The sequence below is a fragment of the Miniopterus schreibersii genome, assembly GCF_964146895.1.
Source record: "Miniopterus schreibersii genome assembly, chromosome: 4".
Taxonomy (NCBI): Eukaryota; Metazoa; Chordata; class Mammalia; order Chiroptera; family Miniopteridae; genus Miniopterus; species Miniopterus schreibersii.
This window is the reverse complement of record NC_138105.1, coordinates 98,128,207-98,270,862: the sequence shown is the minus strand read 5'-3', so window position 1 is coordinate 98,270,862 and position 142,656 is coordinate 98,128,207. Positions and strand designations below refer to the sequence as shown.

Below are 142,656 nucleotides of genomic sequence, written 5' to 3'. Positions count from 1 at the left end.
CTCGGCCCTGGGCCAGGGCGGCCCCGGCTCCATGGCCCACTGGTGCTCCGTGAGCAGCGGCCCGACGCGCTACGTGCTCGGCATGCAGGAGCTGTTCCGCGGCCACAGCAAGACGCGCGAGTTCCCGGCGCACAGCGCCAAGGTGCACTCGGTGGCCTGGAGCTGCGACGGCCGCCGTCTGGCCTCGGGGTCCTTCGACAAGACGGCCAGCGTCTTCTTGCTGGAGAAGGACCGGTTGGTGAGCTGCCGGGGCCCGGCCCAGGCCAGGGCGAAGGGCTGTGGGGTAGCCGGTGCGGTGAGGCGAGGGGCGGGGAGGGCAGAGCGGGGAGGGGTGCGCGGGGACGAGTGGGCGCGTCGGGCACGCGCTGGGGTGGCGCGGGGAGCGGAGGGGGTGTGGTGGGGAGGGGACGGGAGGTGAGGGGCGAGGAGGGGGTGCGGTGGGGAGAGAGACGGGAGGAAGGGGTGTGGTAGGGAGAGAGGCGGGGTGAGGGGTGAGGAGAGAGGTGGGGTGGGAGGGGGGTGAGGGGCAAGGAGGGGCGTGGGGTGGGAGACGGGGTGAGGGGCAAGGAGGGGGTGCGGTGGGGAGAGAGACGGGGTGAGGGGTGAGGAGGGAGGTGGGGTGGGAGAGGGGGGTGAGGGGCAAGGAGGGGGGTGGGGTGGGAGGCGGGGTCTGAGGGGCGAGGAGGGAGTGTGGTGGGGAGAGGGGGGGTTAGGGAGGGTGAGGGGCGAGGAGGGGGGTGTGGGAAGTGTGGAGTCAGAAGCGGTGAAGCTGCCCGCCTGTGGAGGTGAGAGGGTGCAGACAGGTGGTGGAGGGTGGATGGGTCTGCGGGGAGCAGGGGAGCAGGGGTGCCGGGAGCGGTAGGAAGGATTTGTGTGGTGAGGGTAGCTAGGGGTGTTGTGGGGTCCCTGTGTGGTGAGGAGGGCCCCTCTGACTATGATAGCGCCCCTCCTGTGGGAATGAGGTGAGTTGGGAACCTTGGGGCCAGAGTGAGGGTGGAAAACCAGAAAGGAGGCGGCAGGCCAGGGTGGGCAAGAGTAATGGCGTTCATGTGGAATCCAGCCTGGGGGTGGTTGGGGGTGACTGGGGAGGAAGGGAAGGGGGATTTGGCAAGAGTTTTGCAAAAGAGGCTTGTAAGAACCGGACTCTCTCTAGTTCTCTAATTTTTTGTTGGTCACAGGTACAGTGGTTTGAATAAAGTTAAAGAATTGCATGTGAGGCAGTACGTATGTGTGAATGACACCTGGATTTTGTTCTTTTAGGTCAAAGAAAACAATTATCGTGGACATGGGGATAGTGTGGACCAGCTTTGTTGGCATCCAAGTAACCCTGACCTCTTTGTCACTGCATCTGGAGACAAAACCATCCGCATCTGGGATGTGAGGACTACCAAGTGCATCGCTACTGTCAACACTAAAGGTGACTTCAGAGAGAGGGCAATAGGAAGATAAGCTACTTACATTCATTCAACAAGCGTTTTCCAAATATCTTTTCTGTTCCTGGCCTGGTGCTAGTTATGGAACATCCTGAGCTCCAAGGACATCACATTTTAGTACATAAAAAACAATCACCTAACAAAATAGGACATGGTTCATTTTATAGTGGAGATGTCTATAAAGTGGATACCCAGAGTGGAAATGCTTAGGTCTGCCTGGGGGAGACAGGGAGGGCCTCTTAGGATTTGAGCAGACTCTTAGAGTATCCATAGGAATTTAGTGGTCAAGGTGCAGTGGGAAGGCAGGGCAGCTCTAGGAGGGAATAGCATGTGCAAAGGCGTGGAGAATTTGGGAAACTGCTGATATACTAGGATGGCTGAAGGTTGGATGGTCCCGGTGGACCTGGAAGTTGTGCAGTGCATTTACCAGGTATTGTCCTATAAACCTTGAGGTAATTTACCATATTTTATTGATTAGGATTGTCATTGATTATAAGATGCACTAGTATTTTAAGTGCCAGTAGGAGAGGAAATAAGGCTTCCAGATAACCATGCACGCTAAAAATTTTGAGATGCAGTCAGTGCATTTTAAGATGCATCATAGAGCCCGGCCGGGTGTGGCTCAGCGGTTGAGCGTCGACCTAGGATCCAGGAGATCGGGGTTCGATTCCCGATCAGGACACATGCCTGGGTTGCGGCCTCAATCAATGACTCTCTCATCCCCTCTTTCCCCTCCTCCTTTCCTCTCTCTGAAATCAATAAAGATATGTTTAAAAAAAAAAAAAGATGCGTCATAGATAATAAAATATGAAAAAATATGCATCTTAGAATTGGTAAAGTTGATGAAATTTTTAGTTGATGTGCTCAGTGTGGGGCACTGGACTTGATTGACAGGACTTGTACCTGTAGGTGGAATGATGTAGTGATTTCCCCAAGTATACAATTGGTGATGCATAAGTGATTTAGGGTTATGTGGATGAACATACCATATATATGTTTATATACACAGTTTTGTATATGTTTTAGTGTTTAGGAAAAACCCCAGTTCATTGAGTTTTTTGCTAAATTAAAGCTAAATTTATTAAACTTTTTTTTTGAGTCAATTTTAAGAAAAGTCTTCAGTAAAGAAAAATATAGCTGTTCCATGGATAGGACAGAAATTGTGTAAGTGGCATGTGAATGACTGGAGTTTGGGTAATTCTGGTGTAAGAATATGAGGCTTTGGAGCCAAACCTGGTGGCTCTGTTACTTCAAGCTTTGACAGTTTGGCTCTTCTCTCTTATCTTCCATTTCTTCGTCTGTAAAATGGGGATAACGAATTGCTAACAAATAGAGTATTGTGAAGACCAAATGGGGAAACTTGTGGATGAATGTGCCTGACTCATGGTTGCTGATCCTCAAGTGTTAGCTGCCTTCCATTGATTATGACCTTAATGAATGAACTCTGGAGGTAACTCTGGCCTTCCTTCTAGGAAAACAAAATTAACTTCTGGAGGATTCTGGGCCAACAGGGTATCTTACTGATTATATTTGGTTTTCTAGGGGAGAACATTAATATCTGCTGGAGCCCTGACGGGCAGACCATTGCTGTGGGCAACAAGGATGATGTAGTGACCTTCATTGATGCCAAGACACACCGCTCAAAAGCTGAGGAGCAGTTCAAGTTCGAGGTCAACGAGATCTCCTGGAACAATGACAATAACATGTTCTTCCTGACGAATGGCAATGGTTGTATCAACATCCTCAGGTGAGGGGCTTCTGGCTGAGGGGACTGTCCTTCCTCTAGCAGCTGGGTGTTCTGGTGGTTACAGAGATGCATTAGATGTGAGTCTGTCCTGAAGGAGCTTAAAGGAGAGAGAGTAATAAAGAGCTGGGTCCTCACAGAAATTCTAGGGGGGGTTGATGGGGTGCTTCCCATTTGATAGGTAAGGATTTGGGATTCAGAGTCACTAGTCAGCTAGTGAGCACTGAAACTGGATGCATCTTGAATTGTGGCTAGTTTGTACCATTAAAGTCTCAGCTTAAATATTGTATTCCCTCCAGGGAAGTCATCTTCACACTCCCCCCTCCCCCCAAGGTTAGAGGCTTATTTTATATCTTCTGGTAACATTTCTCATTTTATATTGCAATTGCATAAGTTTACGCGTCTATATGCTCCATTAGACTTAAATTTTATGAGGGTAGGGACTGTGTTTAACTTGTTTACTGTTGACTCCCTAGTGCCTCATCTAGTACCCGTTAAACATAGTAAGGATTTCAGTAAATACTTGTTCTCTAAATGAATGAAATTGTGGAATTGAAATTCAGGTCTTCCTTTCTATTCTCCTTGATGTAAGGCAGAGTGAAATAGGTTTTACTTTAAGGCGGCTAGGAGTTTCCTGTGGAATCCCAAGGAAAGAAACTTGAGTTGTGGGTTGAAGGAGACAGTTTCTGAGTTTGACCTTGAAAGATGAGTAGAATTTTAAGAGTCAGAAAAAGGGAACTGCACAGTTGAGAAAACAGGTGTGAATGACCACGATTTATTTAGAGCAGGGGTGGGGAACGTCCGGCCCACGAAATCATTTGGTCTGGCCCTGCAAGGCAGCCGCAGATGGAACTCAAAAGTCAATAAATCTAGGAGTTTTTTTCATAGCTAATTTTTAAATTGATAATTTTGTATAGCTCACAAATGATGTTATAAATATCCAAATGGCCCTTGGCAGAAAAAAGGTCCCCCACCCCCGATTTAGAGAGTAGTTGGTACGTCAGGGTTGCTGAGAGTAGTGGCAGTTAAGGTATCTGAAGAGAGAGTCCAAAAATGGGAAGATAAAGTTGAAATACAATTTGGGACCAGATTACGAAAGGCCTGGATTTCTAGGCTTAGCAACCTGAATTTTATTCTGTAGGCTGTGGGGATTCTATAACTTTCTTTTAAAGCCTTTTTATTAGAAAGTAAAACAGATGTAGAGAACCATGTAAAACAATCATGTAGTTTAATGAACAATTATATGCATTACACCTGTATAACCCCACTCAGGCCGAAGAATAGTACTTTATTGGCCATCCCAGAAGTCAGTCCATAGGCTTTAAAATCCTAATCATAACTCAGTCCCCTTAAAAGTCAACACTATCTTTTTTTTTTTTTTTTTTTTTTTAGTTTTATGTACTATTTGTGATATACCAGGAACACTTTGTTGGTTTGTGTTTGTTTTTTTTTTTTTAAATATACCTTTATTGATTTCAGAGAGAGGAAAGGAAAGGGAGAGAGAGAGATAGAAACATCAATGACGAGTCATTGATCGGCTGCAGCCCACAACCCGGGCATGTGCCCTGACCGGGAATCGAACCCTGATGGCCTGGATCCTAGGTCGACGCTTAACCGCTGAGCCACGCCCGGCCGGGCATTGAGTTTTATAGTTTTAGCTACCAAGTGTGCATCCCTAGATACTCTAGTTTTTGCCCATTTAAAAAGGTTTGATAAGTTTCTTAAGTCTGTTAAACTAGATGGTCCTCCTTCATCCCTTTCTTTCACTTATAACTTAACTGTTGAAAAACCAGACTATTAACCTGTAGAGATTCTCCCACTCTGGATTTTGATGATTTCATAATGCTTATTTATTTGTTAGAATATTAGACATTTCCTTTCACCTACTGCTTGGTTACTCAGGAATATAGTTCATTTAGGAAAGGCAGGATAAATGCTTGATTCTTTCCCTTTATCATCGGGTAATGAATTAGTTCCCTTCATCTTCAAAGATGACTAGGTAGGCTTTTTTTTTTCTTTTAAAGAATCATTAAAGACTCAGGTATTTAAGCATTGTAGATGTGTTTTGATCTTTTGTAATTATTATCTTTATTGAGGTTCAAATTACCCCATCATTGGTCAGTGGGAGCCACTTTAAATTGATTTCTGAGTCAGTTTTGGGGGCATAATTTTAGTAGTCTTTAGTTTCTTGCTCTTTGGAATGATAAGGTGTTTCGGCTTCATCTTGTATATTTTCTACCCCAGAACTTTGATCAGAAAATTCTCTATAAATCCTTGGATTTTTTTACTGGGAAATAATACTGGAGCTAGGAATGTCCATATTGCTGGGTTGGCCATTGTTTCTAGGCCTTTCCGGTGGACAGAGCTGGGAAATATATATTTAATGATAAAATACCTGTAAATTCATATTGATGACTTCCAATTAAAATTCAGGACTACAGGAATTTTACTAAACCTCTTCTATGTTACAAATCTCTTTCCTTCCAAACAGAGTATTCTGATTCTCAGAGATGCAGGGGATTATAGAATTAGAATGTCCCATGGTTACTTATTACCTTTATCCCGTGTTACACATACAGTTACGTCGGAATAACTACCACCACCACCACCACCAGTGTCATTACTTAAAACAGTACATTTTGCTTTTTGCATATACTTTTCTAATTCTTCCTCCATTAAAAAAAAATAGTAAGCCTGGCCAGGCATGGTTCAGTGGTTGAGCATCAAACTATGATCCAGGAGATGGCGGTTCGATTCCTGGTGGGGCACATGCCTGGGTTGCGGGCTTGATTCCCAGTGGGGGACATGCAGGAGGCAGCCGATCAATGACTCTCTTCATCACTGATGTTTCTATCTCACCCCCTCTCCCTTCCTTCCTCTAAAGTCAATAAAGATACATTAAAAAAAAAGAAAAGTAATACTATATATTGTCACAGTATAGAGCCCTTCCATATTATACCTTCTTTTTAAACCATATATAGTTTCTCCAAGAAACTGTATGTAATAGTCATCACCAGCACTATGTTGATAAGTCTCTAGTCATTTTGATCGTCAAAGCTCATTCTCTAGTTTAGATTTCCCAGGAACTGTTCATGGGAACAATATTACCTGAGTTTATAGTTATTATAACATATACTTAGAAGACTTATAGATGCTTTATTATATTATGCTTATTTGAACTCTTTATAATTGATATTCAATTTTGCTAGATATAAAAATCCTTGATTTGTATTTTCTTGCTTGTGTATCTTAAATATGTTATTATATTTTCTTTTGGCATAAAGTTTTACTGCCAAAAGGGTCTAATGACAATCTCATTTTCTTTAAATCCAGTAATTTTACTACTGTGTCACGTCTGGGTTCATATTCTTAGGCTTGTGGTGTGCTGTTTCAATATGTTGTTTGCAATCTGCATTTCAGGAAAGCTTTCTTGAATTAGTGTTTGATATTTGTTCTGTTGTCTTTGGCTTTCTTCTTCGGTGTCGCCTATTATCTTTTTAGCACCACAGTCCTCTTCCCGCATTTGATTGCTGTCTGTCTTGTTTCGCAGCTACCCAGAGCTGAAGCCTGTGCAGTCCATCAACGCCCATCCTTCTAACTGCATCTGTATCAAGTTTGACCCCATGGGGAAGTACTTTGCCACAGGAAGTGCAGATGCTTTGGTCAGCCTCTGGGATGTAGATGAATTAGTGTGTGTTCGGTGCTTTTCTAGGTAAGCAGCTCTGCCAGCACTTTCCTTATTGGTTAATTTTATTTCATTTTGGGTGAAATTGTGCCTTCTTATTAGGTTATTTAAAAAAAAAAATTTATTTTCAATTACAGTTGACATTCAATATTATATTAGTTTCAGGTGTACAGCATAGTGGTTAGATATTTACATACCTTACAAAGTTATTTCCCCGATAAGTCTAGTACCCCCCGACACCATCCGTAGTTACTACAATATTATTGACTAATTTTCTATGCTGTACATTACATCCCTATATTACTGGGTTATTCTAATTTCTCCTTTGTCTGCTCTGTATTATAGGCTGGATTGGCCTGTGAGGACCCTCAGTTTCAGCCATGATGGGAAAATGCTGGCGTCAGCATCGGAAGATCATTTTATTGACATTGCTGAAGTAGAGACAGGTAACTACACCCTCCCTACCTTAGTGAAAATCTTCTGTCTTTCTGGCCATCAGAACTTCTCTTGTCATGAGTTTTCATTTCTGCGCATTACTCCATCAGTATTAGCATAAATGAATTTGTTTCCTTAAGACAAGTTTATTATGACTCTTCGAGTCAGGCACTGAGGGAGTGAAGAGTTAGGAAAGGCAGGGGCTGAAGGAACGTGAGTGAGGAAAACATTCCCATTTTATTAACTTTTAATTCTTTCATTATAATGAAAAATTTAAAATACAGGAAGTAGGAGGAAGAAAGGGTGTCCTGTGGTCCCACCATTTAGCTGCTGTCTCTTTTTTTAGCATTGCAATATATTTCTTTTTATCGTTTGCCCGTATGTGAATATATATATTTAATTTTAGGAATTATCAAAATAGATGTAATTTGCTTTGAAAACAACAAAACAGAACTTGCAAACAGAAAAATGGGAGGAGAGTAATCAGTTTATAAAAGAATTTTCTCAGCTTTATTTTTTACTGTAGCTGAGTTATTTTTGGAAATAATGATACTTTAGTAGAAGAATTCAAATCACAAAGAAAACTCCAAAGAAGAAGTAAAAAACTTGCAGTTCCATGATTTAAAGAAAGCCACTGTGGGGAGCACGGTCCAGCCATCAGCTCCTGTGGTGTGGGGGTACTCGCCTGTTATTCCAGGGCCACCGCCTCACCTGCAGAATGTGACGGCTGTTTATGCGGCGGTGGCTGCTGAGCTTTCTGCCACTTTGTGTGGGATTAGAATTCCATTCTATGTACTGTTTCATGTATATACTATTAGGTGGCTTCTGATTTTTGCACCATTGTAAATAATGCCGTGATGAGTGTCCTTTATGTAATTCATTTTACTTATGTGGTCATCCTTTTGGGTAAACTGTTGAAGTGGCATTGCTGAGTCCAAGGTGTTCACATTTTGTGAAGGACCAACCACCTTACAGAAAAGTCCCTGCAGTTTTGCTCTTAGCAGCAGTGTGTATGTGTACGTTTCTCCCATGCCATCTTTGAGCAAGTTTCTTTTCATTTTCTACCTTACCGAATATATGTAAAATATGATGTAATTCACATGTACTCTTTCAGGAATATATTAAATGTGGCTGTATTAACTTTTTCTAAATAGTTTAACAAATATCTTTTTTTGGAGATTATTATTTTTTAAATTTATTTTTTAGTTATAGTTGACATACAGTATTATTTAGACAATACTTTTAACATGTTGGGTTTTAAACAAAAATATTTTCTATTGCCTAGGTTAAAAATTAAAAGCAAGATGATTATCAAGTAAAGCACAATTATATTACTTTACAGCATTTTTATACATAAATGGGAAACAGTCTACATTTTTATTATGGTGGACTAATGAATAAGTTGTGACATATCCAGATTACAGTGTGCCAAGAGAAAGACTTAGCTCTCGATGCTGAAATGGGAGATGCACAAGCACAGTACTGAGTGATGAATGAGCAAAGCAGGCAGCCAACGTGCATGTGAGGTGCCCCCTTTAGGTAAATTACCTGAAGTGAAATTGGCGGAAAAACATTCAGAAGAACATATATCAGACTTGTAAGATTAGGGGGAGACTTAATTAGGGAAAAATAATAGATTTAAATCATGAATTATTACTGAAACCAGTTAAAATTAGTAATTCAGTTCCTCAGTCACCCTAGACACCTTTCAGGGGCTCGGTAGCCCTGCATGGGCAGTGGGAGCTGTATTGGACAGTGCTGGTAGGGAACGTTTCTGTCACAGATGTGTAGTACAGTGCTGCTCTGTACCCTTGACCTGTTTGAATTTTATGCAGTAAAGCATGTCTTCACGTAGTAGTTTGTAAAGTAAGAGTAATACATGCTCGTTATAGAATATTCAGAAAATGCTAACAAATATAAAGGAGAAATTAACAGGCACATAGAGGTCCATAATTTAGAGATAATCATTACTGACATTTTAGCATGTTTTTTTCGGCCTGTCTTTTCCTCCTACATACATATAATTTTTTCTGGTGTTGAAAACATATATTAGGTATAATTTTGTATCCTACATATTTTTAATGGTTAAATGTAAAGCAAAGTAGGAATTTAAATTTTATTCCTGATAGCATATGCCATAGAACCTCATTTTAATACAGCCCACTTAATTTTCAGCTTTTCAGACACACCCATACACATTGCGTAAGTCTGTTGGAACTTTGATGGTCTGGAATAGTAATGTCATTGTCACAGTCAGCACTTAACATTCAAAGATTAAACTTTCCAATAAACTAAGAAGATGTTAAAGTTTATGAAGCCACATGGTTGTTTGGGAAACATTTTAGGCCTCTTCATGTCTACCCTGGTTCTCTTGAACTATGTACATTTCTTTATCAATCCCATTTCAAATGATGTGGAGTTTAAGGCCTAAAGAGAAACGAAGGAGAAGCAGCATGCTTTGAAACCATTCTCTGTGTCTCTGTAACTCAGAATTTTGCTCAGACATAGAGATGTGGGCTGCCAGATCCTAGCATCATAAAGAGTGGTTAGCTGTCCCAGAAGTAGAATTTCTCTCTCTTTCTCTTTCCTTCCCTCCCTCCCTTTCTCTCTTTTCCTACACACACACAACACGTACACACACACACACACACACGAAACAGCTTTATTGAAATATAATTTACATACCATATAGTTGGCTAGTTTGAAGTATATAATTTGAGTGTATTCTATAATTTTAATTGGCACCACATTCTGTTTTACTACATTAATCTTAATCCTAAAGTTGAAAGAAGTTAAGCAGGATTAAAAGAATAACAGCTTTAGAAAATCATGTTTTATTTCAGTAAGTAGGAGGAATGAAATCTTGGGAAAAAGAGCTTGTGTTACTGTTATTAGAAGGCATTGAGATTTAATAGATAGATCTGCGATTTGGAAACAGATTGACTTCATGTGTTGACTCTGTGTGACTTACCCGTGACTCTGTGCGACTTACCTGTTAAGTCACCCATTTCTTTATAAAATGGTGTTTAAAATCATTACCTGTCTTGCTGGGTTCTCATACTTTATGGAAAGAAAGTTTAGTCCATGTGATTTATAAGGGTGCTCAACAAACATCAGCTGCTGTTAAGTTTTCCCAGGGAGCGTAGAACAGGGGGACAGAGCATAGGCTCTTAAATTAACCGGTCTGTGTTCAGATCCTGCTCTGCCACCAAATGGCTTGTGACCTCTCTGTGCCACAGTGTTCTCTGTAAAGTGGGGTAATGATTGTATCTGTCTCAGGGGACTATTAAGTGGGCTAAATGAGTTAATAGAGCTAAGTACTTAATGAGTGTGGTCTCTTATTAATGTATTGATTGGTTTCTCTATATTGATTTTTATAGGAGACAAGCTATGGGAGGTGCAGTGTGAGTCCCCGACCTTCACTGTGGCTTGGCACCCCAAAAGGCCTCTGCTGGCATTTGCCTGTGATGACAAAGATGGCAAATATGACAGCAGTCGGGAAGCAGGAACTGTGAAGCTGTTTGGGCTTCCCAATGATTCCTGATTAGGAGGACCTGACCTAGGGAGACAGACTGAACTAAAATTAGTTTGGTCTGTTCTCCCAGTTGGTGTGCACCTACCTACCATATTTGTACATTGGTATAAATTATAAAAGTCTTTTTTCAGGCTGCCCATTCCAGTTGCCTTCCTGTTTGTCATGTTAGCTGTCTTTTTCTTTCTCTCCTGCATGAGAGCTCTGCGGTGTGGCTGATGACACCAGCATCAGATTGTCTTCCGGGGATCTCCTGTCCTGCTTTTGGGCATAGGGTGGGCTTCACTGGACTTGCTTCTGCTTGGACAATACCAGTTTGGAGGGTGGGTGAAGAAGGGTGAGTTGGGGGCCTGGCCGGGTACTTCAGTTGTTTAGAGTGTTGTCCCAATACGCCAGGTTGCGGGTTTGATCTCCTGTCAGGGCGCATATAAGAAGCAACCAATGAATGCATAAATAAGTGGAACAACAAATCAGTGTGTCTCTCTCTATTTATCTCTCTCCCTTCCTCTCTCCCTCTCTCCCTCTCTCTCTAAATCAATAAATTTAAAAAAAAAAGGTGAGTTGGGGATGGAAACTTTTTATAATTAAAGAAATACATGTAATTTTGAGAATTGAATAATAAAACTGACTTTCTTATGAGACTTCTAGAACTTTTAAAATTGTGGTATTATGTTATTACAGGGAGATATTGCAGTTTTGCATTTAAAAAAAACCCTCAAGTAGAGTTTAAAGTTGTAATTCTGTTATTTGATGTCTTAACCCAAGAACTCTGAAATGCAGGGACAAAATGTGAAGTGCGTGGCACAGTCATTGGCAGTCCTTTTAAGTGGGCAGTTGTTTGTATGTATGTGTGTGTCTACCTGGCCTCGGTTTTCAAATTTATGATAAAAACTGGGAAAAGTAGTAAAATATAAAAATAAGAACTACAAAATCAGGTTAAGAAATATAAATTAGAATAGAAAGTAAAGACTGGGGAAATTAAAATGGAAACATGAAAAGAATAAGCTAATCCAGTGACTGAACTAAAATTCTGACTCTGCCCTTCCTGGTGGCAAAGTGAAGGTAGGGATAAATTGGCTGATTCTCATTAAAAAGGAAAGCACAGGCCAGCTTCTCAGGGAGAGCACAGCTTTCTTAGCTCTTGCCTTTAAGAGAAAAGGCTCATGCAGGGAATTCTTTCTTGTGAGTAATATTTTGATTTTTGTTACATTTTAATGTATTTCAGCATAAAATAGTACTATACCTCATTAAGCAATGTTTGTAGAAAATTTTGGAAAAAGCAGGTAAGCAAAAAGAAAAGTCATATTCCTAGCCTTTTAGTGTATATCCTAGGAGTTTTCCTATGCTCATATTTATACATAAAAGCATGTGTAGCTTTAGAAACATCTAGAAGACAAATCAAGTATGACAAGATAGTCGTGCAAGGTGCTCAGCACTGTGTTGGGCAGTATTGTAACCACCCATTGAGTCTTAGTGACCCATTATCGGCCATTCCCTCTGTGTCTGGTCTGTAATGAGCACTTTACATCAGCTGTTATTCTAGTTTTGTGATAACCTCTGAGGCTGGGTATTACTATCATTTTCCTACCTCTGGGAGTTTAAGTTGCTCAGTGGTACCCATTCAGTGACAGTGTTCAGATCTAGGAGCCTTCTATTGCAATGGCTATTCTGTTTTCATGTGCGTTTCAATTTACCATGGCTCTGAGCAGTCAGCTCCTGGCCCAGGTAGTGCCTGATTGATTGAGCCCAGTCTTCAGGTTCAGTAGTGTTTCCTCCAGCCCCCAGAACAGCCCCTGCTTCCACCTTTTCTGAAAAATGGTCTTTTCATTTGCCAACCGACATGCCATGTCATTATTTCAGAGGTTCAGTGTTCACGTCACTGGGAGTAAACTCTGGTGCACTGTTTCTTGTCTTTGCAATTACTTGTCATTCCTGTGGTTGCTGCCGTGCTTCTACGTCTGTCCGCATCAGAACCAGATGCTAAGGGTTTGGTCTAGATTCTTGATATTTGATTGGTTCCCTTCTCTTCTATCCACGTGGATTTTTTTCTCTGGGTTTGTGTAATGTATTCCCTGCCGCCTATCAAACGAGATCTGTGGCTTTCAGCTAGTAGGACGGACACTTGTAGCAATAGGAAAACACCCCCGTGAAGAAAGAGCTCTGGCTGTGGTCACCTTCACTGACTGTCAAGGTCTTACATTTCTGTTTGGCTTCAGAGTCCTGGAGGGGTTCCTTCCTGGAGAAATGATATGATCTGTCCCAAACCTGGGAGCCCCTGTGGTTTGAGATTTCTAGTTTAGAGAGGAAGGATGCCATTCATAAGCATCTGTGGCCATTTATTATCCAGTAATGCTAGGGCTGTCAGATAGTCACTACTCCAAACACCAGCAAACCAGAAGTGGGTGGCAAGGTCAGCCCTGATCTAGACTTCAGTTGGCAGGAAAAGTCTCATGTGCTGGGCCAGCGACCCGTTGCTGTGTTGAATTACACATCAGGCTAAGAAATGGTTATGATTATGTCATCTCTTTTGTTGAGATCCTGGATTCTTGGTGACATTAGATCCAGGGAAAGAGAAAACCTGCCAAATGGTGAGCTTGTGTGAGGTGTATGTGTGTGCCTTGAGGATTGTTCCCTTCACCCTCACCTGTTTAGGGTCAGGCTGTGCAGCAGGTGGTGTAGTGGGGGGTTGTTCCTGGAAGAGTGTGTCGGGAGGCTAGCGCAGTGCATCCTGGTCAGAGGCAGTTAGACCAAGGAGTGGGCTATGCTCTCCACGTCAGGGGCTGAGGTGCCGGAGTACCTACCACAAGGTGAATCGGGAAGATGCCAATTCCAGGAGGTCCCAGAGCATAGCAGTGTGTTATGTGTATGTTGTGAACTGGTTGGGTGTGATTGTGGGTGGATTCAACTGAGAATGACTAGGAATGGGATAGAAACCATCTTAATCTCTCTCCTGTGTCAAAGATGGATTTTACTCCCTAAGGATTTTAGTCACAAAAGGCACCGTGGAATGTCTACCCCCTTGGGGATGAAAATAGCCCATAGACAGAATTAAAAGGTAAGCTCTATATTTCAGAGTGATTGTACATATGGAAGTGCATCGCACAGACATGCCTGTATGTAGGTAAAGTATTGCCTTTTCTCCCTCTGACACGGGTGCAGTGGAATTAAGGCTGGCTTCATACTTGAGCAGAATGAGCATTGGATTTCAGCCCCTTCAGTGATTGACCTCACCCACTTTCCTCATTCATAGAGTGGGGATGATGAATCCTCGTCGTTGGGTTTTTAGGAGAATTAAATGAGGTGAAGTATTTGTGAAGTGTCTGCTACAGCACCTGGCACACTTAATGCATCCCTCCCCCTTGAGGAGGAGCAGCTTCTAATGGGAACACGGGCTGGCCGCAGAGACAGGTCATCAGTCCATCAGCCCTTCTAGGCTCTAAGTGCCAGAGCTGAGGGAGCCACGTTAATCATCCCGGGAAAGGGTGCTGTGAAGGGAACAGACCTGTCCATCACACCCTGGGCATGGCGCAGGTCAGAGGAGAGAGATTGGATCTGCTTTCTGCTGCCGTCTGGGCTCATGATGGATAAGTGTGCATGTGAACAGTGGAGCATAAGTCAGAACTGTATACCAACAGCGGAAATAGGAGTCAGGGGAGGGTAAAGCTCTCGTTCGCTGAGGTTGCTGGGAAAGGATGGGGAGGAGGTGGGACTCAGTGCAAGTCTTGAATGTAGAGGTGAATACAGGTCACAGGACATGTGATAAGGGGTGCTGCAGCTTGGAGCAAAGCTGAGGTGGGGGCAGTGTCCTGGGCTGCGGAGAAGGTGGTCAGATGGAATAGGAGATGGGGTTGGAGGTGGGGTCAGGCTCTGGGTTATTTCATTTTGCTCTGCTTGGTAGTGTGGCCTGGTGAGCAGGGAAGTATAGGATAGATCTCGGTTCAGTTCCTTGTTCTGCCACCACTATCTGGGAGACTGGCCAAATCACTTCCATGAACTGCAGTTGGCTTATTTTTATGATGTCCACAATAACAGTACAACTTACGAGGGTTAAATGAGTTGATAAATGTCAAATGCCTTGTAGATGTGGATGTTCAGCTATTGTTTTTGTGCTGGTGTTAATACCATATCTATGTGCAATATAAACCTCATCTTGTGAGGCTTTCACCCTCCCCTCAGCTTATCTCATTTTGCACAGTGAAGGGGGGTTTGGAGTGGAATTTGGAGAAAATGAGTATTTAACACATTGTTTAATACCCATTTGAGGGGCTAAGGCCCTTTGTTTTCATTTAGGGATACTAAATTGAGAACTAGTCATCCAGTAATCACCAATTTACTAGCAGTTTACATGTTTGAAATTGTTGCTGACACGGAGCCACCAGCTGTTGAACTTCAAGGCACCCAGCATCTCAGCCTTTCACCCCTTTGGAGAAGCAGGCAGAGCGTGAAAACGTGCCCCCGACCAGCAGCGTCATGGCAACAGTCGCTGGGTGCTGCTTGCCTTGGCTGGACTGTCATTGGGGATCACTGGGACCACCTTGGATTTGCCAAGAACAAGCTGCTAAACTCACCTTGTTTCCTTTTACTTTGTTCACGAGATGACTAGAATACAGGTCAGGTGAAGGCACAGCAAGGAATCTGTCAGAAGATCTCAGGAGGTCTCGAGGACCAAAGGAGAACTGGGCTGGGCACTGATTGTCCCCAGAATGAAGATTAAGGTCGGCGTGGAGGGAAGTCTCCTGAAGCAGATATCGCCATGGAGTTCTTTGAAGATGATTGGGCCGATGATTCGTTGGACACTTAGGATGGGTTGCATCACAGTGGCGGCGGCTGAAGTGCTGTGTTCAACACTTAGTGGAGGGGAGACCCTCTCGCCCTCTTTGTAGAAAGGAATCATTGCTGGAGCCATCAAATGCCTGAGCTTCCTCTGGGTGCTAGACACTGTAAAAGTGGGAAAAGTCAGACTATACTATACCTTGGGCCCATTTTACAGATGAAAACCTAGGTTTAGAGAGGTTAGGGAACTTGCCCAGGGTGAGGAGGTCATTATACTAGTTTGAAGCCCATGTTCTTCCACTGTGTTGTGTCCTGTACGTGGGTCCCAAATCTCAATTTTTTGGTTCAACCTAGTTTAGATGTGGGTTATCAACCACAGAGGTATAAAGGGTAGGAGTCTTAGAAGATTGTTAACCATCAACATTGGTGTCCGTCTGGTGCTTTCTAGCAATGATGCTGATGGGCAGAAACCAGAGAAGAAAGGTATAGGCCTCACCCTCAGTGACCCACAGAGGTGGGTGGTGTGACCCTCAATCACAGGATATGACACAGGCCTAGAGAGGTGCCCTTCTTGCTCCAGTGATATAGCTCAGGTGGAGGAATGGGATCTAAACCTCTGTGTGACTCCAAAGCCCAGATCATTCCTAGTAGGTAGTTCTAAACCCTGTTTACACCAGGACCACCCTCCCCCAACCCAACCATACTCCCAGGGGACTCTCACATCTAATTGGTTGAGAACCACTACCCTAGTCCTGCTGTTTCTTTGGGCTGTAGAAAGTCGGGTGACGTCACAAATGGCACAGGAGTGCCAGAGCTTTGGCCTCTAAACTCCCGTCCCATTATTATTAGGGTCACAGAGGAGGTCAAGAGGCTTTTTGGGTGGAATCAGCTGGACCTTGGCCTGTTGGCTCCATTAAATAAAGATAGAACCTATACTGGAAGGATGCCCGTTCAGACATCGGAGCCCATAGGCATTTGGCCCTCGCCCAGATTCTTAATCAATTTGGCCCCCTGGGTCAGTCGTGTCAGATTGCCCCAGGCTCTTGGCCTTGCCACTTGCCGGCTGCATGAATGTAGGCAGGTCTCATCACTTCTCTGAGCTTCAGGTTCCCCACTCTGGGTAGTTTGATTTTCCCACAGGCAAGGACTCATCCTCTATGCTCAGTAGAGGGGGAGCTCACAACAGAGGGTGGTAGGTCAGGGTTAGGTTCTCTCCCCTTCTACCCGCTGCTTCCCTGTTTAATGGAGGGGTGACTGGAGTGGGGCTAGAGAGGCAGAAGGGCCAGCTGTGAAGGGGGCTGACGTGCTAAGGAGTTAGACCTAAGGCCTGTCAATTGCAGTTTTAGGCGTTCAAGCAGTTTGGAGTTGTGTATTGGGAAGACCACCTGGGGTGGGGTGGTGACTTCATTCAGAGAGAAAGTTCTCCAAGCAGTCTGGTGTAGTGCAGAGCTTCTCAAGCAGGGGCCGCTGAATCCCCGGGAAAGTACACGTTGCTCAGTCCCAACAGAGTTTTTGGTTCCCTACCCTATAGTGGGGGGTTGTAGATTCCTAGGGGCTGCTGCTGGTGGTGAAGCTGTTAGGTATATATGGCCCCAGCCCAGGGCGCTGTCGAGTTTAAACTTTAGATCTCAGTAGCTAGCCATATGGCCTCGGCCAAGCCCTCTTACCTGTGTGAGCCTCAGTTTCCTCATCTGTAAATGAGATATTACCCAATTCCAAAGAATGTTGCAAGAGTTCACTGAGATAATGTGTGTAAGCACTGCACGGTGTCTGCAGTCAGTGTTCAGTAGTTGCTTTATGATGTTTATTAATACCAACAAGGAGGCTGTTGGAGGCTGCTGGAGGCTGCTGGAGCCTGCATGGAAGAACTGAAGGAGAGGCTGAACTAGGCCGTGGCTGAGGGGTAGAGAGGATCTGGTTTCCATCAGGCTCCAAGCCCTGTGACCCTTCCAGTACCTACCGCTCAGGTTAAAACCTTCCTGCTGGTTCCTGTTTGGCCACTAGAGGGCAGTGGAGCCAAGGCCTCACCAGGAAGGCTGTGAACCGGGAAGGTTGGAGCTGCTCTGTACATTCAGCTTTTACTCTAGTTCTGAAGCCTAATTGTATTTGCATTGCATTGTCCCCCTCCCTCCTTGCTCTGTGTACTTGCTGATGTTTTTGGAAAATACTTCGCATCACAGGGCACCTCTGAGTTCCTGCTCCTCTTGTAGCAGGGGATTAGCCATGGCTGAAGTGTCCCGCCTTCTGGCAGCTGTGTTTACTTCTCAAGGGCACAGGCAGAGCAGAGCACAGGGGCCTGCGTCCTGCAGCTCAGCAGAGCCTAGTTTGAACCACAGTTGTGCTTCTGCCAGTTCAAAACTTGGGGCCTGTTCCATCTTGCATTCCTCCCTCGTTCCTCAGCCCTCGCCTGCTCCCTTTGATTCTGTGGGTGGAGAAATAAAGGGAACTCCAAATCCTTAATTCATTTTGAAGGCTGGCTGGAAGCAGGGCTTGGTAAACAGCATTGGTTGAATCATTTCAGAGAAGTGCAGGTGCTCTTTCAAGGTTATAGAATGTGGTGAGGGCAGAAAAAAACACCTGGAAGCATGTTTATAATATTCAGTGGTGTACCTTGTGCCAAGCCCTGTACTTTGACGAGTCGCTTTATTCCCAGAAGAACAACAAAAGGTTCCACGGACAGCAACGGCACTTACTGATTGGTTTGGACCAGGCCCTGGGCAAGTGATTTTCACATATTTGCCTTTTCAACCCTAATAACCACCCTGTGGAATTATTAATCCTGAAGCAACTGAGACTCAGAGAGGTTACTGTAGGATACATAGGGCCAAAGAAGGGTGCTGTTGGAAATTCATGTGTCTCCCTCAGAATCCAAGCTTTCGGCCAGCACTGCTAGGCATGGTCAATTCTACTTTTAGCCCAGCTCTTTCCAAGCCTGGGATAGATAGACAGGAAGGAGAAGGCCAGGCTTCTGACAGAATTGCCTAGCAAGTACTCATGATCCCATCAGTGGGCCAGTTAAGAGTGTGGATTTGGAACCAGATTGTCTGGACTTAAATGCTGCCTCTGCCACTTACCATCTCTGTGACCTTGGACCTTAGCTTCCTCATTTGTAAGACAGGGGATAATAATAGTAGCTACCTCACCAGTTTGCTCTGAGGGTCAAGTGAGTTAATACAGGTAAAGTGCTTAGATCAGTGACTGGCACAAAGTCATAGCTCAGTAAATGTTAGCTCTTATTATTTTTAACCACTGCGCCGCATTCACCTTGGTAATCTCAGTACCTCACATATACTAGGGGTTGGTGAATGTTTATTGAATGAAATGAGCTTTGGATTCAGAAAGTGTTTCCCGAGCTCTGGAGGGTGCCAGGTGCTGGATTGATACATAAATGACTCCATTTCATACCCTGTGCTCAGGACTTCTCAGTCTAGTAGGAGAGGTCAGACACGGGTGCTTATTACTACACAAGCAGAAACAGCCTACTGACATGGGTGGGAGCACTTTGGGAGTGGGGTGGGGCTGTGGTCCAGTTTCAGAGGAGAGAGCCTTGGAATTAGGCCTTGAAAGATGGATCGAGGAGAAGGAGTGAAAGATCGACTGGGCCCGAGAATTCAGGCTTCTTGGGCCCAATTCCCTCCAGCTTCACAAAGGGTCATTGAGTCAAGTTGGATATTTTTTGTTTTCATTCAACAAATATTTATCAGGCCTGGTTGGAGTCAGGCACTGAGACACAATGGTGACTTTAACCCAATCTCCGCCTTCAAGTGACCTGGGTCTAATGGGGTAACAGCCAAGACACAAGTGATGGTACTTGACTGTAGTGAGGGGACAGTACTGTCTCGGAGCCTCTTAGGTGCAGGTGAGAGACACTCGACTCGGATAGTTTAAATAGAAAGGAAATTCACTGGCTCATCTACCTGGGATGTATTCAGGTGTGGCTGGATCCAGGGTCTCAAAATAGGTCCTTAGGAAATTGTCACTCTATGTCTCTTTTCCCTGCTTTTCTCTGTGTTGCTTTCAGTCTCTGACAGCCTGTCCCTTTGCAGTGTCACAGGTGAACCCTAGCAGCTCCTGGCTTTTGTCTCATCAGCTCAGAATCCCAGTAGAAAGGGGGTACCTCTTTCTCAATGGTTTCCTCTAGTGTCAAGGGATGGAGTCTCACTGGATATCTTTGGTCACATGTGTACACTGTGGCCAGGGGGATGATCTTCCCACTTGCAAAAGGTAGGGAGAAAGAGAACAGACACACCAGTTCTGCCTAAATCACGTGGACTGAAGTGGCAGGTGTGGGTGTGGGTGGGTGTGATTCACCTAAGAAAATTCAGATGCTGTCACCAGAACAAGGAAGAATGGATGTTTAGGCAAATTCCACAGATGTCCACTACAGCTGCCACAGAGGAACAGAATAATTCGACAGTAAGGAGCCCTGGCTTGGGACTCCAGCTCCCAGGGATGGAATCTTAGTCCCATCGTGTGACTATTTCACGTGTCAGTCTGAGTCCCAGCATCCCCAACTACAAAATGGGAGTGATGGTCCAGCGCTGTCGGCTTGAGTTAGTGTGAGAGCACACTGCAAAGGGATCTGGCAAGTTACAGCAGGAGTCTGCAACTTGATGTGGCATGAAGTCTAGTGTCTGGATTGCTGTCTGACCAGTGCAAGGGTGGTTATCCACAGACAGACAGGCAACATCCTCTGGGTTCAAATTCTCCATTGGCCACCTACTGGCTGCGTTTTCCTCTTGCATGAAGGGTAGATCATTCCTGCCTCCCAGGGTTGCTGGGAGATGTGATGAGATGATATATAGACAGCACCTGGCACATATCTGTCTGTGACTAATGATAAATGTGTTCTCAGTACAGTCATTATCCCAGAGCACTCCAGGATCCAGGTGTGGCTCCGACAGGACAGACCACCTGCTCTGTGAACAAACAACAGTTCTGGATGAAGGGTGCATTTGGCCAGCAGCCAAGGGCCCTGGGAAGGCTTTGTGTGGCCTGGCCCTTCCCTCTTTTTTGTCAGCTTGGGGTGGGTATAGCCTCACAGAGGTTTATGTTCCACTCTAATTACCCCTCAGGCTCTACTATCAGCCTGTCTTTTATTTCCACCACAAGGCTTTCAGCAGACAGTTTGAACAGAACTGGAGTGTGTTAACTTTTCTCTCCCATCTGGGATCAGCTTTGCATTAGGACAAGCTGTAAGTAAACACACATTTGCTCAAATATGGCCCCTCCCCCAGCCCATAGCCTTATCTTAGAATTGGGCAGATTCAAATCAGGGACTACAAGACTGCTTAATTTTGTCTATCCATTTTACAGAAGAGTGAACTGAAGATGTTAGGTTAAATTTCCCATGTTCTTATAGGTATCTTGAGGATACAGATAGAGATCGAATTCAGGTCTTCCGACTCAGTCCAAAACTTTTACCACAATAATGTGGTCCTTCAATCATTTATTCATGCATTCAGCAACATATATTGACCATCTATTACTGTATTCTAGACTTAGGTACTGAGAAAACTGAGTTGAATAAGAAAAAGTCTTTGCCTTTGAAGTGCTTATGATCCATCCACCCATCCATCACCTGTTCATCTTTCCATCAGTCTCTTTCTCTCCACCCATCCGTGAATACATCTGCTTATGTCTTTATCTGTGCATCCAGTCATCAATGTATCTATAAGGCCCCAAATCCTGGGCTGGTGCCAGGAATTGAGATAAGTAAAAAACAGCCTTTACTTGTTAAGCTTTCACACCTACTGGGGGCAGGCAGAGGCAGAGAAAGTTGCCCCTAAGTTACATATGAAGGGTTCAGGTTGGACACCAAAGGGGACTCACACTTCTGCCTTTTATTTCTGAGAAGGCTTCATTCTGAGGGTGACAATAGAGCTGCACCTCTGGTAGGTGTTTCCAGTGGGGAAGACAGGGAATGAACCTTCTAGGCTGAGGGAACAACAGGGGCAAAGGCATGAGAATACCTGGTAGATTTGGGAGGGAGGGAAATTCTGTTCGTTTTAATGACTCCTTCAAGGCTGGCTAATGGTCAGGAGGGGTGTCGAAGCCTCTTTTAAAAGGACCTTGAATACCATATCCAGAGCCAGAATGTTGCCTTCTGGGCACCTGGAAACCAGTGTAGAGTTTTCAACAGGAAGTAATTTAGGTCAGTGGGCATTTTAGAAGGATCACCCCTCGGAGCTGGGTCAGAGGGGAGAGACTGAAGCACAGGATGTTGGAAGCCTGTTCTAAGGTGGAGGTCGTAGGTGCAGCCGACTCTCCGCTCTCCCCACCACCCTCCCGCCTGTGTGATTAACTCCGCTCCTCTTCCTCGGAGTGAGAAATGTGGGAAAGTAAGATAATGGAGCCGTGAGTAGGTGTGGTGTTAGGCAGACAGCTTGCCAGGGTGGGCAGCACAGATGACTGGAGGACAGGGAAGGAGGTGGTGGCAGGCGAATGCGCAGATCTGAGCTCGGAGAAACCGAGTGGAGGGGGCTCAGCCTGGGTTTGCAGAGTTGCAGGTGGGGGCACTGGTGGGTGGGTGGCACCTTGGGGACAGGTGCTCTCTGCAACAAAGGTGATATGGTCTTTTCCTGGTCATGGGCAGCTGTGAAATGTTCTTGGAGAATTTCTTTAAAGCGAGATTCTTTTTAGACTTTTTAAAAAAAGTATGGAATGGAATTGAGCCTAATAGTTTCCATTGATTAAGTGCCACTGTATGCCATTACTTTCATATCGCTACTACTCTCTGATGTAGGGACTATTACTCCAAGATAGGTGAGGAATCTGAGTCTCAGGGATGTGGTGGCTTGCTGCTTTGATTTTTATTTTATTTATTATTAAAATTGGAAAAAAACTTTAAATTAAAAAACTTTTTATTAGAAAGTTTTTGACATAATTGCAGGTGTCTTCCTTTTCCCGCCCTTTGCCCACTTCCACCCGCCACTGCCTCCCCATCCCTTGGCCTTCACCAAACTATTGTCCGTGTCCATGGGGTTGCATATATGTTCTTTAGCTGATGCCTTTACCTTCTTTATCCAGTCACCCCCACCCCCTCCCCTTGGGCACCTGCCAGTCTGTCCCATGTGTCCATGCTTCTTGGTCCATTTTGTTCCTCAGTTTATTTTGGATGATAGAGGTACACCGGGCGCCAGAGCCTACTTAGACAGATGTCACCCAAGGGTTTTTCGTTTGTTTGTTTGTTTTCAGAATATGCTCTTAAGTTTGGCAAATTTGGAGCTGGAAGGCATGGTGGGGGTAGGGAGTTGGGAAAGCAAGAAAGGTATTGAAGACACATACCTCACAACAACCCTGCCTTGTAAATACCATTGAGAGGATTCCTCTTATCTTGTCTACCCAACAGGCACTGCACACCCAGCACCCTCCCTGGTGAGGTGTGGGGGTGTGGGGAGTGGGTGTTTGACCCTAGCTGGGCCAGGAACGTATTCTGTCGCCCTGGCCACAGTGACTGGGCCAGGCATGAGCATGTGACCCAAACCAGGCCAATCACATCCTTTCCTGGGATTTTTACAAGCTGGAGCTGACAACCCTGTTTGCCCCTTAGCATAGCAGTGTTCATCTGACAGTCTTCACCTTGGGAGACATTGACTTGAAAGACTTAAATAGACATGCAGATAGAAACAGATGAGAAGAGGACATTTCCCTTCCCCCTTCCCAAAGCCCTGGTTCTCTGGAAACACTGACTCTCCCCAGCTCCCCGACTCCACAGGGGATCACTCAGCACACTCCATTCCCCACTGCAGAAATAGCCAGTGATGGGCAGTGCCAAAGTCCAGTCGGGATGAATTAAGGACTTCTACTAAATGCTGGGGCACAGTTTCCCTTTCCTGTTGGATGAGAGCTAGGAAGCATGTCGCTACCAAGTGGACTTCCCTCCCGGGCTCAGCAAGTAAGCCTGTCTTGGGATGAGGTCAACAGTGATAGAGGAGAGATGAGCAAGACTCTGGGCCTGGTAGTGGATGAGTGCTCCCCTGATGCCTGCCCTGCCTGTGGACCGTCCAGATCTGGGAGTCATCACAAGCTTCTCAACTGACCCATTCCTCTTGGTGCTATTTGAGTCCTGGTTCCGGGCAGCTCAGAAGCTGGTTCCACGGATTCTTCCCTGGCCGTTGTCTTGTTATATGAACAATTATTCTTCTTGATTCTTTAAAAAATTAAATTACTTAAAAACATTTTAATAGAAACTTTAAAAAATATATACAAAAAGAGACCTAATAGTATAATGCATGCATCCTCAACCAAGTTGGAGAAGGGTCAAAAGGTGGCAAAAATTGGTTTTGGGGGAGGGGTGAATACATCTTATCTATTAGAAGGTTGTGGTCCTCCAAAGGGGGGGTCATAGTACATAAACAGTTTATTCTTGATATTGAAATTTCAGGGGTTGGGGAGTGATTTCAAAATAATATGTAAAAAGGCTCTTAGGGGGGTGATAATGAAAGACTAGTTTGAGAAACACAGGTATAGTGAACCCCATGCATCCATTATTCAGCTTGACAGTTCCCAGCTCATGGCTACTGTTGTTTCAGTTATATCCCCTCCCACATTTTGAAGCAAATCTCAGACATCATATAATTTTATCTGTAAGTATTTCACTATGAATCTCTAAGTGAGACTCTAAAACGTGTAACAACATTATTATTACATTTGAAAAATTAAAAATACTTCCTTAATATCAGGAAACATGGAGCCAGTGTTTGAATTTCTAACTGGATGCCTGCATCAGATCCAAACCAGGATCACTGCCATTATTGGATGGATCTCTTTGGTCTCTTTAACCTAAGTTTCCCACTCTTTTTTTCTTGCAGTTTATTAGTTGAAGAAGTTAGACGATTTGCCTGTAGAGTTTCTTATAGTCTGGATTTTGTGGATTGCATTCTTATGGTGTCATTTAACATGTTCCTCCATGCTTTATTTTGTTAATCAGCATGAGGTGTGATTGACATACAGTAAACTGCACAATTGGAAGTATATGATTTTATAAGCTTTCACCTATTTATATACCCATGAAACCATGACCACAGTCAAGGTAGTGGACATATCCATTGCCCCCAATTGTGTGCTTTTGACCTTTCATAATCACTCCCTCATGGATGTCACCCTCCCTCAAGCAAACCCCATTTGGATTTGTGTTGCTATAATTTAGCTTGCATATCCTAGAACTTTAGATAGATGGAATCATATAGTATATACTCTTTTGTTTGGTTTCTTTCACTAAGCATAATTATTTTGAGATTCATGCATGTTGCTGCTTATGTAAATAGCTCATTTTTTTAAATTGCTGAATAGTATACCATTAAATGGGTATATCACAATTTGTTGGTGGTCATTTTCATTGTTTTCAGTTTTGGGCTATTATAAACAAAGTTGCTATGAACTTTGTGTATAGGTCTTTGTATAACATATGTTTTCTTTTCTCTTAGGTAAACACCCAATGAGTGAAAATGCTGGATCAAGAGTAGCAATGCTGGCATTTGGGATGTATCAAGGTAAGTGTGCATTTAGATTCGCCGGCGTGGGAGTTCCAGTTCCTCCACATCTCCGCCAACACCTGTTAAGGTCAGTCTTTTTCGTTTACTTCATTCTGATGGATGCGTAATGGTATTTCATTGTGGTTTTAATGCGCGTTTCTCGAATTTCTAACGACTAATGATGTTGAACATCTGTTTATGTGCTTATTTTCCATCCGTATATCTTCTTTGGTTAAGACTCTGTTCAAATGTTTTGCTGGTTTTTAAAAATTGGGTTATTTGTGTTCTTATTGTTAAGTTTTGAGAGCTCTTTGTTTATTCTGGATGTAAATCCTTTATCAGATACATGCTCCACAGATGTTTTCTTGCTATATGTTGATTGTTGTTTTATTTTCTTATAAGTGTGTTTCAAAGAGTAGAAGTGTTTACCTTTGATGAAATCCAGTTTATTGATTTATTCTTTTGTGGATCAAGCTTTTGTTGTCAGATCTAAGAAGTCTGTGTAACCCAAGCCCACAAAGGTCTTTTCCTGTGTTTTCTTCTAGATGTTTTGTAGTTTTAGGTTAATGTTTAGATTTATGATCCATTTTGAATTGATTTTTATAGATGGTGACAAGTGTGACTCTCAGTTTGTATTTTTTTGTCTGTGGTATCCAGTTGTTCCAGGGCCATTTGTTGAGAAGGCTATATTTTCTCCATTGCATGTTCTTTGCAATTTTGTCAGAAACCCATAGGCGAGTCGGTCAATTTCTCGACTTTGTTGGGCCCCACTTATCTATGTGGCTACTCTGATGCTGATACTGCATTGTCTTGATTAATGTAGCTTCATGCAATTCTTGAAATCAGGTGGTCTCCCAAATTTCACATGTTGAAACCCCACCAGTACAGTACTCCCTCCTTATCTGTGGTTTCACTTTTCATGGTTTCAGTTATTTGGCGGTCTACCATGGTCTGAAAATATTAAATGGAAAATTCTAGAAGTGAACAATTAATAAGTTTTAAATTGTGCGCTGTTCTGAGTAGCATGATGAAAGCTCATGCCGTCCTGCTCCATCTTGCTCACCCGTGAATCACCCCTTTGTCCAGTATGACTAACCTGCCCGTTAGTCACTCAGTAGCCATCTCGGTTATCATATTAGTTGTTGTGCTATTGCAGTTGTGATGTGCAGTGCTTATTTTACTTAATAATGACTCCAAAGTACACGTGTAGTGATGCTGGCAATTTGGAGATGCCAAAGAGAAGCTGTAAAGTGTCTCCTTTAAATGAAAAGGTGAAAGTTCTTGACTTAATAAGGTAAGAAAAAATATCACATGCTGAGGTTGCTAAGATCTATGGTAAGAACGAATCTTCTACCCATGAAACGGTGGAGGAAAAGGAAATCCGTACTAGTGGTGGTGTTGCACCTCAAACCACAAGGGTGTGGCCACAGTGGTGGCAAGTGCTTAGTTAAGATGGAAAGCCATTAGACTTTATCATAGGCATGTATGTATGCACATACAGGAAAACATAGCATATACCGGATTTGGTACTCCCCTTGGTTTCAGGTATCCATTGGGGGTCTTAGAATGTATACCCCGCAGATCAGGGGGGACTACTCTACCTTAGAATGGGACTGTATTTGGAGATATGGCTTTAGAGGGTAAATGAGGTAAAATCAGGTCATAGGAGTGGGGCCCAATCCAATATGACTGGTGTCCTTTTAAGAAGAGAACACAGACTATGAGAGATGCCAGACACATGTGCACATAGAGGACACCCCTCACTGAGGACTCAGTCAGGTGGCCATCTACAAGCCAAGGAGAGAGGCTGAGAAGAAACCACACCTGTCCATGCCTTGATCTTGGACCTCTAGACTCCAGAAGTGTGAGGACATAGATTTCTGTGTTTATGCCACAGCCTGTGGCACTTGGTCACAGTGGCCTGATGAGCTAATGCAGAGGGGCAGTTGTTAATCACTTAGCTCCCTCCTTTCATAACAGGAATTTTGGTATCGTTTGTTCATGTCCATACCGGCTTCTATAACAAATATCCCCTAAATATATAACAGGTCAAATAAAGTCAAAGTTTATTTTTTTTCAAAACTGATGTTTCTGAATGGTTGGCATCTCTCTTTCAATTGATGATAAAGGGATTTGGGGTCCTGCTATTTTGTGGCTCCACCAACCTTCAAAACTTGAGCTCCATCCAATATTCTCATCCTCTTCAAACCCAGAGAGAGAGACGTGCAGGAGGGTGCAGGAAAGAATTTTACAGGCAGTCCTGGAAGTGACAGGTATCACTTCTGTTCACATTCCTTTGGCCAGAATTCAGCTACTGGGCCACACAGAACTGCCAGGGAAATGTTGTGTGACCAGCAGGAAGAAGACAAGGTTTGGGGAAAGCCAACAAGTTTTTGCTGTAGGTATGTCACAGAGAATGACCCTTCCCCCATCATTTTATTCCTATCACGTAAGATGCTCTGGATAACTTCTTTAGGCCTCATTTTCAAATATGACTACATGGCTCAAATGTGTTTAAGAAAGCTGCCTTTTGTTCTGTAGCTTCTCAGAGATTCCATTCAGAACCAAAGCAAACCAAAACCACTTCTGTTTGACTCAGCCTATTCTTGGGTCAGGTCTACTTTCTGGATTCATTGACTGAGACCTGTGAGGACTCAGCAGATAACCCTGTGAGGAGGGCATCCCATGCTCCGTGTGAGAGATGCAGAAACAGGCGCCACGAGGTCAGATAGCTGCACATGGCAGAGTCCAGATTCCAAACGAGGTGTGTTTGACTCAGCGTCTTTGTGCCAGAATGTGGTCGCAGTGACTCTCGCCTTTAAATAAGTGGACGCCATTGTTAGAGGTTTTAATCTGTCTCCGGTTAACAGGAATTTATGGTGGAGTCTCAATTCTTTGTCTTATTGGCTTTGTGGTCTGAAATGCGTTTCTTTGCCTCTGAGAGCCTCACTTTTCTCATCTATGATATGGGGATGACAATTCCTAACTCATAGAGGTTTCTATGAGCCAAACACGATGGTACCTGCAGATTCGCTTTCTACAGTGCTCTAAGAATATCAAATATGAGGCCTGGTTTAACTACCCATTGATTCCTAGCTGAAGATGGGCTTAAATACAATGTAAGAATAGGAGCTGTGGGGCCTGCGGGTCTGGAGGACACATGAAACGTACTATTGAAAGGGACAAGGGGCAGCTGCAGTTCATTCCCAGCCCACTGTCCCCACATGTGGGAACTTGACCTCAGGGTGTAAATCTTGTAATTTTCCATAAACCTCAATTTGTTTATGAGCTTTCTCAATTTTTAATTTTGGCATCTAGTTAAAACAGAAATTATTTCAACCAAATAAGAAGTTCTTGACCGCAGGTGAAAGGAGTTTTGGTAATGGGGTTCCTATGCTGTGCCAGGCTCTGTCCCCAGCCGGCAGGGGGCCAGGGCAAGGCAGGCTGGGCCCCACTGGAGGTTGTAAGCCAGTGGTGAGAAAAGCCTTCTACACAGGAAATGGTGCTATATGTAATAGGATTTGGCGTAATGTGATTTGACCCGAATTATCCTTGGACTTGTTAGGCTGGGGTCTGCAGAAGGGTTTTTGTAGTTGAAATTGAAACAGTAAAGCAATTTGCAGCACTCGGAGATGTCTTGGGAAATGTTTCCAAGGCTTTAGTGTTTCCCGAGGGCTTTTACTATTGCATTCGATGCATTCTGTTCAATGAACAATAATCCCATTTTCTTGGTGGGGAGACCCAGGCTCATGGAAAATAAGGGCCTGAGAGTCACACAAGCTGGCTTGGGACCCGGGTCTCAGGAGTCCATTTCCCTGCCCTCACCATGGCTCAGGTGGGGAAGGGGGCATGGGGTGGATAATATTTGAACACGAGATGTTCACGCTGACCTCGGTGGATCTTCCATCAAACCCATCAGTCAGTCTAATCGGCCCCACGTTAGAGAAGTGATGCGTCTCAGAGGACGCACAAGCTGGGAAGCTCAGGAAAGGTACCAGAGGGCGTCCGTGAGTGCCTTAGGTCATCTGCAAAATGTTTTATGCTGCCTCTTCTGTCTGTTTCTCAGGGTAAAGGGCCTAGAATTTTTCAACAGATTCTTAAAGGTCAATGACTCCAAACCGGTAAAGAGCCACTAATTTAAGCTGAGGTCTTTATGACTCCCAAGCCTGTGCTCTGAGCCTCCCTCTGCTGGGTCCTGGTTAGGAGAACATTCTTTAAAGTCAAATGGATATAAGCTCCGTGTCTGCATCCTGGCTCTGCCACCTACTAGCTGCGAGATCACGTTTCTTCATGTTAAACTGGGATTCACTTATTCAACAAATATTTTATTGAGCCCCTGCTCTGCCTCAGATACTGTTGTTGGCATTGAAGACACAGCAGTGACCAATGCACCTGCTGTCGCTGATCCCATATTGTAGGGAGGGATGAATACAGCGACCAAGCAGATACGTGAGAGGTGGTGATAAGTGCAGTGGGGAAAGGGAAGTGGGGTGAAGGGGACAGATGTGCCGTGGGGATGGGCTTGAGCTACTGTTTTATAGAGAGTGGTCAGGGATGCTCCCCTGATGACCATTTAAACAGAGACCTGTTGGAGGGGAATGTCACGTGGGTCAGGAGGGAGAGCCTCTCAGGCAAAGATGGGAAAAGTGACTTGCCTTATGTCGGGGGAGGTGAGAAACTCTGGGGCCCTCAGGATCAAGTCTGAAATCCTTCAATTGGCATTCCAAGCCTTCCTCAGTCTGATTCCGAATTATTTCCTGACCCTCCCCTGGGTTTACCCGCTCATCCCTTGTGGATTTGCTTGACCCTTTTTTTTCTTGTTAGTCAACTTATTAACCATATGCTTATCAGTAGCCACTCTGTGCCAGGCAGTACTGACACAGAGGAGCTCCCTAGCTGGTGAGGGAGGACATGGCTAATTCCAGCAGAGTCTGATAAATGCTATGAGATAGGGTGACCTAGGGTTGTGGGAGCATAGAGAGGGGGTAACTGGCTCTGCTCAAGAGAAAGGGAAGGTGTGCATAGGACTTCAGTGAAGAGGGGACATTTGCATAGGGTCCTGAAGAATAAGTAGGAGTTTGCTATGTGGATAAAAAACGGAGATGAGATTGAATATTCTGGAAATCACTACTTTTTAGTATTAGTAGTCAGCTATACTTTGCTATTTTGTACTTATTCTGTGGGAAAAACAGAGGTAACAAAACACCTATCTGCATGGTTCAGGCAGGTGAATGAGTCCAGGACTCGGAGGATCTGGACGATAAATACCCTGCCTAAAGGGGGCTATTGATTGTGGCTTTACAGGAGTGTGGGTTCAATGTTGATAGAACATTTTTCTTTTCTTTTTATTGAAGCATAATTTACATACAGTAAAACTCACCCTTTTTTAGTGTATAATTCAGTGAGTTTCGACACAAAATATACAGTGTGTAACCATGACCACAATAAAAATATAAGACAGTTCTATCACCCCCAACATTTCTCCATTTGTAGTCAACCCTTTTCCCCACCTACCAGTGCCTAGAAACTACTGATGTTTTCTGTCCCTGTAATTTTGCCTTTGCAAGAATGTCAGAAATATAATTCTAACATGTCTCCTTTTGAGCCTGGCTTCTCTCAGCTAGCATACTGCACTTACATTACATCTCTGTGTATCACTCATTTCTTGTATTTCTGAGTGGTGGCCCATTGAATGGATGCGTCACCGTGTACTCATTCCCTAATTGAAGGACACGAGGACTATTTTCCAGTTTTTGATGATTATAAATAAAGCCACTATAAACATTTATGTGTAAGTTTTTGTTTAAATATGGGTTTTTATTTCACTGGGGTAAATATGTAGAAGTGAGATTGCTGGGTCGTATGATAAGTGTGGGTTTAAGTTTTTAAGAAACAGCCACATTGTTTTCCAAAGTGACTATTTGTATCATTTTGTATTCCCACCAGGATTGCATCAGAGTTCAAGTTACTTAGTATCTTTGTCAGCACTTGGTATTGCTAGTCGTTTTTTTTTTTTAAAGGCCATTAAAAAAGCTGTGTAGCTTATTTCCTTGTGGCTTTAATTTGCATTTCCTAATGACTAATTATTTTAAGCATCTTTTTATGTGCTTATTGCCATCTATATATCTTCTTTGGTGAAGTGCTTATTCAAATATTTTGCCCATTAAAATTTTTGTTTTCTCATTATTGAGTTTTGAGGGTTCTTTTTTTTTGGTAACAGCTTTATTGAAATACAGTTTTCATACCATAAATCCCACTCATGTAAAGTGTACAATTCATGATTTTTAGTATATCCAGAGTTGTGCAGCTATCACCACCATCACCGTTAAAACATTTCATTGCCTCAGAAAGAAACCTCATACCCTTTAGCTATGATCTGCAACCCCCGCCCCCCCCCCCCCCCCCCCCCCCGGCAACTACTAATCTACTGTTTTTCTCTGTGGACTTGCCTATTTAGACATTTCATATAAATGGAATCATGTAATTGGTGGCTTTAAAGACTTGAGGTTCTTTATGTGGTCTGGATACAAACTGTTCTATGTCAGGTGTATGATTCACAAACATGTTCTCCGAAGTATGTGGTCTTCTTATTCTCCTAACTGCCTTTTGAGGGGCATAAATTCTTAATTTTGATGATGTCCAATTCATCAACTTTTTCTTTTATGGGTCATTCTTTTAATGTTGTAGCTAATAACTCAGTCTTTGCCTAGATTTTCTTCTCTGTTTTCCTGTAGAACTATTTTTTTCTAAAGAGAGATCAGAAACCTGTTTTTCATGTGAAACATTCTAATTTGTAAGTTTTTAAAATAAAACATATTGATGGGCTATAAAAGGAGCACAGACTACCAGTTTTCATATATTAATTTATATTATATGCAAAATTGCTTATACTTGGCTGTTTTTGATGTTAAAACAGGAGTTTCATATATTTCAATTTAATGCTCCTAGCAGGTTGTTTAATTATAGGCAACCACTGAGTCACAGATGTGGCAACCTTGGTCTGTATTTTTTATTTCTTTCTTTCTTTGGTCAAGCTTCTTGAGTTTGCTTAGCCATCCCTATGACAGCAGAGAAAACTGAGGCCTAATGAAGTGAAGCATCTTACTTGAGGATACCCAGCAGGGATCCACTTAGGGGCATGGACAGTAAAACTCCTCGGTCACCTGGCACCGGGCTGTCCACAGCAGAGGCCTCCACAAACATTATACTTGAACATCATGTTTTAAATATGTTTAACTATTTAAATATTGTGATAAATGCAACAAGAACTGTCAGATATGTGTGCATGCTAAACATTTACCTTCTGGAGATGGCGCACATAGGTTAGTTTCCTCTGCCGCTTGCTGCCTCATTGTGTGTAGGCCTGACACTGAATTTCCCCCTCCTGTGTCTGCTGGTGTGATTAAGAGAATACTGGAACTGCAGAGCAAACTTTTAAATACCATCAGCATCTCCAGCTTCGATTCCCTGCAACCTGGGACTTTCCTGGTATTTACAGTTTTTAAAAGGTTGAGGTTTTTAACAGTGAGCGCTGGGTTGAAACACGGCCGCATGAGTCACCCATCAGATCTAACACCTTCTTCCTTTGATCCACTGAAGCAACCTCACTGTTCTCAGTGACTGACCTCATGATAAGCGAATGCCATAGAGTGGTGGCAGAGGTACCAAAATTCCTGATGGAGGCAGAGTGCATTTCCCAGGGTCTTTGCATTTGAATGAGGCCCCTGACTGGATAATGAGGGCAGATGGGATGTGGGCGGAGCTGGTGCACCTTCTTTCTTCCCCTTCCAGAAGGCCAGGGCTCTGTCGTGGCAGAGTCCTAGATGGTAGGAGGGTGAGTCAGTGGCCGGGGGAGGCGGAGATCTAGCAGGAAGAGCTCCCTGACTTGCACTGAATGGTGACAGCAGCAAGGAACAAACCCTTGTGTGTTAAGATTTTGGGGTTTAGTTATTACCACAGCAAATCCTGGTCTACCTCAACTAACACAGGACTAAACAAATAAAATTTCTATTAGAACATAGCTCTTATCTCTTCTGTGCTGGATTCCATGTATTATTTATTAAAAAGTAAGAAGTTCTGCTATAAAAGGTATCAGTATCAGGAATTAAGTTTAATGTCTGAATCATACAGGTGAGGAATTCAGTGACCAGAGAGGAAGAGCAGTGAGTTGTCCAGGGTCACACAGATGAGGCAGAGCTAGAATCCAGGGCAGGGGCAGCTGTAGTTTTTAGCAATGGGAGTTGAATTTTCCCATCCTCATTCTCAGGCCACACTCTTCATGCAGGACTCCTCGTCTTTCACTCCCAGGCCTGGTTAATCTATGCAATCTATCACTCAGACCTCAGTGATTAGCTTGATGATGGAAATAGGATCTGGCCTGACAACCAAAAACTAATCCCTGGATTTTACTGGAGCTCCTGGAAGGGTCACTCTTCATGGGCTGCTGAGCCAATAGGATATAAGTCTGAGCTGCAGAAGGTCATCTGAGCCCATCTAGATTGAGGCTGAAGCTAACACAAGCGCAAGCAGAGCTGAAGGATGGAGAACGATGATGCTTAATGTTGTTTGAGCACCTGGATCCAGCCACACCTGAAGTTTGAGCTTTTAGTCACGTGAGCCAATAAAATTTCCTTTTTTTAAAATGCCAGTTTTGATTGATTTTTCTCACTTATGACTCTGATTTAAACTGTTTTGTGAATTTTTTTTTTAAACGAATGGACAGAAATTACTGTATTTCTCTATTTTACTAAAAAGGAGATGGGGGCTTAGTCCATTTGTAATCAGGTGCTTCAAGTCTCACAAGGTTCAAGACATGGTGACTCTTGTCTTGGGAACGCCTCACATAGGGACTCTGTTGCCCTCAGTGCCCGCCTGGGTTGGACATGCATTATCCTGTTTCCTGAGGTGAACACAATATCCAGCACAGAGTAGGCGCTAACATACTGTTGAAACGAAACAGAAAGAGCATTCCTACATAAACGTGTACAAAGAGTGTGAAGAGGCAGTTCACAGAAAAAGAAATACAGATGGGAAACACATACCTGAAATATATCCAACCTCACTAAAAAGTAAGAAATACAAATAAAAGTGATATCTTTTTTCACCCATGAGCTTGTCAAAGAGCGAACGGTTGCCTGATACCTGGGGATGGGGAAATAGGCATGTCTATGCGCTGGTGGTAGGAGGGCAAGACCACACCGCCTGTTTGCAGGGTAATTTGGCAATGGCTGTTAAATGTGAAAATGCACAGGCCACTTGGTCTCCTGCTTGAAATTTATCCTGCTGACAAACTCCTAGCAAATATGCAAAGATGTAAGCAAAGGACTGCTCAGTACAGTATCGTTTGCATCAGCAAAAACTGGAAACAGGTGCCCACCCAAAAGGGACTGTCTAACTGAGTCACCGCACCTCCACACTGCGGAATAAATTTCAGCTGCTTGGAAGGATGAGGGGCCCTGGCTGTGTGGGTGTGGAAAGGTGCCCAGGGTGTACCGTACTGGCAGGGGAGGACAGGACATGCGGCACAGTGCTATTTGTGTTGAAAAAAAAATGAAATCACACCAGCATTAAGATGAAGTTTGGTTGGAAAGCAGGGTTAGAGGCTCAGGGGACTTTGATTTTCAATGTATTAACTGTTCTTTACAATTTGATTTTTAAAATTATGAACACATACTACCTTGCAATTTTGTTTAGTTATTTGAATACCTAATAATGATGCACGAGATGAAAATGCTCTAAAGGCCCCCGGGGGAGGTATGCCGTTTTCCAGTTACCCTCCCCCATTTCCTGATAGGGAAGGAATATAGTCCTAGCCAGAATGTATTGTATTTAGAAGGCCAAGGAGGAAAATGAGGGAGAGGTCTGGAGAGCTTTGGCTGCTACTCTGGCCAGGTGGGGGGTGCTGCCCTTCTTGGGGTCACTCTCTGTGTCCTGGGCTCTTGGCGTCAGGCCTCCTGAGATCCCACGGAAGCTGGTGAAGACCTTCAGGCATGCCCGGGCCCCCATTCTTCCGAGTCTGGGTCTTGCACCCCAGGGCCCCAGGGAGTGAGGCACTGGTGCCCCCCAGGGCTGACCCCCTACCTTCCAGCTCCCCTTGGACTAGGCCTGCCTGCAGATACCCAAATACTCATTAGGCAAGATGGGCCTGCGGCAAATATTTATCCCTGTGCAGCTGCAGGCTGAGCAGAGGCCGCAGGTGCCGGCAGAGTCCTGTTTACCCAGAGCTGAGCCAGGCGGGTGCTGCCTGTTTGCTGAGCTCCATTCCTGGCCTGGCTCAGGTGCCCAGGAGGAAGTAAAAGATGTGCCAGGTGGGGAGTTGGGGGTGCCTCCCTGGCAGCAAAGCCCTGCATGGGCCTCAGTATAAAGTCCTGACTCTTGTCCCCAAGGTCCTGTGAGATCAGCCTCTTCCTGTCTCCTCTTGCAACCTTCCCCTGCACTGTTCACCGAGGGCAGTGGGGTGGGGTGGAGTGGAGTGGGGAGTCCTTCTCCCCCCGCTCAACTCCTGCTCATTCTTGGGTCCCCTGACTGCCTCCCACCCCAGAGTGGGTAGGTACCCTGTTAGCTGTTGCCGTGGCTCCACAGCTCATGGGAGTCTCGTATCCATTTCCCCACACCTTCCAGGTTAATGTTTGTCTTCTGTGCTAGAGGCTGGAAGAGCAGAGACAGAGGCAGTTTTGTTCTCCACTGTTTCCCCAGGACCTCCCATAAGGCCTGGCATGTAGTAGGTGTGCACCAAATATTTGTCAAGCATTAGCCTGAGTGAAGCCAGGCAGAGGGAGCTGCGTGGGCAAAGGTACAGAGGTGGGGTGGAGGGATTGAGGGGAAGTTGGGGAATGCTTGGAAAGTCATGTGAGGCGTGGGGACTCTGAAAGGCCTCAAATGCTGTGCCAACGAGTTTGGTTTTATCTGGTCAGAAATGGGACATTGTTGGACGGTAAAGGAAATGCAAATAATACCACAAGTGAGAAAATGATAAACTTGATCCTTCGAATGGGACAGTATAAATTCTGAAGTTTTTACAGTGGCCTACATGGCCCTACATCATCTGCTGTCTCTACTGCACCCCTTTCCTGTCCCTCTGCCCTCACTTTCTTGAACACCAGAGGTATACTTCAGCCCCAGGGCCTTTGTACTTGCTGTTCCCTCAGTCCAGAATGCTTTCCCTTGGATATCATGATGTATCTCCTGACTTTGTTTAAATCTCAACCTCCCACGTCTTCTTACCAGAGAGACCTTCCATGACACCGTGGACGAAAGAACCTCATTCCCCTGTGCCCTTATCCTGCTTTCTTTTCCTCTGTGCTATTTGTGTCTGTCACCTGTCTCCTTCCTCTACAGGGATGTCAGCTCCAAGAAGGCAGGGATGTTGTCTCTTTTGTTCACTGCTATATCTCCTAAGCCTAGAACATGTACCTTTGGTTCTTTGAATGCTTGTTGAATAAATGAACGAATGAATGAATGATATTAAGCCAATCCTTCCTGGTCCTGCAGTGATGCTGACTGTTGCTCCCATGGGTCTAGCCCTTTCCTGTTTACAAAGCCCTTATACAGCCATTAGCTTTTTTGATCTGCGCATCAGCCAGGTGGGGAGCACATGATGGATTATTTCTGCCTTAAAAAATGATTATCTAGGGCAAAAAACCACATCGTGATCACATGGACAGACACTAGAATGAAACGCTTGAAGGCTCATGACTTCAGTAGATTGGGTTTTAAAATTTGATGTGCAGGAATTGTGGCAAAGAGGACAGAGTATGCATTCTGAGGCAGGTCTTCTTTGTGTTCAGTTCCCAGCTTGGCTGTTCACCTACTCTGTGACGTGGGACACACTGAGCCCCTTCTCTGAGGTTTGGCTTCTCCTTCTGTGAAATGGAGACATGGTTCCTTGGAATGGGTGTAGTGCAGAGGCGTCTTAACATGGGCATTTCCTGGGCCATCTCGTCTCCTGGGCATCCTTTCTGGTAGCTGTGTCATATTCCACTGAGTGGAGCCACGGGCTCTGCCTAATCGCTTGATGTGGTGGACACGGCAGCTAGACATGGTGACAATAGCTACCAGTCATTGAGCGCTGGAGACTGCTGGGTGTCAGGCCAAGCACTGCACTTCAATTGCTCATCCAATTCCTGCTGTAACCTAGGCAGGGGCTGCTAACTCGTTTGTTTTGCAGATGAGGTTAAGGGGCTTGCCCAAGGTCACCCAGCCCATAAAAGGAGAAGTCAGAATTGGAAGCCACATTGTCAGATCTGTCAGCTTTAAAATCTCTGTGTTTTAGTGGGATTTTTGTTCCCATTTTATAGACAATAAAAATGAGGCCCAGAGAGGCAAATGACTTGCCCCAGGCACCACGGGGCAGGACTGGGATGAGGCAAAGCCAGGTCTTCCAGTTTCTGCCCTGTGCTCTCCTCTTGCCCACCCCTGTGCACTCTGGGCAATGTCCATGTGTCTCACTCCTCTGAATAGGGACAGTAAGCAGCTGAGGATGGAGTGATCTTCTAGTTCCTGCCCTGTAACTGGCTGGAGGCTTAAAGACAGGGGTGGAAATCACTGGTGAGCAGAGGAATCCCATGTCTCCCCAGGAACCAGTCTTCTCTCCCTTCCTCTTACTTCTCCCCTCACCTCCCCCCAAGAGTTCTGTACCAATTAATCAGCAGACATCCAAAGCTCCAGCTGTTACCTAGTGGGCCCAACTCATTAGTATAGAATGACATTAATATCCCAAAAAATGTTGAGACAAATGCAGTGATTCAGTGCTGGCTCTGAAGCTGCTGTGGACAAAGGAACTGTGGTAAGAGGCAGAGAGGGAGCAGAGCAGGCCTGGGAGCAGAGCCAGGCCGCGTCCCCAGGGTGCCCCAGGGGAAGAAATCGAAAGCAGCTCTGACTTGGGCAGGGTCTGTGGTCTTGTGCCGCCTGACTCTCCCTCCTCCCTGCTCAGGAGGTCTCTGTGGACTGTGTATAAAAAGAGCCCAGGGAATATAACTCCCTTCCTGCCATGGGTCATTGTGACCTTGGGCCAGCTGGAGAGACAGTGCTGGGTGGTAGCCAAGTCCCAGCTCCAGCTCCTGTCACCGCTGTTGGAGTAGCCTCAGCAAACTGCTCCATTTCTGGGTCTCAGTCTCTTCATCTGAGCTGGGGGGTAATAACCACTGCCTTTTGGGGTATGTGTGTGTGTGTGTGCTAAGATCACTTGTATGGACGTGCTTGGTGGAATGTGACCCGGGGGAAGGGATTGCACAGTCTTCTTTCCGGTCTCCGTCTCTACCACTGTTCTCTCCCCAGGAGTGCTAGACATGAATACTCTTTCCCTGCAGGGACAACAGGAACCAAACCAACCCTGACACAGAGACTTGGAAATAATTCTGCTTGTTTTCTGTGCTGTTCACGTCTTCACTCACTCATTCACTCACACATCATGAGCACCTCCCACGTGCCGCATTGACTAGGCACTGGGGACGCAAAGGTGAAAGGGACATGATTCCCACCATGGAGGGCCTCCTAGTCCAGGGAGACCAGGAAGGGGGGAGACTCTATCATACAGAGTGAGGAGGGCCCTTGATTCCAGGGACTCTGCAGCCTGGGTTTCCCCCAGATACTCGGGTTTCAAATCCACTATCTTCATTGATACATGGCTCATCTCCATCACTTTTATTTTTAAACATAGCAAATGTGGCTAGCACACCTGCAGTCCTTTGGTACTGTGGAGTGATGGCCCCAGGACAGTCTGGATTATGCAGTGGCAGTGGGCACCCCGAACTCCAGGCAGCTCAGGGAAGGGGTGAGATCCTCTGCCTGGGGACGTTGTGATCAGGGGAGCCTTACAGAGGATGGGGCATGGGGCTTTCCCTGCAGTTTGAGGAATTGCCAGATGGCCTGGGGGCAGGACAATGGGGACATCACTTATTCAAAAAATGTTTATTGAGTACTTACTATGTGCCAGGCATTGTTCTAATTGTGAAGATATAGCTGTGAACAAAACAGACAAAAATCTCTGCCTTCAAGGAGATGAATGGCCCTGGCCAGGTAGCTCAGTTGGTTAGGGTATCGTTCGAAATGGCAAGGTTGCCGGTTTCGATCTCCAGTCAGGGCACATACAAGAATCAACCAGTGAATGCGTGAGGAAATGGAACAGTAACCACCACAAAAGAAGGAGATGACTCTCTGGTGGGAGGTGGTCATTGTTGTGGACTAAGACAAGCAGGTGCCAGGTGCCATTGGAGCAGACACAGGAGCAGGCACCTCAGTGAGCCACATGGGCATTCGGGAGGAACCTTTGTGTTAAATGTTAAAGTTGAGTACACGGTTGGAACCTGGGCCTGGAGTTCTGGGGGAGGGCTCCCCTTGTTTGTCACCAGTATAGATGACACTGAAAGCCGTGTGCCTGGCTGAGACCACCCAGGCCATGTGTGGATGGAAGTGGCCCTACTCTGGGCATCTGCAAAGGCCTGGAGGCTTGAGAGTTTGAGGAGTGCTCAGGGCACCAGGAGGGGTTGAGCATTTTGAGTGAGGCCAAGGTGGTGTGCAAAGGAGGTTTGCATGGCCTTGAGGGCTAGAAGCCATGGCAGGTTCTAAATGGGAGTGCCAAGGTCAGATCATCAGATCTCTGTGTTAGAGGGGCCCCCTAGGAGCAGGATGGAGGGAGACATTGTGGTCCGGAGGGTGGTAAGGAGACTGGGTGCCAGCCCTGGCAAGAAGTGGTGAGGTGTGACCCAGGACAGCAGGTGGGGTTCAGGGTGGGGGTCACAGAAGGGAGGGTGGGCTTGTGTGTGGGACTGATGGGACTGGGTGGCAGGTTGGGTGTGGGGATTAGGAAGATGAGCATCTAGAGCCTTTGATTGGCTTTCACAGGGCTGTGGGGAGCAGGGAGAGGAGCACAGAATCTCCCCACCCCCCAGCATCCCACAGCCACTGTGCTCGTTAGTAAGGGATGGTCCTCAGAGGAACATATGTGCTGTTATTTTTGGGTGATTAGCCACACGTCGGTGGAGCATTTGTTTGCCAGTCGTGGGTAAACAAAAGCCATTTGTCAAAATGAGATGTTCCAGCCTCTGCCTCCCCTCACAGGCCAGTTGCTGCTGTGAATTCCTGTTGCATCAGCAGCCAGGCTAATTGAATGCATAGCTCCTAAATAATGAACACACTCACAGAGCAGAGTCTGTGAGCCAGGAGCCTGCAGACGTGCAAACCTTGAAGCCTGGCGAGATTCACAGGTGCATCTGTATTGGTCCCATTTTGGAGTTGGGGAAACTGAGGCTGAAATCTACCCTCCCCCATCCCATGAGTGGGGACTCAGCCATGTCACCAGTCACTATGGAGCGGCTTAGGAATTTGGACTGAGCCCACATGTAGCTGCTGTGCATTCCATCAGGAGCCCTGCTCTGTGTTGCCCCTTCCAAGTCCTGCATGCTCTGACTTTTCAGGTTTCTGGGTAAAGGAGGCTCTATGGTTTAGAGGAAGGCACGAGCTTTGGACCAGAAAGCAGTGGGTTTGTGGCTTGTCTTTGCAGTCAAGCTCAGTGTATGATCTCAGGCCAGTCTCTGTACGCAGCATGCAGGGAGTTGTTAGAATTTGCTCTTGAGATCAATATTTTTGGCAGGGAGGGGATAGACACAGGATTGGGCAAAGGGGAAGCCAAGCTATGATGCTGTCTCCATGGAATCTCAGCTGGCCCCTTAGGGCTGACCTGCATTGAGGCAGTAGGGCTGGACCTTTGCACCCCATGATGGTTCACTGAATGTAGGCCCTCCTGGCAATGGGATGTGAGAGGCTGACAACTCAGCAGCTAGGGTAACATGTCCTTTATTCCCGAAGACTGCTTACCACAGTCTACCCCTTGGGCCACTTCTGGGAAAGGGTCCTGTCAGAGGGAACTTGAAAAGGACTCAACCAGCACTCCTGGCTCCCTCCTACTTGCTGTAGATGCACCTCACTCTCAGGTGACACCTCTGCCGGTCTCCTCACTACCTGAGAGGGCTGAGACCCTTCCTGGTCACCATGTCCTTTTCAGGCCATGGTGGCTGCACTTGTCAGTTTATCATCAAAATTGGACAAAGGGGTACTAAAAGGTGCCCAAGGGGATCACCTAGGTGTCACCATATTCTTCCCTGTCCCCAAATGTGACTTTTCCTGATGACCAGGGTCAGTGGCCCTGGTCAGGATGGTGACTCCTCTTCCTGCTCACAGGTCACAAGGAGCCTGACATGCCAAGGAGGCAGCTGTAGTTTATACTTTAAGAGACTCTTTATGTGTCATCCCTTTGGGAACAAGGGCCTTGAAACCTGTGACCCCGAAGTTGAGGGATGGAAAGCAGAAATTCTGTAAGTGGGTCACTGGGAGCAATAGTGAGCAGGGCCACTTCAGCTTCCACCCGTTGGTTCCTAGACCCACACTCCACCCACTGGGGACACAGCGCCATGCGGGGGATTTGGCTTAGAGTGACACTGCACCTTGGCAATGGTGCTGAAACCTCATGCAGTATTGCCTCTGAGCTGGCTTTTCAGCCGCGTCTTTGCGCAGGCCATTACACTGCTCTGTCCATCCAGCAGCTTTTGGGCAGTGGGCTTTGTGATGTTACCAGTGGATCCCACAGTCATTTGGTCTGATTTGATGCTTTATGGGATGATGTGGCAGTAGATCAGACACTTCGTAAGCCCCTGAGGGGAGAGCCATGGGCAGGAAGGGTAAGCCCATGTCTGGAACAGGTCTGTACTCCTGTCTTTCCAGGGTGGAGGGGTCTAGTGTACTCACTGGCCACACACTGACCCAAACCATCCTCAGGTTCTTCCTCCTCTTCAGTGGGGCACAATATCCCTACATGGCTGATGTATGAGCTGAGGATGCTGGTGCCCCAGTGGTAGAGAGCATGGGGCCTTCTACCTGCTTGTGCAGCTTGTGGTGTCCTCAAGCTCTGCCCACGTTCAACCCAGGGTGTTCCCACTGTGTGACTCTGTGCGTCTGACAGACCCCACGCAGATGGGCAGTCCTGGGTGCACGACCATTCGGGGTCTCACAATTGAGCCGTCTGTCTCCACCAGGGCTAGTAGTGCTTCACAACCTGTTTTGCAAAATGTGTACATTTCTTTGCTGCAGATTATATGCACTTGCTTCAAAATTCTCTCGGGGTCTCCATTATCGTTCTTCCCTTGGAGCTTGTCATACTTCCCACAGCATCCTTTCCTGTCACTCATGCATCTAATTCCACAGGGGCTGCTGAGTCGTGTGGCCGAAGCGATAGGGCCGATGGTACCAGCCGCTGGAACCTTCCACAGAGTCCTTCCTTGCTCGGGCCTTGGCAGCTCTCACGTCACCCAGCATGTGGTCTCAGAGCAGCACTCCCAGCTCTAGATGTGGCCTCCAGCCCCACCCGTCAGAGGTTGTGCCTTCTTCACGGTGGGCCGTGAGAGAGGATATCATTGGGAGGTATGTCCCAGTGTTCACTACACCACTGGATTCCTAGAAACTCTACTGACGCAGTGGCCCCCAGGTCTTCATTCATTTCCTCTCTCACTGTCTGGCCTCCGCATGCTGGGTTCCTCTTGTTCATCTGCCTGACCAGCATGATGCCGTCAGGGTAATGGATCAATGGGATATTCCACAGGACATCCAGACGGTCCCAGTCCCCTTGCACTACAGGAACATGCTGGATGTTTATTGTCAGCTGTCCAGTGAATCTGCACAGTTTCTGATATTCTTTCTTGCTTGGGATAGAGGAGAATGCATTTATTAGATTAATGGCTTCATAACTCATATCTGAGTTCACATTAGTCTGCTCTAGCCACAGTACCACACCTGGCAAGGCAGCTGTAGTTGGAGCAGCTACTTGTGTTTTTGGAGTCTGCGGTCCTTCTTTAGAATCCACCTCGTTTCCATGGGGTGTGACTGGTGACCTAAACCGCACCATGATGAGAATTTACCCTGCATCTTTCACATTTTTAAGACCCACACTCATCTTTGCTGCTCCCTGCCTGCCCCCCACTCCTATCCTGGGGTGTAATACTGTTTTTGATTTACTATCTTAGCCAGAAGAGGCAGTTTCAGAGGCCTCCACCTGGCCTCCCCACCATGACAGCTCTTACCTCACAGGACAGAGGGGGGTTGTGCCAATTACTAAGTATGTCTATTCCAGTTACACATCTAGAGAGCACTGGGTAGGACCCAGTGAACCCACTGTAAGTTGGGCTTGGGCTAGAACTACACTTGTCAGCTGGCCCCCCTTAGCAGGGGTCGTGATCATGCTGTGGGTGTCCACATATCATTGTGATCTTCAGTGTCCAACTGTCCTAGAAATGCTTGGGCCCTCCCCTTCCCCAGTATTCAGTTACCTGCATAACTTTGGGGAGGACTACTGGGGTAATCAGTGCTGTGCATTATTGCAGGCTCCTTCCTCTTGGGGACATTGGCTTTCCTTCAACCACTGGGTTCCAGGTCCAAAAACCTGCTCAGGTGTGAAACTAGGGAGGGAATTGTTCCTTCTTCTTGGGGTGACTGTCTTCAGCCTCCTTCCCCCCATCTTCATTTTTTGATTGTGCACATGGATTGGTACCCTGCTTGGCTGCCCATCTATGTCAGATGAACCCCAACTTCAGTGATGTTATTATGTAAAATTCATGCTGCTGAGTAATGATGAAATACAGTAATTACCACCATTTTAAAATGGGGCTGTTTCACATAAACCGGTATTCTGGTTTCTTCTGAATAATTGTAAGCTCCAGCAACCCAGGGCCCGCATCTTTGCACAGTGACAGTCAGCTGGAGGTGAGTGGGTCTTTCCTCTTTTGTTACTTAACATTTTTTGTTTGTTTACTTTAAATAGGTAATATATTCTTAGGGTTTAGAAATCAAAACAATATGAAACAGCATAGAATGAAAAGCTCTGACTCCCACACCTGTCGCCATCCACTCTGTTCTCAGCCCCTCATCACAAATAAACCCTTGTATTAGATTCTCGTGTACGCTTCCAGTTTTTCTATGCAGGCGCAGACAAACATGACTAGGTATTCTTTCAACTCTCTTTCATTGAAAATAGGTCCTGCCTTTGCTTTGATGACTTAATGATGTATCTAGCAGGTATTTCCAAATCTGAGGAGAGATGCTGGCCCTCTGGAGGGGCCAGGCTCTCCATTAATGGAAGTTTCCTTTCCACCAGCTTTCTTCTTTGCATGTCTAGTGGGCTCTTGGGGACATTAGAGTTCAGTCTTCCTGGTATATCCTGGGGACACTCAGTGAATGCTGGGGCCCAAGGGTGGGGACAAGCAGGTTGGGGGCAACAGGGAGCAGGATGAGTAGGAGGAGCTGTGCTAGTGTACTGGCCAGCCCCATGGGCGGTGTGGGCAGCCTCCTAAATCCTCCCCACAATGTCCTGATTGCAGTGCGGGGTAAGGAGGTCTGATGGAGGGATCTGAGCTTCCATGAGCCATGGGCCCAACCATCAACCTGTCTGCTGAGGCCCTCAGGGATGCACAGTGGATTACGCAAGAAGAGGAAAAGGTTTACCAATTAGTACCCACCCCGGAGGAACAGAACCAGCCTAGGGGAAGCCAGAGAGGGGATTCCTGTCCCCATGGCATCTGCTGACCCTTTGTACAGAGAAACCAGAGTTTCCAGGGTAACCGGAGCTCAAGGCCCAGAGGAGGCAGCTTCATTAGTCTATCCCCAGGGGACTTGGCAGCCAGTTATTAAATGCTCCCAGGGATGGTGAGCCTGGTGGGGCTAGAGAAGGAAACAACTGTGGGAGTTGTGAGGGTGGTTAGGGTTGGCTCTGCCTCTGTCCAGACCAGGGAACCCCTTCTTCTCATGTGAGGGGAGTGCTGAGGTTGGGGTTTTTTCAGGGCCTAAACCTGTCACCATGGTGCTAGCCCCTCCTTGGCAGCAGGGATGGTGTCATGGACACCCTTGGATGCAGGCAGGGAGCTGGATCAACCCCAGACTTAGTCCCCAGGGTCACTGGAAGATGTACCCAACCCTGCAGCTCCTTGGGTCAATGGTGGCTGGGCTGGGGGTTGTGGTGTCCACTAGACCCTCACTCCCTGTCTTATCTGTCTGAGAATCCTGACAGTTCCGTGTGTAGCCTTGAGGTGTCTTCCTGCTCCCACATTGTAGACCATATCAGGCTCCCTTTTCTGGTGTAGAGAGAAATCTGCTAAGGGACCGAGTGCCGCAGGCCTCTTCTCCCTTCCCACCAGCCCCTTGGGCCCCTGGCTTGTAGGGCCTTGAGTCTCATCAGTGATGACTCACATCCTACCTCCAGCTCAGACTGCTGAGCAGCTAGCTGCCTCATGGACTCTCTCGGGGATGATCCCAGGCCCCACAGACTCCCCCTCCTCACACTACCCCTCAAACCAGCTCTCCTTGGTGATGCCCCATCTCAGGGAAGGGCTCCACTGTCTACCCACTAGCCCAGGCCAGAAAACACAGTCATTCCCAACTCCATTCCTTCCCTAACTCACCCTGGGCCAGCCACACCCAGGCTGTTCCTCTCTCAGCTCTGCAGTGTCTCCTCTCCCTTCCCCCTGCTGTACCCTTGTTTATATACTTTTCCTTTTCTCCTGGGGCCTCCACCTCAGTCCCTGAGCCACTGTTTTACCAGGTGGGTGATGCTCCCTTACACTGTCTTAGGGAGGCGGGACGGGGTAGCAGAGGGAGCACTGGATGGAGAGGAGACCTGAGTTCTGATTCTGTTTCTGCTGCTGACCTGCCATAGGACCTTGAGCATCTGACTTATTAACTCCTCTGGGCCTGGCTGTAAAATGAGGGGGTGAGTGGGATGCTCTCTGAGGGACCTTCCAGCATCTCTAAGGGGCCTACTGTTCGGAGGCCTTTCCCATCTGTTTTGTCCATCTGTTCTCTTGTGCCTCTAGGCACTAGTAGTAAAAGCTGCAGTGGGCTTTCCGCAGGGGAAGTTGTGGGGAGTAGAGCTAAGTTTGGGAACTGCAGTGGGACTAGAGAGGCTTCATTTTCTACACCAAGTGCTGGGTTCATGGGAGAATTTGGGGCCTGAGCAAATGGCCAGGGACTATCAAGACCAAGGGCTTGTCTGCCACTGAGGTTGAACCTGCCTCTGTGCTTGGGGTCAGTGCTTCGAGTGTGGCCAGGGTGGGATCACTGTGTGAGTTGGTATCGCTGTAGGACTGAGGTGAAGATTCAGTCTGGGTCTGGGCTGGGGATCAGAGTTGGTCCGCAGTAGACAGGGCAGATGCTATCAGCTGGCATATGGGTGACTCAGGTGTCATCTAAAAGTGACTCTGGCCACGTGTGACTCCTGAAGTACTTGTTCTTATCTAACATATTATATAGTTTACTGATTTTTTTGTTTCTTGTCTGCCTTCTCTGAGTAGAATGTCAGCCCCATGAGGGCAACACTTTCGTGCTCTGTGGTACCTCCAGCTTTTAGAGCACTGCGGGGCATACTGTAGGTGCTCAAGAAACAATGGTCAGGTGACTCAATGAATACTGTGGAGGTGCATGCACCCAGGTGGGACCAAGGCTAGCAGTTCCACAACTTTGCTGCCCATTTGAACCACCCAGAGAGCTTCTAAGAAACCTGTCACCTAGGGTGCACCCCTAACCAATCGGATCAGATTGTCTGGGGGCCTGAGTCAGGCATCAGTCTTTTTAAAGATCCCCAGGTTATTTGATTTGCTACAAAGCCACTTGCTGCATCAGACCATGTAAAGCACGGGAGTACATGCCACCTGGTGAGGACATGCTCAGCAGCCCACACATGCAGGAGGAGGGAGCTGGCTTTAGCGAGGCCTGGCTCTGGGTAGTGGGATGGAGACTTTTTGTCCCAAGTCTCTATCACACTCTCCGGACACCCACCATGGAGGTGATTACTTTACTCTTACAGAATGGATTTTGGCCACAAGTCAAGAAGAGCTCTTGCTTCCCAGCTAAATGATGGCAAATCAATTTTAGGTCTCTGCTGGAACTGCTGATTAGGGCTGGCAGCCAGGGAGCCCCTGGCTGTCAGAGCCACTGTAGGGCTCTACTGGTCCTGTGGAAGGAAGTGGCAGCCTTGAGCTCCAAGAGCCCAACCTTCTTTTGGGTGGGAGGGGAGGCCTAGGTGGGGCTGCTGTCCAGGTGTGTGAATGCAGTCTCTGTTTATTTAGAGTAGTAATATTTATAGTGTTATCATTTATTGAGAATTTGCTATGTACTGGGCACTTTAATACATTTGTTACAATAACTGGGCAGTACAGGTATTATTATCTCTGTAGGGGGCCCTAAGAGGTAAAATAATGTGCTCAAGGTCAAGTGGCTTCAATGTAACAAACTAGGCTTGGGACCAGGTCTGTCTGGAAAAAATCCAGATGTTTACTCATGAGGCTTTGTGATGTGTTGTGTTCATGCCTGGCTGGACTCAGCTCCCGTGGCCATGGCAGATCCAGATCTGAAAGGCAGTGCCTGACCAGTGTTTGGCCATGGGGAGTCCTCTAGGGAAGAGCTTGCTGAAGACAGAAAGGAAGGAGGAAACATTTGCTGAATGGATGGATGAGTGAAGGAGCGTTTGCTGAGTAGGGGCTGAACAAAGAGCTGGAGGTTGGCTGAGCTGCGCATTGTGAGGTAGGCAGCCTCCTAGATAGTTTCCACCCCCATGATCTTCCCTGCTGGTGTTCATGCCCACTGTTCCCCCCACACTGCATCAGAGCTGGTCCATGTGATGGTGTGTGACTTCTGAGGCTGGGTCACGAAAGACATTGCAGCTTCCACCTTGCTCTTGTGGGCTACTCAGTCTGGGGGAGGCTAGCTGCCATAATGTGGGGCCACTCAAGCAGACCCCCAGAGAGGCCCTCCTGGAAAGGGAGCCTCCTGCCAGCAACCAGAACCAGCTCTCCAGCCATGTGACCAAGCTGTTGTCAAAGTGGATCCTCCAGCCCCAGAAGAGCCTTCGGGTGAGACTGTGGCCCTAGCAACTTCATGAGAGACCCCAATCCAGAACTACCCAGTCAAACTGCTCCAGAATTCCTGATCCTCAGAAACTGAGAGAAATAAAGAATATTGGTTTAAGCCACTAAGTTTTGGGGTAGTTTGTTATGCAGGGACAGATAACCAATACACATTTCTGAGTGTCTTTTGAGCTGAAGAGAGCTTCCTGGAAGCGACAGTCCCTTCTGTCCCCCTCCTTACTTGTGACCCTTGTCTCTTGTGTTATAGTGAAAAGACATGAGACAGATTTGGCTTTAAATTCAAGCTTCCCAATTTACAGTTTGGATGACCTGAGGATTTTTATTGAAATGAATACTTCTCCATATCCTTTTCATGTCTTCTCCCTCCTTCCCTCCACTCGTCTAACTTGTCTTCATCGGTCTTGCCATTGTAATTGTAGCACTTCATAGTGGTGGCTGTCAATTTTTAAGTATCTGCTACGTGCCAGGCACTGTGCTAGGGGATCTGCAGATGTGATTTTATTTAGTACCCTTACTGCCCCTGGTGGCAGTGGTGGAGTTAGGCATTATTATACTCGCTGTTTTTTAAAAAAATATAAGGAAACCAAGGTTCTGAGCAGTGTGTCATCTGCCCAAGACTAGACAGAGAGAATCTGGATTCAAAGCCAGGTTTGGTAGAATACTGAAGCCTATGCTCATTCCTATCGTACACTTCTACTTCTAACCTCGGTGTTCTCATGTGTAAAATGGGCACAATCTTGACCTCACAGATGAGCAGAGGCAGTGCCTTTAAAGCAACCAGCCCTGTGGATGGCATGTAGCAGGGGCTTAGTAAGTGGAGGCTCCCTTGCCCTCCTTCCTTACCCTCTTAACCCCCCCCCCCATGAGCTTTAAAATGGGCTGTTTTGACCCTCCTGTAGACAGGGTCATGTCTAGTGCCTCTCACTATGAGAATATTGGAGAGTTGATGTGGCTGAAAGCTGGAGACCACTGGGCCTGCCTCAGGACAGGGTGGGTGCCCTGGGCCTGGAGTTCAAACAGATGGTAACACCAGCACTGGCGCCACCCACTGAACCTGTATAATGTGCCACATCTGTGCTTGGAGTAGGGAAGGCCCTGCCCTAGCTGGGGAAGAGAGGAAGGAAGGGCTGGAGCCTGCCTTCATGCCATGGAGAGGCCAGTGTGTAGAGAGGGCTCCAGCTGGAGGATGCCAGCTGAGAAAACATTGTCCTTGGGGGGTATCGAATCATCTCTCAGATCAGGCAAGAAGCCCCAATTAATTACAAGTGCTAAGTGAGTGGTCTGGAAGCAGGAAGCAGGGTTTTGCAGTCAATTAAAGGTATGCTGGAGGAAGCTTCATTAACCCCCTGCCTCCTGGTAGCTTTTGGTGTTGGAGAAAGCAGGGACCTGTCTAACTGTAGTGAGCTCCCCCACACTGTGGGGAATGCAAGCAGGGAGTGCCATCTTCCAAAGATGGCACAGGAGGGACCCCTGGGTTATGCAGGAAGGTGAATTTGACTTGGAAACGCCTTCCCATTCCAGGTTTCTTGATTTCCTGTGCTGTGGAAAGGTGAATGGTCAAGGCTGCTCCATTGGGGCGGGGGGGGGGGGGGGGGGGAGGGGAGGAGCTAGCCACACAAAGTGCAGCTTGTGCTTCTCCTGTCCTCCTCCAGTGTGGAGAGCAGACTGCCCACTGCGCTCTCCCCAGGAGCCCCAAACGCAACTCATTATTTCCCCCCAGGCCTGTCTCCCACCCGTGTTCCAGATCATGGAGAATGGGGCCACCAAGATGGACACACAGGCACTGGCCTGGGCCCCCATCGCTGTTCCCTACACCCAATCCTCAAGTCCTGCCAATTTGCCCTTCACTGTCCCTCTAATCTGCCTCCTTCTCCCTGTTCCATTGCCACTGCCTGGGATGAGGCCTCACCCCCTCCAACCCTGACCTTGCACCAGCTCATCCCTGGGCTCCCGGCTTCTGCAGCTTACTCCCAATTCACCTTCCTCAATGTACACATCTGACCGTGCTACACTTCTGCTCAAGGTTCTTCACTGGCTCCCCATCACCTGCAGGTAAAGCACACGCTCCATCTGCTGGCAATCTGGTTGACATCCCAGGTCCCCAGCATTTCACCAAGAACTCACCGAGTCCCTGCAGTCGTCCCCTGCTTCTCCGCTCATGTGGTACCACTTTCGTCTTCTCTAGGCCTTTGTTCACGTCAGCCCCTCTCTGCCTGGGGTGCCCTCCTCCTCAGCTTGGCTCTTCTCACTGCACACTGAGTTCCCCTGACTCAGAGTCCAGGGGGACCTGCTACTCAGTGCCCTTGCCCAGGGTCGTGGGCAGATCTGGGAGAATGGGCAGGAGTGGTGATGTTAGGCCTAGAAGGGGGAGGGTCAGGTCCCACCCCCACACCCCCACTGCCTAGTAGGTGCAGAGAGCTAAAGGCAAAGTGACTAGCCACCAAGTAAATGACATGGAGATTGATTGCTTGGGCCCCTAGTCAGCATTGGGGTCCTGGGATGTCAACCAGGGTGCCAGGGGATGGAGGACACTGTAGGCTAGACTCTGGTGGGTGCTGGGAGGCACTGGGGCACCAGCCAGTCCTCCCCTGATAGGGCTTCCAAGTTAGTGAGAGAGATATTTGCAGTGGCATAAATTACAATAGAATTTGCAAAGTGCCACTCCTCAAATGCTTGGCACCTGGTGCTGATAGTGTGGGTGCAGCACCCCATTTTCTTCTCATGACTTTGGAGGTCAGAACAATTACTGTTATTGTCCCCTCTTACTCATGAACAACCACTCAAGGGTGAAGTGGCTTGTTCAAGACCACTTTGCCAGGCAAGAGCCCACCAGCAAATCTAGCACTGTCTGAGTGCCCAGCTGTGATGCTCTGCACTGTGTGAGCATAGCAGCAGACTCAGCTGTGGGCAACCGGTGGGGCTGTGTCAGGGTGGGCCTCACCCAAGAGGTGATGTCTGAGCTGGGTCTTGGGAGTGTACCAGGGAGGGGAAGGGTATCCCTCATTCCAGGCAGAGGGGAACAGCATGGTATGCGTAGGGATGCTTGGAGCTCAGAGTTGGGTGTGGGTCTGACCTAGCAGGTTGGGGTCATAGCACATGGGGCCATTTTGACAGTCTTGATATTATCCTATAGGACATGATGGGTGTTAGGCAGGGGAGTGATGTGGTTAAGTTTGTGTTGTTTTTGGTGAGTTTTCTGGGTGGGGTGGGTGGTGGGGATAGGATGAGTTGGAGGGAAGAGGCAGTGGCTGGGAGACTAGTGTGTGGGGAATGGGAGGTGCCCAGCCAGGCAGAGAGATGAGGGCTGTGTAAGGCAGGGTGATGGTGGAGGGCAGTAAGGGCGGAGGGGGGTTCTGGTCTGGTCCTGATTCCTCAACAAGGCCTGGGAAGTGTCTCATGTCCAGGAGCAATGGTGAATGGCATCCTTTCTGTGTCCCCATCCTCCTGCTGCTGGCAAAATAGGAACTCCATCTGTGTTGGTGGGATGACCAATGACAGACCTTGCCCATCCATCTAACTTGTCTATCCATGTAACTGTCCTGGATGTCACACCCGAGGAGCTCGGGGTGGCCAGAGATGGTGTGTGGGGCATTGTGACCAGGCTGAACCACAAGCTCCTGAGACTGTACAGTGGCTTTGAAGGGCAGGAGGTGAATGGCTCTGAATCTCTGGGACCAGCCCTGACTATGGTCTTGGCTGATTTCTGGGGTCATCTCCACAGTGTCTCTGCCAGAAGTGAGGGTAAAACTGATGGTTTTCTGCAGTCTCTTGAGCTCTGTGGGTCAGCCCCCCTTATGCCGGCCGGTGCCCCATGTGGCCTTTGTGCTGCTGACGAACAGAAGAGGACAGACAGACCAAGAGCTGCTGTACAAGGTCTTTCTTTGCTGTCATGGTTAGGTTGGTACATGTTAGCGTCTGCGTCATACAAAGGGGGAGCAACAGCCATGGCTTTTGGTCAGGTTCAGGGGGGCATGAGGGGTGCTCCTCCCCTCCCCCAGGCACTGACACATTTAAAGGAAGCAGAGCAACAAGGACACAGCACAGATGTGGGAAAAGGATACCCCCGCGTGAGCAGGATGGTCGTCCTCACCTGGGTGTCACTAGGACCCCACCTGCACCCCAGGGCCAGCACGAGCACCTACCATCTCTCCCCCATGAAGAAGAGTGGAGAAAGGAGCAGGGGACACGTGGTGGGAGGTACATCCTCAGGCCTGGGAGATGTCCCCTCCTCTGAGCCAATCGGACCCCAGCCCCCTTGTGAAGGATGGAGCAATTGGGTGGTGGGGGTCAGCAACCCTGCCAGCTGGGTGCTGGGGCTCCTGGGGCTGGGGGTATGCTCACTGCACGCCAACCACCAGCCTTTGGGTGGCACCTTTGCCCACATGCGGGGGCCCTGGGCTGATATACTTCTGTTCTGTGTCTTTCTTGCCCTTTCTTCCCCCTTCTCTCTTTATCTATCTATCTATCTATCTATCTATCTATCTATCTATCTATCTATCTATCTGTCTGTCTGTCTGTCTGTCTATCTATTAATCATCTATCTATCTATCTATCTATCTATCTATCTATCTATCTATCTATCTATCTATCATCTATCTATCTATCATCTATCTATCATCTATCTCTGTCTGTCTACACACACACACACCTGGGAGGGTCTCTTGACTTCCTGCTTGTGTTTGGAGGAGACCCTACATGGCTTTGGTGGTAAGGGCACCCTCCAGGAGCTTCTGGACCTGGAGTGGAGGATGCCCACATCCTTGCCTGTCTCCAGTGCCCAGCATGGCAGATCCGGAGAGGCCCTGCCCCTTCTCTCTGGTGGCCTCCCAGGCACACAGCATGGCAGCGGCCCTCCCTGGCAAGCACACCTCGGGCGGTGAGTGCTCCCTTGCATCTTGTTATGTTCTTACCATTTACAGTGATTGCTCTTCCTGTTTCCCTAACTGGGGGATGTCAGCCATGTATATTGTGTGTCTGTGTGCTGAATTCTGGGGCCTCTCCCTCCCTGCTCTTGCCTCCAAGTGTGTCGCATGCCCACTCCCCCATTTGTGTGTGACACACTCATCCCCCTCCCATCCAGCAGGCCACACACACCTCCTGCCCCAGGCACATCACGTGATTATCCCTGCCCTGCTAGAAACCCCACACACACATATTTTGTCTCCCCTACAAGTGTGCTGCACATTGGCTGCTCTCAAGAGTCAAGTCAGTGTCAGGAATGACAGTCATCATGTTCCCCTGGACCTGAAAGGGATCACCTGGCAGTGGTTAGAGCCAGGTGTGCCCCAGGCTGAAATTCTCTCCTTGATCCCACTCCCAGAAGACCTCCAGTCCTGTTGCTGGGAACAGGCTATAGAGGTCTGGAGAGTCTGAGAAGTGCACCAGACTAAGCCAGCTGGCCAGCCTTGAGGTCACTCTCACATGGGAAAAGCCCTGAGCCCACTCTGGGGGTACAGAGGGGCTTCAGAGACCACCAGGGACACCCTCTGAGGGTCTGGGGTCCCTCAAGCTCACCTGGGATATCTTGTATGGCTGGATTCCCCTGCTCATCTGAAGCTCCCAGGCCTCAGTCTCTGCTGTCCATTTAGCACGCTCTGTGCCCTGGCCCCACCTTGAAGGTCTGTGGCCCCTGTCAAGGGGGAGATGTTTCTGAACACTTGTGATCCACTCCCGTGTCCAGTGGGGCTCACACACAGGGTCTGGGGAGGCCTGGGGCTCCTGGACTGGGCCCTGCCTATCTCTGCTCCAGGACCCCAGGGCTCCAGAGAATGACCATCCTGCCCAGGATAAGACACAGACAAGCAGACAGTAGGGGTGCAAGGTGGCTCCCCATCACAGACACAGGCACAGACACAGAGACAGGCCCCATGGGGGGCAGGACACAGGGGCATAGGGAAGGGGCGGGGGGTGGGGGAAAAGGGCAAGTCCAGGGAGCTGCTGAGGCCCTGCTCCCCAAAGAAGGGACAGACCAGGGTACTTTTTTTTGTTCCCTAAACATATGGATTGTTTTGTCTCATCTTTAAAGTATTGCAGTCTAACTGATATGGCTTTAACTATTGGAAAAGGACAGAGAAGACACATGTCTCTCTCTGAAATAAAAGCATAAATCCACTAAAATGGAAAACCTGCAGAATGCAAACTGGGGCCAATGGGGCAGGGGCATCAGGGGTAGGCAAGTCGCCCCCTCCTTGGCCCCTGCTTTGGGGGTAGGCCCTGGCTGGGACCCAGCATGGCTTCTTGGGGCACTGCCTGGGTTTGTCCCAGTGGACTTGTGAAGACTTCAGGCAGGAACCCCCCAAGGGCGGGAGGACTCTAGGCCAAGGACAAGGTCTCCTGTTGGATGTGGCTATTTGTGACCAATGGTTTTGGGGGCAAGTGGGGGTATTTTACCCATATTCTTTCTCCCCAAGAGCATGTTCTGCATGCAACTGCCTTTTTAGAGCCACATGCATGCACACAACAGTCAGCACATCTAACAACTCTCAAACACGCATTTCTACAGCATCTAACACATAACCATCACTCCTGACACACATGCTGTTTTGAAAACACATGCGAATACAAGCTAACACATGCAAGCTCTCCTACACATATGACATGGCTAGCACACACATATGGCACAATCTCGACTCATACATACCACCTCAAACACACACACATACATAGGCTGTCTAACATACACAGTCTCTAACACAGGGACATGATGACTGACACACACACAATCTCAAGATACACACATACTCTAACCTTATACCTATATGTACGATCTCTGGACACATCATTGCCGATGAAGTTTCTGCCATGCATACCCATGCATGCATGGACACACACCTTCCTCTCTCATTGCTCCATGGCCCCTCAGTTCTCACACAACTGACTGCACAAGAGGCCTTGACAATTTGTGGTGGGAGGCAGAAATACCGGTCTCACACCCCAGAGGAGAGTTTGTTCTTGGCCGATGAGATGAATGGACAGATGCCTTCTGTCAAGTGGGGACTGGCTTCTCCCCAAAGGCTTGGGGCTTTAGCCAGGAAAGATCCTCCAGGGGACCATGGGGTCCTGGAAGCACATGGACAGGACAGGGTTATGGAGAAGAGGGGTAGATAGGCATGGGGGCAGTTTGGCTGCACCAATGGGGTGTCCCATGGCATGGGCCATTGCTGCCCAATGGCTCCAAGTGTTTTCTGGTGGGGGGGCTTGGGCAGCCCCTTGGCTGGGCAAGCTGGGCCCAGACTGGCAGTGGGCCCCCCGGACCTAAGTGGAGGGTGGGGGGAACAAGGAGCTGCCCTACCCTGAGCCCCTCCACAGATGAGTTAAAGTCCAAAGAGGATCCATTTGGAGGGACTGGCTTGGCAGGGGCTACACCTTTTCCCGTGGGGGTTGGGGGAAGGGTACTCCTGGGCTGGGTGTCACCAGGGGGAGGGAAAAAGGAGAGCCTCAGTCTCCTGCCCAGGGTACAGGGGGCCTCTCAGCCTGGCCCTCACAGAGCAGGCTTACCCTGATTCCCTTCCTCAGAGGGAGGCCACCCAGCACCCCTGCCCTGCCCTGGAGGCCCACTGGGGGTCAGAGACCAAAGGTCCTCATGCTGGGCAGGGCTGGAATGTGACATTACTTTGGCTGGCTGGGGACAGTGGTCCTCCTGGCAGTGGGGCGCATGAAGGAATGTATGGGGGTTGCCACACTAGCACAGACCTTAGGCTTCAGGAAGGGGCCCCCAGGGCCTCCTGTACTGGCTACCATGCCCCCTGCTGGGGAAAAGCTGTCTTCCCTTTTCAAGCAATTTGGGTGTGAGGTGGGGGTGGATACCCTGGGTGAAGGGGGTGTGGTGGAGTGCTGAGGGGACGAGCCCCTGGCCAGGGACAGGGGACAGAGGCCAACTGCGGTTTTCCCCATCAGAAGTGAGACTTAACTGAATCAAAGGAAAAGAAAGAACCGGGAAAAAAAAAAAGTAACAAGTGGAGTGGGGACGGGCGGGAGGGCCGATTACTTCTTGAACATGTCCTGCAGCGGCCCGGGCAGGTACTTGAGCACCGTGTCCAGGATGCTCTCCTCCTCCTCCTCCTCGTCATCCCCGCAGCCCGCAGGGATGGCTTTCTTGGGCCGCGTCAGGCTCCCCTCGCAGGGCTGCTCCAGGGCCGCCTTCTCCTCGGCTTCCTTCTCTTCTTTCTTCTTCAGCCCGTACTAGGGGCAGGACAGGGAGACAGGAGCGTGAGGGGGGGCAGCCAGTCTCACGGCCATGCAGACCCGGCGGGCAGCTCATGAGATCCCCCCCCTCAGTCCCCTCATCTATGAAACCGGGACAAGGGACCTTCTTGCACAATTGTGTGTCCCCAGTAATGGAGAGCCTGTGCTCTTTCAAAAGAGCAGAGAAGCGGTTACAAGCAGGTTGACTTTAAAGTTCTTCCATATGTTTGGACCTGAATTTCGGTGACAAAATTTGACTTCAACTGGAAGACTGCTTGTAACCTTGATTTGTTGTGGTGATGTGACCAGACATGTATCTATCTGTTTGACATAAGGTGGCAGCCACAGACCCACTGGGAGTGACATCCAACAGTAACAGGTGCTCAGGGCACTATGGTACTTTTCAGAAATCCCCAAATTCTGGACTCTAAACATATTTGGTCTCCAGGTTTTGGGTAGAGATTGCAGACCCGCAGCAGTGAACGTTAGGGAGCACTTACTAGGCCCGTTACTGAATGCAGTCCCCCAGATCCTCGAGGGAGGTGTGCCTGGGACACCATTTTTCCGATGAGAAGATTGAAGCTCAGAGAGAGCTACGTCTGAGGTCAGAGCTGGGATTCAGGGGGCTTGAGGCCAGGGTTTGGGGACTCACTTTACCCCTCTGCCCCCCGCACCCCAGGGCGGGCAGGTGGGTGGTGCTGACCTTGTCTCGGATCTGCTGCCGGACCTTCTCGCGCTCGGCCTCCATGCGTGCGTGCTTGGCCTTGCGCTCCTCCTCCTGCTGCCGCAGTGCCTCCTGCCGCTCCTCTTCCTTCTTCTGTGCGTCAGGGTCCTTCTCCTCCTCTCCCCCCAGCATCTTCCCCATGTCCTTGGTGGCCCCTGCAGGGGACGGGTTGGGAAGGGAGAGGATGGGGTTAGGGGTGCCCAGAGTTGAGATAGTGGTGCTTGGTGTGCTGAGACCCTCTCCCACCTGGGTTCAGACCCTGGTTGAGGGTGAGGGTGCAGGGCTTGGGCCTCACCTCCAAGGGCCTGCTTCATGACGAAGTCCATGCCTACGACTCTAGTTGGTGTGCTCTAGCCCGCAGCCGAATTTGCATGCAGAGCTCCTGGCAGCCTGGCTGGGGAGATGTGCCAACCTGCAAAAGAGGAGCTTGGGTTAGATGAGAGAGATCTCTACACAGGCAGGGGGCTGAAGTTAGGCAGATAGTGGCCTCATCTGGTTCAGGTCTGGGACACCATCAGTCTGAGGCCAAGGCGCAGTGCCCTGGTACCGCAGCGAAAGGAGCTATTTCTTGAGCACTTGCTATGGACCAGGCAGAGATATGCTGCCAAATGGCTCAGATCCCTATTTTAAAACCATCTTGAGCATATTGCTTGAATTTGATTGTAGTCAGGAGTCTTAGAAAGAGCCTTTCATTTGGATGCAGGCAGAGCAGAGTTCTAATGCCACCCTCATTCCTTATCTGCCATGTATCCTTCGGGCAAGTTACAGAGCCTCCCTGAACCCCAGCTTCATCCTCTGTGAGGTATGAGTAGCAGCACCTCCTTCCCAGAGCTACTGTGGAGACTGGAGAAGTCCAGCCTGGGCCAGATGGGATGAGCGTGTGCTTAGGGCCCCATAAATCAGGGCTGGTGAGGAAATGAAAACAGCTAGCTGGAACACATCCAGACCCCTGAAGTTAGAGAGATGGAGAAAGAAGTTATTTTTATTGTAGCATACATGTAAGTTTTGTGTTTTATAGCTTAATATTGATTTTTATTTTGAATTACACATAGGGGTTTAGAGACGCGATAATCTTCTTGGGGCTTAGAGCCTTTAAAGTACCAACCATGGGACCCTGTAAGCACTCAGTTTATGTTAGTCCTTCCCCTCTCCTTAAATCACTGACTTTCAGGGTTTTTAAAAATTGTTATTATTTTGCCTCAAAAGATTTTCTTCAAATAAAAGCTTAATGGGAATCTCAGTATGCAAAATATGTAAAAGTGGAACTATTCCAATGGTGAGGGGGAGGGGTAGAGAGCCTGGAGCCCCTCCCCACGCTTGGCCTCCTTCATTCCCTGTTTCCCCCACATCCCTAAGAATTCGAACTCCAGTGCTCTAACTTCTAGAGGTTTCCTTTTTATTTTAAACATTCAGTTTCATGGGTTCTTTCATAGGCAAAGCCACCAAATCCTCTTTTGGGTATGGATGGGACATCCATGAGCTGTCCAAAGTGTGATGTGGCCTGGTGGTCACTGAAGCCAGAGTGACTCCCCAAGGCCTTTCGTCCCACACAGCCTTGGGGTGTTTCTGGTTTGCTAGAAGGAAAAAGGGGTTCTGTGCAATGGTGGCAGAGAAGTCAGACCAGATATTGCAACCAGGTTGAGTTCAAGGTCATTTGGCTGTCACTTGGTGATGGATTTTCCTCATTTCTTTCAAAATGAGGAAACATATTGTCAGACAGATCTTTCCATAAAATGGGGCCTGAGAGTCTATTTGAGATGTCTCCATAATCAGACCACCTGGTAGGTTGCTTGTTTTGAGAAGAGAAAGTCATGATGGAGTAGAAAAAAGTCCCCACGGAGCTTTGGAATCAGACACTCCGGGTTTGAAATCCTGGCTCCAGTATTCTCTGGGTCCCTGGGAAAGCTTCACTTTGTTCCCTACAAAACGGGGCCATATAAAAGGCTACCCTTCCACGGGTGTTTGAAGGAGAAGACAGGAAACTGGTCAAGTGCCTGGTGTGTAGCAGGAGCTCATCACCATTAGCCATTGCTGACTGCATATCGACAGGGATGCGCCAAATCGGGCCCGCACTTCTGGCAAATGCAAGCGAACCCACCCTGACCCAGAATTCTGAGTTGGAGGACTGCTCAGCTCAGTCAGTCAAGGTGTTTTCATTTGATTCAAAACATTGTAAAGAGCCTGCATTTCTAAGAACAGGGAAAAAACACACACAACTTAAACACTGAATGATTTCAGGAACTATTGGGTTCCTCCTCCTGTGTTTACATGCCGCTCAAGGAATTGCCAGGTGGTGGTGGAAGATGCGGGACTCTAATTTGAGATGTTTCAAATTGGTTGACAGGGCACCTGGGCTTTAGTTCCAGCCTCATCCCTAAATTGTTGCTCTGGCAAGTCTCTCTGGGACCAGATGATCCTTTGAGCCCTTTCCCTGGAGCTTCTGTTGGAACAGTTCTGAAGATTTTCTTCAAATGAAAGCTTAATGGGAATCTCAGTATACAAAATATGTAAAAGTGGAACTATTCCAGTGGTGAAGGGGAGGGGTAGAGAGCCTGGAGGCTCCCTCCACCCTTGGCCTCCTGTGTACCCTGTTTTCCCCACATCCCTAAGAATATGAACCCCAGTGCTCTGACTCCTAGAGATTTCCTTTTTATTTGAACCATCCGGTTTCACGGCTTCTTTCATAGGCAAAGCCACCATAAATCCCCTTTCGGGCATGGATGGGACAGCCCTCAGTATCCTTAAACCCATCTCCTCTCTCGGTCCTGTGGCTCTGTTCTCTTCTCCCTTCTCTACTTCTCCCTCCCCCATCTCTGTCCTCTCCTCTCTGTGCCTCCCCTTTGCTGAGTCCTCTGCTTCCTCTTGTGTCTTCAGTGAAGATGTTCTCAGGACCCTGACTTCAGCCCCTCTTTCCTCTCTAACCATTTCCTAAGGAAAGGCCATCCTTTCCAGGGGCTCTAGTGACCTCTGATACTGGTGACACCTAGACATTTTATGTGGGCTCCAGACTCCTGTATTCATTCACCAACAAGTATTAATTAAGCACCTGCTCTGTGCCAGGCAGCAGGTAAGGCATTGGGGACATAACAGGGAGCAAGACACAGTTCTGTCCTCATGCAGATCGCAGTCTTGGAGTGCGTGATGTGAGCGTGTTTGTGTCTGTAGGGAAATAGACAGTAAGTCAAGAAATATGCTTGCCTTTCTTTTGCACTCCTCCACCATGGCACTGCTCAGGCTCATGCCATCTCTCTATCACCAAACTGTCTCCCTCTGCTTCCAGTCCATTCGGCAAACATTGATTACCACCCTCGCCCTCAGTATGCAGTATATCCACTCAAGGGCTGAGTCTTATCCATGCTTATGTCCATATTGCTCTAGGTGCTTCCTATCCAGGCCTGCTGGGATTACCTGGCCAAGCTTCTTGGGTCCTCCACAAAGTTCGGTTGCCCACTCCCAGCATGGTCCTCTCAGCTCTTAAGCAATGTCCTGTTCAATCTTTCAAGACTTTCTTAACCCACATCTCAAGGCCCAATGTACTCTTACACCACCCTGCTCAGCAGGAGACGCCTCCCACTTCACGTGGTGCAGGGGAAGGCTCCGTGACCTCGGGGCGCTGGCATACCCGGCTTGGAGCCTCAATCTGCTCCTTTTCAGTCGTGTGATAATGAGTAATTGATGTAGCTTCTCTGAGTCTCAGTCTTCTTTATAAAGTGAGAATTAGAGTACCAGTTTGAAAGGTTAGGAAAAAACCTAAGGAATGTGTTTGGCACATGATGGGGGGCTCTGTAGAGGGTGGCTATTGTCATTATCAAAATGGTTAACACCAGCTCCTGTGAGCCCCTGTGACCTCCCCTCCTCCTAGCACCTGAGGCAGAGGACCCTCCTTCCCTCGAAGCCAACCCAGCTGCCTTCACTCCCCGGTCGCTCTCTTCACACCTCCTCCTTGTTCCATTCATCACTCCCTCTCCCTCACATCTTTACCTCTTCTCCACAGGTCTCTTTTATCCCCTCCTCTTCCAACTCTTGCCCTGACCCCACCTCTCCCTTAATTTCTGCCCTCTAACTTCATGGTGAAAGAGTCCTTACTAGGTGTTTCCACTTCTCCACCTCCCTGTCAAGCCCTACAGCTCTGTGAGATCAGGGATTTGCTGCCTCTGCAGTGCCACCAGAAATGCCCTCGTCAGACTTGCCAGAGGCTGCCTAACTGTCAGACGGGGAGTGTTTTCACGGCCCTCCTCCTCTTCCTCCACCCCTCTGGAGCATCAGATGCAGGAGATGGCCCCTACCTGCCCCACTCCCGCCTCCCGGGTTTTTTCTGCCTTCTTGAACCTCCTGAATTCCATGACACAGCACTCTGTGGTCTTCTTATCAGACAAGCCCTCTCTCTCTCCGTTGCTGGCTCCTTTCCTTTAACACAGCAATGTTCAACCTTTCTCCTCTCCTGGGACACACACACTAATGACTAAAACTCTGCAGCACTCCAAAAAATAAATTTTTTTGCCAATCTGACAAAAAAATTAGGTATAATTTTGATTCATTCACACCAGATGGCTATTGTTGTGTTGGCTGTTGTCATTTTTTTTTGTTTTTGTTTCACAGTCTCAGGGAAAAGAGGTCAGTGCCCCTGACTAAATAGTCAGGTATGGCATGTTTTAAAAATTCCTGCAGCACACCAGTGTCCCGTGGCACGCTGGTTGGAAATGGCTGCTTTAAAATGTAGCTATTCATTAGGATTTCTCTTCCCCTTTTCCCTCTTACTGCCCCTCCCTCTCCCACTATTTCCGTTAGGAATCTCACCTACTCTTACTGGTTTATGCCCTTTTATAGCCACAGATTGATCTCTCTCCCCCTCCCCCTCTGTCTCACCCTCCTCCCTTCACCTATTCTCTCCCAAAACCTGCACATTTAACTCTCTGCTGGATATTGTCACATGAATAATCTCAGTTCATCCCGTTCAAGGAGCAGTCTCATCCTTTTCTCCTCCATCCAACTGTCTTTTCCTCCAGCACGCCTGGTTCCCCTTGCCTCTACTAAAACCCCCAGACTCAGCAAATTCTTCATTTCTTCACTCACACACACTACAAATATTCTTTGATCACCTGCTCTTTGCCGGGCATTGTTCTGGGTGCTGAGGCTGTGGCAGGGCCCAAGTGAGTCCTAGCCTTTGCTGTCACAGCATTCAGTTGGCTGGGAGGCAGACATTGGACAAAGACCATGCAAGGAATTGGTGCGTTACAGTTGGGGTGGGGTGCTGAGGGAGGAGTCCAGAGACTGTGGCTTCCCAATCTGTGTTCACACCCTTTTCTCTCCTGTGGCTGCTAATGCCTTGGCTAGAGCCTCAAGGCTCTGGATTTGTGCATAAACTTAAACTCTGTCTCTCCCCCTGCTCTCATCCCTCCTTCACATGGCTGTCCAGTTAATCTCCCTAAAGGGCATATCTGCTCGTGCAAACACACCCTGCCATGACTCCACATGACCTTGTTAAACTGACCAGAGTCCTGGTGCTGACCTTCAAGTACTGCACAGCCCAGCACCTGCCTGCCTTGCCATTCATTTCCCACCTCTTGCATGTGGCTCTCTGCCTCAGCTGTACCCCAACACATAGTATTCTTTCTAACCCCCCGGGACATTTGTTCATGCTATTTCCACAGCCTTGAAACCTCTTAACCTCACCTCTGCTAGTTCAAATTCTGGCTCCATTACTTATAAGCGAACTTGAACAAGTGACTTAATCTTTTCTCATCTGTAAAATGGAGACAATAACACCTATGCCCAAGGTACTTTGTGAACATTAAAGGAGGTGATGCAGATAAAATGCTCAGCCCAGTGTTTAACACATAGTAGGTGCTCAGTACATATTGGCTGTCATCACCATCATCATCGTTGTCAGCATTGTCAACATCAGCAGCAGTATTAATTTTCAAAAATCCCTCTCAAATGTCAGTCCTTCCATGAAATTTCCTCAGTTTCCTCAAAGAGATGTGATGGTGTCTTCCTTTCCTGAGAACCCTGGCACTTTTTAGGGCAGTCTTGACTACCTCCAGCTCAAGCTCTCTGCCCAGTTATGTGTCTTTCTCTTCCCAGTTCTTCTGTGCTCCTCCCTGTATCTTGTGCATTTTTCCTATCCCAGAGTCCACAGCATCTCCTGCCAGCCGCAGGATGTATTTGCTGGATTGAATTTAATGTTCTGTGTCAGTGAGTTTGTGAGAATGTATGCGTTCGAGGTATGATCTGCGTTCTGACTCTGAACTTACGCATCATGTGCGTGGGCGTGTGTGCAGGCGTGTGTATAGAGATTTTGCCATATGCCTGTAGGAGTGCTAAGGTCCAGCAGGTTGCGTGCAGTTGAGGATTTTATCTAGACCGCCAGGAGGCGCTCCTCAGCCGTTCTGTGGTGAGCTTTGGTTTACCCAGGAGCTGGAAGGGTGGTGGTGGTGGTGGTGGTAGTGGCAGTGATGGTAAGGATGCTGGGCGGGGGGGAGGGGAGGCAGAGTGTGGGGGGGGAAGGGCAGCTGCAGCACCAGGTTTCCTTGCCTTCAGCATGCCTGGGACCCAGGCTGCATCTTCAGCTTCTCCCTGACTCCCTCCCAGCCATCCCAGCCCGTCCTAAACCGTCCCAGCCTGAAGGCAGCTGAGGCACCTCCTTAGGCTCTGCCCTCTGAGCCCCAGGCCCCTTTTGGAACCGGGCCCCTGCCACCTGACAGGCAGACTCCTGCACCTGCAGTGTTTGTGCTTGCTTTTCTGTTTCTTTCTTTCTTTTCTTTTTAAAAAATGGCTCAAGTCCGGGCTATATTCACTACAACTCAATGCAACACTCATTTGCTTTTTTGCCACCCTCGGCTAACAAGGGTTGTCTATCTCCACCCCACCCCACCCCACCCCCCTGGAAGGAAGAAGCACTGGGGGAGGGAAGGGGCAGTGGAGAATGAAAGGGGGCGGGGAGCCTGCTCCTGCAGAGGAGCAGGAGTGGCGGGGCTTTGTGTCCCCCCACCCCCCAGAAGAGGGAGCAGGAATCCTGGAGCCCCTCTCTCGGCTCCCCATGCAGACCAGCATTGCCAGCACCTCTGCCTAGCTCTCAGTAGGCCACTGAGCGTGCCCCTCCCCCAACACATAGCTCCAACCTCATGACCCATCCCGGTCTCAAACTTTGCCAGGGGAGGGGGCAGAAGGGGGGCCGTGAGGGCATAGAAGAGATTCTTCCTAATGACCCCAGGCAGCTTGCTGTGCTGCCCAAACCGTGGCTCCTCCTCTGAGAACAAATAGTCCCTTGGTCCCCCACCCCCAAAAGATGTTTAGGTTCTCCTCCCCTCCACCTTCGGTCTGTCTGCTCCCCTCCCGTTGCCCTCTGACTCACTCCCTCAACCCAAACTGTACCCCACGGGGGCGGCTTCCTCCTCCGGGGAGAAGAGGGCCCAGGCGGGCTCCTGGTTAAGTAGCTGAGATCGAGATCCCCATCCCCACCCCCACCCCAGCTGGAAGTTGTTCTCTGGGTTCAGACTTGAGTCTCCCATTGCCCTGGGGCGGACCTGCTCCCCAGGAGCTGGGCTGTTCAGAGCTTCTGCCCGGGCTCCGGGGCTCATACCTCTTCCCAGTTACCGCCGCTTCACTCGCTCTCCGCCCGCTCGCACCCCTCGCAGGGAGCTGTCCTTTCAGCACCACGGCCCGAAGCGGGAGGGAGCCGGCTGCCGCCACGCAGCCTCCCCCATTCCTGCGCCCGGGCAGTCTTGGGGAGCTGTCTCCCCAGAAAACAGGACTCCCCAGCCTCCCGGGCTGCCCTGCGGCCTCGAGACAGGGAGCCGGGACCCTGTTGCCCACAGCCCGGCTCCGCCCTCCCGGCCCACGGCCAGCACCGACCTGGCGGTCCCTGCTACTGTCTGAGCCACTGCAGGGCTCCGGCCGGACTCAGCGAGGCGGTTCCTTCTGCTATTCCAGCTCCCGCCGCCTCGCCGCCTCGTGCAACTCCGCCAGGCGAGCTGGGGCGCCGCTGCTGCCAGAGGCGCCCTCCAATCACGCCCCTCAGCCCGGCCCTGACGTGCTACCGCTCCCCTTCCAGATGGGAAATTCAAATCTCTCCCTCTCTCTCCTCTCCCCCCTCTTCCTCCTCCCTCTCCCTTTTGCACTCTCCCTGCTTGCCCCCTCTCTTCTCCTTCCATTCCCCTTTAATCTCCAGGCTGCCCGTTGTCCTCTCCCTGTCAATCCCCCCTGCTGCCACCGGTCTGGGCCACATCTCTTAGGACCACAAACTTGCTGCTTCAGTGCACTGAGGGGCAGTGGGGGTGAGAGGGTGGAGGAAGGATTCTTTAAAGCAGAACTCCAAGGCTACCTGCACAGGAAGGCCCTCCTTGATTCCTCCAGGTGGAATTGGGCACAATTTCCTCAGGGTTCCCACCACCCTGAGACACACCCTGATTCAGGGGCCCCTGTTCCTCTGTTTGCATGCCTCTTGCCTGGGAGCTCCTACAGGACGAGACTGCCACCAGGTCATCTTTGTGGACTCTCAGCACAGTATCCCACTACATGAATCCCACTGTATAAATATTGATGAATGCTGTGGGTAAGGCCCCCCTAGGGGTTGAGGAGCCCTCCGCATGGACCCCGAAGTGGGAGACTGCTGCAGCAATGCAGTGGGCCTTAGGGGGGGTCCAGCTCCTTCTAGATCTGCTACCCCATGAAGACTAAGGAATCCTTTGGTTCTAGAAGGCCACTTCTTTCTCTCCTGTGCCCAGGGAAGAAAAGGAACTCCAGGTGGCAACACCTGCCCCAACCCTGGCCTTTCCTCCTCCTCTCACACTCTTTTGTTTTATTACTGTCTTGTCATGAGCCTGTCCTTTCCGCCTGCCATTTTTTGGCTCTAAAATGCTTCCTTTAATCCAGCCCTATGTGTAGGTAAGTGGCTTCAGAGAGGAGGGGCCTTGCACCAGGACTTTGAAAAATTTGCAGGAGTTTAAACGTCATTCAGGGTTATGTCGGAGTGGAGATTTCTTCTGCTTCCATAAGGGGGTGGCTTCCTTCCAAGAAAGGAGCAGCAAGAGCTGCAGAGGACTGGATCTGGGAGAGGAAGGAGGCAGGATGCTGTTGCGACAAGGGGGACACTGTTCCTTTGCATATGTTCACAGCAGAGGCCTCAAAGTGGGGAATCCCCTCCCCACAAGTCAGAGGCCATTGGTGGACACCTTTCCTCACCTGGAGGGTCACTTTCCGAAGCTGATCTCTGTTCTCCCCTCTAGGCCATGGGCCTTGGTTTAGGGACATCCTGCCTTTATGTCCGAGTTCCCTGTTTAGCTCTACATTGGGCCATCAGCAGGCTCAGTCTTGATTTTCCTTCCCTTTCCTGTGGCAGACACTAATGGAGGGGCGCAGAGGGGAGGCTGTTTGATTAGAATGACTTGGACTTGGCATGAATGCCTGAGGGGAGTTCTGGGCAGGGAGATCCGACATCCTGCCATTTCAGGAGTCACAGTCCCCCTCCCTCCTGCCTCCTTTCTCTCTGTTCTTCTGACTGGGACCTGGCTGGTGGCCTGTGGTTACAATTGGGGTTTTTCCACATGGCTGTTGCCTTTGACATGGGTGTCGACCAACCTGGACTAAAAACCCAGCTTAACCTTCAGAAAAATACAGAGCTCAGTTCTGGGGACCACAATTTAAGATGGAATTTGATAAGCTCAAGTATGTTTAGAAGGGAAGGGGGTAATTTTGTGGACAGGGTAGATGAGGGAAGGTTGAAAGATCTGAGGATGTCTCACCAGGAGGAGAGAATGCTGAAGGGGGATTAGCCCTCAAAGGGCTGGCAAGCCTTGCTCAGTTTGTAATTCCAGCACTTGTCCTGGTGCCTGGCATAGTTGGATGCTTGTTGGATGAATAAATGACCATTGAAATGAAAGAGTAATATTGTTTTTACTGGTGCTGAAGACAGATTTAGGGCAGTGGGGGAAAGGTAACGGGAGCAGACAGAAGCTCTAAGAGGAAGAACCTTCTACCGACTGAAGCTGCCCAGCCACAGTATGGAGTGTCTCATGTGAGGTGGTGAGTTCTCTGGCCCTGGAAGATGGCAGTTGGGTGACAGGTGACAGCTCAAACCCCCTTTGAACCCACCTTCTGTGAGTCTATTAAAACTGCATGAGCTGACATGAATCATGTCTAGCTGCAGAAAATCTTACTGCTGAATAAAAGGATGGCACAGCCAAGTTTTGGTGGCTTCATCCCTATGAATGGTTAGGAGTAAATCATGACATGTTAGCTATTGGTGCTTCCTGTCAAGAAAAGATGGCAGGGAGATGAGTACTTGCTCCTGGTTCATTGTTACCAGTTGGACATGGTTCCCAAATGCTCTGTTATCGCTGCAGAAAAGTCTTTAAATATTATAAGCATGTCCTAGTGATTATAATACTACTAATCATAGCAACCATCAAGCCTCCAGTATGTGTCAGGTGCTCACTTTGGTGCCTTTCATAAATTATGTCTCTCCTTTAGTTCACACAAACCCTTCTTTTCAAGATGAGCAAGACAAGGCACAGGGACATACAGGGAATCTTGGGCAGAGCCAGGATGCCAGCCCAGGCCTGCCTGACACCAAGCTTGAGGTCCTTCCACCACACGGGACTGCTTCTCTTCTGACACATCCTGCAGCCTATGGAAATGTAACTTTTGCTCTGCAGATATTTTTTTACATTGACATTTACAGTCTGTCCTATCTCCAGTTTCTCACTTAAAAAAAAAAAAAAAAAAAGAATTCACACCCAGATCGGGGTCCTCATGTCACGTGGGTTGTCAGCATTTCCTTCAGTCTCCTGCATCTCTAATCCAGCCAGCTGCGAGTCACCTCCCCCACCCCAGCCTCGGGTTGTTGCAGAGCCTACTCCCTGGACAACTTCTAAGAGTCACCTGGTAAAATATGGATATGGCTCTACTTAAGGTGGCTCACCCTGGCTGCTGCTGAGTTCCCACTTTTATTTATGAGCTCTCTAGGCTGGGGCAGGGGGCCAGATTTGAACAGATTTTTAAAATGATATGTACATGCTTTGAATGTTCACTAGGCAGCCAATCAAGAGAGCTAATGTCAGTACTTTGTGTGGGGATTGAGGAACAGTGTGTGATGAACAACAACTGTCACAGACCATAAATGTGGTGATCAGTGAGAATGGTGCCCGCCCAAAGGTCAGCCGATTTCCCTGCAATCACCTCAGTCCAAAGGGCACTCTGGATGCCACGCAGGAGGTGAGGAGGCATCTAGGAAGTACTGGCTGCCAGCCCTGATCTGGAGCTTGCTGGCTGGGCCCAACCTCAGCTGGTGGATGCAGGAGGGCATCTGAAAGCTCCAGATGCCAGCTCCACACCCTGCTATTCTAGCTTGAGCCTGAAAGGGCAGAGTTGCTCTTGGTTTGAAGGGGTAGCCATGTGCCCCAGGCAGAAACAGAGCTGTGGTGGCTGTGCACAGGGAAGGGCTCTAGGCCACCTGGCTCATCTGATGAGTGGCTCCCTTCTTGTCACTGATAATGGCCAGGGTGCCATCACTGTCAGGGTGTGAAGTTAGGGTCCCAGTCATTCTCCGTCAACAGAATGACACAGTGTGGAGGCAAACCCATTGGTGTGCAGTGGTGCATGTGTGTGTGCCCACCAGGACAGAACCATGCAGGAAGTGGGCAGCATCCATGTGGAGGGCAACAGGTGCTAGCAGGGCAGGTGTGGGTCTTTGCCATGTGACTCAGTGTGTGGAGGTGGTGTGTCCCCCCTGATGGGAAGTGGCTCTGCTGTGAATTCATCATCTATGTGGGGCAGTATGCAGCTCAGTGGGTTGTTGTAACAGTGGAATGTGTCAATGGCATCATGTGATGGTTTGGTGTAAGGCAAGGGTGCCACAGACGGTGTGTGTGTTGTGCAGTGTACAACCACAGAGGGTGGCATTTGCATAGACTGTGCCAGACGCAAAGGCTCTGGGGACATGTCACCTTTTCTGTGTAATGACGTATGCCTAACTGTTGCTGACAACGAGAGATGACACAGGTGATACAGGATGTTACCATTAGTATGAAATGGCACCCCCATTGGAGGTAAGTGTGCAGATGCGTGTCACAGTGGACTGGCACATATGTCATTGCTGTTATGTGGGGCAGCAGGGGTGTATGTGTGCAGGTGGGAGTGTGTCATCACCTGTGTTTAGGCATGCGGGTCGAGTGTGTCACTGAGAGTGACTGACCTCTTCTTTTGCATTCTCCCCCTGCCAGACAGGCCTGTGGCACCCCAACCTGCTAGCTCCTGCCCCACCTGGCAAGCTATAGAAATCTTGGATTCTCCATTCTCCACTTTTGTTTCTCAGAAAAGGGTCCCAAGTTTCCATCTGAACCCTGACTCATAGGTGGTATATGGAGTGTGTGTGTGTGTGTGTGTGTGTGTGTGTGTGTGTGAAATCCCTGAGGTGATCCTCTCAATCCCAGAGCCCTTCCCCCACTCAGAGCCCATGCTCAGCCCAGCACCCACCTACCAGTTGCTCAGAGGTCCTCTGCCACCCTTCATCTGGTCCCCATGCTCCAGACCCAGGTACTCATTAGCATGTCAAAGCAGTCCTCTGCCAGCCAGGATATCCCCACACAATCAGCTCCCTCTTCTCTTGAGCTTTCCTGAAACTGTACATTTCCATGTCTGCCCCTCCAGTCTGCAGTTTCCCCCCCCCCACCCGACGCAAGGGTGTTTTGGTGATAAATTCTTCCTCCTTTGCCTCTGGTCTTTTTTCTAGAGCTCTCTGCTGTGACTTCTGTCTCCCCTCCTCCAACCTCAGCCCTCCAACCCTCTGGGACGCTGTTGGACCTTCCTGTCCATCAGAAATTCTTCCCGATGATTCCAGATGTCACCCCAGAGCCAGCCAGTGCACCTGCCAAGCCTTCTCATCTGAGTCCTAGTGCTGGACGTGCTCAGGCACAGTGGATGCGGCATCAGAGTTTGCTCTGTGCCCTCAGGAGGTTCTCCTTCTAGAATGTCCCTTTGCCGTGATGACACTTGGTCCCTTTTCCTCTCCCTTTGTAAAACCCATGCTCAGAAAGAATCTTTACACCTTGGCATCCTCTCCTTAGCACACAGAAATGGAAATGGAATAACAGAGTTCCAGAATGCTAGGATCTTAAGCAAAAGGCCAGTTTATAATCACATTTAGAACCATGGAATCTACAGTGACAGACTTTCTAACCACTCTGTGTCCAAGAGTGGCCCATTCCTGCTCAGAACCACTGGGGTGGGGGACTTGTAAAAAAAAAGTTGCAGATTCTTGGGTCTCATCCCACATGGACTGAACCAAAACTTCTGAGGTGAGAGCCCAGGAATTTGCACCTGTTACCAGGCCCTCAGGTAGTTTTGAGATGCCCACTAGTTGAAAACCCTTGCCTTCGGTTGATAGAATCTGAGAATCATACGGTTTGCGGCCCAAGTCTTACAGAAAAAAATAGCAAATCATGGAATCATAGAATATTTTAGGACTAATAGGAAGCTTAGATTCAGTTACACACATTCACTCACAACTTTAGATTCTTAAATTCTGTGAATCTTAACATCCAGAATCGTGGAGCTAGAAGTGACCCTGGAGGGTGATTTTGTTCCTGGTCTTGGAGGGACTTCCTTTTTTAGCCTCACAGCTCCTTTTGGAATGGAAGATGTTTTCCCCTGTCCCTCACAGAGCTGCCTCCAAGGTATCACCTGCATTTGTGAAGACAAATGCTCCTTCCACCTTGGTGCAAAGGCAGCTGGCAGAAGCCCTGCATTTGTGGAGTGAGTGAGCTGGAAATGACTCCTCGCTTGCAGCTAGGGCCAGCACACCCTGGCCCATGAGACAGATCTCTCTCTTTGATAAAATGGAGACAAGGGGCATTATTGCCATTCCACTAAAGCAGGCGTATCCGAGGAACACGGACAACAGAGGTTAATAAGCTCCGGAGCTTCTGCTCAAGGAAATGAAGGAGAGAGAGCGCATGCCGAGGGGCAGCAGACCTCGGGTTTGGAGATTGATGGGCAGGTGCGCGTGTGTGTGTGTGTGTGTGTGTGTGTGTGTAGAGAGGAGAGGAGACATGCATAAAAGTCAGCAATGAAAAGGTACCTTGTCAGTCATCTAACCCAGTGCCCTCACTTTTCGGATAGGGAAACAAAGGCACAGAAACGGGGTGGGACTTTCTCAACACCATGCAGCAAAGTTAAAGAAGCCCTAACTCCTGGGAAAATATCCCTTCCCAGTTATAACCCAGGATACAGCTCCACTCTTCTAAAAACACCTCCAGGGGCCTAAGCATTGTTCTAGGGATGTTCCAGGTGTCAGCCCATTCAGCCACACAACAACCTGGGATGGTAGGTGTCTTTCACTCAATTATTCATTTTAGCAAGAGACGAAAATACTCCATAGAGAGAGAACACATGGGCCAGTTCACACACTCCAGAAGATCCTTTCCCTTTTGGAGCCTCTGATTGGAAGCAGTCCGAAGGGAGAGGGGGAGAGATGCCCACAAACAGTGGACGACAATACAACACACTAAGTGCTGCCCTAGTGAAGAGGCAGCTCAGAGGAGAGACAAACACACACAGCTTACAAGACAGATGGGACTGGAAGCCCAAAGCAGGGAGGGGACAGGGTGGCCGGCTCTGGGGCTGCCCGAGTCATCTCAGAGGCACCGTGGAGGAGACCACTATGGCTCTGGCCAGAGAGGCATGGGTTACATCTCAGCAGTCCTTTGCCCCTTCCAGATGCTGTGACTTTTCTCTGAGACCCAATTTCCTCCACAGCAAAATGGGAGGGATGGTCCTCACCTCCCAGGGCGATTGTGAGGCTCAGATAAAATTATGTTTAGGAAACAGCAGCCCAGTCTCAGCAGCGTGAATTCTCCTTCCCTCCCACTCCTGAGCAAGGCAGGGGTTTCCTCTCAGGTTTGGGGCAGTGTGACCACGAGACACAGTCTCCTTCTATGATCTTCTTGGTCAAAGAATTCTGCTCATGATTTTTCTGAGTTTAAGCTGGAATTAGAAAGAAAGGAATTTGAAACTTAGAGGAAAGTGGGGAGATGTTCCTTCTCCTTCACCCTTCCCTGGGCTTCCCCCCTTTCTCGCCAATGCACAGGGGCCTGGGGTATTGTGTTCCCAGATGAAAATCGCCTGAAGGAAGTCAAGAGGGGGCTTGGGCTTCAGGCCGAAGAGCAGGAGGAATTTTCCACCCACTGCTCTGTGCCACTCGACCTCCAGTTGTTTCTTTCTGGCATAAAAACAAAGTTATAAAAACCCTCAAAAATCCCACCTTTTATTTGGCAAATAAACAAGGGGTTGGAGAGGTCTTGGGAGGGTGAAGCCAGGGAAAAGCTAAAGGGCTGACGAGGAAGGAGTTTTCATTTTTGAGCCTCTCACTGCAGAAGGCGATTCATAATCTCTATTTGATTGAATCCCCACACCAGGGCCTCCATTACCTTAAATGTCATCACCTCCACTTTATATTCAGACAGGGATATTCCGACTCAGAGGCAAATTAAACGCCTCCTTCAGGGTAACACAGTTGAGAAACAGTGGTATCAGTATTTGAACTTGGTGGTGTCTACTGGTGGCCACATTTCCAAAGGGGGATCTGGTGGGTTTGTGGAAGCTGATCCTGGGTCTGCAGCTTGGGGGCAACGGGCCCCAGGGTTTGGGTGACTCTGTTAGGGGCACCTATGTGGGGACCTTGCCACAGGCTGGTCCTTAAAATGGGGTTGGGTGGTCTAGGTCTGAAGGTGATCAGAAGTGATGGTGGCAGTAGGTCAGGGCCCCGGAACTATGTCCTAAGGATTTAAATAAGAAGTCCCCTCTGTAGCAGCCCTGTGCTCACTTCCGCTCTGTTGGACTCAGCCTGGCTCTTAACACCAGCCATCTTCCCATTGCTTCCGTTTTGCCCTTGCCTTCAGAATGGCTCCCAGAGCCGTGGGAGAATCATAGCTTTCTAAAACATGGTCTGATTGTACTGCTCCCCTCCTTAAACCATGGGGTGGTCACAGCTTATTTTGCCACCTAGCACCCACTCCTCCCTTGAGTGGCATCAGCTGTGGAGGAACCAACCTCTGTATTTCATTTGAACCCATGGGTGGATCACGTGACCTGGGCTAAGCCAATCAGCATGTGGTCCCCTGGCACCTGGACTAGTTCAGGGAGAGGCACAGGACTCAACAAATCAGATGAGTCAGGGCCAGAGAGATTCAATTCTGGGCCTTTTGCTTCAGCTAAGGGAAACAGACTCTCCTTTTAGCTCCACTGTGATGTGAACTGGGGTTTCACATGGAGCCTCAGAATGGAAACCAGCTCAGAGCCCCTAGCCTGCTGACACTGTTTGCACCTCTGACCAAGCTGTGCCCGCAGCTCTGCCAGGCCTTGTCACTCTTACAAGCCAACAGCCACCCCTCCCCTTCTGTTGTTAAAGCCGCTTTAGAGTTTTTCCTTTACTTGCAACCAAAAGGATCTTAACTAACACAAAAATCCTTTGCTTGCCTTTAAATCCTTTAATTGTCTTCCCATTGCCTTCAGGAGAAAGTTCAAATCCTTTAAATTGGCCTTTAGGGTGCTGCATGGCCAGAACCTGACCACTTACTCCAGTTCCATCAATAGCTGCCTGTGCTCCCTGTCGCTCCTGGACACAGTGTGTCAACTCGCATTTCTGAGCCTGTGCCCTGAAGGAAGGGCCTGGTCTGCTCTGATTGCTTGGCAAGCTTTGATGTTGACCACCAGCGTTCAGCTAAAGCATAGAGGAACCTCTTCTGGGGAGCAGGCTGAGCCAGGGATGTCCTCTGTGCTCCCACATGGACCTCGTCATCAAAGCACCAACGACGCTCATCTGACTTGCTCTCCAGGTTCTAAGCTCTTTGAGGATGGGGACTCACTGAGGCTGAGAGAGGTCCTTTACTCAAATACAAACTGAGCATCTACTACATGCCAGGGACCCCTCTAGGGGCTGGGGTTACCACACTGAAGAAATAGACAAATTCCAGTCTGGTCTGGTAGGGAAAGCAGATGCTGTCCCCAATAAGCACACATGGGTCCTTTCAGAAGATGGCTGTGACGTAATAAGACAGGGGCAAGTCTGCTTCATGTCTCTGGGCCCAGAGCCTAGAAGAGGGCCAGGATCCAAGCAGGCCCTCAGGAAGTGGCCGTTTAAGGAATGAGCAGAAACACCCTTGGACACCCTGCTGCCCTCAGCCTTCCTTTATGACTGTCACTCTGGACTCTACCAGAGCCTCTTTGTCAGTGACTTAGCCCCCATTCCAGCCTACATCCCCTCTTGGGGGGGGTCATAGTTATATAAATGACATTTTTTGGTGTGTGCAACACTCACCTTTCCTGATGGGAGTTGAAAAAAGCATCATTCTCTTTTTGACTTCTCGGGGCAGCGCCATCCATGTCTCGGCCCAGTGTTAGGAAGCCGAGTGCTCCTCTGCCTGACTTTAATCAAGGCAACCCTGGCCGGCATCCTTCCACTCCTCGCTCTTCTGTCTCCCTCCACAAGCCTGCTGTCAGCCCTTTGATCATCTCTGTGACTCTCCTCTGGGCTTTATCTGGCTCCATTAAGACGATGAAGCTTCTTCCTGCTTGTGTCACTCCCCGCTCAAAAGCCTTCAGTGACTCACCATTGCCTATGGCATCAAGTCCAGACCCACGAGGGCCTCCCTGGGTCCAGCTTCTGCCTCCAGTGCCAGCCTGTTCCCCACGACAAACTCTTCTACACAGCAGTCCTTGCTACGGGGCACTCAGCACCTCTGATGCTCATTTTGTTCCTTTATTAAGTTACACCTTTTTGGTTGTCTCCTCCCATTGGATCATAAGCTGCTTGAGGGCAAGGGCTGTGTCTTGCTCATCCATGAATCCCTAACATCAAACCCAGGGCCTTCCCACTGTGAATGCTCAATGAATATTTCCAGAAGTGAAATCCATGCATGGCATTGCCCTACCTGCTTGGGGTTGAAATGGCTTGTCCTGGCCCATGGACCTTGAGATGCCCATCTCAGGGTGACACTTGGAGACCTAGGCTTTTGCTGGGCCACAGACCACAATAATAGTGCTGCTATTTTTGTTTAAATCTTACTCTTCCCCTTCTTTGCATTCTTGGTCCATCCACATAACCCCATAATTTCCTTCCACACTTTAGCCCCACCACTGTGGCATTTTGTCATTGGGATGTTTTTGGTGTCATTTGCTGTGGTGACATACTTTTTTTTGGCATGTTTGGTGTCTCTGGAGTCCCTGTCCTCCCTCACTCCCAGGCTTTATGGTCTGGGTAGGGTTGACTCCACGATCTACCAACATGGTGGGCATTAGACCTCTAGCCAGCCAATTAGAGCACTGTTAGCTCTGGCCCCTGTGAATGGCACAGGGATGAAAAAAAATGACACAGGCTAAGCCAATGAAAGTCAGCCCTGGGTCTTTAGCTGGAACCAGTGGGAAAGAGGCTTCCCATTTCTATGGGTTTTGCTGGATTGGCAGAATGTGGATCTGAGCAGCTGAACTGTTTTGCCACCACCTGGGGAGAGCCTGCCTAAGGATGATGCCAATGCAGAGAAAAACAGAGCCAAGAGAAGGGAAGGAGACATTCATGATGACAGCATTTGAGTGCCCAGTTCTCAGTATGCCTTTAAGGCTCATCTGCCCATGTACTTTTCTGCTATGTGACCAATAAATGCCACCTCTCCCCTTAAGTTGTTTTGAATGAGGTTTTTGTGTTCTGCCACCTGGGAGAGATCTGCCGGAATCCATACCTTTGGAGCTTTGTGTTCCCTCCTTCAAAAACGTCTAATTGAGCAGGGGTGGCCCAGGAAGGACCCACCGTTTAGTCATCTCACGTTCCAAGGAGCCGATCACTCTGTTCTCAGTGCTTTGTCTCTGGGCTGCCTCCGGTACTTCGTAGGCTCCGTGGTCACGTTGACCTAAGAGAGAGAAGTTGCTCACACTGCGGGTCCTTGCTCGAAGCTTTACCAAAGCTCAAACTTCATAACCACAGATTCCAGTTCATATATCCACATCCCCTCAAAACTGCACATATTTTTGGCCAACAGCTCTGCAATTTCACCCTTGAGTGGCATCCACATTCTTGGACTGGTGCCATCCCTGCCTGGTGATTTGTCTGCATCTCGTTTGTCAACTGGAGTTGGAACATTTGTTTGCCAGAGCAGTGCCTTTGGCGCCTCTACTTCCAAAGGACAATTTGGTAGCTGGAATTTCCCCGAGGTCCTCCTCCATTAAAGTTGAGGCAGAGGCTTCCTCAGATGTTCTGAATGTCTCTCTCTCTCTCTCATCTCAGCTCCCTCCCAGAGCTGTGATCATCAAGCATCTCGCCTTTCCTTTATCTCACCTCTTTGCATTCAATGGATTTGAAATACCTCTGATTTTTGGCCCCACAGTCCTTCTCAAGGTGACTTTCAGGGTGCCTTTGGACTGCATCATTTTAGGCCTCACTGCTTTAAATGGTCTTCCACATTCTAAGTCATCAGTTTTTAAAGATTTTCCAAAATATACCTTTTTCCTTGCAAGAGCTTCTCAGACATTTCTCTTGTTATTTTGTTTTGTTTTGTTTCGTTTCTCACTGTAATGATCAGACAACACTGGGCAGTGGTGGGAAGAGGGAGGAGGTTCTGTGTCATCTTGTGATGCCACCATCTCAGCATGACTTTCAGGGTCACTGTGGTAGGAAGAGAAAGCTGGAGTGTCACAGAGGTCCCCATGGCACCAGCTGGGAGGTGATCTTCTGGGCTAGCTTCTGTTTGCCCCTCCAGATCCACGCTCCCCCTCCCCACCCTCCCTTGTGCCTAGGGGGCTGGCCCAGATGGCCAGTCAATAGGCTCCCTTTGTCCTCTGGCTTCTGGTTGTGTTCTGTCAACGGGAGGTACTAGCGCAGTTTGTAGGCAGGAAGAAAACAAGATCAGAGTGCCCCTTGCTCGAAGGCCCCGCTCCTCTCCAGCGGCCTTTCTCACGCGTCTGTCCTCTGCAGACTGGGCAGCCACTTCTTCCTTGCTGTTCTGGCTTCTAGGTAGAAATGGCTCCCCACCAATGCCAACCCTCCACAGTCAGAGAGGTGGGTGGTCCAGGGCCCATGGGTCCTTGCCAGAATGCCGAGAGGCCTGGATGTTATTGAACTGGGATGGGGGTCATCCATTGGGAGGTTTTAAGTAGCAAGCTAAACCCACAGAGAGTCCCTGGTTGAATTTTCCTGTTCCCAGTCCCAAGTTCTCTGACCTCATTTGCAAATTTCTTTAGCAAATTGCCATTTTTGGAGAACTGAGAGCCTCTGTTAAGGATTCAAGCATGTTTTCCCCTCAGTTCTGAGGAAACTGAGACCCACAGTTCCTGAGGTCAGTCCCCTCCCTCTCCCTTCAAGGGAGACCACAGCCGCCCTGCCTCCCACCCACCTCCCACCCCAGAACCTGCTGCACTGCAGGTGTGGTGCGACCTGTGCACGCCCTGTTTCTGTTCTTGGGCTCCGTCTCCCTGGAGGCAGGCGTCCTCACCTCTGTCTGTGGATGAGGAAACTGAGGACCCAGCATCTCCCACTCCCTCTTCACCTCCGGACGTCTCCCTCTCTCATGCGACAACCCACACGACATCCTGTAAATAACTGCATGTTCCCAACACCTCTCCTCCTTCTCCTTGGAAACCTCTCTTTGGACTCGCCGAGGGGTTGTTAGGTTCCTGGCTTGGCTCAGTGCAGAGTGTGTGGGGAACTGCCAAGTAGCATCTGAAGGCCTGGGGTGACTGGCTCCATGGTTCACTCATTGGATGGCCTTAGGCAGGTCACTTCACCTTTCTGAGGCTCAGTTTCCTCACCTGAAGCGCGGGGCATAGTAACTAATATCTGTGATGGAGATTAAATGAGAACTTGTACATAAGTGTCTGACTGAATGTGGGATACACGCAGGGTGATTAACAAAAGAGTTTCCTCTTTTCTGTCTTTTCGCATTCTCATGTCCTTCTCTAATCTGCTCTGCTTCCTAGATGTTTCTGGGGGTGGCCAGGTGACAGACAGGAACATTGCCTGACTCCTTGGAAATGGCACGGGAAGAGGCCTGCTTCCTGAGCACTGAGCTGTAACCCAGGGGAGGCTGGTCACTGGGAGGACGTGGTCTGGATTATTCAGGGTCTCTGATGCCCCCTCCTAAGGGTTCTTTCAACTCAGGCTGACACCCCTGGACTGCAGGATCCACTCAGAGTTTCTGCTGCCCCGAAGTTTCATATTTGCATTTGATTTCATCAAGTGGAAGGGAGAAGTCAAGTGTGGCCTTTCACCGGCTTTGGCTGCATGTTGTGGAGGAAGTGGGAAGGGGCTTTACCTGCGGGAAGGGTGACTCAGCGTGACCTTGACACTCAGAGCCTGTGGAGTGAGGATGATGGGAGCTAAGTGACTGAGCTGCTCTGTGCTGGCCACTGGCCTCCATGCCTTCTTGTTTAAGCTGTGCAACAACCTTCTGGTAGGAGTATTAGTTTTATGCCTGTTTCACAGATGACGAAAGAGGTAGAGAGAGGACAGAAAATTGTCAAGGTCGCACAGCTAGACTGTGCCATTAAGGGTTTGCATCCAGGCTGTCTGGCTCTGGGGTCTGCACTCACCTGTCTGCTCTTCCGGGACCAGGATGTCTGAGTGAGAGGGGGCTCAGGCCGCAGCTGGGTGCGGTGAGGAGACAGTGGTTGTTCAGATCCTGCAACACGGTCGCTGTGTTTCTGCCATTTCTGTGGCAGACAAAGGCTGTCCGGTAGCCTTTCTTCTGTCCAGCACCTTAATATTCCTTTGGGGTCCACCCTTCCCTTGTTCTCTGGCTGTGTTGTTTGGATGGAGTCCGCCAACCCTCTTTCCTTTTTCAACTCTAGGGATTGGCACTCAACCCAGCTTAGGATTCAAGGGTGTGCAAGACTCAAGATGGTCCAGTGAGAATCAGTCCTGAAGCTTATTCCGGAAATATTAGAAATATTCTCCTTCTGTTGGGTTGCTGAACTGAGAAAGTATGAGTCTGGAGCTAGAGGGTCACCATGTGAAAAGAGCCTGTCTAAGGTGGAAGCCAGGCCAGAGAAAAACAGAACTGATAGACACACAGAGAGACTGAGCCCTGATGATATCTCATAACTCCTGGATCAAGCCCTTCCTGAAATCCAGACTCTGCCCTTGGTTTTTTCAGTTATACAAACTAATACAACCTTTTTTTACCCTTAAACCATTTTGATTGATTGTACTATCACTTGCATCTAAAATAGGATTGACTGGCACTGTGCTGACTACTCCATGTATGTTATTACATTTAGTCCAGTGAGGTAGTTGACATGGTTCCCATTGTGCAAATGAGGGAACTGAGGCTCAGAGAGATTCATTATGTTGGCTGAGGTGTCACAGCCAGCATGTGGCTGGCTGGGATTAGCCTTCTGCCTTATGTTAGAAGACTGATTTTACAACCCCCCACCCCGATATCTCTTATAATGTTTACTCTCCAGGTCTCACCCGGCTGCTCTCCTTGCTTCTCCTCACATCCCCTCTGATCCTACTTCCTTGGGGAAGAAGCCTTCCCTGCCTACGCCTACACCTTTAGACTAAGCTCTATTTCCTGGTAGACATTTTCATGACACAATGTACTTTGTCTTCTTAGCTCAACTGAACTTCAGCAATGATTTTTTCCAGGTTTATCTCCTCCTCTGGGTGGGAGTCCCACGGGGGCATAGAGGACGTCTGTTTGGCCATTGTTGCAACACCGATGTCTGGCACAGGGCCTGGCCTGTGGTGGGCACCTGGTGAATGTTTGCTGAATAGATGGATCACACAGTTCTTTCACTCCCACTGTGGCTCTGGATCAGCATACACTTGTTTGACTGCAGGGCTGTAGCATTCTGACACCGCACAATTTGCTCCTGCTCGCGGTTCATAGGGTGCCTGTGATCTTGGATGCTTACTTTCTTTGTGTACGTACAGATGGGCTTCCCTCCTAGATGGAGAGGCCTTTGAAGACAGGGCCAGTGTCTCCCACCATCACCCTTTGAGTCATAGTAATAACAGCAGCCGTACAAGGAATAATACTAATAATGAGCACTTACTATCTGCTAGGCATGGCTGTGAGGCTTGGTAGGCACTGCCTCGTTGAGCCCTTACTCATCTATCTGTGCAAGTACTATTACCCCATTGCACTTAAGGACAAACTGAGGCTCAGAGAGGTTATGTGGGCTCTTTTGTTTCTCCAGCTTGAGCTGGGCTTCTGTCTCATGCAATCAGAGCAGAACCCATTTTCCCAGTGACTGTCAGGCTGGGCTGGAAGGCAGTAAAAGTAGCAGAATGGCTGATGGGGAGCTAACAGGTTGACCTAGCAGATGGAGGCCTGGTTGTATCCTGTTGAAAGGGAAAAGGTCTTCATCTAATGGTCAAAGGAGGGATGAGCAGTGAGGAAAAAGGGGGGGGGGCTTAGGGCAAGGGAGTGGGGTTGGGGGAGACCTCAGGGATGCTGGAGAAAGGGCACCAGGCGTGAAACTGGCGAACCTGGGTCCCTACCCTGGCCTCAGCACTTCCTGGCTGTGTGACCTGGGATAAGGCATTGCACCTCTCTGAGCCCAGTTTGCAGAACTGATGATGCCAGCCTTGATATAGCACCTAAAGATTGCTTAGCCAGTGTCTGACACAGTGTAACTGCACCATGTATGGGGCACAGGCCACAAGCCGGGGCTGCTGTAAGTTCTTCACCTATATGAACTCAGATGTTCCTCCCGACAACCCCAGGAACAGGGCCCCATGATGACCCACTCCACAGAGAAGGAGACTGGGTGGGGCAGTGCAGGCACTTGCTCAAGGTCACTGAGCATGTTACGAGGCACCTGGGATCTGAGCCCGGCTGCATGACTCCAGAACCTCCGCCTTACCAACCTGGCCTTCTCAAACGCTTGAACTTCGTTATCATCAGTGAGAGAAGGGGCCAGTGTGGACAGGTACTTACTTTGTACTGTTGTCTTCTATGGGTTCTAAATTTCTGTTTTCATGGCTTACTCTTGAGGGGCAATTCCCCTTCTTCCCAGCACATCTCAGGGGGCAGTAGACAGATTCTGGTCAGAAAACCTGTGGTGGCCTGTGTTGGCCCTGGTACCCAGAGACGAACAAAACCCCAGGGCCCAGCCGTTCAGCAGAAGGGGAAGAGGAGGGGCACTGGAGCTGGGTTTCTCAGGGTGATTCATGTGCTGCTGTGCGGGGCTGATGTCAGGCCTGGCTCAGGGGTAGGAGCCAGCACGCACCACCCTCACTCACTGGAGCAGCACCTCTGTGGCTTTGCCACATTTAATACCACCTCTGCTATTTACTTAACACTGCCCTCTAATTCACTCACTTGCAAAAATAAAAGCCTTCATTGCGTTCATTTAGAAAGGAAACCTCATCTTGCCACTTTACACCGGAAAACCACTGTCACTCGATAACAGAGAGGGTAACAATGCACATAGACACAATGGAAAGGAACACTAGGTGATGTCCAGTTCCAGCCAGTCAAGCTCTGAGCCTAGCCCTCTTATCCTGTTAAGGGCCCTCTGGCACCAGCTCGAGACTTTCTCATGGACGCCACTGAAGCACTGAAAGAGAATTGAAAACAAGGAATGTTCCTCAGCATTAGACTTGCTATTTAAAGTGGTACCTGCTGAACCACCTACAGTCACTGAGTACTGAAGCTCGAGCTCTAGGAAAGCCAGCAGATTCCTGAACCGCCCACCCTGCTTTCCCTGGGCCCAGTCTCACTTCCCCTCCTGCCTGGGCTCTCCTTGGCCTCAGCTCCTTCAGCACCAAGGAAGCCAGGTCCTTGCAGCAGGGCTGCCGGGTGCAAGACCCTGGGCTGGCATGGCTTACCTGGTAGCCAAAGGGGAAGGCACTTTGTCTTGATCCTCAGTTTCCCATCTAGAAAATGGGGATAACATTTTCTATCACCAGGGCTGTTTGGAAGATTAAAATGAGATGCTATGCGTCAGTGACTTTGCATGGTGCCTGGCTGGCACAGTGAGTAGGGACTTGGGCACATGCCTTCCTGCTCTTTGATCCTGACTTGATCAAAGTTAGGAACCCTATGCACTGCCACTTTTGCCCCAATTCCATTTCCTCTCACAGGCTCTTTCTTTTCACCTAAAAGTGTGACTTGGACTCAGATCTCTCTTTCGTCCCCTCCAGGATCAACTCACCTCTCTGAGCCTCAGTTTGCTCATCTTTAAAATGGGCACAATAGCAGCAACCTCACGAAGTTACTAGATAGGTAACTGGTAAAGTTTTGTACACATGTACAGGTTTATTTTTATGATTTGTAGCCCTATGGATGGAAGGGTTATTGGAGCCTTCCTGGGCTCAGACTGCCTGCTCTCAGGGGAAATTATCTGAGTTTGAGGCCTATGGAAGACTTCCTGAGTTCATGACAGGCTGCGTGCTGATGTCTGTGTTGTTAAGGGGAGTGTTGTGGGCTCCAGCTGAGGCAGCTTCTGTTTATAGCTGGAGTTTTGTTGCTCAGCCCCCCATGTGGAAAAAAGAAATGCCGTGCAGAAATAGCCGTTCCAGGGGCTGCCCAGGAGAGGGCTTATTTTGACTCAGGATGTTGCAGAAGCTGTGGCAGGCTTGTCAAAATACATCTGCCTCTTCTCAAGCGGCCCACGGAGCCTCAGCCTCATGCCAGGCCTAAGCTTGCTGCCAGACGTGCACATCTGGAACCCGGCCCCTGGGAGCTGAGTACAGCCCGGCTTTGATGCTAATAGTAACCACCTCCCAAGCACCAGAGGGTAAAAAATAGATACCCTATGACGGTGGCATGAAGGAGTCCCCTCCTCCCCCGCCAGTGTCGAGGCTTATTTGTCTCTATGACCCCTGTGGATGCACAGGGCCTAGTAGGGGCTGGCAAGTGGATGAGGGAGTGTCCACAGCCATTTCTCTGTGGACCCATTTCACAGGGGGGAAAGCTGAGGTCCAGGCCACGAGGTGACTTCTCATGATGAGATCTTACTCCTCTTTGCCAAGCCCTCCTCTGCACTTTGAGTGGCTGTGGCCTCTGTCTGGATGCCCTTCCTCCTCTTAGGACTGATCATGACCCAGGACACACCTAGGTCACCTTCTCTGGGTAGGTTAGTCCCTGCCTCATTGGGACTTGGTGCAGGCTTCTTGATGGTCCATATTTCCCTGCCCGGTGACTTGGCACAGCTTCTTGTCTCTGAGAAGGCAGAGTTATCTCTGAGGCTCTACCTAGCGTGGACCTGACAGATGTTTACTGAAGGAAAGGATGGCTTTGGAGTGTTTCATTGAGGGGCTCTCCAACTCAAACCTCAGGGGTCAATGGAGTGCTCAGTCAGGAAAGAGAGGCTATAGGACCTTTCTCAGGCCTACTAACCTGAGAGTATTCTCAGGGAAACCAGGCTCACGGCTCCAGAGTGGTACAGCCACCTGCCTACTGGCTCCTCTTATTCAAGATGCCCCGGACTGGCTTCTTCCATCTCCCACTAGAACTGCCATAGGTGGTGGCTCTGCCATTTCCCTGGCTCCTCAAGCTTAAAGCCCTGGTCAGCGTGGATGTCTAGACTATTCTCGCGATGCCATTTCCTCCCTCCCTTCTTCCCCAGTGCCCCTGGGTTCCTGGGGCTATACCAGCTCCTCCCTGCAGCAGCCTTCTCCTCCCACTTCCCTGGCTTCCCTGGCCCTGTCTTCATTCACATCCTCCCATGAGGCTGACTCAGATCCTCTGTGAGCTCAGCTCTGACCATGCCACTCTGACCCTGCTCAGAATAGTCGGCAGCCCCCTCCTTTCTTTGCTGGCACCTTTCAAAGTATATGGTGCAGGTATGAGCTGGGGTTCTTTGAACAGGGGCCCTTGGTCAAGTGAGTGGGGATTTCTGGGATGAATGAAGTCAGATAGATTTTTCCCTGCAGGAATTTTTAGAATCTTTAATGTGCTCTTGTGGGTTATGCATCTCAGAGAGGTGACACAGCGTGCAGCATTTCTAGAAATTGTTTGATCATGGAACCTTTCTGTGTGGAACACCAAAGGAAGGGGTGTTCTGAGGACCATGCTGTGGGAAATGCCGGTGTGTGACCAGAGCCTAACCTCCTTATCTTGGTGGCCAAGGTCCTTCACAGGGTGGCCGAGACCACTTTTCCAATCCCTGCTCTGGCCAGTCCACTAACATCCAGAAAGTTCCAGCAAAAAACAAACTCCAGCTGCTCCCTGTGTATGCTGCGGCTTCCTGCCTCTGTCTGCCGCCCACTCACCTGCCTGCCAGACTCACTCTCTTTGTGCATTCAAGGCCGCCTTCCTCAGGCCCAGCCCAAATGTCACCCCTCCCCAAGCCTTTCTAAGTGATGATGGCATGGGAGACCTCCTGTCCTCCTCCTGCCCCACAGCCCCAAATTTGGCTGATCTTAGGTCATTCTGAATACGACATTATTATAGGGAAATTTTTGGATCCACTCTCATTTGCTTAAAAAGAATCATTTGCAAACGTGAGTATTTTAATCAGCATAGTGCAGGCACCTCCCTCATGGTGCATCACTGACATATCTTTTTTTTTAAAAAATTATTGATCGATTGATTGATTTTAGAGAGTGAGAGACAGACAGGGAGAGAGAAACATCAATTTGTTGTTCCACTTATTTATGCATTCATTGGTTGATTCTTGTATGTGCCCTGACTGGGGATCGAACCCCCAGCCTTGGCGTATCGGGACAACATTCTAACCAACCGAGCTACCCGGCCAGGGCCCACTGACATAACTTGATGCAGTGTCTGTGGCTTGCTGCACAGACTGTTTCCCAAGGAGTTCCTGAGTCAGTGACCGTAGATAGCACCCAAAGCCCAAAAAGACAAATGCTCAGAGTCACATGTGTGTTCCTCCCAAAAGGGATAGTCCATTTATATTCTGGGAGGGGACTAATGCTATTGAGAGCCCACTGGGTGAAGGGGACTGTCTTTGGTGCTTTAGACATGTCATACCTAACCTGATGGCCACAGCTCTGAGGAGCCGGAGCCTTGGAGGGGCTGAGGGACCTGCTTGAGCTCATACAGCTGGAAAATGATAATGCTAAGACTCAGCTGGTCCAGCGTCAAACCTGGCTTCTCCTGTTAGGACCCCAGTCAGGACTCACGTCAGAGGACTTCTCCTGGAGCCTTGCCCATCTCTCACAGGGGGCTCCCTGTCCAGCGAGGCACTCCCAGACTCTGGCGAACCTCAGCCCATGTTACTTCCCCCACCAGGCCGGGAGCCTCTCAACGGCGAGTCTTATTTGTCTTTGCACCTCCAACATCTAGCCTGGGGTTGGCTGCATGCATGAGGTCATGAGCATGATGTGAGGAATACATGTTCCTTGGCCTGAGGAAGGTTCTGAGCCTTGGTGGGAACGGTCTTGGGAAGATGTGGACTGGGGCTTTGACACCCATCACCATGCATCCCTGCCAATCAGCAAGTTCAGTTCATCTCTTTTCGCCCACGGGTGACTGGCCTGCTAGACGACCAAGGACACTCATCACTTTGAGCTGCAGACCCTCAACAGGAGGTGGCTGGTAAGGGACAGATTGGCACTGCCCAGACAAACAAAACCGCTGTTGACACCCTCTGAAATGTGGATGGTGTCATAGCATGCACAGCGACACCAGTTGGCATTAAAACACACACCAACACAGAATCCCCGCGGCAGGAATTCTGAAGAAACGCAAATTAGATCACGGCACACCTCTGTTTAAAACCTTCCGTTGGCTCAGAGTAAAACCACTACACTTAGAATGGAGTCCAAAGTCATTTCCTGGGTCTCTAAGTGCTGCCACTTTGCACTTGCTGTTCCCGCCACCTGGAACACTTTCCTCCACATGCTTACCTGGCTGGCTCCTTCTTGGTATTCACCTTAGGGCTTGAATGTCCCCTCCTCAAAGAAACATCCCTCTTTCCATCTATTTAAATGAGTATATCGGCTCCTTATCTCATTACTCCGTATAATGGTCTTCATAGCACCCTCCACTGCTGGGAATTATTTTATCTTATTTGTTCATATGTTTATTGCTGTCTCTCCAACTAGAATGAAATCTCTAGGAGGGGAGGGACCTCTACTCCCTATTCACTGCTGTGTCCCTCCCTCCCTCCACCCCCAGTAACACTCACTGCAGCACAATGAGGACAGTGGAGATACCTGCTTTCCGAGTAGAAAGAGAGCAAGGTGGTTTAGAATGCAGGCTCTGGGGCCAAGGCCTTGGTTCAAATCTCAGCCCTACCACGTACTGGCAGATGATATCCCCACCCTATAGATGAGGAAACTGAGGCAGGAGGAGGTTAAGTAACCGACCGAGGGCACACCAAGTGCTCACTGTGACCCTGGGGTGGGGTCATGGGCCTCGGTAGCTGAGAGTTTAGCATGGGGCTAGAAGCTGGTCAGTCTGAGGAGTTTGAAGCCAGTGTCATTACCCTGTGGCCCCCTTAGGGTCACCACCTCTGTCACCCACCATTCAACTTGTCACCATGCTACTTCCATGTGACCAGACCCTCTGCACCCAGCTGGACTATTGTTCCAGCTCCCCAGCTGGACTTCCTGCTAGACTTTGGTCTCACTTGTGCCCCCCTCCCCAGATCTGAGCAGTGTCACCCCATTGCAAGAGCTCAGATAAAATCCCATCTCCTGACATGGTGGACAGGGTCTCTGCAACCCTGCAAGGCCTTACTCCCCCCATACCTCACTGCCCCCTCCTTCAGTTTCGCTGAACTGCAATTTTCCAAGAACACCTCAATTCCTGTCTCTGTGCCTGGGTACCTCCCACTCCCTTTGCCTGGTGCACTTTTGCCTCCTCCTGTCTCCGGCAAGACTCAGCTCAGCACCTGTTGTCCGGGCTACTTCCTGACCCCAGTGGGTGTAGCAGTCCCACCCTGTTCTTGGTCTCTGGTTGTACCTCAGCCTTTGTCCATCCTGGAGCACTCCCTCCTCTTCCCTGCCCACCCCTGTAGCTGGCCACCCTGTGCTCCCACCCCCTAGGTCCTGAGCAGGTATGGCAGGCTCTGGGAAGCCTTCCTGCATTCCCCAGGGCTTTGCCTCCATCACAGCACCTCCTGCCCCACACCTTCCTGCCTCCACCACCAGCCTGTGGGCTGCAGAGCCTGGCACGAAGCAAATATTGGAGACCATTGACCATTTGTTGAATGAATAAGCAGTGATTATCAACCCTGTGAGGCAGGTACCAGGAGGGGACTGGGAGCACTGGTGGCCAGAAAGCTTGTGGCAGCGAGAAGGTCAGAGCCTCCCAGGGCACTACCAACCACAGGGATTGGGGGTCCCAGGAAGGGCTGGCAGCACCCCTCCTCCAAGGTGGTTTGCCTGTGGCCTTCTCTTTCCCTGCTCACTAGCAAGCCTGGGGAAGCTGGGGTCAACTGTTGCTACTGGTAGCAGGTAATGGGGCCTGTCTGTGATTTGGGAAAATTGTGCTCCTGCCCCTCCCGGGGTAGAGGGGCTCAGCTGAGCAAGGCTTCCCACTCTCTCTAATCCTGACCTGGACTGAGGGAGGGCAGAGGATACCCCTCTGAGTGACGGAGTTCTGGGGACTGGCCCATTTCCCCTGGAGTATCTGTGATTCTGCACGGAGGGGCCCTGGACTCAGTGTCCTACATTCCTGGTCTGGGTCCAAACCCCAGCTCCCTAGCCTTAGCTGCTGCTCTGAGCTGGATGGATGTGGCCAAAGGGGATGTGCCAGAAAGTGTGTTACAATTGCCAAGGTACTGACGCAGCTCAAGAGAGGAACCAGTTTGAGTTTCCCTGGAGCATGCTGATAGCCCTGGGGCCATGGAATCCATCTGGGTAGGGGGAGAGGAGGCCTGGGACCCAGTCCCTGCCTCTCAGATTGCCTCAGACGCTGGAGGGCTGGGAGAGAGGGGGCCTCATTTGTAAGCGTTTTCCAGGCATACACGCTGCTCACACTCCTCCACACAGTTCCTCCAATCCAACCTGTACTGTGTTGCCAGAAGAATCTTCCCAAAATACTCCTTTCATCATATCACTCCCCTGCTCAGAAACTTCCTGCAGTGGCCTCACGTTGCCTGGGATAAGCCCAGCCCCTTCACTGGCACTGAAGCCCTCCAGGCTCTGTGTTTGTGACTTGGTCCCATCTGGAGTCCCTCTTTTGTGTCCTTGGTGCCATTGCCTCATTGATTCATCTCAGTGCCCTCTAAGATAAGAGGTATCCCCCTTGTTATATATGAGGAAGCTGAAGCTCTGAGATGTGGACTGATTTGCTCAAGGTGGCCCAGCTGGGGTCTAGCTGCCCCTGGAGACCTTTAGGGTCCAAGCTCAGCTGGGCCTGTAGTGGCGCGAGCCTTGCTGCTCTGAGGCCTACCGCTGCCAGACAGCAAATCATTCCAGCAGCCCTGGAGGGAGCTGGTGCAAAAGCAGTCTTTTCGAACAGAAGGCAGAAGGCCCACCTTACAGAATGGGATAGGGCACCGAGAAAGGCCCGAGGCAGCAAAGGCTCTTAGAGCAGCTGGTGACTAGTAACGTGGCAGGCCTAGTTTAAGTCCCATCTCTGCCACCTACCAGCTGTGAGGGCAGGCCTCTGTCCCTCTGAGTCTGGGAGTGTATGCATAGTTTTGCTGTGAGAATAAAACATGGTGGTGGTATACAGCAGGTGTTCAATAAATACCCAGCACCTAAAAAAATCCCTTTCTTTCTCTTTGGAGCTGGAAGATTCCCTTTGCAAATGAGGGAACTGAGCCTCAGAGGAGGGAAGTGACTTGCCCAAGATCACACAGCTAGATGGAGGTGGAGAGGACTGGAGCCTGTGTCCCCCCACTGCTCCTCACCCAGCCCTCTGGCCTCTTTCCACCACTACAGGGCTGAGCACTTGTGCCCCAGAGCCCTGGGAACCCACAGGCATGGAGAATTGAGGCATTGTGTATCCTGTGGAGTTGAAGGTTGGGATTCTAGGGGCACAGAATTGCCTGTGTGGGGCTCTGCACCAACCCTGGAGGGGACTGGGCAGGCACCTGGCCAAAGTGCGTGTGTGTGCATGTTCAGTAGTGTATGGCTGGCTGCAAGCCGAGCTCCAAAGTGAAGGAAGGAAAGAGCCATGGGACCCACATGGCCAGAGGATTGCTCGTCCCCTCACTAAAGTCTGACCCCAGTGATTTCAGGAGGGGAAAGGGAGTAAGGAGGCAGACACCTCTGTTACTCAGACTGCTGTGGATGAAGTCACGAATGACTCCCCTCTCCTGGGATGAGGACCACCCATCCCTAGTTTCCTTGCAGTCCTAGAGTCCTGAAATTTCTAGCCTTAGAAAACCAAAGGCCTGTGTGCAAGTCATGCCCCTCTTATCTCTCAGCCAGGTGACCTTGGGCACATTGTCCATCCATTAATCCCACAAATATCCCCTGGGCTCTTACTCTGTGTCAGGCCCTACGGACCAGTACCAATGAGATCCCTACCCTTAGGAGGCTCATAGTTTATTAGAGGCAACAGATGATACCTAAGCAAACAAAAGACAATTTTGGATGGTGAGAAATGCACTGAAGTAAATAACAGGGTGAGGTTTTGTGGGGATGGGACATGGGGAGGGGTTCCTCTAGAGGGAACAAAACCCTCATGAGGAGGTGACATTGCATCATGGGGTAATTTGCCAAGGAGGAGAAAGGGCAGGTGCAAAGGCCCTGGGGCAAGAATGAGCTTGGTGCTTCAGAGCAATACACAGAAGGCTAATACGGCTGGAGCATGAGGAGAGTTGGGGAAATGAGCTAGGAGAGGCCAGCAGGGGCCAGCTCACACAGAGCCTTGAGGGTTTCAGGGAGGACTGTGAGTTTTAGTCTGAGAATAGTGGATCCTATAGGGTTGTAAGAAGACCCCTCTGGCTGCTGTGTGGAGGACAGATTTGGGGAGGGGGCTGGAAGTGGGGAGGTGGGTTAGAAGGCTCTTCCTGCTCCCTGTGAGAGATGATGATGTGTGGACCAGATAGCAGAGACGTAGAGAAGTGTCCTATCTCCTTACATCTCAGAGCTTAAGCTTTGTGGTTTGGAAAAAGGATCTGCTGTTGGCTCCTACACAGGGTGGTCGTGAAGTTAAAATGAGAAAACCTAAGGACAGTGAGCCGTTGGCTGTGGAACCTGTAGCCCTATCCTGGGCACTGGGAAGGCCTCCCGGAGTTGCCTTCAGGGCCTGCCTGTGCATTCACAGGAGCTGATCCTTGTGAGGGAATCTTCTAGGCAGAAGGGCAGCTGGGAGCCCACTGAGCCTTGTCTCTGTGGCTATGCTGGTCTCCATCTCTCCTGGGGGTCCCACAATGGAATATGCTTTCCTAAGTACAGTGCAGCCCCAGAGACTCACTCCCCAGCCCCTGCAGTTGGCAGACACCCCATTTGGTCCTCCTTAGTGTCTCACATAACCTGGCCCCTTCTTCCCTCTACAACTGAACTTCCCTACTCCCCCCACCCCTCTTCAAGTCATTCACTTTATTTCAGCCTCACAGTGGTTTTGTTCTGTCCCTCCAGGTGTGACAAGTTCTTTCCAGCGTCGGGGCCTTTGCATCTGCTGTTCTCTCTTCCTGGGCTGCTCATTCAGATGGCAAAACAAATGCAGGCCTGCCCCTCAGAGAGCCCAGCTCTGACTTTTCCTCTCCCACAAGCTGCCTTCCTAGTTGCAGATCATTTCTTTATTTTTCCCATGGCACTATTGTCATTGGACCATCATCTGTCTCCCTGTTGACTGATTGTCCCACTAGGCAGCAGCCCCATGAGAGTTGGCCTCTGAAACCTCAATGCCTAGTACAGAGTAGCAGCTCAGTAAATGTTTGTTGAATGAATGAATGAATGACCAGTTCTGTGAGATAGACACTCGTTTTCCTGATGAGGAAACAGAAGCTTCTTTCCTTTCTGGGCACCCCCATTTTTGTCAGTGCCCATCCCCCAAATTCAAAACTGACACAACCATTGCCTAGCCCTCCTTGCCTCTCTGACCTCTGGCTGGCTATTGGTAACTGCTATTTGGACAGCTTTCTGTCTGCCAAACGCTCCCTAGACAGCATTTCGTAGAACAGCACACCTCCATTTGACAGGCTCATGAACCTTGTCCTACAGATGAGAAAACCTAGGTCAGAAGAGATGCTGGGTGTATCCTAGCTCAGGAGGGTGGGGAGGGTCTTTTCTGGGGTGGGCACACAGATCTTCTGCCCTCAAATCTTCGCCACACCAGGCAAGACCTCAGAGAAGGATGCAGGGAAACAGAAGGGAGGGGAGGTCTCAGGGGTGGAGGGTAGAAGGGGCCTCCCAGAGCTCTGCGCTCAGACAAGCCCTCTTCATCACTGGTTTGCCCAAGGCTTGGAGCAAGAGGGGCAATCTGCATAATTTTGAAGGGTCACTGCTTAGCTCACACAGCTGACCCTGGGTCCTGCAGAGCCAGCCACCTGCTCCCTGCTCCTTCTTTAACCCCTCGCTGGTGAGAGTGACTGTCTCTTTCCCGACGACTTCCTTAGACCTTTAGGTGATGGAGTTAGGTGGGGACTGGGGTTCTCTTGCTCAGGAGCACCTCTGCAGGGGAAAATCTGAGTGCTTTCATCACAAAAACCTGGGCAGGAGGGACATAGTGAGTGTGTTGCAGTGTGTGTGTGTGTGTGTGTGTGTGCGTGTGTGTGTGCTTGTGTCTGGATGTGCAAGCATGGAAGTACATGACTCTCTATGGGAATGTGTTTGTGCAGTATTACACAATATACATTTACATGTGTGCATGCATGTGTGTGCATGTCTGGATATGCACGTGTGCAGCATTATACAATGAATACATGTGTGTGTGTGAGAGAGAGAGAGAGCAAGAGAGAGAGAGAGAGCGAGTGCGAGTGCGAGTGCGAGTGGGCGCTCCTGGGCATTCTGGCTGGTGCTTTGAGGCCCCTCAGGAGTTGAGGAAGGTCAGGCAGTCACAGTGATGCATCTGAGCTTGGCGTGTTTTCCCTAAGGCTCGCAGGAAGGCAGAGATGGAGAGGGAGACTTGGAGGAGGCCGTAAACCAGGGCCAGCTTGCTGTAATCTGACCAGCTGACTCAGAGACTGCCAGTCTGACACTGGGTCGCTGATGCTGTCTGCCTGGCCTACTGACCCTCCCAGACGCTGGCTGGCTGACCCTGTGAGTCTGGGTGACTCATCTTGCTTCCCAGCCCATTCTCTGAAAAGCCTGCCTCAGCCAGAGCTCAGTCCTCGCTCAGCCCTGACTCCTGATTTGACGGATGTGACAAGAAGAGTCTTTAGACCTTCACACTCATTACCTCCCCAGGGCCTCTGGCTCTCCCCTCTAGGACCTCTGGTCTTCCTTTACTCAGTTTCCTCCTCTGTGAAATGGTGTCACAAGTCAGAGGGGTAGTGAGAGCATCTTAAAAGGCAGAGCAGGCAGCTGCACCGACACCCAGAGGTGCCGGCCCACTCTGGTGCCATTGCAGAGCCATCGTGCAGCTGCTGGTGGGAAAGCAGGGCCCCTGAAGTGGACAGGTGGGTGGGGGGAGGAGGGTCAGGGAGCAGGGAGCACGAACCCTAGGGCACCCTCCCACAGGGGCTGAGTGTTGAAGAGGTGTCAGGTTGGAAGGATACAGTGTGGCCTCCTGTGAACTCAAGAGGAAGGCGCAGTCAGGATATGAGGCTGTTTGTTATAGCAGTGAGGGGGAGCACAGGGGAAGAGCATGGAGTTTGGGGTCAGGCTTGACTCAGGTCTCTGTGGCCTTGGGCAGGTCACACCCCCTCTCTTGTGTTTTTTCCCTGTAAGATGAGATAATAATAGCTGCTCAGATGTATTGTTTGGCACACTGACTTCACTGAACAGGAACATGTATGGAAGTTGTCTAGCACATAGTAGGTGCTCAATAAATATCAACATTTGTAGTAGTCAAAAAAAATGATTACCGAGGGCTCTAGGAGACCTGCTATTCTTGACTGATATGTAGCCCCGTGACCCCTTCCTGCAAGGCAGCTCCAACATCACCCTCTCTGGGCAGCCTGCTCTGCCACTTCCTCTTCTGGGCTCCCACATGCCCCTCCTGGGGCACTTTTTGTTGGATGGTTATGATGTCTGTATCTCTGTCTTCTCCGAGTCCTGGAGGGGAGGGGGTTGCCTGTGGCTGATTGAATGGTTTTAGCTTGTCTACACTGAGCAGTGAGCCCTGGGAGGGATGGTTAGAGGAAGATGATAAAAATCTATGCAGTCTTTACTAGATGTTCTACACAACTTATCTCATTTCTCACCAAAACCTTGCAAGGTAGGTATCATGCCCCCATTTTGGTGATGAGGAAATTGGGGCTGACAGAAGAGACTAGTCCAAAGTCACTCACAGCTGGGCAAGAGGAGCTAGATTACCACCCAGTCTGTTCTTTTAATCACTGTGCCACTCTGGTCTGGGGCAAAAAAGGGAGACCCCTGCCCTGGCTCCCATGTCTAGGGCACCACAGCACTCCCATGTGTCTGAAAGCCATTTCAGAGGGTGCCTCTGCCATTGAGGTGCCCATGTCTCCCTGCTGGGCTGGGAACTTGGTCTTCTGGAGCCTGCAGGGCGGAGGAGGCTGGGGGGCCCTGGAATCTGGGGACAGAAAAGTTACTCTCCCCAGCAGCAGGAGCCTGAGTGCCTGGAGCAGGGAGCAGGCCCGTGGCAGTTCTGCGCTCAGGCTGTCTCCACTAGTAGGCTCAGGTCATGTGTTCCTGGTGTGTGTCTCCTGTGTATATGTGCCACCTCCAATGTGTGACTGCTCCCTGTGTGGGCCTCTGTGCATCACTGTATGTATATCCTCATATGCATGTGTGTAAGATTGTGTCACCTGCTGGGAGTTTGCACAAAGAGCGCCTGTGCGGCCATGAGTTCTGACAGTGCCTCTGAGGATTTGTATTCATGAAAAGTTTGTAGGTTTGGGAGAATGTGTGTAGCTGCATGGAGGGCTGGATGCGGGGTGAGAAGCTACCAGAGGGCATGCATGGGTTCAGGAGCCTCTAGCAGCCACTGTCTGAACCTTACCTTCCCCATCAAAGCCCCTGCTCTTGAGTCACTCATGTAGTGAAAGTTAGCGCCTTCACTTGTTCTACCTTAAAACATACCTGGCACGACCTCTATAGTTAGAGATTTTCCAGTTCAAATCCCAGCTCTGCCATCTTCTATGCAGGAGGCTGCTGAATTACCCACTTTCCCTGGCCCTGGTTTCCTCTGTCAGGCTGTTATGTCGACCAGAGGTGACTCCAGAGTGCCCAGTGCAGAGGAGATTCTTTGAGCTGAATGTGCTATAGAGAGAAGTCTTGTCAAACCATGTGCGATCCCTCTTACACGTGTGTAAGGAGGGGATATTTCCTGGACACCATTGCAAGAGTCTCCTTGCTTCCTGGCCAAGCTCGGCCTTTTCTCTGGCACCAACTAATGCAGAGGGGGTGAGACCCTCCTAGACCTGCTGCATGACTCAGAATAACCACACACCTTGGCATCAGGATAACATGGCTCACACGGGCTTTCTTGACTCTTCCCTGCGATGAACTGCGCTGATTTTTCACCCTCCTTGGATGGCTAGACATTAAGTTCTTAGAATAAAGAGAGAGGCATATTCTTTTTTAAAATGAATGAGTTGCACAGAATTTTTGAAGCTACAGGCTTGATAAACTATGGTGTGAGTGTGTTTGGCAGATCTTATGACCATCTCAGGCAGGGTCCACCTAGTGCTGAAGTTGGATATTGCAACCCAGCTCTACTCTGCCTTGTTAAATACCCAGGAGGAAATATTCAGACTAAAAAACACTTAGGGATGTCACCACTGAGCCAAGAATTGCACTGGGTTTGTCACCAAGTGGTCCCCTGTTCTCTGGTCAGATGGAAAGCCCATTTTATAGGCAAAGTGCTCGTCCCTTTCAGGGTCGTTTGCTAGTAAATAATAGAGTCGGGATTTAAGTCTTGGCTTCCTATTCCAAGTCATCTTCCCCACAAAGACAGCTATTTTTCAACCTGTTTTAAGGAAAAGGAATCCTATTTCAGATGAATTCCATGTGGAAGCTAAATGGGTAAGGAGGTTAGCATGAGGCAGCCCTGGCTGAAGTGGTGGTGTGCCTGGAGACCCTGGAGTGGGTCCCCTCTCATCCCTGAGGTGGCCCCCAAGCCCTGTTGTGGAATCTTGGGGCTTCAAAGAACAGAGCTGGAAAACCACGTGGCCTCACCTTCAACTCTATAAGAAAGGTCTGGATTTGCAGTCTCTGTGGAGTGGGGTTTGCAGCCTTTTTGGGTAACAGCCATGTAAAGGTAACTGACAAAAGAGGGCATATGTGAATATGCTAGAAACAACTGATTCCTACCAGGGAATGGGAGGGTGGGAAGCTATTGGTGTCTTGGATTTGCTAGGATACCTTTGAGTGCCCTCACCCTGACAAAATTCCTGGGCCCGTGATTCTACTCACTGAGGCTATTTCTTCCACTGTGGGGCCATATCTCTGATTTCTAGATTAGTACTGCAAGAGAAATAGGAGTCACTTTACCTGCCAGAAGCATTTCTGAAGTGTATCGTGGTTAAAAAATATGTTTACACATTGTTTCCCAACAACCTCTTTATCACCAGCTGTAACTCTCTTGCTTATTTGTTTATTTTCATAGTATATTTATCTCTCCCGTGTAGACTGTAAGGCATTAAGGAGCAGGAGCCTCATCTGCCATGTTCAGTGTGGACACCCAGGGCCTGGCCAGTGGCTGGCACATAGTGTGTGCTCAGTAAACACTGGTCAGTGACCAGTTGAACCAACAGGGAACACTACTCCCATTTTACAGATAAGGAAACCAGGGCTCAGAGAGGTTAGGGGCTGTCACGCTCAGGCAGCTGGTAGAGAGCCATGTCACAATTTTGATCTAGCTTCAGGCTTCATTGTTAGCTGTGGAGCAACAATGAATTGGATGAATTTACTCCCTCCACCCCCATCCCGCTGAGTAGAGATGGAGAGCAACTAGGTTCTTGCCCATTAAATCCCAAACCCACTCTCCAGCCTCCTGGTCCAGGTCCCACCAGTCTGTCTGTAGAATGGGGACACAAAAACAGGATCTCTCTGGGGCCCAGGGAGGATTAATCAGCAATTAGCGTGCAAAACATTTTCCAGACAAATGTTAAGTATTATTAGTATTTAAATTCAGTTTCATCTTGCCTTGCATCCTGACAAAAGGGAACAGATGGCCCTGGCTCCAGGTGGAGAGGGGGAGGGCGGTTCTCTCAGTGCCAGGCGGGAAGTTTTCAGGCTCTGGGCTTCCAATTAGCCCCTGCCTGATGCGGGAGCCCAGGGCAACATGCTGTGGAGCTGCGGAGAAGTCTTTCTCTTAAAAGCTGAGTGAAGGTCATGGGAAAGCACGGCTTGGGGTCTGAACCCCCTTTCCTAACCAGGTGACCTTGACCAGGTCTTGCCTCCTCTCAAAGCCTCAGGTCAATGATACCTGCCTTTCAGGGTTGGAGTGGGGAGTGAAGGAGGCCCAACGTGAGCAAGCCCTGGCTTCAGCACGCAGCCCAGGCCTTGGGAGGCGCTCGGTGAACCTGACTATTCTCCCTCATCCCTTTAGGAAATCCAAGCTCAGGCCTGGTTTCTTCTGAGAATTGAAAATACCCTGGGCTGTGAAATCTTGCAGGTCTGAACACAAGCTAGGACCCATCAGTCTGGATTTCATGTTCCTTATCTGTAAAATGGGTATGACACTGGCAACTTCTCTAAGACAATGGCTTTGTAAACTGTAAAGGGTGGTACCAATGGTAATATCGCTACAGTTTCCCTCCTGTTTTTTGCCTCAGGTCTCTGTCATTCCATCTGTGGAGGGGCATAGTAGGAAGTAGGATGCTTGGACAAAATCGGCTTGTAACCCACCCTGGCTGAACCCCATTTCTGGGCTTCATCCTTGCCTCTCCTCCCGCCCCCATTCAGTTAGGAAACTGGAACACAGACGAGAGCAGAGCAGCTAACAAGGCTACTCCATATGGAGACTTGTGGGAAGTGAACTTTCTACTTCCACAGTGCCCCATGCCAGACCTCATGAGGTAAGCCCCGTTCCCAGATCATCTGTGGATTGTGGGCTAATCATGGGGCAGGGACATGGTGCGGTGTGAGACGCCAATCAGGTGTGTGGGTGTATCTTGTCCCAGCAGCTGGTTTCCTCCCCCAGACCTCACTGTCTCCACCTGTCAGATCGGGGAGGCATCCCCATGGCTATGCATCACAGTGCCTCTAGGAACAGAAGGTGCTTCACACCTGTGGGTTTTCTGGGCTGCTTGGCTCAGGCATTGGAAGCCTCAGAATGTGCATGTGACAAAAATCACCTGAGTGTGCAGAGGCTGGTGTGAATGCGTGAAGGGAGGCATTTAGAAGGGGAAGAAGCTAAAGGGTTATCTAGGTCACTGAGGCTCAGAGAGGGGTGGGGCCTTACCCCGGCCACACAGCAAGATTGACTGAGCTAGAACTGCAGGCTGGTTCAGTAATCTCCTGGAAAGAAGTGGCTGAGATCATTTAGTCCAACTTCCCATCTGAGAGTCCCTGGTTGCACACCACCAGGGACAAAGAGCTCACTACCTTATATGGCAGTGTATTCATTTTGTAATAGCTTTGGTCCGTAGGTATTTTTCTTTCACATTGAGCTGAAAATATATTTTCAATTACTTCAACCTCTGCTCTCAGGACCAACATATATTGCTTCCGCAGGTAGATACTTGACCATAGAGACCCCGTGCCTAGAGTCTTTTACCGTCCAGCCTCCAGTTTTGCAGTTCCTTGTCCTAATAGGGCAGATTTCAGACCCTCACCCTCTTAGTTGATGAAGGGACTACCACACCTGCTCAGGACTTAGATCCAGATTCCCAAAGAATAAATCATGAAAACTCCAGAGGCTGTCTCAATGAGGATGTTCAATAAATGCAATAATAATTAGATATTTTTGTTAGTGAAGACAAAATGGGCTCAGAAGGGAATTTTAAAGAGCTTTTCAGTTAGTACTTTTCATGTGAGTCAGTTAATCTGAAAGCAAATAAAAGTGTTGAAGTGCCAGAAAAAATATGCAATGAAACATATTTTTGGAGGGTAAGTCTGCCTCTACTAAATTATCACATAATTATACTTAGAATAGACACTGCCAACGGAAATCCTTGGGGTCTTTCTGTCACTCATGGCAGCCAGAGCTGGTCAGAGCACACAGAGGCCAATGAGTGCATGAGTTAATAGTTTTAGTTGGTTGTTATTTTGAATGTGCAAAAGGTCAAGTGCATCTCTCTGCTTATGCATGTCTTGATCCTGGCAGTATGTTGAGCAGGCCTGAGTATAAGACCATGATATGGATGCCAGATGCTGGGAGGAATGATGGCCACTCTGGATAGCCCAGGCTGCAGTGCAAAGGCAATCAAGAGGATAGCTGGTGGTTTTGCATTTCAAGCACTCATTTCCGTTTCTTTTAATAAAGGCCCCCCAATTTCCTTTGAGGGAACTCTTCTTCCCACAGTCTCCTTCCCTGTGGTTTAGGTAGGGCTGAGCCCTCAGCCTGGGGCTCCAATAGAGGGCACGTGACCAGGGTTTGACCAGTCAGTGCAGTTCATTCCTCTGGCTATAGTGATTGGTTCAGGGATGGGCATGTGACTTAAGAGAAGCCAAAGAGATGGCTCTGGAAATTTGCTGGTGCTGTTGGGAAGCCTGCTTTTGTGGAAGGTTGCTAAGTTAGCAGGATCCAAGTCTGGAGCAGTTGTAGGGGTCCCCATGAGACTAGAACCTGCCTGGACATGAAACGAACGCAGAGGATAGCAGAGCCAAGACATGGAGAGAAACTGAGGTCTGCTCTCATCATTTGAGCTGCCCAGATCCAGCTGTAGTGGAAACCAGTCACCCTTGAGTGTCTCATCACCTAAGTGAATAAATCCCCTCTTGCTAAAGTCACTTCAAGCTGAGTTTCTCCCTCTTGCAACTGAAAGTGTATTGATCAATGGGGGTACAGGAGGTAGACTTCTCCAGTCTTGAGGGAGATAGCTTCCCTGGGGACCTGGGTTGGCCTGGACATTAGTGGATCCTCTCTTCCCACCCTGAGCAGAGCAAAGGGACAGGTAGGGTTCCCAAACCAGGGTGCCATCCTGAGAGATACCTTCCTCTGTCTCATCCTCACATCCAATCAACCACCAACTTCAATCCATTCACTCTCCATAAAACCTCTCCTGCCTAGTTCCTGGCCCCTCTGATTTTTGCATGGACCATTACTCCTGCTTTGGGATGTCTGCCTCCAGTTTTGTCCTTGTGAATCTTTTTTTCTACAAACAGGGAGATCTTTCTTGAACTCTAGTCTGACCATGGACACTTGTGTCATTGCTCCCTATGGCCAAAGCCTAAAGTCGATTCCCACTGGCAGTGACATGCAAGAACTTTCACATCTGACCCAGTCTAGCCTTACTTTTTGTTTGCCTCCTTGCTTTAGGACAAATCTAAAATCCTCCTTAAAATGCTCTCTCACAGTCCTGTCTTTCCATCTGTATCTCTATCTGAAATTGCCTTTTCTCGCCAGACTTAGCAAAAAGGTCCATGCTTCTCTCCCCACTCAGTCAGCCCTTCCCCCCCCCCCCCCCCCCCGGGGCTCCCACAGCACCCTGTACATCCTTCTGTCACAGTCGCCAAACTGTCCCAGACTGTCCTGGAGGGCAGGGCCAGGCCCCATCCCTGAGTCCTCAACACCCAGCCCAGCCCGGCGCAGAGGTGTGCCTCATAAACCTCTGATACGTTGCATTGTGCTCAAGGAACTGCTTAGTCCTCCTGCCCAGTTCCCGTTTGCTACACTTACTCATTTAGAACCACTTCCGGGAAACAAGGTGAGGGAAGAGAGTCAGTTACTCAAACCTCCACCTTGTCCAGGGGAGCAAGTGTGGCAAGTCCAGGAGGCCACCCTCTCCAGCTGCTGGGAGCTGAGATTCCTACCCCACCTTCATTAGGCCTCCTTGGGGAAATAAATGGAGTTTCCAGGAGGGTGGTGGGAATTTTCAAGCCTTTTTTGACCCAATGCCAACAAAAGCAGACGTGGAAGCAGATGGTGATGACCAGGAGAGCATTCATGCTAGAGGGAGAGAGCCTCAGCCCACAAGAGAGCTCTTGTCTTAGAATTACTGGACTGGAGGAGGATAGTCCATTTAATTGATAACTGAGAGGAACAGGACAATGCTTTCCTAATCCACAACTCAGGAGATCCCCAAAGACAAAGCAGTCAGATCTCTCACCCTGATTTCTGCCAGCTTGGATGGAGGATTTTTAACAAGGAAAGGGGAGAAGGGAGGAGAGGCCCCATCTCCAGCACTGTGCCCCAAGCTCTGTGTCGGAGGCCTGAACCCCATCTCTCCTTACCCTCCACGATCACTCAAGGAACAAGACTCTATCCCTGGGTGAAGGAAGGGAAGCTCAGAGGGGCAAAATCATTAGCCAGATTCACACAGCCAGTCAGTGGCGAGCAGAACTTCAAATCCATTTTAAATGACCTCCTTGAAGTCATCCCAGCCAGACCAACAAGGTAGAAGGGGCGTGAGTTTTATGCTCAGTCACCGAACCTGCTGAAATCCTGATCTTTCACTTTCCCACTGAGGTTATATAACCCATGGAGCCTCTTTGATACTCATTTTGCTCATATGCACAAGGGGAATGAAAGTCCCATCTCTGAGGGCTATTGTGTGAGAACAAAGTGGGAGAAAACATCTACTGGTTCTGGCGCATACTGGGGGCACAAGGAATTGCTGGCTGCAGTGACTTTTTTGTTGCCTTGCTCTTGACTTTATGTCCCTCAGTTTACCTCATTGCCAAATTCTAAGTCAGTTAAAACTAGAGGGGATCCCCCTGATCCTGTGACCTCGGGCAAATCCATTCACTCTCCTGGGCCTCAGTTTTCTCCTCTGTGAAATGGGAGTGCTGGGTAGGGTTCCTGTTCCCCACCCTGGGGTTCTTGTACCTGTGGGGTTTTCTAAACACAGTCATGGTTGGGTGGGAGCAGGAGAGGCAGCAAGGTGGGCCTAACAGTGTTGTCGTATTTCTTCTCTTTGGATTGGTGTGATATCACCTCATGTATTGTCTCTTGCTGATCAAAGCTCTGACTGGCAGTTAAGTGTCTCCGATTAATAAAAAAGAGGGAAAATAAATTAATCATGACTTAAATGCAGTGTGTTTGGGAAACAGAATCTACAAAAACTCAAATCCAGTGGAGCCCAGAGGGGACAAAGGGTATCCTTGATGGTGAAAGATTGGGGACCCCTGGGGCGTATGTCCATGGAGCCTTCCAGTTGTGAACAGAGCACCTGTGAGGCTGGGGCCTATGGGTGCTGCTGCTAGGGATGGGAGGCTGGTCCCTTTAAGGCTCCTCTGCCCCAGGCCCCAGGCCTCTGCGGAGGAGGGCATACATTATTGAAAGCACATTTCAGTACCTATTCACTCTCCTCCTCCTGTGGGTGGCAATCACAGTTTACATAATCTGTCTCTCTGTCCTCCCAGGCAGATGCTCCCTTCTGGCTGAGTGGTTTGAGGAGGGGGAGGGAGGGGAGAAGGGAGAGGCATTAACTCTGTGCTGCCACCTCAAGGGGTGGCTGGGTTGCTTTGGGATGAGGGAACAAGAGCAGGCTTTGACGTCACACAGCCCTGGGTTCCAGTGTCACTTATGCGCTGTGTGACTTGGGTGTGCCACTTTGCCTTTTCCCCGGTGATCTCGATTATTGTCTCCGTGGCCTCCATGATCGTCTCCATGCTAATAGCTCCCAGAAGTCTCTGCTGAACTCCAGGTCCATCTCTCAATGGCTTGAGGGGCAGCTCTGTCTGCAGACAGCCTAGGTTTAGCACATCCCAAACTGATCTTACCAGTTATCTCCCTGCCTGTTCATTCATTCATTTGTCCCCCCCCTCCCTTCCTCCCTCCCTCCCTCCAAACACCCATCCAGCTAAACATCCAACTGTCTATTCATTATTTATCCATCTAACCATGTACTAAGTGTTCAGCATTTGTCAACACTGGAGGTACAGCAACACATGAGAGAGTCAGTGTGTTTGCCTTCCCAGTACTCAGAGTGCTGTGAAGGACACAGACAAGTCCGTCAAAACTATAATAAATGTGATGAGTATGATGAGGGAAGTGCACAGTGCTGCCAGAGCACAGGGGTGGGCACTCAGCACAGCCTTGGGGGATCAGAGGACACTTGTTCGGAGGAGATGACAGCTGGGCTGAGACCCCAAAGGTAAGAAGTGAACCTTGCCTTCCTCTGTGTTCCTCATCTCCATTTCCCAAGGGGACTGACACTCAGCACCCATTACCCCTTCTTTCAGTGACAGTGTAGCAGCACCTCTTCAGGGGGACCTACTCGTTTCCCACTCATGCTCCTTATGGATTGGGTGGGGAGATGACATCATCACCAGCTCACCCCAGGCCTGGCTGTGGGGATAGGTTAGGGATCAGTCCACTGAGATCCAACCCCAGAACCTTGCTGGAACCATTGGGAACAGGGTGTCCTATTTCCATTGGAGTTATTTAGCTGGTGGACAGGTGGCTGCTGAGAGCCCACCTGACAGAGATGCCAACTAGAGGACAGCAGAATCGAGATACACAGAAGGAGAGTCTAAGGCCATTGTGTGGACTCCTGAACCCAGGCATGCCTGACACCTGCAATGTCAGACTTTTCTTTTTTCTTTTAAGCCATTTTAAGTTGGGTTTCTGTCACTTGCAGTCAAATTGCCCTCATTAACAGTAAAGAGTCTCATTAACAGTAGGAAAGCATTTTCCCATCCTTTGTCTTGTTTGATTTTCACAACCGCCCTAGGAGGCTGTTTACAGATGGTAAAATGAAAGCAGGAAAGCTCCGAGAGCTGAGTCAGTGGGACTCAGGCACCAAAGTCCATGCTCTATTCAGAAGACTCTAGGGGATTAGATAAGAAGGATGCTGGAGAGTAGGGTTTAGATTTGAGAGGGGAGGGCACTGAGCAACTCACCCATGGGAGAAGACCTTCCTCCCCACAGCCAACCCATACTCTGTTGCATGACCATATTTCAAGCTCTGGCTAAAAAGTCATGTCCTCCATGAAGCCCCCAGGAACCCCCTCCCTTTTTGCTTTTCAGACCCCATCAGTATGTCCTTTGTAATGTCGATCACTTTTGGCCTCCCCGCGTCACTTATTTAAGTGCATGACTCCCTCCCTCCCTCCCAGGGAAGTCCTTGCTTTACTCATCATTGATTAGACCCATGCTCCTTGGCCCATGCCTGGCATCCAGTAGGAGCTCTCTGCATTTTTTTTTTTTTTTAAAGGATTTGAAGTAAATTAATGTCCATATAAAAAGTACATTTCAGATGTGAATTAGAGTGGCAGGGAGATAGAGGTGGGAAACTGAGATGAGACAGAAAGACACAGAGAAAGAGAGAATGAGGCAGTGATGGGGCGAGAGCCAGAGGAGGGGGACGACTGAGACATAGGAAGGGAGAGTCTTGGGTGTGGAGATCTGGGAGGGCCTGCCAGCCTCGACTGGGGTTCAGTTGACGTGAATTGGTGTTTTGTGTGGGAACCATCTGGAAAAGACTCAGTCTACTTCAAATCCAGTAGAGTCGGAGGGATAAACCTATGGCACGGGTGGGGAGAAGCTGGTGGAGCAAGGAAGAGTTCCTATGACCCCCTTCCATGCCGCTGGGGGCAGGAGAGGCAAGATGACTGGGAGAGCTGGTGGACCTGAGGAGCTGGTAGACTTGCAATGAAGGAAGGGAAGGGGCAAAGTAACGGGGGTGGGGGTGGGGAAGCAGTAGCCAGGACTGCTGGTACCACATCCTGGGACCTCCCCACAGTGGTGGCTGCAGTGCAACCCTTCCCTCCAGCACCTGAGTTTGGAGCCCAAACCAGAGAAGGACACACCCTTGCAGGCAGCAGTCCTGGGAGGTTTCTCACTCTGCTCTGGGGCTGGGTGGTTGACCAGCTGCCCCTCTCCATCATGACTTTGCTCTGCATCATCTCTGTGGTCCTGAGAACCATCCAAACTTATCCTATTTATTGTATCCATCTGCTTCCTTATTATTTCTCTCTCCCCCAGGGGAAGACATGGCAGGGGAAATGCCTCGAGGACAGGGACCTTGTGGGTGTCCCAGTGCCTAGCACGGTGCCTGGAACACTCACTAAATGCTGAGTAGATTAATGAATGGAAGGACAGGCAGGATGGCAGTGCGTGGTGTGTGTGTGGTGGGGGTGAGGGCGTTGCTTGGAGGTGGCGTTGACAAAGCACTTTATCAAGCAAAGCTCCCAAAATAAAGGTGTCTGGGCTTTGAGATGAGAGCCCTTAAGAAGAGCAAGGCCTTTCTGGGGCTAATTGTGTGGCTGTCAGCCTGAGTGCAGCAGCTGCAGCGAGAGGGAGCGCCTAGGGGGAGGGATGCTCTTCTGGCCCCTCGCACACCTGCTCCTGGCAGTGAGGAAACCCCGCTAGGGGCCTGCTATAGCTGCATGAAACAAAAGGATGCTGCTTCTTCTCCTCTGGGAGGAGAGAGCCAAGGGTCTGGGCCCTGGGCAGGACAGGGAACCCCACCAGTCCCATTTTTGAGAAGATGAAACTGAAGCTCAGACAAGTGAAGGGTCTTGCTATAAATTTGACATGTTAGGAAAGAGCTGGAATTCGAACCCAGGTCTTTCTAGCTCTCAAGCTTGCCCTCTTTGTAGAGTATGTCTAAGATCCTATGATTCCATTCCAAGGAAACATCCACTGTTGCATTGTGCCCAGGGGGTGGAGGGGGTGGGCACTGACTCACCGTGAGCCAAATTTATGGCCAAGACTGACAACCAGGGTCAGGATCCCTGAGTGCACTCGCATTTGATCACAGAAGAGAGACCCTTTGAGCAGCTGCAGTCACTCCCAGGTCATCATGGGCCACAAATGAGATGCCAAGCGGCCAGGTGATGATTTCATTCTAAATGATTTGCTCATTGGCATTTGACCTCTATTTTCCATCAGCTTGATTTTCATTTCCTGGTTTCTGCTGATTGGAAAAATGAGGAAAGGTAGAAAGCTCAAGCTAACGGAATTCTTTCCCCATTCCTTTCCCACTCTCCTGGATGTCTCGAGTTAAACCTGCAAATTAAGAGGTCCTTCCATGCACTGGCCGTGCAGAGTCCCATTATGATCTTTGAATGCTAGCCCTGGCTGCCTCTGCCCTATCAGCATCCCTAGTCTACCTGTTGGACCCCAAGCTCCCCAGCACTGCCAGCTGCAGCCCAGGGTCTGTCCCCATGAGCCCCACTCATAGTTCCAGCCCTTTGTATTGAGACACGTTATGGGACTAGTGCTGGCCAGTGGACTGTACAGAGAGCCAGCACATACCACTTTTATGCTGTGGTATTTAGGAGTGGGTGTGAGTTCTTCAATCGCTTTTCCCCCGTGCTTCCTAACGGTGGAGCCAGCCAGGATCCCTGAGTCACATTTTGGAAGGAAGCTGCCTGAAGAGCTCCTGGCCCCACTGCAGACTTCATACAAGGAAGAAACAAGCCTCTGCTCTATTAAGCCACAGATATTCCGGGATTAACTTGTTACCATTGTATAGCCTAGCTATCTTGACAAATGCTGTCCCTACAGCCCTCTTTCATCATGCCACAGAGCCCGGTGTCAGGTACCGTGCTTGGCATGGGCATAATAAGATGTGGTGGGCACCTACTAGGAGGCACAGTTAAAGAGCAGCAGATGAAAACAAATGAGCTTTTATAATGCAGAGTATCAGTGCTGTGATAGGAGGAAATACAGGGTCTGTGGGAGTCTAAAGAAAGTGTGAGAAGACAGAGGGAGGAGCAAGTCACAGAAGGGTTCCTGGAGGAAGAAACTTCTCAGTTGGGTTGTAGTAGATGAATAGAAGTTAGTCCACTGGCTATAAGCTGGTAGTATGTATTGTTTTGTCAGCACAATATTTAAATTTTTTTCTAGTAGTTGACAATATTTAAAAATTAGAATTCTCACATAAAAATCTGGATTCGGGACTTCGCTTAAAATAAAATTAGGATGTTGATCAGCACTGGGTCCATGTGCCTGTGTGGCAACAGTTGGCAGCAGCTGGCAGTGGCTGCCCTTTTAGACAGGCATGTGTTTTCCAGGTCAGTTCCCTTCATGCATTTGCTCCCTGCAAGCCCTGCATACTTTGGGGTTTGCAACCTTTGAGTGAGTCAGTTATCGTTAGCCTTTCTCAGCCCAGCAGATCCTTTTCAACTGTGGGGTCAAGGATCAAGTGTGTTTAGCCATCTCCCTCCCCTAGCCCAGCAGAGGCTCCAGGACCCCCTCCCTGGAAGCCTGCCTGGGCTATAGCTGACTGCTGGCCCAAGACTGGATGATGGCCCTGGTCCAGCCTGGGTGGCAGAAAGGAAGCCTCAGGGACAATCCGAGAGATTCAGGCCCAGGGGTCCTCCCTTGGCTCCTCAGAATAGAAATTTGCTGATTTTGGCTGCCCAGATCTATTCCTCCCCCTTTTAGTAACAGCCCCTTAATTTTCTTTTTGAGAACCACCCCTTCCTCAGTGTTCAACCTTGGAGGGAGTCTAATCAAGCCTCTGTGCCCTCTGCCAGCCAAGAGGAGGACATGGGACCCAAGCCAGGCCAGCTGGTGTCCCTCCTGGGGCTGTGAATCATGAGCAGAGTGCTGCAAGGAGGGAAAAACAGTTGTGGCTGATGCATATCAGAGGGGAACCTCGAAAAAACTGGCCTCAGTCCCTGCTCCCAGTGCCCTGGCTGGCTCTGGTTCCTGTCCTTTCCTGAGCCTGATCGCCAGCATGCCCTTTTATTCTGGGTGATTTCTGCTAACCTCCCCATAACTCCTGCTTCTGTTTGAGCGGTGCAGATTTGATTTCTGTTGCTTGCTACCAACACACTTCATCTCACTCACAGTCCCTCTTAAGGGCTGGCATGAGTGGTCTGGGTTAACACCGGATTTCTCTGAACACCAAGCTGGCTAGGCTGCAGAGTCAGGCCTTGCCTGTTTCTTACCCTCAGCTCCTTTCTCACCTCTGCTGGAGCTGCTGGGTCATCCTCTGCAGTCCCTGCCTCGCCAGAAGCCAGAAACCTGAGATCTCTTCCAGGCCCATCCTCTTGAGCAGCCCTGACCATGCTGACTGCTGCTGGGCCACTCCCCTGGTCCCTGGACTCCGGCTCAGTTTGGAGGCCCTGGGTCACCTGCCCAGCAGTCTGGCTCCTTCTTAAGACAGGACCTCCTTTGTGCTCCGCAGGACAAGGCTTGCCCTGAAGCCTGTGGCTCAGCCTGGGGCCATCCTGCTTGTGGACCCAGCACGGGCTCTGGAGCCCAGACGCCTCTGGTGCTGGGTTTCCCCTGGTCTGGGACCACCGTTATCTTGTCTCCATGTGTACATCCTGCTTGTACTGTGATTTACTTTATACTGAGCAAAAGTAATAGATGGTCTTTTTTAACCTTTCATATATCTATTTGAAAAGGCAACAGTGAGGTCATTCTCATAAACAGGAAATATGGATCATGTTCTATAAATATAAGGTAAGAGTAAAAATAAATACACAGAAAATACAATATTACTATTTAATTGCAGCTAGATGCTGCTGCCAGCTGAAGGCAGGGACTCTGTTGAAAAAGAAGACCAACAAGTGCTAGAGAGGCATAGGGGAGATGCTCACCTCCAACTGGGACTCTCCTTGATGTAATCCACTGAAAATGAAGGAAGTCTCTCCTAGTGGTGTTTAACTGGAGCCTGAAGAACCCTTAAGGTGGTCTGGTGGACCACTGACGGTTGCTGTCCACTTTTTGGAAAACACTGCCTCAGCAGCCTCTACTGCTCTGAGATCATGTGGCCAACTGCCTGCCCAGACTTGACCACTGCTGTCTGCCCAGACTTGATACACTGTTACCTGTCTGGACTTGACCCTGCTGCCTGTGTGGACTTGACCACTGCTGTCTGCCCAGACTTGATACACTGTTACCTGTCTGGACTTGACCCTGCTGCCTGTGTGGACTTGACCACTACTGCCTGTGTGGACTTGACCACTGCTGTCTGCCCGGACTTGACCACTGCTGTCTGCCCGGACTTGACCACTCTTGCCCACCCCGTCTGCCCAGACTTGATACACTGTTACCTGTCTGGACTTGAACACTGCTGCCCCCCTGGACTTGACCACTGCTGTCATCTTGGACTTGATCACTCTTGCCCACCCTGTGCCCACCACACACTATGTTCCTGACAGACCTGGGCAGCTACTTTGTCCAAGTGACGAGCTTGGTTCTAGGCCCAGCCATCTCGGGGAGTTAAAACAGAGACGGGTGCAAGAACTAACCTTTCTGAGCCCTTTCTAAATGACAGATGCTGTGATAAGTGTTTTACACAGATTATCTTATCCCCCCCCCCACATTTCAGTCATGATTTCTGCCATATCAGTACTATTTATTTACTTAGTATTTTTATTTAAATTGATTTGCCTTTTAAAAAGCACAGAATTTTATTTTAGAAGAAAATGCTGTATTATTTCCATAAATCACAGAGTTTGGTGTGCTGCTTACGTTTTTCTAACATGCAGCAATTGTGAGCTAGTAAAATAATAACTGTTCATCCACATGCCCCCTAAAATCATTGTGCACACCATCAATCACACACATGCCAGCCTCTGGGGAATACTGTAGCGTCTTAGTTAATTCTCACACGTCCCTGGATATGTTTGTAGATAAGAGTACGTATGTAGATAAGAATGCGGAGGCTCAAAGTGTGCCCTGCCCGAAGTCTCACGTGAAAGCTTGGGGCTGAGATGTGAATCCAGACGATCCTACTACGGTACCTGGGTTCCTTCAGCATGAGTGCTTTCAAAATTAATTTTTTTTACAATCCAAAGCATCCTTTAAAAATGAAAATGTATGTGGAAATCTAGTATATAAAACAGATCAAATTGGGGTTTTTTAAATTTAAGTGGGTTTGACAGGTCCAGAGCTGCCTTTCTGGAAACTTCCCTTGGCCTAACCTCTAATGGCCTTTGAGAACCCGTCTCACGAGCCTGGGGCTCCAAGGAACATCATTTTAAACCCTCAGGGCACCACCCTATCTCTTCACGCCATTTAGTCTGATTTTCCCTGTTAGCCAAACTCCTGAGGGTCAACTTCTGGGTCTGTTATCTTTTCTGGCTGGACATCTCTACTTTGGACCTTTGCCACGTTGAAATCTTGAAAATTTCCACCTTGCCATCTTGAAGTCTTGAAGTCTTCCACTGGTGCTGTAAGCCTTATTCAGGCCTAATTATTCACTCATTGAACACTGATATCTAAACTGTACCCAGGTCTTCAGAGGACATAATAGGGGTGGATGCAGTGCCTCCTATGGGTTCCCAATCCAGAGTGTGGGTCAGACACACAGACACAGCCAAATACAAAAAGCGTTTGAGCAGCTGCTGCCCGCTGAATCTCATTGTTTCCCCAGCACTTGTCTCTCAGGTGCCTGGTTGCGTCCTGTGATGGGCAGTGCCTGAGATGGGCAGTGCCAGCCAAGGGACCCCCATGGTGCTGGCAACACTCCAGAGGTCTCGTCTAATTCCCCACTATGGTTCTTGGGTGAGTGTTCCTTTCAGCAGCTAATGCCTGAGGTAAGTCTGGAGTTAGAATCGTACCTTACCCAGAGACTCCCAAACCCTCACTCCAACAGGAGTGCCAATTTATAACTGTGCCAGCATCTGCAGTATGGCACTGCCTGGCTCCTGGCCTCAGGCTGCCTTATCCCCTTATGGTAGGGTCTATGACACCCCCCCTTCCCCCATGTAGAGACCATCTCCCACTGAACTGGATACTCTCAAAGGGCCCTTCTTTGCCAGGAGGAGAAGACTCTGTCACTCTAAAACTATGGGAAGATCCTGGCAGAGTTCCCATAAGTTTTAAATATTCATAAAGGACATTCAGTCTGTGGTGACCCCTGACCAAGCCAAGATGGCTCTTTTCCTCAGTCCTCTCTGAGATTCCTCCATCTTTGGAAGACCTCACATGTCTCCAGAACATCCCTCTTTGGGTCTCCACTGTGTTGTGAGACCAGGTTTCAGCTAAGCTTGAATTCTGGGAAGCTTCTTTTTTGGTAGGCCCTGGAGTTGGGTCCATTAGCAAACTCAAAGCAACTCAAGTCAATTCAAGCCAAGTCAACTCACTCAAGCCAACTCAACTTAATGCACACTTACCGTGTGTCTCTCTTTGCCTGTTCCATACTATCCTTAGCCAGGCTGTAGTTTTGGGAAAGGTAGAATCCTACAGTTTACAAGACACAATCTTACTCTCAAAGAGTTGCCTGTTTTGAACATAGATTCCAGACTCAAACTTTTCATTGAGCTGAGGAACCCCTTGTACAAGGGGCTGGGGAAAGAACTTCCTTTTCTGTCCTGGAGACAGCACCACCAGCAGCCTAATTCCTGGGGTCCACTCCCCAAGAATTCTCAAACCACCGTCCTGGGGTTGTGTGACTTCAAGACTTCAGACTGCAGAGTCAGTTGGTTCCTCACCCATATGGGTTGAGTCATCCATCCATCCATCCATCCATCCATCCATCCATCCATCCCCAAACCTGCCTCAAACACTTAATATATGCCAGATACCTTACAGACATTATCTCTTTAATTCTCAGCAATCAATGTGGATGCAGAACCAGGAAATGACCGGCTAGAATTTAACCCAGCCCTAGTTACAAAGCCCATGCTCTTTCTACCTCATCCCACTGTCTCTTAGGATAATTCAATAGACTTTACAATAAAGTATGGAGATCATCAAACACTTAAACAAACATTCTGTATGGAGGGAAAGAGCGCGTCAGTAAATATTTTATATAAGGTGAAATCCCACCTGACCAGTTTATTAGAATTCTTTGAGAAGTGAACACTATAGGGAGATAAAGGGTGACTTTTACAAAAAGCCTTTGTCAAGTTTCTACCCCAAAGCCTATTAATAAAATTGATTCATTGTAGAATTGGGCAGAGGTGGGTGGCGAGTGGGAGGGAGTCTATTTTTGCATGGATAGAGCACTGGCTTAGAGACAAGAAAGAGGGTGTTGATAAATGGATGCTTGCTCAATTGGAGAGCCAGTGTTCCCCAGGAACTGGTACAGTTTGGTCTTATATAACACCCAGTGTGCACACATTGAGCACCCAGTGTGTGCAGGTCATGCATTAAGCATGGAGGATACCCAAACAAGCCAGCCTCATTTCCCCTCCTGGAGGAGCCCGAGGAAGGAAGTGCTCAGTGACATCTCCAAGTTTTCAGAGGACAGGAAGTGCCTTAGTGGGATGACACGGCAAGACCTTGGAGATAAAACTGAAGAAGGTGACTGGGGGAAAAGAAAGACCCCCAGGCAGCAGGCAGACGATGTGAGCCCTAGGACCAACAGTGTCATTGACTTGCTGTGTGACACTGGGCAAGTTCTTCCCCTCTCTGGGTCTCAGTTTTGTCTCCTGTACAATGAAAGGATTTGCCTAGATGATCTGTGAGGATATGATCTTTGGATAGAGAACAGTGACTTGAAATGGGACCTGGTGATGAGAAAGTGTCCATTTCCTGTGGCCACAATGTCCCCTCTGTCCCTGCACAGTGATGGGGGACCACTCTCATTTGTGAGCAGTGAGGATGAGGCAGGGAGCCATGAGGTCTGCGATGCCGGGGCTCAGAGCCCAGCCTGGAATCCCTCAGTGGCATTAGCTACGAGTGACTCAGCGTCATAAATAGCTCCCATCTGGGTGAGCAACGGATAGCTACAGCGATCAGGCGATCTCTGTATCCACACACACTCTCTCTGTGCAAATATGTGGCTCACTGTATGCTAAATATGAGGTGGCCTGGAGTCGTTCCTCCTCTTAAAAGACTATCTGGTATGAAACTCAAGACTGTTTATTTAAAGAAACAAGTTTACAACTCTGCACGTTGGATTACTGGTAGTGGGTGGCGGAGAAGAGGCAATGTGGATGAAGGGACGCTGGGTGTGATCTGAGCTTGTGGCCACCTGGAAGAGGGACTGAGGCTGCCTGCTCCACCTGCATCCTCTGCCTGCAGCAGGAGGGGGTGGTGGACACCACACACAAGATGCTTGAGATCCTGGAGTGGGGGTGTGTCGGGGGAGTGTTGAGCCACAGTTTAGCAGAAATTGCATAGGAACTGGGAGTGAGAGGGGAGCCAGTTCCAGCACTGTCGTGTGCTGCATCTGCTGTTGGGCAGTTCATTAATTCACTCATTCATTCAGCGAAACTACCAAGTGCCTACAAGCGCAGGGGCCACGTGCAGATACAGACAAGAAAAAGCAAGTCTGAATTCAGGTTTGCCACCTACAGCTATATGTCTTTGGGCGAGTCCTTTCCCCTCTCTGAGCCACCTAAGGTTTTTTGGGGGAAGCATCATCAAATAAGGTAACACACAAGGAAGTGCTTCTCCTTGCAAACAGCTCTAACAACGCACACCAACGCCATCCACCACACTGTCCCATTGATCCATCTCATTCCCACTTAGGAGTGTTCTTGGTGACCGTGGAGGGGAAATGTCATCATGACCCCTGCACCAGGAGTCGGGGGCACCCATGGGGTGGCCCTGCAAGTTCCCTTACCTTTGCTTCTTGGTGGAGCTGGGATGCAGGAGCCTTCAGTCAGTGAGCAGAGCAGACAGCATGCCAGGGCTGCACAGCTTCCTAGGGGAAGAGAGAGGGTGCTGGGGGTGAGGGGAGAGAGCTTCTGGGTAGCTGGCTTTCTGAATGGCACCCGCCCCAGACCCCACGGAAGGTATGTCCTTGCTTCTCCTGAGGCTACCACTGATGTTGTGGGTTCCAGCAAGGGGCTGGGCAGGATGGGGACCTGCTGGGCATCAGGCCCAACCCCTGGCCCCACCTCACCTGCTCTCCTGACAGCAGTTGCCCATGTTGGCCACTGGTTCAGGCATTGCTTGTATCATACCACTGACCACACTGCTTTCTGGCTTAAACGTGATTTCTGACTGGTGACCATGGACAGAATTTACTGTCAGTCATATCTGGGTTGGAATTCCAGCTTCGGGGAAAGCCATGGCATCTCTGTGAGCCTCAGTTTCCTCGTGTGTAAAATAGGGCTACTAATAGCACCAGCCTCATACATTAGGTGCCACATAAGTGCTTGTTATTGTTGGTGGTGCTAAATGGATAATGGCTGTGAAGATACCTACTATGTTGTAGCTCCTCACATTTTAGTTACCACCCTCTATATTTTCCTAGGCCCCTAGCATTCCCAAAAAGGCAAGGATTGGGTCTTACATGACTGTTTGCATAGCCTTGCCCAAGCCCTGGAACGATGCTGGTGTGCACCCAGTGCTATCTTCTGATTGAGCAATGCCGGAGTGTGTGCTTTCCTGTCGCCATTAGGGTTGGTGAAGCCCTTGCTCCACTCCTGTGTTATAGGTGAGGACACAGGTGCAGGGAGGGGAGAGTCAGCTCAGGTTCCCTCAGGGTGAGCAGGCGGCCAGAGCAGAGCCCACAGCCCTCGGCCTTTCCACCCACTGCAGCCAGAGCGTTTCTTGGGTGGACGCCAAGGCTCCGGCCGCTGCAGGGGCCTGAGATGTGCGCTCGGGGGCCTGAGTACAGCCTGCTGCCTCCTTGTCTGTTTCCTCTTCTTTCCGTACAGTCCTGTTCACTGGGACTCAAGGAAGTAGAGGTTCTCCTCTCATTTACAGAGGTGGGGACAGAGGACTTGGCCCAGATCACAGAGATGGTTCAAGGAAGGAGGGGTTCTAGCAGATCAGCCCGCCCAAGGCTGTTTACGGTGCTGGCAGCCTTCCTGGAGCACCCTGGCTCATCCCGCACCCAACCCCTGGGTCTCAGCTGCTCCATGGTACTATTACTTCCCGACACAGTCTCCTCCAGCCCCATCCCACTGCTAGAACAGGAGTGTGGTGAGGCAGGCCCCCCCCCCCCACCCCAGTTCCCCAGAGCCTGGCACTTAGCAGGACTTGATAATTATCTGCAGAGCGCATGAATGAATAAGTAATGAGTGGCTGAGCGACTGGGCCAGGCCGTGTTCTAAATGCAGGTGACTCCACAGTGAAAAGGGCAGGCCTGTACCCTGCTGTCAGGGAGCTTACAATATTTGAATTTAAAACTTGCAAACAGGACAGATGTTGCTATCTTCTGTCCAGTGAGGTGGGGAGGTGGGGAGAGAGTGTATGTGGGCAGAACCTGCTGACTGCCCAGGGAACGTGCATCGGGGAACAAATGGTGGCCTCCCCGGCCTCAGGCAGGGCCACCTGTGTGCAGGTCCCGAGGCTGGCCTTTAAGAAGATGAGGAAAAGAAAGCAAGTGGTGCCATTAGTGTTTAATGTCTACCTCCTGCTGAGTCCCAAGCAGCTCGCACAGTGCCTGGCACACAGTGGATATTAAATACATTTTGTTCAATGGATGCAGGGTGGGCAGAAAGCCTGTCAGGTGACTCAGATCTGGAGGCTTGTGGGAATCAGGAGTGTTAACGATCAGAATTATTGTGACTTACACACGAATGGGGCCTTACTGTTTACAGACCCCTTCCAGACAGCAGCTTTATTCACCCAGGTGAGGTGAGTGGGTGCATGTTTATCACCGAGCGCTCATGCCAGGCCCTAGTGGTGTTGACATAAACAACACGGTAACTGCAGCATTTGCCATGCATCATCCGTGTGCCAAGCCCTTTCCATCCACAGCCGTTAATACTCCCATTAGCCTCGCAAGGCCAAGGTCATAAGCCATCTCACAGAGGAGGGCATGGGGGCTCAGGGTGGTCTTGATCTGGAACAGTTGGAACCTGGTCTTACTTTAGGAGTGAGACATAAAGAGCTCACAGCCTAATGGGGATGCAGACATGAAAGCGGATAGTTAAAACATGGTGTGGCGTCCACGCAGATGTGGGCTTGTCAGAGGTCCCGCAGTGCCAGGAGGCAGCAGGGAGGGCTTCCCTGGGAAGGTGAGTCTCTAGCTGAGGCTTAGCGGACAGTGGAGCAGGAAGGGCTTTCCAGACAGAAGGAACAGCATCTACAGAGACATGGAGGAAGCCTGGTCTTCTCAGGCTGCTGGAGGAATTTGATTTGGCCTTGGGGAGAAAGATGAGGCTGTGAGGTTGTTGGAGCCAGTTATGAAGGGCTTCAGTGGGCTGTGGGCTTTTAATAGGACTCTTGCTTTGTGCTCCGGAGAGTCCTTCTGGGTGCAGGAGCGGGAGTGGGGATGGGAGGAGCAGGTAGCAGGACTTGTGCTTGCTGAGCTGTGGGGTGGAGGGAGAATGGACTCAGCCTCCAGGCTCGGATGGTGCGTGGAGAGGCTGGGCCTGTGAGCACCAACCCTCCAATTGGTTGACCCACCCTGTGGAGTTGGAGATCCTCCCCCAGCTCCCAAGAAGATCACTGTAGCAAGTCCTGGTCTCTGCCCCAGCCCCAGCTCTAGACAACACCTCTTCTGCCACCTGACTGCTCCCAAACTGTGTCCTAGCAACCTTGCAGCCCTCACCTTGGCAACGCCAGCTTTTGCACACTCATGTTCTGATTGGGCTGTGAGGGATGGAGCTGGGATGTCTTCTGTCCACCAGACCTGCCCAGGGAACCAGCCCTGGCACACGTCAGCCTGCACCGCTGGGCTCATCAGGTGGAGGCTGGCCAATCAGATGAGGGAGGTGGGTCTGGACACTGAACAGGACTCTGGTCTGGGAGCCTTTCAAGCTGGGTTCTGACCTCAGGGTGATGGTCTGAGTGACCTTGGACTAGTCTCTTCCCCTCCCTGGGCCTGTTTTCCCTTCTGTAAAATAAGGAGGCTGGATAACACCATCTCTAGAGTCAAATATTGTCTTCTGCCATTTCTGATCTTTTCCATGGTTGTTGGTTGGATGTTCTATCGCTGGCACGGATTTTAGTGTCACACTGCAGGGACTTAAATCCTGGTTTACTGGGACAATCCTCTTCCCCTTTCTGAGCCTAGACTTTTTCTCTGTAAAGTGAATATATTTCATGCTATCTCACCCAAAGAATTATGAGAGGCCATTGAAGTGGTATAAACGAAAGTGCTTTATAAGTGACAAAGAGCTATACAAATGCTACCTATTTCATCTCATGGGCTGTGCTCAGTAATGATTTATTGAGCCCCCTCCCCTTCACCCCCACCAGCAACAACAGCATGCATTGACTGAATGCTTACTATGCCCCAAGCATTGTGCTGAGGGTCTTACTCATATCACCTCATTTTATCTCACAACACCCATATAAGGTACTTGCTGTTATTCCCATCTTCCAGATGACCAAATAGAGGACCTATGTGGTTATGTATAGAAGGAGCTCAGCCAGGCTCCCTGGCTTCAAAACCAGGTCATTTAAAATTCTGTGAGGCGGCCACCTCAGCATCTTCTTTCCATCTTGGGGTTTCCCTCTTGCCTGAAGTCAGGATCTAACTCAGGGTTAGGTAGGCAGAGGCACTATCATTTGTTGAGCATCTTCCTCTATGTGCAAGAATTGATCAGCTCCCCGATCAACAGGGGTCTCCGTACAGTGCAGATGCTGATTCAGGGTTCTGGGGTGCAGCTGAGGTTTTGCATTTCTAATGAGCTCCCAGGAGATGCTGATGGTGCTGGCCTGTGGACCACACTTTGAGTAGCCAGGTACCAGAGGACTTCAAATAGCATCTTATTGAATCCAGGAGACTTGGACTTATTAGCCCCAGGGTCACAGAGGGGGAAACTGAGGCTGGAGAGGCAATGCACCTTACTCAGGGTCTCACAGCATACAAGGGGTGGGTTCGAACCTAGGCCTGCTTGACATTAACAGTGCCGGGGCTGCAGGCCAAGCCTCACCTCCTGGCTGTGTGGTCCCTGCTCAGGTTTTGCCTCCATGACTGAGGCAGGCAGGGGTCTCTGAGGCCCCTACTAGGATCCCTCTCTTACTTTCAGTTCATCCAAGCAGACCAGCTCCAATGCGTCTCCAGGAAGTGCCCATCTCAGGGTCAGGACTAGCTCCTGTGCATATATGACTCATCCTGTTTGCCTCACCCTTAACCTGGTTCTTTTAGAATCCTGGCTTTAGTTGAAAAATTTGCTATTTTATTAATCATGGATTTTTTTGCATTAATTTTATTTTAATGGTACCAGGTGTTTACCTCGATGACTGAGTTTTTAGCACCCCCTTACATTTTGTATCTGAGGCAGGTGCCTCTCTTCCCTACCTCACCCCAGCCACAGCCAGCCCTGTCTTCGCCCTCTCCCTCCTGCCTCATGGCATCGGGATGCTGCCTGCACTGCAGTGCCCACCTGACAGCCAGCCAGCCATGGATTTACTTCCCAGCGGGGGAACCCATCACTTTGTTTGCCCTTTGGCTGACCTGCTCTAGAGATGGCAGCAGGGGCTGTGGGCCTGAAGGGGGTCCAGGGAATCATTCCGACCTGGACTTTGCCTCTCAGGCCTCTTACCAGTGGGGCAACCAGGGGAATGACTCAGCTGCACTTTAGATTATGCCAGCCTCTGCTTTACCCAGTCCTCAAGGCCCTTGCTACTCTGGTCCCTGTCATCTCTCCCACCCTCCCTCACTCACTTAGTTTCTGTTCTGCAACCTGTCAGGCTTCTTCCCACCCCAGGACCTTTGCACTTTCTGCCTGGACACTTGTCCCGTGGCTAGCAGCTTCTTCCCATCCAGATGTCAGCTTCAATGCCCCTTTCTTCAAGTCTCCCCTTCCTGCCTTACGTGAACAGCCATTGCTCTCCCTAGCACACTCCCTCTTTTATTTCTTTCCTAGCATCTATAAATTGATGAGGTTATTTGTTTACTCACCGTTTTCTGTCTCCCCACTAGAGCGTGAGCTCAGTGAGAGCATGGATGGTGCCTTATTCTCCATTTCCCCTCCAGTTCCCGTAATAGCCACTGGCTCAGTGAGTATTAAGGAATTCACAAGCCACACCCGGGGCTTCAATGTCCACATTTGTGAAATGGGATGACAACCCTAACCCCACACTGTCAGAATGAAAAGCAAAATGACCCAGTGGGGATGGCAGTATTTTCCCCGTTTTATAGATGATGAACTTGAAGTTCAGAGAAGGGGTGGGACTTGCCCAGGATCACCCAGCCAGGAAGTGCCGGGGCTGGTGTTCCCCGCAGTTTGGAGGAACACCTGGCCTATACCCTGCTCCCAGTAGGCATTCAGCAACCTGAGAACTGGATCTGACTTCCTCTTAATCTCTTTCCATCTGCTCCTTGAACTGCAAGACCCTACTTGCCCGAGTGGCTGTCACAGCTTCCTGATGAGTCAAAGGCAGGAATTCTAATGGCTGTTTTTTGAGCAACACAAAGGCCTGCCTCTTGCAAATGTAGAGACAGATTTTCTCTGTGCTGGCAATTACCACACTGAATGTCTGGGAATGGTTTTCATCTTTCAGGCACTTTACCGAGATTAACTTCTGAACCCTATGCAGCAATCCTTGTTGCAACTTGAGGGGGTGTCAGAGGGAGTGTCAGTTGGCAGTGTCATTCATCACAGAAGCTGGGGTTCAGAAGGGCTTGAGCCCCCCCCAAGGCACCATCTCTAGGAGTTTGGTTTGTTTTCCTGAGAGAGGTTTTACCACTGCGCAAAATACACTGACTTCCTTAAGGATTCCGGGTTTCTGATTTTTCATAACGTATTTTACAAATAGTTACTGAGACTATCCCAGGGATTCTTCTAACCCTGAGGATGCAAGGGGCGAACAAAATATATTCTGCCCTTGCTCCCTACAATACTGGATCCGTAGTGGAGACAGATGACAGTGTCCTGACAGTAACTGTCTATGTGACTGTAGGTAGGCCCCTTTCCCTATCCTGGCCTTTGGGTTTTAGCTTCCTCTCCACCCCAAATCCCCCTGCTTAAAAGCCTTTGATGGCCCATCGTTGCTTACAGAGCAAGATGGGCATCTTTGGCCTGATCTTCAAGGCCCCTCAGCATCTGGCTCTAGTTGATGAGTCAGCCTTTTACAGCACATGCTCCCTGCTCCCCTACCCCAATTTCACTCATTTTTATTTAACCAATATGTCACTCTCTAAATGCTAGGCACTAAGTGCTTCACAATTTTAATTCATTTTACATTCACTATTATTTTGTATTAGTTTCAGGTATACAGCATAGTGTTAGACAATTGTATACTTTACAAAGTGATCCTCCCCATATTTCACGTACCCAGCACCATACATAGAATTTTACCTTGTTTAATTTCACAGGAACCCCTTGAAATAAGTGTTGTGATTCTCATAATCTCCATTTTAAAGATGAGGACACTGAGACACAGAGAGGTCAGGAACTTGCCTACGTTCTCCCAGCTGCTAAGTGGATAGCTGGGGTTTGAACCCAGGCAGCCTGGCTCCTGGCCCACACACTCCATGGTTGCTATGTTGCTTCTCTGTCTGTCATGGGCACTGGCCCTACTCTCTCCTTTTCTAGGTACAATTCAACAGCCATTCCCACTTCCATGAAGGCTTCCATGGTGCCTCCCAGGCTGAATGAATTCTTGTCTGTGCACCCACAATGCATTGCACATCCCTCCCCATGGCAGCCCTTCCCCTGGGGTACTGCTCTCCTGTTTGTGTATTGTCTCCTCTGCTGGATGCTGAGCACCTGGGTGGGTGAGGCCAGGCTGCAGCATACCCTCTCTGCCACTCTGTGCCCAGCCCAGCATCCCATATCATCCATTCTTCATGGAGCCACCAGAGGCATCTTTTAAAAACAAAACCAGATTTTATCACTCTCCGGCTTAAAACCAGCCAGTGACAATCCATTTAACTTAGGAAAAAGTCCCAATTGCTGGCTATGGCCTGGAAGGCGCTACACCGTCTGGTCCCTGCCTCCTCCCCGTCCTTATCTGTTGCCACTCTCCCTCTCTCTTACTCAGCTCCAGCCACATGGCCTCATGCCTGTCTCCAAACATCCCAGCTCACCTTGGGGCCTCTGCCAGAGCTATTTCCTCTGCCTGGAATGTTCTGCTCACATGACTGACTTCTTGTCATTCAAGCCTCATGTCACCATTTCAGACAGACCTCCCCTATCTGTCTGTATGTGTAAATGTTTTCATATTTACTTTTAAATAGTTATTAATGACTTGTGTCTACTGCAAGTTTGTAAGCCCCATGGGAGCAGGTATTTGGGATGTTGTTTTTTTAATCCTCACTGAGGATATTTTTTCCATTGCTTTTCAGAGAGTGGGGGAGAGAGGAATGCTAATGTGAGAGAAACACATCGATGCGTTGCCTCCCACACATGCCCCGACCAGGGCCAAGGATCAAGCCTGCAACCAAGGTACTTGCCCTTGTCTGGAATCGAACCTGGGACTCTTCAGCCTGTGGGCTGGCTCTCTAACCACTGAGCCAAATTGACCAGGGCTGGGGTGTCTTGTTCAGCCCCTGGAACAGTACCTGGCACAGAATAGCTTCTCAGTGAGTTAGTGTTAGAGGAAGAGTGGATGTTTACCAAGGTCTCTTTGGGATCCTATCTATTACTATTCAACTAGGCCCAGATAATACAACGTAATGTAATATAAAATAAAATATAATAATATAATGTAATATAATATAATATATCTAAATTGGTCTCATCTCAGGCTAAAAGCTGAGATAGTTTCACATGCTGAGATTCACTATCTTGATCACCTTATTTCTTGCCTGCAGTCATACTCCCAGAAGTAAGGTGATTTTACTGACTGTTCTCTGCTGACTTCCCTTCACCAGGGATGCTTAGAGCTCTTTACATGTGTTTTAATTTGTCCACCTATGACTTAAGGAAACTTGTGAGATTCTTCCTTCTCCATTTTGTAAGCAAGGACATCCCTGAAAAGTGAAAATGCTGACTTACGAAGTATCCAGAGCCTGACGAGAACATCCCCCACCCCGTCACAGCTGACACGTTTCATTGGTAACAGGAGATACTTCATGCTCCTGAAAGGTACAAGAGCTCTGAGTCCTGCCAGGACTTAGGCCAACCATGACTCATTTAACACCTCCAAGGAGGGGGCTGTAGCTGAGAGGGACGTGCAGACAAATTCAGGGCAAATTGGAAAAGGGAGGCTTCACATGCACGTGGTTAAGGCAAGCAAGATGGGCAAAACTCCACAGAAATGGGGTCAGGGTGTCTGACTGCAGGGCTTTTGCTCATGAACCAAGGGGCCAGCCAGGAGATTAGCCTAATGGCTAGTGTACCGTACCACCATCATTGATTTTCTTCAAGAAGATATGCAAGGGAAATGTATCAAGGTGTCTCCAAGTCCAACTGCCATACATTGTCATCCTCTTGACAACCAGGAAGGACATTTCTTGCCCCACTGCCCCCTCCTCCTTCCAGGGTAGGATATGGCACCCCAAGTTTATGGCCTGAGAAACTCTAAGGTTTAATCTTCCAGGCAGAATGGTGAACTGAAAAGAACTCTAGGTTATGGGTTCAAAGGTCTTGGCTCTAGTTTTAGCACTGTGGAAGTTGGGCTAAATTCCTTTCCATTTCTGACGCTTGTCTCCTCATCTGTAAAATGTGGCTATTGGGTTTGGCTATTTCCAAATCAATGACTTCCATGACTTCAGGCCTTCTATTCTTATGAGCTTATGGCTCGGATTACTTTGAAAGGGAAGCTCTCACTTTTTCTTTATGGGTCAGCCTTGCAAATAGTTACTGGCCTCTGGCCATGGTGTAGGTAGGAGAGAAAAACAATTCTATCTTGGTCAAACCTATTGAGGGCTGATGTACCCCTTGTTTTTTTTCTGAAATAGTTTCTCTAATGCATGTGGTTCATCACCATAGTGTGGCCTCTTTCAAAACTTTCTGTTAATAACATGGATGTTCAGAACAGATCCAGAAGGGAAGTCATAATTTGAGTTAGTGGAACAACATTTGAATGGCAAAAGTTGTTATTGATGTTAAAAACCCTTCTGCACTGAATGATATGATGTATTGAGTTTGCGTCAAAATAAGTCTCTGTGTGTGTGTGTATAATGGGAGTGGGTGTGGGTATAAATGAGATAAAATTAGCCAATTGTTGGAGTTGGATGATAGGGGTTTCTTATATTATTCTTTCTATCTTAAAAAATATATTTGAAATATTTCATCACAAAAGGACCTTTGGAGACTAGTTCCAGCCTTTCTCTCAACTCCCATTTCCCAGTCCCCAGCTCCAGGCCCCTGTGGCACAGTGACATCACCCTGGTGGCTGTGATTTCGCACCTTTAGGCCTTTCCACACAGGCCCCATCTGTCCCAGGCACTTTCTTCTTCTTTCCCCGCAGTTCATTGCTCCTGCACGGGAGAGCCCACTGCCTGCTATACTCAATTGAAGCGCCTGTAATATCATAGTGCAGCTGTTTTCTTTTTCGCTTCCTCTGCTGGCCTATGTCCTCCTCTGGTCACTTCTCTGTCTCCCTAGTGCACAGCCAGTTCCTGGCACATAGCAGGTCCTCAGCACATGTTTATGAAAGGGAGCGTAACAGGAATGGTGGCTATCATTGTTTTTGAGCACTTTCTATGTGCCAGGCACCACCCTAATTCCATTATACAGATTTTTCATAAAAGCCTCACAAGTGGGTTCTATTAACCTGTCTTCTCAGAAGGGCACTCGCCCAAGGTCACGTGGCAGTGACAGAACTGAGATTTGGACTCAGAATGAAAACCACTCAGCCCTCCTCCCTGCATCTGGGATTTTAAAAGACTTCTCTATGAATGTTACACAACAGGCCCAGGATTTTGGAAGTCTGGGCTTTAGGCCCAATTCTGCTACTAAATTGCTGCCTGACCTTGGGCAAATCACTTCTGCCCCCTAGGCTGGGGCTCCCAGTGAGACTATCAGTGAGCGGAAAGGATCACATGATCCAAGGGTCCTCCCACCTTTAGCTCCCAAGGAAAAGGCTTCCACTTTCACATTTGATTTTCTGCTGCTGAACTGGCTTTTCAGTTTGGGAACCTCTCAGCTTCTCATACTTCTTCAACCTCTTTTCTTGCTGACTGCAACTTCCCAGAGTCAAGCCTGTTCACAACCTGCTGCCTGCTCCCCTCGCCCCCCCTTCCTTCCCATGGCTTCACTCTGGGGAGGTAGGCGAGGCACCCTGGGCAGGAGGGGGGAGCATAGAGCTGCCCTATTTGTGAGGCTTCCCCGTGGTTTCTCGGCCCCCTCCCCCACGAAAACTCAGCCTCACACTTTCTAGGGATGTTCTGGGGACAGCCAGAGTCAGTGATTGCAGCTGCCAGCCTGGGGCATCATGTTAGGCTCTCGGAAGGAAGTCCGCGGTGCTGAGCTAGAGTGGAGGTGGGGGCCTGGAGGGAAGAGGCGCCGCGCACGCCTTCCTCCTGGCTTAGGTGCGGCTCACGCAGCGGGAGCTGGGGACCCTCGGTACCTATTTCTCCTCCCACCCGCTTCATGACTTCAGCGGGGACCCGCCATTGCACAGCCAGGCCTTGGCGAACTGTAGACCAAAGAGCGATTGCGACTAGGCCCCCCCTCCTCAGCTCGCCCCCGACACTGCTCTGGGGGAAGCCGAAATACCCCCAGCCATGCAAGCACCCACCCCGAGGGAGGCGGGAGGCCCCAGCCCCTCCGCTTTGTTCGCGGCCGGGCAGGAAGCCGGCAGCTGGCGAGACCCGTCCGCAGCGCGGTGCTGGCGCGCCCGGCGGAGCCGCGGGCGAGGGACTGTCCTCGCGGCCGTGGTGCTGAACCGGACCCAGCCGGGAGCGGAGCCGGCGGCCGCTGTCCCGGGAGCGGACCCGCGGGCCCGGGAGCTGTCCTCGGGGTGGTGCTGCAGCGAGGACGAGCCCAGGCGCCCTCCGCGCCCCGGAAGAGCCCGTGGGAGCGCCCGGGAGAAGGAAGGAGGGCCCAAGGCAGCCGCCCGCCGGGCGCTCCGCAGCGCGGCCTGCGGCTCGGGCCCCTGCGGCCAGCCTGCCCTGCGGAGGAGGTGGCGGCTCAGCCTGCGGGAGCGAGCGCGCCTTCTACGAACCTGTTGGAGGCTGCAGCTCCTCGCGGCCGACCCGGACGCCTGGGCGAGATTCTGGCACGCCTCTCCTCCCTCTTTCTGGACTCCTCCGCGGGGGCGCTCCCACCTGCCTGGGCTAGCGCACGTGCACGCAGGGGCGCGGAGCCCCTCTTCCCTCCTCCCGAATGTCAGGCGAGCTGCAGGGCACAGAGCCGAGAGGCTTCCCCCAAGGGCAGACCCGCTCCGGGGAGACCCAAGCTTCCTGAGAGAGGAGGCGGGGGCTAGTGACGGGGAGGAGAGACGGTGCCAGCAGAGTTGTCTGTGAAACCAGGAGGGAGACATGGAGGAGTTCCCCATAAGTCAGTTCTGCCCTGAAGTTTGGGGACTTGGGGTCCTGTTACTTAGGGGACAAAGGACATCTTGCCTTGGAAATATTTCTCCATCCCTCCACATTTCTGTGGCCGATAACCAAATGCAGGTCTTGTAGCTGCTCTGTTGCAAATTTTAATCACTGGTCTAACTGCCTCTTGTACCTAATCCCTGTCAATCATCCACCTTGCCCTAGAGAGAGATTTCTAACCCTTCCATGTGTCTAGCACATCTACAATAAGATACAGTCTTTGGTCCTTCGCCAGGAATACCCAGGACCTCCTCTCCAACTGTGTTCTTACCAGGACAGATGACCTCACCATGCTTTCTGAACAGGTACCCCAGTACCTTAGCACCTGCTGCTCTTTTTGGCTGGAATGTTCTTCCAACCTTACTACTTGTGCTTTATCTTCAAGTTAAAGTGTCCTCATTCAAATGAAAACCCCCTGATCCCTAAGGCACAGTCAATCACTGCTTTCTCTAAGCTCCCTCTATATTGCAGTCCTACTGTACTTATCACATTGCATCCTAATTACTTATGCCTTGATATCCTCTGTTACCAGGCTCATAAAAAACTGGTTTAATATTTTATTTTTCTCTGTATCTCCATCTCCTAGCATTGTGACTGACACACAATAGATGTTGAATTACATCTGCTGAATGAATGTTCATGTGAAAAGCAGAGGTCAAAGTAACTTCTGTTCCTTTATGTGACTGTTCATTTGATTCCTATATGTTTTAAATCACAGGCTGCAAAGCTCCACGTGGCAGCCTCCTGCCTAACCGTCTGCCTCATCACCACCAACTCTCTCCTGACTCAACGCTACCTCTAGTGACCTCCATTTTGTACCAAGCTGCTTTATAAAAATTTTTTAAAATTTGTTTTTGCTCTTTTCTCTACTTGTGACCCTTATAACCTTGACCTTTACATGGCTGAATCCTTCTTGTTCTTTGAATTTCGGCTCCAATGTCACCTCCTGAAGAGGCCTTCTGTGGCCACTCTATCTAATATCTGCGCCCCCAATTAGTCTTTAGTGTTGCCGGTATCGTTTTTTCTTAGTAATTATTACCCTTTGAAATGATCTTAGTGACACGCTTACTTGTTTATCATCGGGTTTCCCTCAACTAGGTTGAAACTCTCCAGGGGCAAGGATCGTGCCTGGCTTGCTCACTGTGGTGTTCTAGTGGGTAGTGTTCTGACAGGAACTTACCTCACCCCAGTGCATCCACAGTCCCTTCTCCCTGGAAAGGCTTGAGCTATTGTGCCAGTCACCGTGGAATCTTCTATTAGGTGTAAATCAGCCGAGGCTGTTTAAAGAAAGAGAGTCACATGGGACAGGAAAGAGGAGGCAGAGGGCCACAGACCTGAGGCTGCGAGATGGCAGGCCTGAATCACAGCTCCCTTTCACCCTGCATGGCAAAACCATGGCAACAGCTCACTTCACACCAGACGAAGCACGTTCACATCCATGGCCTCATTTGATATTCGTGACAACCTCATCTGGTAGGTATCATTCTCTCCAACACTGAAAATACCTGAGGCCAAGAGAGGCAGACTGACCTGACCAAGACCACACAGCTTGAGAGAGACAATGCTCTTCCTGGTGCTGGGCTGCAGGCTGGGGATCTAGGACTAAGACATGGCTCCCGCCTGCCGGGATTTCACATCAGTGAGAGACACAGGCACAGAAACAATGGGCCATAATACAATTTGATGAATACTCAGCAGTGGGGATGGGTGGGGTGAGCAAGAAGTGGGTAGGCTGCCAGGGTCAGAATAAACTGAAATTCTTTTCAATAACAATTACCATATGTTCATCGCTTCCAGATGTCAGGTACTATACTGAGTGTTTTACACACTGTCCCAGCTCATCATTCCTGCCTATGCCTATCCCCATTTTACAGAGTTAACAGAACCTTGGGGAGGTTAAGTCACTCGGTCAAAGTCTTGAGGCTGGTAAATAGCTGAGCTGCGACTTAAGCTGACTCTGTTTGACTCAAAGCCTGAGATCTTCACCATGATGCACCCCAGACCTACTGCATCTGAGTGTCTGGTAAGCAGGGAGGGGACTGGAATTTGAAAATGATTCTTAGTCCATTCTGTTATATGTTAACCCCCATTGAGAAAAACTCATGTCAGGAGTGCTGTGAATGGAGAGGACAGAGGGATAAACACTCCTGGTGGGGAGAAGCTGCAGAAGGTTGAAATTAGATCTTGAAGGGTGAAGTGGGAGTTTCCAGGCATTCAGATGGAGAGCATTTCAGACAGAGAAAACGGAATATTCAAGGACCTTAGGGTATGGAGGTGAAGGGGCTGTTAATGGTTTGGTGTGGATGGAGTGTAAGGCTGATGTAAGGGAGAGGGGATGGGAAGTGAGGCTGGAATTCAGTTTAGACTTGGCTGTATGCCTGTATCCTGCAGGCAGTGGGGAGCCACTGAAAAGCAACAGCAGCAGTGCATCGAAACTGCCCTTTACAATGTACAAAATGCCTTCTACCAGCAGAGTGTCACTCTGGAGCGATGTGGACCTGGAGCTCCACGAGGGCACCATGCCTGTGGGCTTGTTCTAGCAGAGAACCCGGAACAGTGTAGGCACTCAGTGTTTGTTGAAGGGAGGACATTGAGTGAGTCTAGTTTAGAGGCTGCTGCAATAATTCAAGTAAGGCAGAAGTGATGAGAAACATCACTTAACCAGAGTCCTTTGTACTACTGACTCCAGAAAGTAAAACCTATAGCCCGTACCTCTGAGCACTTGGGGGGGACAAATTTAGCTGTCCAATATGGTTGCTGAGTAATTACCACAGTTTTCCTTCCTTTCGTACAGAAGAGCAAGTTGTCACCCAGGCAGCCACCACCCCTCCAAACCAGGATTACCTCTGTTGTATGCACGTTATGTCTTTTGGCTCTTGGATTTCAGTCCTGATGGTCTCTATTATGTGGCAGTAACATATGCCGTCGCTGGTTTCAGTGTTTTAAAGGGCAATCACTATGTTAATGAAACTCAGTCTTGGCTCAAGAACTAAAATCTACCTTCTGTTTCTCCACCCCTGTGGGAAAGTCCACATGGACCCTAATAGTGGCTAACTACAGACAGCTGACTTGTGTCCTGTGTCAGGTCCCTTTAAAACCTGTGATGGTTTGAAAAAACACACACAAAAAACCCTGTGATGTACATTAACCCTATGGAGGTAGGTATGACTCTTTACAGATGAAGAAAAAAGAAGTCAAGAGACTTGCCCAAGGTTGCACCCTTACAGAGGCAGGCTTCAAACCCCAGCTGCTTGATTTGAGTCTGCAGGATCCCACACTATACCAGCCTGCCTCCCAGAGAAAGTCTTTCCATTCCGTTTCCTCCCAGACTTGTGTAAACCTGGACAAATAATTCCATCTCTGAGAGTCTCACTTTCCTCTCTGTAAAGTGGGGATAAAAAATAGCTAACAAGGAAGGCTGTTAGAGGGAATAAATGAGGTCACATATGAAGGCATCTAAATAGTGCTGGTTCCTTTCCCGGTCTTCCTCATGGGCACCAGTGGTTCCACATCTGCCCAGCTGTGTGGGCCACAAACCCACAGGCCACTGTCAACAGAATTCTTCCTTTCCGTCAGCATCCAGTCCACCAGCATGTCAGTTAAGCTCTTCCACCAAAATACACCCTAAATTAGTCGACCTCTGTCTCTCTGTACCACATCCCTTCTCATCCACACCATCATAGTCTCCTGCCTGGGTTAGTACAATAGCTTCTTGACTGGTCTCTCTCTTGCTCCACTCTTGCTCCCCAAAGTGACTTTTAAAGTCTATATCCCATATGGAAAAGAAATTATTCTGTATACAAATTATTTGAACAGTTTAATGATCACAAAGTGAGCACAGCTGTGCAACCGTCATCCAGATAGTGAAAAGTAAAATGCCAGGTGTCCACTGTGGCACCCCAGTTATTACCCCCGACTCCTCCTCAGAGAACCACAATTCTGACTTCTGACGCTTTGGGTGAATGTTGCCCGCTCATGAAGTCCTACAGTATGTGTTCTTTTGTGTTCGGCTTCTTGCGCTCAACATCATGTCTGCGAGACTCATTCATGTTGTGTCCTGACTCAGCAACGTTTTACTTTTCATTCCTGTGTAGTATTCCACGATGTGACTATTTCTCAATTTGTTGACAGACTTTTGGGTTGTTTCCAAATTTTGTATAGCTCTTTTGATACATATATGTAAGGGTTTCTGTTGGTTACATTCCCAGGGGTGAAATAAATGGGTCAGGTGTGCATCTGTTCAGCTTCAGATACTTCTACAAGCATGGACCCCAATTTATACTCCCATAAGCTGTGTGTGGGAATTCTAGCTGCTCCACATCCTCACCAATCCCTGGAATTGTCAATATATTTTTACTGTCGGCCATTCTGTGTACGTGGTGAATATGTAGTGGTTTTCATTTGAATTTACCTGATGGCTAATGAAATACTTTTCCACGTGTTTGATGACTGTTTGGAAAACTTCTTTTGTGAATTTCTTGTTCATTTTTCTGGTTGACTTTTCTCTTGTGACACCTGTCTTTTTCCTATTAATTTGTGGGGATTCCTTATGTATTCTGTCTGTTCTGTTAATCTCTGAACCCACAGGGCTGGGAAAGTGGCTCCATGAGTGTTTGTAGAATCAGTGAGAATGACACCTTCTCCACTATTTTCCTTGTCATCTAGCTCCAGTGTCAGTGCCGTGCATAGCATCTCAAAAGTCACAGCATTGTGTGACACACTGAATAGGTGGGTAGACAATTTCCAACATTATCAATTTCATACTTGACTTATTTCCCATTTTTTTATTGGTGGTGTTAAACCCCAGTTGTCATCATTTCAGGAAATCAATTTATATTAATTTTTGAGGAGAAAAGAAGGAAAATGATATTTCTTGAACATTTATGGTATCTCATTCAGTCCTCAAAACAACCATTTGAAGGGACCTGTGATCACCCCCAGTTTACAGATGAAGAAACGGCTCAGAGAGTCTAGGGCATGCTCTCAGAAGTTGTCCAATCAGATTGCCTGAAGATTACTCGCATGAGCCAGTTCCACCCTGTATCAGAGCATTTCACAGGAATCATGGCACATGCAATGGGGACATTTAGCAGAGGGTCAGATATTGGCTCTGGAGAATAGACCTTGTGTTGTAGGCCTGTTCTTACCCCTCACCAACTTTGTGACATTGGACAAACCACAAGAAACCAAATATTCTCATATGATTTTGGGGGATTATTGAGGGGATTAAATGTGGATGTGCCTGTAAAATGCATGCATATAAAGAGAGCTCAGTAAATGTTGGCTGATATTGTTGCTGTTTTATATAGTAATTCAGTTTGCTCTTCCAAGATGTTACTGAGGAGTTGTAATAGCAGGTAAGATGCTTAGAGGCAGTGAATGTGGAGCTTTACGGTTGTATGTAAAATCCTTCAAACCAGAATTGTGGAGAGTGCTCCTCTTCTGATGACAAAGAGCATGTCTTAGCAAGTCTCCACTTCCTTCCACAGGGAAAGGTAACAGGCTCAGAGAGGTGGAGTGACTTGTCCCAAGTCACAGGCTTGGATTCAAACCCAAATCCATTTGACTTCAAGCTTTGGTACAATTTAAGTCATGAAGGTGCTGGTCCCCTCTCCTGGGATCTAAAACCATAGCCCCTGCCCTCTCCATCGTGTCTGCCACGAGGATAGAGAAAAATCTACAGATGATCCCTAAACCTCATTTGAGGCTAATAATTGCATCCATTTATCTCCTTACCAAGCCACTTATCGAAGTGATCAGGGCCAGCAGCTTCTCTGGATGCTGCCATTCTTAACCTGGGGGTTAAGAATGTTTTCATGACTGGATGGGAGGCAGAGGCCCACAGAGAAAATAGCAGATAACCAGATCCCCAACTCACTGTCTAGGGGAGGCATCCAGAGACTGAGGACAGCAAAACCCATAGCTCTCTGGGGCAATGGAGAGACAAGTAATTTGTCAGCATTTATCCAGTCTCAGAGACCAGTTAGGAAGGACTTTCTGAGCCTCAGTTTCCCTATCTGCAAAATGGAGACACAAACATCTGTGTTGCAGATCCTTGCAAACATTCAAGGATGTGATGTATATGTAACAGGGTGTTAAAATAGACTGTTTTTATCTCATTGTGAGCTGAGACCACAGAAGTAGGAAATAAAATATAGGAGCCAAGTACCCTCAGGCAACATGAGGTGCCAGTCCACCCAGGAAGGATATAGCAATTGATTTTCAAGCACATTTGTGCAGACTTGAGGGCATAAAGTTGAAGAAGGAGAAGGGTGTTTTTGGAGTCAGTGGCATTCTGGGTACCACCCCACCCCACCACTGTCATGCGGGCAGGGGAGGAGCACCTCAAGAGAGAAAGGTGCTCTAAGGAGGGTCTCATTTGGGTGTCCTGACATGGGGGGCACTTAGGCTGTTGTCACCCATGTCTAGAAAGCTCTAAAAGCAAGAGAGTATGGCTCGTTGGCTGCATTGATATTTCATTAATTCCACATTATTTACTGAACACCTACTATGTGCCAAGAACAGTTACAGGTACCTAGAATTCATCGATGAACAAGACAGACGAAGGCCCTGCCTTCAAGGTGCTCACCTTCTCGTGGGCAGAAAGACACACAGTAAACACATAAGGGTGAGCAGACATCAGTTGTGATAATTGTCATGGAAAAAATTATAGCAGAGATGGGGCTAGGGAGTGCTGAGGGTGTGGATATCTGTTCTGAGGGTCACGAAGACCTCACTGATGAGGTGATGTGTAAGAAAAAACCTGAAGGAAGCAAGAGAACGAGCTGTGTGGGTAGAGAGCAGGGACTGCAGAGTCCCTCGTGTGTGACTGTGCCCAGCATATCTGAGGACAGGCCAGCTGGCTGGTGTGTCGTGGGGGGGGGGGGGGTTTGCAGGGGAGCCAGAGAAGTAGAGGTGGTGGTGGAGGGCCTGATTGCTCTGGTGAGTACGTTAGGGTTTAGTAAATATTTTATAAACATTAGATGAAGAAAGATAAGAGCAGAGTTCAGTCCAGCTGGTTTGGAGACAACCAGGGATCTGCCCAATGGGAAACAATAATAGTATGCCGGGGCCTGAGGGTGGGCCATGTCGTCCCCAGGACTCACAGACAGTGGGACTCAGAGTATCTAGAACCACGAACGTCATAAAACAGGCTGGCGGGCATATTTGTGTGCTGGCTGGAGGACCAGGAACTTGTGCTCAGACTGTTTTGCCATTTGCTGTACCTTTTGAATTTGGTTTTCTAGCAACTTGTCTCCTAAGAAGTCAGTGGTGTCATCAGGAAAAAATATGAACTTGAGTTTAATCCCATCTGTGCCACTGACCAATTGTGTGCTCGTGGCCTGGATCTCAGTTTGCTCATCTGGGCATTGGGGTTCCCAGTGTTTTCCTTTCAGAGAAAACGTGATGCTCCAAGGAGGTAATGGGTGGAAAAGAAAGAGCAAGGTGTGCAGTTCAGTTCAAACCAACCAGTGCCTCCCATCCCCCTGGTTACAGAGTTTCATGAGGATCAGCCAGTAACATAGTCCAGGTTGGTAGGCCTGATTGTGTCAAGAGTTAAAATATGAAATAAAATTAATGATACCTTAAGTTTAACAGCACATCAGTCATAATTGAAAGCAGGTGCTGGTTTTAAGGACAAACGAGAATGGATTTAAGTATTGGATTTTTGGAGGGTATGTATGTTTTTCAGTAAAATTTGACAGCTTATTACAGAATTCTTTATTTTTTTCACTTGACTTTGGCAATACACTTCTCAAAAGGCTTATTTCTGCACAAAGATCTTTCCCAAGGGTGTCTCTTAATACTTTTATATCGAAATTATTCTCTTTGGCAGTGCCTTTTCCTCTATTTGCATGGTGTGCCAGTTACTTTTGCTGCACAATAAACCACTCCAAAACTTAGTGGTGTGGCAAAAACCACAATCATCTATATAGGTCACAAAAGCCAATTAGAGCCAGTGTTAAGACTATTGGGATAGAAGCACTCTCTCCATTGGTAGAATATAAGCCTAGGGCTCCTTCAAGGGAAGATCTATCTAAAAATAAAGCAATTCTGGAGGATATGAGGCCTGGGGGTTGGGATTTCTGATGATGATATTTTAGCATCTGCTTTCTGAAGTCAGATCTACACTTAAACTTTTCAGTTACACTTTGAACTAATAAATTTTTTTCTTAAGTTGGTGAATGCCTGTCATTTCCAATCAGAAGAGCCCTAACAGAGTATCTCCTACACAACCCTTACAATAATCCCATGAGGTGGGTTTGCTATTCCTCTTTTATGGATCAGGAAACTGAAGCCTGGAGAGAGAAGCGACTGCCACAGCCCTCACAGCTGGGAGAGGGCCAAAGCTCGGCAAAACCAAGCCTCCTTCCAGCTCTAGGTTGAGTGAGTTGCACGTTCCTTGCCCTGGATGAGGTCCACGCTCCCTCCCAGCTCTTGGGTTCTATCTCTCTGTCCTCACTGCCTCAGAGTTGGACAGGTGCCGGGTCGGGGACCGCAGGTAGTGGACCAGCTGCTGCCTGGGTCAGGAGCCCAGCATGTTCTCAAGGACACAGATGGGCTGGCAGCCTTGTGCGTGGGCAGGGAGCCTGAGGCGGGGGTGGACACTGGTTCCTGGACAAGAGGCTCATTCAAGACTCACTGATGCTCAGCACTGGGCTCTACGCCCCCAAGGTGCAGGTTTGGCACGACTCTTCTCTATGTGCCCAGCGCCCAGCGTGGCATGTCTGTTTAACTCAGCTCTCGAGAGCTCCTACGCAGTTGCGGGGAACCCCCCTTGGTGATCATGACTGTCCTCTGGGATGTGTGTGTGGTACGGGGAGAAGCATGGCAAACTCTGGAAGGTGCTCCTAAGTTCCCAGCACCTCTCACAGGCCTGGACACCCAGGGAGCCAGGAGTCTTATGGAACCAGGATGAATAAATATCTTTTTCTCAAACCCCTTAGAGTAACTCAACCCTGCACTCCAGAATTCCAACTCTTTGATTGCTCTAGTGTTAATAAAATAATAGGTGATATTTTATAGGTTACAAATAAAATACCATTGCTAGTTACTAGTTAGCACCATTTATTGAACACCTACTATGTTCTAGGCATAAGCTTGGTGCCTTATATCGATTATCTCATTTGATTCTCAATATAGTCCACGAAGAATGCATTTTTACTTATTGCCATGTCTTAGATGAAGAAACGGAGGCTCGGAGGCATTAAACCACATGCTCAGAGCCACATCAGCAGAGCTAGGAATTTCTACTTAGATCAAGATGATCTCAGAGCCGTGGCTCTTTCCACTCTAGTTCCTGCTGCGAGGCATTGAATGGAGCGAGGCAATCAGATACTGTCAAGGCAGGGGGTGGTTTTCACCCGGTTCAGGCAGCTAGAACAGCTCCATTTCTATGATGCTGTCTCCTCAGTAGGTCTGAATGTCCCTGGAATTCTCCTTCTGTCTGCCTCTCAAGCTTATTAAATGGCCAACACAGAATCCTTCATCTTCTTGACCCCGAAGCTGCTTTCACTCCTGTCTTCCCCATCTCTTTGGGTGGATGGGACCAGTTGGTCAAGATAGAAACCTGGGCATCATGAGACTTTACTTCGCATTCCTCGTGTGTAATCCATTGTCGGACCTGGTATCATCTCCCCACCCCCACCTTCCTCCCCATGGTAGCTTAAGCCTCATCTCTTGCCCAGGTGGCGGCAGCAGCCTCCTCAATGCCCTCTCTATTCCTTCTCCAACTCATTCTCCCTGTCCACTGCCTGGGTGACCTTTCCTGAGCACAGATTCAGCCTCAGTCACCCCTCCTTGCCTACGGGATGAAGTCCAAATGCCTCAGCCTGGCGTCCAAGGTCTCTGCAAGCCAGTGCCTGCCTGCCGTCCAGCCTCGTCTTCCACCAGGCCCCCCTCTCTTGCCGCCCCTCGCGACATGTGCCTTTACAGCTTCCTGTCACCCATATGAGGCAGGAGGCATGAGCTGAGCACCCTGAAAGCGAGAGGAGAGAGGCATGGCTGGGACAATGAGTTCCCTCTCTGGCACAGGGACCCTGACCACTAGTAAAAATGTTCCGTGCTGTAGGGTCTTGCTGGTTGGCTCACGGCTGCCTCTTGGGAGAGCAAGAGAGAGATGAGGAGCACGCCAGGCCCGGACAGGACCCACCCCACGTGCACGCTGTCGGGGGAGGGCTCAGAATAGAAAATATTCTCTCTCTGGCCTCCACTTAGCTGTCTGTTTTGATAAACGAGTCTTTTCTCTGTTCCCTGATGCCGGTGGCAGGCTGAAAACCAAGGCCACTAGGTTACTGTGGAGTCGAGTTGACACAAGTCTTTGTGCCCTGCCCATCGAGCCACAGTTCTGCGGGAATCAGTTCCCTTTGTTTCCTCACAATAGCTCATTTTTGTGGAGTGTTTCCAAAGCATTCAACTTAGCTTTCATCGGAGCAATTACCTTTTTTTAATGTGTGTTCATATTTCATCAGTTCACATCACATTTAGGAAAATAAGCATAAAAATCAGGCAGGATTCGGCACTCGGGCTGCTGTTTCTTGTTCCACATTGACGACACTAGACGTGTAAATGTTAGACATCCTATGCTGTCGTTGACGGGAAAGGGCGATCTCGGAACCCCATCAGCGGGCCTCAGAGACCTCCACCTGGATGCTCACACACACCCCTACATGCTTTACTGCTTTGCCCTGCAGTGAGAGGTTTAGGCAGGCTCTGATCTGAACAGTTGTGTCTCCTTAAATGCATAGGTTGAAATCCTGATGCCCATTGTGATGGTATTAGGAGGGGGGCCTTTGGGAGGTGATTAGGTCATGAGGATGGAGCCCTCAGGAATGGGATTATGGGATTAGTGCTTTTATAAAAGAGAGCCCATAGAGCCCTGGCCCGGAGGCTTAGTTGGTTGGATCGAAGTCCCGAAGTCCTGTATACCAAAAGGTTTCAGGTCCTACCCCCCTGTCGGGGCACGTGTAGGAGGCAACTGATCGATGTCTCTCTCTCTCACATTGATGTTTCTCTCTCTTTCCCCCTTCTTTTCTCTCTAAAAATAAATAAAAACATGTCCTCAGGTGAGGATTAAAAAAAAGAGCTCCCTTCCCCCTCCCACCATGGGAGGCATAGCAAGAAGGTGCTGGCTAGGACCCAGTAGGAGAGTTTTCACCAGAATGCGGCCCTGCTGGCACCCTGGCCTCAGACCTCCCAGCCTCCAGAGCTCTGGGAAATACATTTCTATATTTTATAAGCCACCCAGTTTGTGGTATTTTGTTTTAGCAGCCAGAACAGAATAAGACAGGCAGCATATATTTCATTATTCAAATTATTTCCTACTTTAATTGGCTTTCTTGATTAACTAGTCAACTCCCAACCCCAACTGGGTAAATTCAATTAGAATCACCATGTGTGATGCAGAGAGGGGTGACAGCTTTGTTCAGGGAGTCTAGGGGATGGGAGGCCACATTACAGAGGTTGAGAAGGAGAAATCTGACTATAGGTAAATACATACACAGTCACCATCCTGCCAGATCCAGCTCATGGAAATTCTGTGAAGTCTGCCTTGCCCCTTCCCCCAGCAAGTCGCTCATGCTGTTATTTGTGTCCTTTTATCTCTTCACAGTGCGTGGTAACTATTCCTTTAACATTTGGGACATCCCCAATAGAGATAAACTTGATGACGTGAAAAGAGCCCGAGTTTTTGAGATCAGACAGACGTGGGTTTGAATCCAGTTCTGTCCCTTACTGGCTGTGTCAGCTTGGGCAAGACTCATGACCCCTCTGAACCTGAGCTGTGACCTTCCACAGGAGCACATATAAGGCTCCATCTAAAGAAATGGCAGCTGTTACAATTTTTATTCATTACGGGGCACCCTACTGTTCTGTACATTTCTGTTGCTGTATCGTTTTTCTCTGGAGATCTTCAAGGGCAGGACCGTGCCATATTCAACTTTGCATTGTCAGTGCCCCTAGGTCATGGGAAGAATGCACTAGGGGTTTGTAGAATTAAATCATCTCGTACTCTTGGGTGTTAGTAATTTCTCGATCATCATCAGAGGCTTCAGCACTGGTTCCTTAAAAGTTTCAGGGGAGATGAGGGGAAGGTGGGAGAAGGGACAAGTAGAGAGAGAGAGAAAGGCAGGACCTGGAGGATCCAGGCTGGACCTGTCCCAGCCCCTCATGGCCTCACTGCTTCTCGGTGTCCAGGTGGAAGGAAGTTGCTGTGGCCAGGGCCTGGGAGGCCGGGGCAGGCTGATGGAGACAAAGCTGCTCTGTCAGCCAGAATGTCAGGTCCCGTCAGTCACTCGGGTCCCTCTGGCTGGGAATGAAGCTGGTGCCAGGAGCCCCAGGGGAGGCAATGACAGATGCACTGAGTGGGGCAGAGGAGGGCACAATGGCATTTTCTGAGCACTCACTGTGTTTTTGGCACGGTGCTGGGAACTTTTACACCCCTTCTCGTTTCCTGCTCACATCGACCCTGAGCCCTGAGGACTGAGGCAGTAATTATACTGCCAAGTTATCTGTGAGAAACGGAGGCCCAGAGAGGTTAAATGTTCCAATCAAGATCACACAGCTAGGAAGATGGTTTGAAACCAGATCATCCTGAAGCTATAGACTAAGCGTTTTTTTCACAAGTGTCTTCCAGTCCATTCTGTTGGGGCAGAGCTGACCAAGACCTCAGGGTTCTGTTGAATGAACATCCTCGGGTTGCTTGTAATGGAAAGCATACTGACCTAGAGTTAGGAGCCCAGTACAGAGGTCCCAGCCCTGCCCTGTCCTGGCTGTGTGACCTTGGTCAAGCCATCTCACCTCCCTTACCCTCGCTCCATCATCTGTAAGATGGGGGCAGTGCTATGTATCCTGACTACCAAGCAGGTGTTTGGGAAGATGGAAAATATTAATACCAGCTATGGAGCCCTCGTCCTGTGTCCGGTACTGCGATGAGCCCTGCACGTGTTATCCTGTTTAAACTTTACACAAGCCCAGGGTAGGGATTACTGTTGGCCTCATCTAAAAGGCATGGAAACGAGGCTTTAAAATGTTATATAACCTTCTCCCCTGCCAGTCAGAGCTGGAGCCTGAATGCTCACCCTACTCTCAAATGTGGCCAAAGGGCTTTTTAGAACAGACTCCATGGCTTATTAGGGCTCTAAAGTACCAGTTGTGCCTGACCCCAGCGATGGCTTCATCTGATGGCTTCATCTGTGCCATTCCACATACTCCCCAGCTGCCCTGGGAACTAGGTCCCAGCACACTGTGGCTCAGAGAGGTTAGTTTAGCTGCCCAAGGTCACACAGCCAGGACTGGCAAAGCTGGGATGTAAACCTGCGGTGCCTGACACCAGAACACAAGGGACGATGCTACGACAGTTCACAATGATGATGACTGTTGGCCTGGTCCTGGGGAGAGTGAGATCCAGAAGCCCGGCTCAAGGTCACCTCCTAGCACCTGGGATGAGGTCCCTGCCTCAGCGCCACTCCTGCCTCCCGCCTGGGGACATCCCTGTCAACGCTGTTGTGTTGTTTTCCTTTGTTTTTTCACGAATGTTTCAGATGGGCTTTTCTGTCCCAAGGCGCTTTAATCACCAAGGGCCCTGTTCCAAACGTGCTGTGCATAAATAACGAGAGAAATAAAGAATGCCTGCTGCTTCCACACAAAGCTGAGCCAGGCTGTGCCCATGAGGTGGGGGAGGCGGTGCTGGGGAACTGCAGATTTCCCAGGGCTTGAGCCCAGCTCTGCCTCCATCCTGCTCCCTGACCTCAGACAGGCCTCTTAAGCTCTCTGTGCTTCAGTCTCCTAATTGGCCAAATGGGGAGAAAAGCTTTTTGGCAATCCTCCCAGAGATGGTCAAGTCAAACATTTCTGCAGAAATGTTTGGGAAGACGTGCGATGGTGAACAAGGCCAGCCAAGGGAATGATGGTGGCAATGGCTGCTTAGGACCCTACCGCTTAATTACTCGTCATTGCATCTGCTCTTTGCCACCACCCAGCAAGAAAGCCCGAGGAGTCCTGGTTTTGGAGGCTCTGAGGGGAAGTGTCCAGGGCAACCTCCCGGAGCTGGGACCAGGGGCCGCACCTGGTGTCCCCAGAGCTGTCTCTTTACCACCTGGAGAAAAACTGTGGCGAGCAGGTGCCCACGTCTGTTCTTCACAAGCCCAGCAAGTCTCCCGAGAAAGAAGTTTTCCCTTTGAGCAGAAACCTGCAGACCTGCAAAGCTTCTGTCCCTAGATAAACAGGGTTTGTTGACTTGAATGGGGAGGGGCTTGGTGCCTCTCTGGGCCCACACTTGCAGATCAGATATCCTCAGAGACCTGGGGTGGATGGGGGTGAGGGATGGCCTTGGCGGGAAGTGTGCTGGAATGGGCGTGCTGTGAAAGAGCAAGGGCCACCCAGGGGGTGGGGGTGGGGGATGGGGGTGGGGGATGGGGGTGGGACAGGAGAGCGTCCCCACTTGCAGTGTGGGGACCTTGGGGCCCTGGAGTCATCCAGCCACACCCCCATGTTATCAGGATTGCAGGCTCTGGAGGCCCTAGGGTTGGGTGTTGGCCTTGTCACTTCCTAGCTGTGATCCTAAGCAAGTGACCTAACCCTTCCAAGCTTCTTTCTTAATGGTGATGCCCCTGCCTCTAGGACTGTTTGTGGAGGTGGAGTGAATATATATAAAGGGCTGACAGGCGTGAGCACTCAAGGAATTTTAGCTGTTACTAATGTTTGCATAAGTAGCATCTAGATGTCTACCCACCGTCTACCCATCCACTTTGCCCATCTGCCCACCTGTCCATCTGTTAGTCCATTCGTTCGTCTGTTCTTCAGTCATTCATCCCTTTAGTGGGGAGCTTTCACTGAGCCCCGCGCATGTTCTAGGTCTTCCCAGTGCCGACCACTGGGGTTCTGAGATAAAAACAAAACCAAACAAAATTAAAACGCATAGCTCTTGAGTTGTGGGGACTGATGTGTGTGTCAGATCAGGGCCCTGTCAGGACCCATTCGAGAAGGGCAGCTGGAGAGGGCTCAGGGAATGGCATTTCCAAGGTGGGGACCAGGTGAAGGCGCTAACAGGAGATGGTGTAGCACCAGGGAAGCTGTTACCACCCTCAGGGGACAAAGGATAAGAGGAGGAGCAGTTACAGAGCCCTGCCAGAGCTGTGGCTGAGGAGAGAGGGCGCCCACCCACAGGTGTGGCCTTAGGAAGAGGAAGTCAGGCACTGCCAAAGGGGCCCTGCCGGGAGCAAGCCAGTGGGGTCTCACACTGACCTTGCTTTCCTTCCCGCTCCATCCTTTGCTGATGCCTGACATTGGCTGAGCCAACCTGATTTAGAGGGGCCAGGGGCCCAGCTGAGAGCTAGATGGGGAGGGGTGGTAGGCGAGGGGCCCCATGCTCTGTAAATAGCCAGGTGTGGTGTGCATTGTTGTGTGGAGGGACATCCCAGCTTCTGTGGGATCACAGTGGAGGGCCTTTTAAATGCTGATGGGAGGTAAGGAGGGCTTCCTGGAGGATGGGACATCAGAGTGCAGAGATGAGTAAGAGTTTTCCAGGCAGAGGAGAGCTGCATGAGCATGGTTGTGTGGGGTGAAGCATAGAGAATGGAAGGATGGTGGAAAGTGTCAGCATGAGGGGGTGTGTGCAAGAGGATGGGAAAAACAGAGGGTCACTGCATGCGGTGGACGGGTTGCTGGCTGATGGCCCTAGAGCAAGCAGGGGAAGGGCCGAGATTCGACCCAAGTCTCAGGGGCTGGCCAGGTCTCTTCCCACCTCTAGGACTGCATTTCCCATCTGGAGCAATTTTTAAAAAATTAATTTTTAATGACACTAGTAAGCCCTGAATATATTCTCCTTGTCAAAAACAAAAGCACTCTGGATCCATCACTCCTACTGCGCAGCCTGCCCCATGCCTGGGGTTTGGTGTGTGATGACTTCCAACCCTTTGTCTAGTGATTCTCAACTGGGGGTGATTGTGCCTTCCAGGGACATTTGGCAATGTCCGGAGACATTTTTGATTGTCACCACTGGGCATTGGTGCTCCTAGCATCTAATGGGTAGAGGCCAGGGATGCCACTAAACATCCAGCATGGCACAGGATGGCCCCCCATCATGAAGAATTATTTAGCACACAATGTCAAGAGCATCAAGGTTGAGAAATTCTGATCTAGGAGTTCAGAACAGTTTTTTCCATGATCACTCTCCTAGAGAGTCTTTTTAGACATTTTCCTCCCTAAACACCCCTCTCCCAAATGAAGTATTTTAATACTCTAGGTGTTTCGTTTATCTGCTTATGCACTGTGTATATCTGTGCTTTATAATCAGAAAAGGGTAAGATTTCTTAACCTCCCCAAGAATCTATTGTTAAACTGTTTGTGGCAGTATTGCCACCATTGAGAGGCAGGGGGTGGGCATTTACACAGGAACCATGCTGTGTGTGTGTGCATTTTAATAGAAAATGGCATCATGCTGTATAAAGAGTTCTGCAGTGCAGCTTTTCAGGTCAGAGATACTTTTTTCTTTTTTCTTTTGATTTTGCACGATATTCTATTTTATGGAGCTGACATTATAATTAATAATTTCCCTACTTAACCTTTAGGCTGTTCTGATTTTTTCCCCTTGAATACAAGCAATGCTGCAAAAAGATATATTGTTTTTTAATTAAATTATTTATTTTGTCGTAGGTTCACATGCACTTGTAAGAAAGATACAGAGAGATCTCATGTACTCTTTACCCAGTTTCCCCAATTATAACATTTTGCAAAATTTTAATATCAAAATCAGGATGTTGACTTTGATACAGTGGAGATACAGAACATTCGATCGCCATCGTCCATCATGTTGAACTCACTTGTTAGGTCTAGTTTCTTTTGGTAGATTCCTTGGAATTTTCTACATATACAATCATATCATATGTAAATACTGTCAATTTATGTATACCTTTCTGGTCTATATGCCTGTTATTTCTTTTTCTTGCCTTATTGCACTGGCTAGAACTTCCAGCACTGTTTGAATAAGAGAGTGATGAAGTCAGACATCCTTGTCTTGTTCCTGATCTTAGGGGGGACACTTGCAATGACCTTTCACCGTGAAGGATATTGTAAGCTGTAGATTTTGTGTAGATGCTTGTATGACATTGAGGAAGTTCCCCCCTTCTTGTTTTTCTGGGAGTTCTGATCAGGAATGGGAGTTGAATTTTGTCGAATACCTGTTTGTATAATTTGATACATTGTGATTTTTCTTTTTTAGTTGGTTAATATGGTGGGTTATACTGATTGACTTTTCAAAAATTGAACCAACGTTTAGTCATGGTGGATAAAATAATAATAATTTCCATATGTTGCAGATTCTACCTGCTAATATTTTAATGATTTTTGTGTCTATATTTGTGAAGGAATAATAATCAGTAATTGTTGTTTTTCCCCGTGTGTGTGTGTGTGTGTGTGTGTGTATGTGTGTGTGGTCGTAACACTAGCTCCATAAAAAGAATTGAGAAGTCTTTTTACTTTTCTATTTTCTAGAAGAGATTCTGTAGAGTTGGTATTAATTCTGTTTTAAACGTGTGGTAGAATTCTCCAGTGAAGCTCTCTGGGCCCGGATGATTTCTTTTTTGGAGGTTTCAATATTCTGAGTTAAGTGTCCCTAATAGTTTTAGGGATACTCAGATGATCTGTTTTACATTTGATGAGCTGGGTGTAGTTTGTGTTTTTTGAGGACTTGATTCATTTCCCCTAGGTTGTCAAGTTTATGTGTGCAGAGTTACTGTCATAGCTTCGTATTACCCTCTGGATGTCTGCAGGGTCTGTAGGGTACCCTCTCATTCCTGATATTAATAATTTGTGTCTTCTCTCATTTTTTTCTTTGTTAGTCTTACCAGAGGCTTGTCAATTTTATTGATCTTTTCAAAGAACCTGTTCTTCGTTTTATTAGTTTTTATTTGTTTTACTGTTTTCAGTTTCATTAACTTCTGCACTTATGTTGATCTTTTGTTTTTTTTCCTTTCCTCGCTTTGGGTTTATTTTGCTCTTCATTTTCTAAGTTCTCGAGGCGGGAGCTTTGATTATTAGTCTGAGACTCTTCCTTTCTCCTGACGTATGCGTTTAGTGCTGTACATTTCTCTCCCAGCACCGAACGAGTCGTGCCTCAGATTTTTATATATTTTCATTATCGCTGGGCTCCATGTATTCTCCTTGGATGTTCCTTGACACTACCTCTTTGATCCATGGATTATATAAAAGTGTGCTGCTTACTTTCCAAGTGTTTGGAGGGTTTTCTGTTATTTTGTTGCTATTGATTTCTAGTTTTACTCCATTGTGTTTAGAGAGTATATTCTGTATGCTTTCAATTGTTTAAAATCTGTTGAGTCTTCCTTTCTAACGGCCCAGGGTGTGGTCTGCCTTAGTATACGCTCTGTGGGCACTTGGGTGTGTATTCTGCTGAGTACACCGACTAGAGTGACCTATAAATGTTGATTAGATCTTGTTTGTTGGTGGTGGTGTGCTTTAATATCCTTGCTGATTTTCTGTCTGGTGCTTTATCAGTTATTGAGAGGATGTGTTAAGGTCTCCAGATGTAATTGTGGATTTGTCGTTTTTCCCTTCAGCTCTATCAGGTTTTG

The 142,656-nt window shown here is 48.9% G+C and overlaps 2 protein-coding genes across 4 annotated transcripts in view; one reads left to right on the top strand and one right to left on the bottom strand.

Moving 5' to 3' along the window:
* The window catches only part of THOC3 (THO complex subunit 3), an 11,584-nt gene extending 114 nt beyond the window's left edge, over window positions 1-11,470 (top strand). The window contains exons 1-6 of the mRNA XM_081135769.1: window positions 1-238; window positions 1,261-1,417; window positions 2,976-3,180; window positions 6,728-6,889; window positions 7,208-7,308; window positions 10,678-11,470. The exon at window positions 1-238 is cut by the window's left edge and continues 114 nt beyond it. Of these exons, the coding sequence (XP_080991895.1) occupies window positions 1-238; window positions 1,261-1,417; window positions 2,976-3,180; window positions 6,728-6,889; window positions 7,208-7,308; window positions 10,678-10,841 (1,027 nt within the window). The 3' untranslated portion in view covers window positions 10,842-11,470. The remainder of the gene's footprint in view (window positions 239-1,260; window positions 1,418-2,975; window positions 3,181-6,727; window positions 6,890-7,207; window positions 7,309-10,677) is intronic.
* A 40,369-nt stretch (window positions 11,471-51,839) lies between these two features.
* On the bottom strand, window positions 51,840-123,937 carry CPLX2 (complexin 2). 3 transcript variants are annotated; one of them, XM_081135775.1, is made up of 5 exons: window positions 123,694-123,937; window positions 112,352-112,432; window positions 57,180-57,296; window positions 56,864-57,039; window positions 51,840-56,157 (listed from the first exon to the last, which is right to left on the bottom strand). In XM_081135775.1, exons 3-5 carry the CDS (start codon window positions 57,208-57,210, stop codon window positions 55,960-55,962), a joined length of 405 nt encoding a protein of 134 aa, XP_080991901.1. In that variant the 5' UTR covers window positions 57,211-57,296; window positions 112,352-112,432; window positions 123,694-123,937; the 3' UTR covers window positions 51,840-55,959. The 3 variants fall into 3 exon arrangements, with proteins under 3 accessions (XP_080991901.1, XP_080991899.1, XP_080991900.1); XM_081135773.1 differs by lacking the exons at window positions 112,352-112,432; window positions 123,694-123,937 and adding an exon at window positions 64,739-64,948; XM_081135774.1 differs by lacking the exons at window positions 112,352-112,432; window positions 123,694-123,937 and adding an exon at window positions 64,467-64,760.
* Window positions 123,938-142,656: the final 18,719 nt, after the last annotated feature.

Bases quoted from the DNA above. Each gene is read 5' to 3' on its own strand.
- CPLX2 (XM_081135775.1), bottom strand. From the start codon at position 57,210: ATGGACTTCGTCATGAAGCAGGCCCTTGGAG. The intron at 57,040-57,179 runs GTGAGGCCCAAG...CGTCCCCTGCAG, and splicing joins CATGAAGCAGGCCCTTGGAG to GGGCCACCAAGGACATGGGG. The intron at 56,158-56,863 runs GTCAGCACCACC...TCCTGCCCCTAG, and splicing joins GGCAGCAGATCCGAGACAAG to TACGGGCTGAAGAAGAAAGA.